The 106,169-nt window shown below is 36.7% G+C and overlaps 9 protein-coding genes across 10 annotated transcripts; 3 read left to right on the top strand and 6 right to left on the bottom strand.

The window, feature by feature from the left end:
• The first annotated feature begins 3,438 nt into the window (after positions 1 to 3,438).
• On the top strand, positions 3,439 to 4,386 carry LOC102954013 (olfactory receptor 5T2-like). The gene has a single exon (XM_015540525.2). It carries the CDS (start codon positions 3,454 to 3,456, stop codon positions 4,384 to 4,386), a length of 933 nt encoding a protein of 310 aa, XP_015396011.2. The 5' UTR covers positions 3,439 to 3,453.
• An 8,698-nt stretch (positions 4,387 to 13,084) lies between these two features.
• Positions 13,085 to 14,032, bottom strand: LOC102953717 (olfactory receptor 8H1-like). Its single transcript, XM_007088811.2, has one exon. The coding sequence runs from the start codon at positions 14,030 to 14,032 to the stop codon at positions 13,085 to 13,087; it is 948 nt and encodes a 315-aa protein (XP_007088873.1).
• A 9,142-nt stretch (positions 14,033 to 23,174) lies between these two features.
• LOC102953432 (olfactory receptor 8I2) lies at positions 23,175 to 27,782 on the bottom strand. The gene is made up of 2 exons (XM_007088810.2): positions 27,748 to 27,782; positions 23,175 to 24,135 (listed from the first exon to the last, which is right to left on the bottom strand). Exon 2 carries the CDS (start codon positions 24,105 to 24,107, stop codon positions 23,175 to 23,177), a length of 933 nt encoding a protein of 310 aa, XP_007088872.2. The 5' UTR covers positions 24,108 to 24,135; positions 27,748 to 27,782.
• A 10,367-nt stretch (positions 27,783 to 38,149) lies between these two features.
• On the bottom strand, positions 38,150 to 39,200 carry LOC102953127 (olfactory receptor 1052-like). The gene has a single exon (XM_007088809.2). The coding sequence runs from the start codon at positions 39,155 to 39,157 to the stop codon at positions 38,150 to 38,152; it is 1,008 nt and encodes a 335-aa protein (XP_007088871.2). The 5' UTR covers positions 39,158 to 39,200.
• A 6,763-nt stretch (positions 39,201 to 45,963) lies between these two features.
• LOC102952834 (olfactory receptor 1052-like) lies at positions 45,964 to 46,972 on the bottom strand. Its single transcript, XM_007088808.2, is given in 2 exon segments — positions 45,964 to 46,906; positions 46,908 to 46,972. Coding segments are annotated over 2 exon segments (1,005 nt in total). The 5' UTR covers positions 46,970 to 46,972.
• Positions 46,973 to 61,021: 14,049 nt separating this feature from the next.
• Positions 61,022 to 77,842, bottom strand: LOC102966667 (olfactory receptor 1052-like). Of its 2 annotated transcripts, XM_042959048.1 has the most exons (3): positions 77,656 to 77,842; positions 62,926 to 62,978; positions 61,022 to 62,087 (listed from the first exon to the last, which is right to left on the bottom strand). In XM_042959048.1, exon 3 carries the CDS (start codon positions 61,958 to 61,960, stop codon positions 61,022 to 61,024), a length of 939 nt encoding a protein of 312 aa, XP_042814982.1. In that variant the 5' UTR covers positions 61,961 to 62,087; positions 62,926 to 62,978; positions 77,656 to 77,842. The 2 variants fall into 2 exon arrangements, with proteins under 2 accessions (XP_042814982.1, XP_007088839.2); XM_007088777.2 differs by lacking the exon at positions 62,926 to 62,978.
• On the bottom strand, positions 71,073 to 72,011 carry LOC102952557 (olfactory receptor 5AS1). Its single transcript, XM_007088807.1, has one exon. It carries the CDS (start codon positions 72,009 to 72,011, stop codon positions 71,073 to 71,075), a length of 939 nt encoding a protein of 312 aa, XP_007088869.1.
• Positions 77,843 to 87,831: 9,989 nt separating the features above from the next.
• Positions 87,832 to 88,672, top strand: LOC102952276 (olfactory receptor 5F1). The gene is given in 2 exon segments (XM_007088806.2): positions 87,832 to 88,635; positions 88,637 to 88,672. Coding segments are annotated over 2 exon segments (840 nt in total).
• An 11,997-nt stretch (positions 88,673 to 100,669) lies between these two features.
• Positions 100,670 to 101,626, top strand: LOC102966381 (olfactory receptor 10AG1-like). Its single transcript, XM_007088776.3, has one exon. It carries the CDS (start codon positions 100,670 to 100,672, stop codon positions 101,624 to 101,626), a length of 957 nt encoding a protein of 318 aa, XP_007088838.3.
• The last annotated feature ends 4,543 nt before the right edge of the window (positions 101,627 to 106,169 follow it).

Genomic DNA, 106,169 nt, shown 5'->3' with positions numbered 1-106,169 from the left:
TTTTGGAAGTGACTTTAAATTAATTATAAATGTTGATCATACATTATTAAATTCTTTAAGAATACAGTCTCCCTTCGTAAGTCTGGGTCTGATATATGTACTAATATTGATTTAGTTATACTCACTTAACAGAAAGATAGTTTTATATAATATTTAAATGAAGTGTTAAATATTGTAATTTTTTATTATCTTATTTACCCCCCCCCCCAAAAAAAAGAAAATTAAGCCCACTCTAATGTGACACATAGGATTATGGGGATCTGTGTGTGCATTTTTATTTTTTGTTTTTGTTGTTGTTATTATTAATGGATCATGCAATTCACAAAACTAGTCTCTAATCTAGACATAAATTGTGTGCAGAGGGAAAAACAGAATCATAATATAAATCACTGGATTTAATCTACTGGAAAAATGGTTAAGTACATAAGCAATCAGAAAAAAAATGTGTTATGTGCAGCTAAAGAATGAAATATCTAGTTCAAGGCTCTGGTCCGTTGGTTTTCAATGATGTAGCTGTAACATTGGTGTTGTGCTCGTATATTTACTATTTAAAAAAAAAATAAATTTTTTAAATAAATTTTTTAAAAAAATGGCAAATTTAATTATATGAAAATCTTAAAATTATTAAAAAATGGACGTATTTAAAGAAAATGGCTTGAAATATTTATTGTTTTACATGCTTAGTTAGTCTGCCTGGTTGTACATTATTGTATCCACTTTGTCACTTCAATTTACTGCTCTTTGAAAGAGGAGTTGAATCACTGTATCCTACACCTGAAACTACCATAACACAATATAACTATACTGAAAATGAAATAAAATAACTTAAAGAAAACAAAAAGAAGAAGGGTTGCTTTGGAGAGGAAGCCTGGTATCACACATGACTTTTACTAATGGAGCTGAATGAAGAAAATATACCTCCAAATTCCAAATCTATGTAATTGTCTCTGTACCCGGTATATCATTGACCTGATGCCGCGAGTTGTATTGGGGTTGAGCTTTTTCATGTGACTCTTTGCTGCATTAAAACATAGATTGGTTTCATCATATTTATGAAAGTCTGTTTTTTTTTTCTTTTCTGTTTTTACCTCATCTACATAAACTCTTATCTGAACCCCCCTTTGGTAAATATTCATGATATTTTTCCCCATGGCGTTTTTTTCCTTTTTAAAATTTTTTAAATGTTTATTTGTTTTTGAGAGAGAGGGAGACAGCGTGAGCACGGAGGGGCAGAGAGAGGAGGACAGGGATCTGATGCAGGTTCTGCAATGACAGCAGAGAGCCTGATGAGGGGTTCGAACTTAGGAATCATGACATCATGATTTGAGCCAAAGTTGGAAGCTCAATGGGCTGACCCATCCAGGCACTCTTCCTTTTCTCTAACATAAGAAAAAACGTGTTCAGGTTTTCACAGTCAATTCATTAAGGTGTTTTTTGGGTTTTTTTGTTTTTGTTTTTTGCGGGGAGGGTAGCCATCCTCCTACTTCTTTTTTAAATGTTTATTTATATTTGAGAGACAGAGAGAATGCCAGCAGGGGAGGGGCAGAGAGAGAGGGAGACACACAATCCAAAGCAGGTTCTAGTCTCCAAGCTGTCAGCACAGAGCCTGACACGGGGCTGGAACCCATGAACTGTAAGATCATAACCTAAGCCAAAGTTAGACGCTTAACCAACTGAGCCACCCTAGCGCGCCAAGGTTGGTTTTTTTTTGTTTTTTTTTGTTTTGTTTTGTTTTTTGTTTTTTTAATGTAATGATATATTTAAAAGCATTTCATTATGTTAAAGAAGCTCAAAAATATTCAGTTAATTAGGATAAGTGGTTTGTTTGAGCGTCTTAATTTGTTTTGTTGTAACTTTTATTTCCAATACATAGGATTCACCTTAAATTTGCTTTTTTTTTGATGTCTCCGATGAGTTTTTCTGGTTTTCTCTGCATTTAATCTTTCCAATAATCTATGAAAATGTTTTCTGCCGATATTGACAATTCTAAGTGATACTGACTTTACCGTTCCTAGAAGGTGGCTGGGATTCACTTTCCTCTTTTTCTATCACGATTTGTTATCAAATGGCTCTCTCTCTTACTGATGGTGCCCATGTCAATGTATTGAAACTAGGGCTCGACTTGCATAATGAATTTAAATAATTAACCGAATATTATCTGCCGCAGATTATGTGCCCTCAGGACTGATTCACATGTCCTATGGGTGAATATCTAAAAAAAAATTTAAGTGTAATAATTTGAATAAAACCTATTCTCCAACTATTGTTATATTATGGGCAAATAATGGAACTTTGAATTCAGGTTCAGCTAATACTTTCACTCCTAGTTTGATTAACCATGACACTATGCCTGAAAAGTTTTTTTCTACATCTTCTAGCTTTCATTTCTTGCTACTATTTCTTCTTTTAAATATTAAGTGTAATGTCTAGGTGCAAAGATTTTTGTTACATTTTTAATTACTGATTTTCTGAATTTGTTACTTTTATATAATAATTACCTAGTTATTCATTCACTGAATCACAAATCAACATTATATAATCAAGTGTAATATACTGAAAGAAAAACAGATTTCCTATTTTTTTATTATAATTCTTTCATTTTAAACATAGAATTCTGAAAGAATAGAAAAACATACATTATCAATAATGTAGACCTCCAAAACCCATACAAATGACCAAATATTTATCTTGCAAAGAATAATATGTATTTCAAAAACACATTGAATGAAACACATGTTGTCATAGAATTTTATATCCAATCATGGTCCATATTCTTGAAAACAGTCTTGGTTTGTTCTGTTCAAAATAACTTAAGGGAGTTAGAAAGCTTTTAGATTTAAACCTCTAAAATATTACTATCCAATTGGCTGTTAACCTGTCAAACTAACCTAATTTAGTATATTCTCTGTTTTAAATTAATTTGAACATTTAATTTCATTAACACATTTTCTTCAATATTTGTTCCAATGTTTTGAGAGAAATATTAATGTCATAATGCTATAGGTGAGTAGATTATAGCAAATCATTTTACACACTTGCTGAAACGTTTAGAATTCTGATGTGAATTCCAATGTTGTGTTCATTGATATACTATCTTCCGTTTTTATGTTATAAGAAAAACATACATAGCAGTGCACTGTGCTTTAATAGGAAAACAGCTAATAGAAATCAGTTGTAAATCACCCATTTGGCCTCAGTTTTAGAAATGACCTAAGTTGAGCCGGTGAGTAAAATCTCCAATCTTCCGTTTAATTCTACAGTGAGTGCATTCAACCTTTGATCCACCGTCCTGTCACTGTCTCCTCATCAACTAATGGGATATTATTCATTGCCAAGAAATAAATACGAGGACAGAGTTCACTTTCCATGAGTCACACGAATGGCTACTTTTATCATATTAATATGAATTACAATTGTATTAATATCTTCAAGTTTGTTCCATGAGGTATCGACATGAAGAATGACACGGAAGTCACCATATTTGTACTGAAGGGTTTCACAGATAAGCTTGAGCTGCAGACAATCTTATTCTTCCTGTTTCTAGCAATCTACCTCTTTACTATGATGGGGAATTTGGTTTTAGTTTCATTGGTCATTGGGGATTCCCGGCTCCACAATCCCATGTACTATTTTCTAAGTGTGTTATCATCTGTGGATGCTTGTTTTTCCTCAGTTATTACTCCAAATATGTTAGTAGATTTCATGTCAAAGAATAAAATCATTTCATTCCTTGGATGTGCAACACAGATGTTTCTGGCTGTTACCTTTGGGACCACAGAATGCTTTCTCTTGGCTGCAATGGCATATGACCGCTATGTCGCCATCTACAACCCTCTCCTGTACTCAGTGAGCATGTCACCCAGAGTCTATGTGCCGCTCATCGTTGCTTCCTACGTGGGTGGCATTTTGCATGCTTCCGTACACACCGTGGCCACATTCAGCCTGTCCTTCTGCGCATCCAATGAAATTAGGCATGTCTTTTGTGACATCCCTCCTCTCCTCGCCATTTCTTGTTCGGACACTCACACAAACCAGCTCCTGCTCTCCTACCTTGTGGGCTCCATTGAGATCGTCACTATCCTGACAGTTCTGATCTCGTATGGTTTCATTCTGTTGGCCATTCTGAAAATTCATTCTGCTGCAGGGAGGCGGAAAGTCTTTTCTACATGTGGCTCTCACCTAACTGGAGTGTCAATATATCATGGAACCATCCTCTTCATGTATGTGAGACCAAGTTCCAGCTATGCTCTGGACCATGACATGATAGTGTCAATGTTTTACAGCATTGTGATTCCCATGCTGAATCCCATTATCTACAGTTTAAGGAACAAAGATGTAAAAGAGGCAATGAAAAGAGTGTTTCAAAAAAATTGGTTTATCAATTAATTGTATTGTTCATATTAAATTTACATTAAATTTCACATTAAATTTTAAAAAATTAAGAATGACGTATATTGTCTGTAGTTGAAGAAGTTACAATAAAAAATATTTTGTTTGTTTTTAGTGTCTTTCTCTTCTTGGACATTTTCAATAAAGATCATAAATAAAGGCTATATATGCTCTCATTTAGCATCTAGTATATGGTACCAGTTCTCCCAGAACCAGGATTCACAGGTCCAGGAATCCAAAGGTTGAAATGGGAGTGGTACCACTCACTACTATCCTTAGTGACCCCCCCCTACAATTTTGCTTCCTGTACCTATAACCTTACAGTTCCAGGATCAAACATTAGAAGAGGCAATGAAAAGCAATTTCAAAAGAAATTAGTTCATAAAAAAGGATATTTTTACTATTTTTAACACTTATTTGTTTATTATCTTTTTTTTTTTTTTTTTTTTTTTTTGAGAGAGAGAGACAGAGCTTGAGCTGAGGAGGGGCAGAGAGAGAGAGAGAGAGGGAGACACAGAATCCGAAGCAGGCTCCAGGCTCTTAGCTGTCAGCACAGATCCCGACGTGGGGCTCAAACCCAGGAACTGTGAGATCATGACCTAAGCTGAAGTCTCTTAACTGACTGAGCCACCCAGGTGCCCCAAGGACATTTTTTCCATTAAGCAAAACTGAAAAGTATGTTGGATGTCTGTCCCTGGTTGTAAGCACATTGTGACATGGAATGGAAGAATACACTAAGTTTTTCACTTTGCCAACTGCATTATCTGGCTTCCAGCCCGTAATTTCGGAAGTAGTAAAAATCTTCTTTAAGTCATTGGCAGAAATAAAAAGGAATACATTTAAAATGGTTTCCACTAGATTTCAAAATGTATTCCATTTATTGAAACATGTAGAATGTTCAGGTTTTGAGCGTGGATGATTAATAAGATGAAGACAGAATAAAAAGGCAAGAAAAAGAGAGGGGAGAGAGGGAGGAAGAAAGAAAGAAAGGAGATCAATGTTATCAGTTATATCTATGCTGATTCTGAAATTTCATTACATGTTCAAGGTGCAGAACTGGAATGCCAGGTAAATATTGCACTATACATGTGGCATAATCTAGAAAGGAGATATGTGAAATTACCCCACTGGATGGGACTTAAAAGGGTATATAAATAGGTGAAGGGGATTAGGAGAACACTTATCTTGATGAACGCTGAGTACTAAATGGAATTGTTGAATCGCTATACCCTATACCTGAAACTAACATAACACTGTATCGTAACCACACTGGAATTAAAATTTTAAATAAATAAAGAAAGAAAGAAAGAAAGAAATTTCCACTTCCACTTGGGTTTAGAAAGCTGCAAATAATGTTTTTAAAAATCCAGGCAACCTACACAATTATAACTTTTCATGAGTCTATCAGAAAGCAGAATTTGCAAACATCCAAGTAATCTGAATCGAAAGGGGAGACAAGTTCCTCCAGGAGGAGATGAGACACAGGAACTGTTTCACCTTTGTACTAGGTGGGAGAAAGATGTAGCCGCCAGGCAAGAAGGTAGGAAGAAAGTAACTAAATTAAATATATCAGGGGGCCTAGGTGGCTCAGTCAGTTAAGCGTCTGACTTGGGCTCAGGTCATGATCTCACGGTTTGTGAGTTCGAGCCTCGCGTCGGGTTCTGTGCTGACAGCTCGGAGTCTGGAGCCTGTTTTGGATTCTGTGTCTCCCTCTCTCTCTGTTCCTCCTCCACTCATGCTCTGTCTTTCAAAAATAAATAAAAATGTTATTTTTTTAAATATATGTACGTATATGTGTACATGAAAGCCAGGTTTGGGCGATTGGGAAAAACAGAGGAGACTAGAAAGAGAACTTTTGGCTTCACTGTAGTTTTCTCTGCAGCCTCCAGCCAAAAATAGTAAGAATAGCTCATAAGAATCATAATAAATCAACTTTTTAAAAGCAGGTGTTGCTGGGGTCTTGACTAAACATTGAAATTACTAGGTTGAAATATCTAGTAGAGACAGTAACATTAGATAAGTGAGTATGTATTTCATCAGATGGATGGAAACCATGAAGAAGTGTCCAGTGAAACTCTAGAAATAAACACACACTTACACACTCACAGTATCAGAGACAAATAATTCCTTCAACGGGTTCATCAGTATATCAAAGAGGTTGAGAAACAGGCAGAAAACTGGAAGATAAACTACAGGATTAAGCCAACAGAATGAAAGCTATAGAAAAAGTGAGAATAAAAGTATCTAATAATCATGGCACAATATCAAAGAGTCTAATATCCAGAACAAAATAGAGAAGGAATTAATCAGAAGAAATATTTAAAAAGATAATGGCCATGACTTTTCTAAAATTAAGGGAACATCGGGGCGTCTGGGTGGCTTGGTCGGTTAAGCGTCTGACTTCAGCTCAGGTCATGATCTCACGGTCCGTGAGTTCAAGCCCCGCGTCGGGCTCTGTGCTGACAGCTCAGAGCCTGGAGCCTGTTTCAGATTCTGTGTCTCCCTCTCTCTCTGCTCCTCCCCTGTTCATGCTCTGTCTCTCTCTGTCTCAAAAATAAAAAAATAAAAAAAAAAAAAGAAAAGAAAATTAAGGGAACATCGAACCATGGGTCCAAGGTCAGTGGACCCTAGACAGGAAAAATACAAACAGCAAACCAATCAACAAACAAAACACACCTAGACTCATTAGTCCCACTGATTAATAATGAAGATAAATAGATAATTATGACAGCATTCAGAGGAAAATGCATGTCACATACAAAGTAAAAATTATATGAATTATAGAAGATGCCATCAGAAATGATTCATACCAGATATAATGAAAAAACATTTAAAGTAGTGAAAGATAATCACTGTCAATCAGAATGTAATACGCATGGAAATATTTTAAAAATCTTTAAAATATAAAAAACAAAATAGAATCTTTCTGGAAATAAATATACACACACTGAAATAATTTATAGCCAGGAAACTTATGTTTCAGCACTTTTCCGGACAATGGAAGCATGATAACAGAAGAAAATTTGTGTCTACACAAGGATATGAGTAATACCAAAAATGTTACAATGAAGATAAATTTAACACTTATTGGACACTTAATTATAAGTGCTTTAAAGAATAGATGAGGTAAAACTATGCTGATGCGTTATTGGCTTAAATCAGGCATAAAAGTAAAATTTGTGACAACAAAAGAAAGAAAAAGAGAGAAGAATTGGGTCTTTACTGCTTTGGGTTTCTGACATTAAAAGTTGTATTTTATATTATTTTAGGTAAACTGTACTATACTAAACATGCATATTATAATTCCCGTGGTCACCATTGTAAAGACAGAAGATACATTCCCACATCAGTAATGAAAGAAGGGGCGCCACTTTGTCCCCAGAAATAGTAAAAGGGTAATGATAGAATAGTATAAACAACTCTGTTAATAATATTGAAAATTAAATGAAACGTGCAGTTGCATAAAGATAGTCACTTCGGAAGAAACGGGTGACCTGAACAGTCCTATATGTATTAAATGAATTGAATAACTCCTTAAAAGTCTGTATGAAGAAAAATAGGGGAATTGCTTTCCCATTGTGAAAATTGCCCCCTTCTCCCAGACCGCAATGTGCAGAGTGCTGGGTGAACCCTCTTCACTGATGCACAAGAGGACACATCCGGGCGACACCAATTCAACAACATAGAAGAAACCCAGGTCCCAGGATGACCTGGTGAAAAAGAGCCATCCACAAACCTTAGCCAGTTAAACTCTGCAATGTTACAACCGAGGGTACTTGTTTTTGTCTTTGTTGGGACACTTGATTTCTGAATCCCTTCATTACACTACCATAGCCTGTGGCCTGACTATTACAGGTTCTCTCTCCAGAACCATACCATCATCTGATAAATTGTTCTTTCTTTTCCAGAATCTCTCTTTTTGTAAGTAGGACTGTACCCGTTTGAGAAAATTTAGCTAGTATCGTCAAAATCACGCTGCCTTCCATCAGCAATTCTAGAGTGCGGGCAACATACACCTTTTAACAGCTCCTGGTATTTTATTTAACACTTGCTTTAATATAACAATGAATTCTATTTTTTCACCTCTGAGAAAAGTCTCTGAGTTCCAACGTGAGCTTGTTCTTTAACACGGAGTACTTATGAACCAGTTACTTAATCTCTTTGTGCTCTAGGTTTATTAGCTGCAAAATGCAGCCTTCAGATACAGCTGTTGAGGCTGTTCCCTAGGTGATGGGGGTATGACATTGAACAAACAAGTAAAAATCCTGCGCTCATAGAGCTTACAGGATGCAAGGGCAGAAGAGGAGGGATACAAGAAAGAAAAGGCATGAGCTAAATACATAAAATGTTAGTTGGAGAGAAAACATTATGGGAAACAAATGGAGCATGAAAGAGGGCTACGAACGGGTACAATTTTAAATCGGGTGGTAAGGGATATTCTTCAGAACAGAATAAGGACCAAGTCATGCAGTTGTCTATGAAAAGGAAGTGTCAGGGTGAAGAGGAGAAAAGAGAAAATTCCAGGCAGTATGAAGACTAATGTGTACAGGCAGAGTTAGGAGGGCATGTTATTGAAACAAAGTAAGCATGATGGACAGAACACAAAGGAATGAGTTATTATATGTAAGGAGTGGGCACAAGATCATTTGGGACCAATAGGTGCTTGTAAAAATTTTGGTTTTTATTCTTAGTGGGATGAGAAGTCTGGTAGGATTTGTGAAAGTGGATATGATCCAGTTTACTGGTTTAGGTATCACCCTGGCTTTTACAGCAAGATCAGACTCATGATGGGTAAGGCCAAAGTGAAAGGCTGCAGCAATAATTCTGAGACCAGGTCCCTTGGGCCAACGTGGTGACAGAGAATGTGCTGAGAGATAGACTCTAGATATATTCTGTATCTAGAGTCAACATAGTATGCAGCTGAACTAGGTGTGATTTTCTATAAAGAAAATTATAGGATTATTCTTACATCTCCACCTGAAGGGATAGAAGGATTGCTTTCTGTTATGTGAGATTAACATTTGGATATTGCTAGTACCTACCTAAAAGTTATCTTGTGAGGATATGTTATATCCTTTGAATATTGTCTGGCACATGATAAGTGCTCAACAAAATATGTTATTACCAACACTATCAATTACCTGGAAGCAGGCACAGCTTTTCATATTTTTGACATGCTCTTTTTTTCTAATGTCTTTTTAAGTTTATTCCGAGAGAGAGAGAGAGAGAGAGAGGCAGAGAGAGACGGAGTAGGGGGAGGGATGGAGAGAGACAGAGAGAGACAGAGAGACAGAGAGAGAGAGAGAGAGAGAGAGAGAATCTCAAGCAGATTCCACACTGACAGCGTGTGGCCCAATTCAGGGCTTGAACTCACAAACCCATGAGATCATGACCTGAGCTGAGATCAAGGGTCAGTCGCTTAATCGACTGAGCCACTCACACACCCCTCATATTTTTGACATATTCTATTCTACTTTTATTTCTTTAACATATTTGTATTAAATAGCATTTTGGCATGGCACCATAAGCAAAAATAATATGTCTTAAATTATGTCTAGACCACATTTTACATAAAATATGATATGCACTTACGTCACAGGGAATTTTATAGGGCAAACACAAACAGTCTAAATCTTTCATATTGTGCATAGTTTATAGTTACATGTATGTAATGCATAATGCTTTCCAAATTATATTATAAAAAATTACAGTAGTCCTATTTTAATTATAAATTTAATTTAATTTAATTAGCATGTGTTCAACCTAAGTGCTGTCTACACAGTCACAGAATCTATTGGCCATCTTTGCCAATTCAAGCCAGCAGAGTGCATTTCCTAATCACGGAAGTAGACCTAAATGAAAACAAGGTGAAAAGATAGTTTATAAAAAAGATCAGAAAAATGAAAAGACCCGTAAATGTATTAAATGACATAGTGCATGTAAAAGACAAAAGAGCAGCCAAAAAGTATATTATTCAACAATAATATAGTATTTATCATACACTTGTTATCAACAAGTGTTTATCATACACTCGTCACCAATTGCAAACAAAAACAGGTAACAATAGCTCTAAAGAAAGAGTCTAGACCACATGGATATCAAAGCAAAAACTAAGTCATAATAATTTTAAATGGCATGATATATGAGCAGGAAACTTGTAAAATAAATTAAGTGGAGGAAAATAACGCATATTTAGAAGGTTTGAATAGGTTTTTCAGTACTTTTGAATTAGTGAAAACAATTTTTTTACATTTTTTTAATGTTTATTTTTGAGAGAGAGATGGAGCACGAGCAGGGGAGGGGCAGAGAGAGAGGGAGACACAGAATCCGAAGCAGGCTCTGGTTGTTAACGAGAGGGACACGGGACTGGAACTCACAAGCCGTAAGATCATGACCTGAGCTGAAGTCAGACGTTCAACCGACTGAGCCACCGGGCGCTCTGAATTAGTGAAAAATTTTTAAACTTTTAACTTCTAAAAGAAAGTTTACACTTTTGCACTTTATTTTGAACACTTAAAAAAGCATGTAGGAAAAATAATGAACTATAGTTATACAAAAAATGTGATACATTTCAAAAAGTGAAAATGTTATAAAATTATTGCTTGAATGAAAACTATCTAGTTACAAAAGTTTAAACAAAAGAAACAGATACTTGGAAAGTGGAAAAATACATTCTTAACATTTACATAGCAGAGAAAACTAAAACTGTAATTCAGATTATGGAGAGAGAAAATGTAAAAATAAAGGAAATTTCAGCAGTATGACTACAGTTTACGGGTTGCCACAAATTCTGAATTCATTGTCATTTCTTGGCTTTACAGCTTGTCTCTGTTAAAAAATTAAAACAAATGAGTCGAACACTTAATTCAACATTTATTTTTAGTGACCATAGCAAATCTATAAAAATTAGGAGAAAAGCAATGAGTTTTGAGAAAACACACAAAGCTTCAACAAAGCAGCTGTCTACTGAAGCTTATTAAATGTCACAGAAAGGTAAGGTTTTTAAATGTTTAGCAGGTAGCCACCAAAGAGATGTCACTGCATACAGATTTTTAAGTTGATATATTTACATTTCAGATCCAAAGCACTGCAACATGAGACTCTTAATTTTTTTCCCAAATATTCAGAACACGTTCATCTCAGATTTCAACGACAAAGGAATTATCAAAAGTTAAACTTTCAAGTGTATACAGAAAGTGTAGAAAAACACATGGAATATGACAGAAATTTTGCTTATGTATGTAATATACTCACATGCGTACATAACTATAGATCCAGACGAACACACACAAAACTGTTAAAGACTGTTAAGGCATTTCTATTTCCTTCCTCTTTTCCGTGGTTTCCAAGCATTCTCCAATGTTAACATAAACCATTTTAAATCCAAAACTGTGAAGTGCTGAGCTTTTCCTTAGTTGTTTGTCAGTTAAGTTGGCAAAAAATAATTTATAAAACACGAGTGAATATTCTTTAAGAAAAAGCCATTGTGCATTGAAAATATTGCAGGAATGTAAGCCTTCTAATGATAATGGCCCACATTTATTAGGACTTCCTTGAACGCTTCACATCTATTATCTGATCTAATCTTTATAATTAACTAAATAGCCCTGGAATTATTATTTATCTTGTACAGTTGAGAAAACTGAGGCTTAGATTTTCAGTGATCCATTGAGGGTTATACAGCTAAAAGGGTAGCGTAGAATCCAAATACTTGAATGTTTGGTTTCACAGCAAGTTCTCATAATCACTCTGCTAATTTTTTCTCTATATAATAAACAAAATGATTTCTGAAACTGGTATTGTGCCAAAAATGGAGTTCTTTTCCATAATAAAGATCTCTGAAGAACTCTATTCATGGGAATTTGTTTGATAGAGTTTAAAAGATGACTACTATATTGTCTCATTTTGCACATCAGTTGCCCTTAAAACACATGCATTTACCGTAATGTTTATAGAAGCACTATCAACAATAGCCAAATTATGGAAAAAGTCCACATGTCCATCAACTGATGAATGGATAAAGAAGATGTGGTATATATACACAATGGAATACTACTTGGTGATGAAAAAGAATAAAATCTTGCCATTTGCAACAACGTGGGTGGAACTGGAAGGTATTATGCCAAGTGAAATAAGTCAATCAGAGAAAGACAGATATAATATGATATGACTCATATGAGGAACTTGAGAAACTTAACAGAAGACCACAAGGAAAGGGAAGGAAAAATAAGATACAAACAGAGAGAGAGACACAAACCTTAAGAGACTTTTAAATACAGAGAATAAACTGAGGATTGATGGCAGTGGGGGGTGGGAAAAATGAGTGATGGGCATTGCGAAGGGCACTTGTTCTGATAAGCACTAGGTGTTGTATATAAGTGATGAATCCTGGGAATCTACTCCTGAAGCCAAGACTGCACTGTATGTTTGTGCACTGACAATAAATAAAAATAAATAAAAACATTCAACACTGAAAAAAAAACATGCATTTATACCATAGATTTAAAACATATTTCATGGTTTTCAATTACAACATGGAATTTCTAAAGATATCTTCCTGGAAATGTCCGAGATCATATTTGGTCAAGAATGGTTCAATGGAAATACAAACAAGTTAAAGAAATTTTTGGAGAGAGACAAAAGAAATACACTATATGGAAGAAGAAGAACAATGAACTGAAAAGTTGAGCATCACCTATTTCAATTGCCCAGAGCCCTCGCCCTTCCGCATGACTCTAAGGAGAGCATTTTTCACTTCTCTGTTCCTGAGACTATAAATGAGCGGATTCAGCATGGGGATCACAATAGTATAAAAAACAGAAGCCACTTGATCCTTTCCCAAGGAATAAGACTTACTTGGCTTTAAATAAGTAAAAATCATAGTGCCATAAAAGATGGCGACTCCCAGGAGATGAGAGGCACAAGTAGAGAAGGCTTTTTTCTTTCCTGAAGTGGAAGTAATTTTCAGGATAGTAGACAGAATGGACACATAGGACACAGATATTGTGATAAGAGACACCATTAGAGTGGAGCCAGCGACAATAAATATCATGATTTCAATGTCATGTGTGTCTGTGCAAGACAAGGCTAAAACTGGGGTTGTGTCACAGAAAAAGTGACGGATTACATTGGAGTCACAGAAATGCAACCTGCTCATGCAAAGCCCATTGACAAAGGAGTCCACAAAGCCAATCACATAGGACCCAAAGATGAGGTGAGAGCAGAACCTTGCGGACATAACCACTGGGTAGTGCAGAGGATTGCAGATAGCGACATAGCGATCATAGGCCATTGAGGAGAGAAGGAAACATTCAGTGGCGCCCAAGAAGACAAAAAAGGACATCTGGGTGAAGCAGCTCGTGTATGAAATATACTTGGTGGAAGTCAGTAAGTTCTGTAAGGTTTTAGGTGTGATGACAGTTGAGTAACTGAGGTCGAGAAATGACAGGTGACGGAGGAAAAAATACATGGGGGTGTGAAGCTGGAGATCCAGGCGGATGATTAATATCATCCCAGCATTTCCCAGCACAGTAACCAGGTATATCAGGAGAAACAGCATGAAAAGGACCAGCTGGATCTCTTCAGAATCTGTCAGCCCCATAAGGATGAAGTCAGGCACATGTGTGTTATTCTTTCTACCCATAGCTTTCAACTGCTTTCAACTGTGAAAAAAATCAAAGTTGACCCTTAACAGGAATGACTTCAAAAAGTGTGTTTATGTGAATGACATGGCGTATTTACATTAGTGGGGTGTTTCTAGAAATTGATGGTAATGAGTGATTTATAAAATATGACTGAAAAAAATCTTAATTTGATTGCCAAATATAAAAGTGGAAATAAATTCACCTTTGAATACAAGATAATGAAAGCTAACATGTTGAATAATTAAAATGAGCCCAGTCTGTTCTAAGTGCTTCTTTATGTATTTAGTCCATGCGACATATTGTACCCCAGGTGCTACTACTCTTAGCCACATTTTTTATATGAGAAAAAGTTCAAGAAACTTATTCAGAGTCAGAGCTATTAAATGTTGCTCTGTGATTCTACAAGTTAGATTGACTCCAGAGAGCATGCTCATACTACTATATTCTTGTTTATAATTAATTTCAGCAAACCTGAAAAAAAAGTTAGATAAATCATAAATGATGATATAAAAACAATTTTAACGCATCATTCAGTGTCCTTTTTTTTCAATATTATGTAATACAAATGACAAATTTCAAACTTAGAGGACTTTAGTTAAGTGTATTAAAATTGTAGACCCCATATTAGTTTTAGTTTCCAAAAGGTGTGTTTTCCTAATCTGAACATTTAAAATAAAAGTTTGAAAATATATTCATTACCCATAGACCCTGATTCTACTAACTCTATATTTCTGATTCCACAAATCCTGACATTACTTGGGGAAAGTCTAAATGACATGTGTATGCACACTGTTCTGATAATGTCCCCATTATATTTGATCCCAACTAAATTAAGACCTCTAATTTTGGGAGAATAATACTTACTGTGAACCAGAATTGGAGGGGAAAAACCTTTCTTCCAACACGATCCGCCTAGAAGTTTGTCAGCCTCACGTTCTGCTCACAAATCAAATATGAAAAATATTTGAGCTGAAAATTTCTGTAATATAATATTTGTTTTCTTTGAGATAAGTTCTCTTTAAATTTTAGTGCATTCATTTTATTTTATTCTGAAATAAAAAATAATCAACCTGGAAATTTTGTTCAGGTCCTGGTCAAACAGGAAAATTATTTCTAAAAAGAATATCAGGAATCTATTCTGAACATAAGGAGAGCAGAATATGTCTTACCTGTCATCCTGATAATTCCAGGACACCTCATGTACTGGGGACTGAAGATAATGCAACATTTGGTCATCCCTGTGGACCAATTTCTAAGGAAGATTGCTTGGCATGTCTCCAAGGACAAAAGTTCAAGGACTAAATGTAGCTATGATAGGTTTGAGAAAATAGTTGTCTTTTTCCTTAGAAGTCACACAATGAAGAGTCTGATGGTGTGATTTTCTTTTGGGATGCTCTAAATTTTTGACTGGGATGGTGAAGAATTTATTTCTATTTTTTCTTGTGTTCAAATACATCAATTTATATCAAAGTTTTACCATTTTATTTCTCCTATTTTATAAGGCTTACGGGCAAGGAAGAATAATTTTTCCTCTACCTTTCTAGATTCTTGGCTGAGACACCCCCTCCTCTCATAATAAAAGACATATTAACAAAAGAAAAACAAACAGAAGTGTAATAACTTGTATATTTATTGTATACATGGGAGATTGTAACCAGAAAGAGTTAGGGGGCCCCAGAAAAAGAGAGAGCTTTCTTAACATAAGAAAAATCATTTTAGGTCCTGGCCATCTTGTGATCTATGCCTGACCAGCACATCTTACCCCAAACATATTTTTGAGTTATTTTTGCAGGATTTAAGTCTCTTTGAGCCCTCAAACACTGGACCAGTTGGAGCCAGGGAATTGATGATACTGACTCTTGCCCGCCCACTCAACTTTGGTCAACTATGACAGACTCTATCACCTTAAGGTGACTTTTGCCCCAATTCTATGCTGAATCCCCCATTGTGTCAGCCCCTTCATGAATATGCATGCACCCTTAGCTTAAAACTTCCCCAATTTTGTTGTCTGAGGAGACACTGTTTAGGGAAATATCCCCAGTGTTCTATTTTACTTGTTGCAAGTAAAATCCTTCCTCTCTACTCCTTGACATGGTTGTATCTTTTGGCTCCACACCCACCAAGAGGTGAACCTAGTTGCGGGTGACAAGATGACCAAGAAAACTAACTCCCCAAGTGGCCCAAGTCACCACCTTAAACACTATCTCCTGTTAAACACAAAAGATGGAAGCCAGGTGTAGGAAGTTACTAGGAAAATCACAGAAAAAAAGGGCATGCTCGTTATTCAGATTTAAATTCATGCCTTCTCCATTCTTGGTAGTTTCTAGAGATTTAGTTCTCTTCTTCCTGGTACAAGGAGGGAGACATTTACATCAATGGAGATTTTCCTTATAAATGTAAATGTCTTTTACAAAACAGTGAGTTCTACTTGGTTTCCAGAGTTTCTGTTGTGTCTACTATTTCTTAAAAATCACCAGCACAAGAAAAACGCTTACGCCAAAGAGACATATTTTGGGAGTGGCAAATTCCACTTCCCTTCAGGTTCAATTAATTTTTTGTTTGTTTTTGCTTCTGCACCTAGTAATGACTTCTTGTTTTATTCACATTTTTCTATCTGTTTAATAATACAGGAAATTCATATTTGCATTATTAATCTGAGTGTTACTTCACTTTTAACTTATATGTAGTGATATTAATTATTCCCATTGTGGCCTATTATTAGATAAGGTAAAGTTATATTTTTTTTATTTCTTACTTGACTAATAATAATTCAATATTTTAAAAAGTCTGTGTTTTTAATTTGCAAGCTAAATGACACATTTTTTTCTTTTTTTAATATTAATTTTATTTTTTTAATGTTTATATATTTTTGAGAGAGACAGAGACAGAATGTGAGTGGGTTGGGGCAGAGAGAGAGGGAGGCACAGAATCTGTAGCAGGCTTCAGGCTCCGAGCGGTCAGCACAGAGCCCGACGCGGGGCTCAAACTCACGAGCTGTGAGATCAGGACCTGAGCCGAAGTTGGATGCTCAACTGACTGAGCCACCCAGGTAACCCTCAAATATTAATTTTAAATTGTGTTGCATGCATGCAGAAAATGTGACCTCTTTTAAGTTAAATTGTGTAAATTTATTGATATTTATGGATTAATTGCAATCAATTAGTATAAACAGCTCATATATGCCAGGAAAGAAAGGCTTATATGTTGATATGGAAGTCTGGCTTACCAACTATAGTATTTATAGATTGTAAATTCTCAGCAGGGGGAAACAAACCAAAATACGAAAATCAGTGATACAACATGTTAGGAAGTGAGAAGTGCTGTAAAAAAAATAAAATGTAAAACAGCTTAAGTGACGGAGTAGGGGCACGAGGAAGCAATCAGACATAGAGTGGTCAAGGTAGATTTCAATGAAACATTGGCATTTGAGCAAAGATTTGAAGGAAGGAAGAGTTAGTCATGTAGGTACTTGGACAAAAGTGTTTCAGACCATTGGAAACATCAGTTGATGGACCATGCAGTTGGAGGAATAGCAAATACTGTGTAGTAAGTATCATTCTATTGTGGGAGCAGAGGTGACCAGAGAAATAACAGTGAAGTACCTGGCTGTCAATGGTGACAAAGGCGGTGAGGAAGAGCAAAGTGAAGAGAGCATGGAGACAGTTGGACTTACTATCTTCAAATAACCTTTATTCTCAGAGAAACCTTTAGTGATAGGGTCACACTGAAGGATGTGGAGACACACAAAAATATCTGGAGGAAGTGAGGGGCAGATCAATGGAATAGTAGAAATAATGTTCTATACAATGATTTCCTTCTTCCTGAAGCCAGCGTCCATCTTGTCAGTTCAGATGGAAGGATGACCACCAGAGGTTCTATCAGCTCCAGGTATGGGGCCGGTCAAGGAACACTGAGCTCAACGGGTAAAGACGCCTGCTTATCATTCAAAGGAGCCTGTACGTAGGACAAGTACTTAACCAGAATCACCCTAGGGATATAATCATCAGACATGCTTAATGAGCTCTCCAACATAAGGAGTAAAGATATATTTTCATATCCCAAGTCTCAGAGCATGCTAGCATGACCACATGGGCCTCCAGTCAACGCATCCACCTTCCCAGGGACCACTGCCACAAATTTTACCCTTAAAAATCCTCACTTTCAAGGTATCAGGGAGTTCAAGACTTTAGAGCATTAGCTCCCTGTTCTTCTGGGTGGTGCGACACCGATAAATAGCCTCTTTCTCCAGGCAAAGCCTCGGTGTCCATTTTTATTGGCTTGCTGTGCATGAGTTGGAGAAACTCTCCTTTGGTTTGGTTACATTCCTAATGTTTTACCTCACTTAATTTTGGCAAAAATTGTGTAAAGATACACTGGAGTTTGTATTTTGGGGTTTTTTTCCTCCAAATTTTTATTTAAATTCCAGGTAGCTGACACACAGTGTGCTATTGGTTTCTTGTGTAGAATTTAGCGATTCATCACTTACATACAGCTCCCAATTCTCATTACAACAAGTGCCCCCCTTAATGCCCAACAACTATTTCCCCAACCCCCCACCCACCTCCCCTCCAGTAACCATCAGTTTGTTATCTATAGTTAAGAGTCTGTTTCTTGGTTTGCCTCTCTCTCTCTCTCTCTCTCTCTCTCTCTTTCTCCTTCTCTTTATTTTTTATCCCTGTATTCATTTGTTTCATTTCTTAAATTCTACATGATTGGAATCATATAGTATGTGTCTTTCTCTGACTGACTTATTTCACTTAGTCTAATACCCTCTAGCTCCATCCATGTTGTTGCAAAAGTTAAGATTTCATTCTTTCTTGGAGTGCCTAGGTAGCTCTGTCGTTCAAGTGACCAACTTTGACTCAGGTCATGATCTCACAGTTTGTGAGTCTAAACCCTGCATTGGGCTCTGTGCTGACAGCTCAGAGCCTGGAGCCTGCCTCAGATTCTGTGTCTCCCTGTCTCTCATCCCCACTCACACTGTCTCTCTCTCTCAAAAATAAAAACATTAAAAAATAAGAATACAAATATTTCCTTCTTTCTTATGGCTGAATAATCTATTGTGTGTGTGTGTGTATATGTATGTATATATACATGTATATATACATATGTACACACCACATCTTTTTCTTTTTCTTTTTCTTTTAATTTTTTTTAATGTTTATTTATTTTTGAGACAGAGAGAGACAGAGCATGAACGGGGGGAGGGTCAGAGAGAGAGGGAGACACAGAATCCTAAGCAGGCTCCAGGCTCTGAGCTGTCAGCACAGAGCCCGACGCGGGGCTTGAACTCACAGACCGTGAGATCATGACCTGAGCCGAAGTCGGACGCTCAACCGACTGAGCCACCCAGGCGCCCACACACCACATCTTCTTTATCCATTCCTCAGTCGATGAACATTTGGGCTCTTTCCATAATTTGACAATTGTCAATAAAGCTGCTATAAACACCAGAGAGTTTGTGTTTTGACTCACTTTTACAATTTTCGTCCTTTTAGAGGAATGTATTACACTGAATAAATGCAAAATAACTTATATTTTCTCATAACACCAATATTTTTAGTTTCCTTTCCTGAAATGATTTTTTTCTTTTTTACTTGTTGCCTTTTAGCTATTTTTAGATAGTTTAATCTACCCATTCTCTGCCCCATACTTTGAAAGACAGTTATCCAGTGCAAAGTCCTAAATTATTCTACACTTATCAAACAATATTCTGAGATTTATTTCTAATTTTTTAAAAATTATTTTAGAGAGAGAGAGAGCTTGAGCAAGGGAGAGGGGCATAGGGAGGGGAAGAGAGAGAATCTTAAGCAAGCTCCACATTCAGTGCAGAGCCCAACACAGGGCTCAATCTCACAATCCTGAGATCATGGCCTGTGCCAAAATCAAGAGTCAGATGCTTAACCAACTGAACCATGCAGGTGCCTCTGAAATTTATTTCTGAATAAGCCTCTGATCTTTGTGTATGAGCACAAGTGTGAGTCTAACACTACCTGATATCAATAAGTCAATTTCATTCTATATGTTTTATTTTCATTGAGTAAATTGTTTCTTCAGGAGTTCCTGCAATACTTCTTAAAATAAAACAAGTTAAGAAGAATAATCTTATGATTTTTTATCTTGATATAAAGGTATGTTAAATGTTGTGACACAGAAGGCAAGCTCAAGGAACACAAATGGTCAACAGGAATGTTATAAGGGCACCGTAAGTTTAACAGATCGGAAAAACAAAAACATTCTGCGTTTTCATATTGAAGCCCAGTGCATCATATGTTTTAAATTGAATAGTTTTTTAGCATATTTTTTTAAAAGAAGAAGATATATGGCAAATTAAATATGCCCTGATAAGTTCTGGGACACGGTCCCAGATATGAGGGAGTGGATTATCTGGATTGGTCAAGGGCAAAAGTTTTGGGAGAGCCTGGCAGAAAAAAAGGACTGAAGAAACGACAAAGGCATGCATGACCTATTATGGAAAGATTTGTATTACAGGGTCCAAAGAGAAGGTACAGAAAGAGCAGCTAGAAGATAGACTAGTATAAGGGAAAGTATACCAGCAACAAATATGAAGAACATATTGAAAAACAAAGATGGACATTTGGGCATAAGTGTGGGCAAATAAAATATACTACTACTTCTTATGCTGGGCAAGAAAAGTGTGTTATGTTTTTGCTCCTAGACCAAGAACAGCAAAAAATATTAATATAAGAGAGAAATTAAATACATAGTTTTATAAACGCTAAATAAATGTTAAATCTTGAAATTATCTACAGCAGAATATACTTGCAATGCAAGAAAATAAAAATAATACATACAATTAGATCCAGGGTAAATATAAGTCACATGAAAAGCTACACAATTATAAAACAAATTGAACAGTGTACTTAGAATGCATGAATGAAAATCCTTGGTGGAAAGAGGGTGGGGGGGAAAGGAAATATAATCAGTTGAATAGTTTTCAAAGCTGCTGGTGAAAAACCTTCAGAGCAATCAATCTGAGTCAGACGCTGTGCTCAGAAGGAAGAAGAAACTCACATAGGCTTAATGAAAGAGAATGAATGATGAGCTAGACAAACAGTAGCCTCAAAAGGCCCATAAATTAAAGCATAGTAAGGGGGGCACCTGTTGGGATGAGCACTGGGTGTTGTATGGAAACCAATTTGACAACAAAATTCATATTAAAAAAAATAAAAAATAAAGCATAGTATGTCTCATAAGGTGTCACTTACCATAGTTTATAACGTAAGATGTTGCTTTGAAAAATGAAGGTTGCAAGAGTCAGAGCCCAGTAATAAATATCAGAGAAGAAAATTAAAAATTGCAAAGCAAATACATATATGGGCACACACAGATCCCTTCAGCCTCTCCCAAGGCTGAAAACTGGGATTCTTCATTTACGTTGTTTGTGATGTGTGACCTATGAGAAGCCCCTCCAACTTACGCCAATTATTTAAAATTATTTATACCAAGTATAATTCAGAGTGTATTTATTTACACATCCTAACTGTTGAAGGAAAAAAGCCCTTTGAAAAGAAGTATATCTGCTAGTTATTATGCCAGTTTTAATTTATAAATAAGCCATGTTTTTTGAAAGAATTCTAGAAATGGAATTTTCTACTAATGTTTTTGAATATCAATATGCACGTGACCATCTGACTTCTACCAAAGAAAGACACAAACAGGAGAAAAGCAGAATCTATCCCCTCTATGCATCCATCACTGTACAGGACACAGAAAGCAAAGAAAGTGTTTACTTACATATTGTGCACATGATACGTTTCCTAAATGTGGAGAGCACAGATATGAATAAGTAAACTCTGCTCTGAAAGAGCTTACATTCTTATTGGCCAGAAAGAAATATTATTAATCACACACGTGTTCTTGTAAAACAGCTTCATCAAATTTATCTTCAGTCCCTTTGGGCATATATTTTATTTTTTATTTTTTTATTTCTTTTAAGTTTATTATTTGTTTTCAGAGAGAGAGAGAGAGAGAGAGAGAGAGAAAAAGCACGGTGGGGGAGGGGCAGAGAAAATCTCAAGTAGGTTCTGCACTCTCAGGGCAAAGCCCAGTGTGGGCCTGGGACCCAGGAACCCTGAGATCACGACTTTGAACTGAAGTCAGATGCTTAACCGACTAAGCCACTAAGACATCCCTCAATGTATATTTTAATTTTTTAGTGTTTATTTATTTTTGAGAGAGAGAGAGCATGAGTGGATGAGGGGAACAGAGAGAGAGCGGGGTGGGGGGGCAGGGAGACAGAGGATCTGAGGTGGTCTCCACACTGACAGCAGTGAGCCCAATGCAGGGCTCGAACTCATGAACCTTGAGATCATGATCTGAGCTGACGTTGGACGCTCAACGGATTGAGCAACCCAGGCATCCTTCAACGTATTTTTTAAAAGTGGTTGCCAGCAACTTTGACTACTGCTCGGTGACTTATGCACAGCAAAGGCAGTACTGAAGGACATGTTCTTTCCAGTAGTCATTTGTAACAGTGCCTGAGGGAGTCCATTGAACGGAGTCCCTTTTCAAGGAAAAACAAAACAAAAGCCCAGTTTCTCCTTTTAATACCATAGACTTCACCGAGCATGTCTGCCTGATTTGGAAAAACAAGCATAGTTGTAATATACTTCCAAATGACTCAGGAATTGTGCTACAGCTACTGCTTTATTTATCGACACACACAGGCATTTAAATGTTTACCAAATGTTTGAAGTTTGGGAGGCACATTATGGTTTTTTCGAAATAAAACTCTGCTGTGTTTGAGTTTAAGACCATACTCCGCCACATAGACATCACTTTTCTATGCCATCAAAGCTCACGTTTAACTATGTGGCCAAATGAATTCACATGATCAAGAGATTGCCTATATTACCCAGTGTCCGTTGACATTGTATTTGCAACTCACTGTGTAGACAGTATAAATAATCTATATGCTGAAACGAACTCCTCGTGCGCTGATTCAGTACTCTGCATAAACAAGTAAAATAATAGTTCACCTCCCAAATTTCAAAACTCTTAAGTTATGATTTAGTTTGCGTAAGCCTTTGGGTTCATTTTCCGATTTTCCTGATTGTTGCGGTAATTGAATGCCTGAAACCACCCAGGTGAGTTTTAATTGTAACATGCACAGATTTGTCATGAAAAAAGTTTTCTATGCATGACTCTCAGGAGAGCATTTTTCACATCTCTGTTCCTCAGACTATAGATCAGTGGATTCAGCATCGGAATGACGATGGTATAGAATACAGACGCCACCTGTGCCTGGGTCAGGGATGATGTGTTATCAGGCTGCAAATACGTGAAAATCAGGGACCCATAGAAGATAGTGACGCCCATGAGGTGGGAAGCACAGGTGGAAAAGGCCTTCTGTCTGCCTGCTGCAGACTGGATCTTGAGGATGGCCGAGATGATGGCAATGTAAGTGACTGTGATGATGAGCAGAGAGCTAAGAAGGGTGGTCCCAGCTAAGACAAAGATCACCATTTCTGTGCTGAACGCATCCGCACAGGACAGGGCCAAAAGAGCTGTGGTATCACAGAAGAAATGATTGATGCTGGAATCACAGAATGCCAAACTGCTAATCACACAGACGGATATCAGAGAATTCGTGAAGCCTATTGCATATGGCATGACTCCCAGCCCGTTGCACACTTTCCGGGACATAACCACTGAGTATAATAAGGGATTGCAGATTGCTACATAGCGGTCATAGGCCATTGATCCCAAAAGAAAACACTCACTACACACCAAACCCACAAAAAAGTACATTTGAACAAAGCAGGCAACGAAAGAGATGGTTTTCTGTTTGGATTGGAAATTTACCAGCGCCTTGGGTGTTACAGTGGAAGAATAAAATATGTCAATAAATGCTAAGTTGCTAAGAAAAAAGTACATAGGTGTGTGAAGACGAGAGTCAGTTCTGATTAACATGATCAGCCCAAGGTTCCCCAGAACAGTGAACAGATAAATAAAGAGGAACATTAAAAAAAGACTGACTTGTAGTTCCGGGTGATTTGCAAATCCAGAGAGGATGAAGAGAGTGATCTCAGTGAAATTGTTCCCAGTCATTTTTATCAACTCAGGCCTTTTACTTTACCTGCCGAAAAGCAGAAACAAAAGTCAGAAAAGAATTCAAGCTTAAAGACTTAGTACCCAGAGTTGACCTAGACTCCAATTATGAGAGGGTCAAAGATGGCAGAATGATTTTGGAAGAGATTCTTCCTGGAATATACTACCTTCTACTCCAGTCTACCGTTGGGCCCCAAATCATACATTTTGCAACTTACCTACTGGAATCAATTATATGATGCTCTTAGAGAATATAAAGGCTATTTAGGAAAGAAAGTTCTATAACTTGTGAATTCAGTGAGACCTTTGTGTGGCAGTTTTAATTTGTCAACACCTAACAGATACTTTAAAGGGTCATTTTAGGAGCTTAACAAGATCTTATATGAGCACATCTAATAGTTTCTTGTAGTCAATAAAGCTTTGCTAAGTTTTTTAAAGAAAACATATATATATATACACACACACACACACACACACACACACACATATACACACACAGATATATAGATATATATACACACACACGTATTCATGTATATATATATGAAAAATCCTGCTTACTTTACACGTTAATGATAAAATTCTTTACACCTTTTTTGTCACATACCCTTTCTATTGGTGAGTAAAGAAAGACCAAACATGAGAGTTAATCTATATAACATAGCCAAATTGTTTTGTGCATACGCTCAACAAACATGTTTGCTCCTAAATAAAGCACATGGTTATCTGTGACATCAGGCAACAGACAATTCATTGCCAAAAACAGTAGTTTCCAAGTCAAAAATAGAAAGGCTAAAAATAGTAAAATAAATGTGATTTACAACCAAGTATTAAAACACAGGTGATCTTACTAGAAATTAGAGAAGTTATTTGCCTAATTCAGGTGACATAAATATGATGGTTAATGCAAGTTTGTTTCAGATGTTTAACACTCCACCCGAGTGATCCAAAGGGACTTGATGTTGTATTAAGGAGACTTGATCATTCAGTGTCTCCCACCCTCTCGAGGGTGCCTATTCATCACCAATCCATTTAACAAGCATTTAATCAATGAAGGCATTTTTTCTTGCCTTTCATTAGAGGCACTTTAGTTTTCTTCTTGTTTATTTATTTATTTTGAGAGAGAGAAATCGACAAGCAGGATAGAGGGGCAGAGGGAGAAAGAATCTCAAACATGCTCTGCGCTGCCATTGCTGAGCCCGATGCAGGGCTCAACCCCACAAACTGAGATCGTGACCTGAGATGAAATCAAGTCAGAAGCTCAACTGACAGAGTCACCCAGGCACCCCTGGAGGCACTTTTCTTAAGGTTTACTGAAAGATGCAGTCATGTATAAAGAGGAAGAGAAAGGTTTTCAGTGTGAAAAACACGTGCACACATTTTCAGAAAGAAGATAAGATTAGACTTAACCTGAGATTTAGTCATCCAAATGAAGCCTCTTTCGGTCTTCTTCCTGTGATTTTGAGGTTTATTATCAGATAACAGGAAGAGAAGACATCATTCAGTATTCACCAAATTCACCATTAGTTTTTGACATATATTTCCCTTATTTGCAGTTCTGGATCTCACGAATTGTTAATGCGACAGCTTTCATCTGTTGCTGTGGTTTAGCACAGAGCTCTATTTCCTATATAATGGAACTCTATTAATATTATGAAGTTGATGAAAAAAATTGCTGGTGTTGAGGAGAGTTCTGGGTAATGTGTCTATTATCTTTCATTGATAGAATGGAAATGACACCCAAGTTAACTACAATAACTATTTATTTTCATGTGCCTTGTTGAGAATTAATATCTACTGCTTTAGCTCAAAGCTAGATTCACATTCAGGATTTGTGTTGTTCTTCATGTATTTCTAATGCAGTCCCAGGACAAAGAATTGTCTTCGGAAATGTAGTGTGTTAACACTCTTCTTATAGCAACATCTCTTCCCAAATCTCAAACTCATATCATAAAGGAATTGATCAATTAGCATCTTTGATCTCTTGAGATTTGCATTTTAATTGTACCCAAAGGCTTATTCTTAATTTGCCTGGGATACATTTCCAATGGAAATGTTCAGAAATACATACCCCTTCCTTTTGTGTATTTCACTTTAAATGGCAATGGATACACTGAAAAATATAATTGATATAGTTTTGAAAGTCATTTTTTTATATTATTAGCATATACATAATATATACATAGTATATAACATATACACAATACATGTTTATAGAATATAAATCATATATAATAATATATACATACAGAATATAGGAAAAATATATTCTATTCATATATTTTCTATATAAAATCTATTTTATTATAAAATATGTTCTAATCATATATTTTATCTACTCATATAAAATATATTGAGGGGTACCTGGGTGGCTCAGTTGGTTAAGCGGCTGACTTCAGCTCAGGTTATGATCTCATGGTTCGTGAGTTCGAGCCCCAACTTGGGCTCTATGCTGATAGCTCAGAACCTGGAGCCTGCTTTGGATTCTGTCTCCCCCTCTCTCTCTGTCCCTCCCCACTCACACTCTGTCTCTCTTTCTCAAAAAAAATAAATAAATAAACATTAAAAAATTGTTAAAAATATATTGAAAAATATTTTATATATAATAATATATTCATATAGAATATATAGTATGGTATCATGATATATGATGTTATATGATTATATGATATATAATATATAATTCATATGATGTGATAAATATAATATATAATCATATGTTATATATCATGTCACATATATGATATTATAACAGTGCAATATATATGTATATGTAATACAACTATAATATAATGTATATATAATAAATATGTAAATATATGAAGATTTTTTAAAACACTGACCACCACGACAATATATGAGATACATGATGTTAGAGAATATCAGATCACTGTTGCCTCCACCTGGGCTTCTCAGACAACCCTCCCAGCAAGGAAAAGTGAGCTTTTCCTATCTACTGATTAAATGGTGTTATTATACATTGAAATTACATTACCGTGATGTCAACAAATCATCTATGTATGTTTTTTAAGGTATATTCATTTTTTCAGAGACAGAGACAGAGCACAAGCAGGGGGGGAGATAGAGAGAGGGAGACACAGAATCCAAAGCAGGCTCTAGTCTCTGAGCTGTCAGCACAGAGCCCCTCGCAGGGCTGGAACTCATGGACTGCAAGATCATGACCAGAGCTAAAGTCAGCGCCTAATGGACTGAACCACCCAGGCGCCACTATGTATTTATTTTTAATGCAGGTACTCTGATTTTTTGCTGACTGTGCTCAGTGATGCACACATGGAATCAGTAAGAATGAAAATGCCATCTAGGAAAATAGACAAGAAACCTGAAGTAAAAACTCAAACTCTACTCCCAGTTTCAGGAATGGCTGATAGGAACTCAATTCACATCATTATTCCATTTGTTGTTTGTTTACTGTTTTAAAGCCATTTCCTAGGCCACACCCCTAAAACATTTCTGGGTTAGTAGGATCAGACCCACAAAGGTAAATTTTTCAAAATGCATCAGGTCCGTTGGTGATTGACAAACATCAGGTTTGAAGGACCTCACAGACTCGCCTAAATTATTTTTCTACTGGAATTGTCATCTCTTTTTGATTTATCTCTAAAAAGGGGTTAGAGAGCACCTGGGTGGCTGTCCGTTGAGCATCTGATTCTTGATTTCGGCTCAGGTCATGAGCTCATGGTGAGTGGGTTGTAGACTCCACTTGGGATTCTCTTTCCTCCTCTCTCTGCCCCTCCTCTTCTCATGGTCTATCTCTCTCTCTCAAAAAATAAATGAATAAGCTTAAAAAAAATACACTAAAAAATAAAGGAAGTTAGTATTACAATGATTAAACAAGATAGATTCTGCATTGGAAAGGGGATAATCCTACTTTTCACACTAGAGATTTTTAAGAAGGAATAAAATCTACTATATATGTGCTATCACTTACAGATGATCAGTAGACTCAGATATTTAGACAAAAGGAACAGAACAACATTTTTTATTTGCCCTGTTATGTATCTTGAAAAAAATAAAACGTTGAAAGTCTTGGATCGTATACCTGAAATCTCAAATTTCTATCCATTCTTTATTTTTTCGACACCCATCTATTAAGAAGCTATTAAATGACAGATACGGACAGGACTTGTTTTCTTGCACTTTACCACGCGTCACCAATATTGCATTTGTTTTTTTTTTTTTGTTTTGGGTTTTTTTTTGTTTTTTTTTTGGTGGGGTGGGGGTTGCCTGCAGATTGAAGGTTTGTGGAGACTCATTGTCAGCAAGACTGTAGGTGTCATTTTTCAAATATCTTTTACTCACTTTGTGTCCCTTTGTCACATTTTGGTAATTTTTGCAATATTTCAAACTTTTCCTCATTATTATGTTTGAATGGCCATAATCTCATAATAAACCTTTAATGCATGAGTAATTGCTTCTTATAAAATGAGCAAAGAAAATGTTTTCTTGAGATAGGATCTACTCCTAGTGAAAAAGCCATCAAAATTGTTGAAACGAAAAAAGACCTAAACTATCACATACACTTAGTGGATAAAGTGGTGGGAAGCTTTGGGAGAAATGACTCCAATTTTAAGGAAGTTCTACCGTAGGTAAAATGATATTAAAAAGAATCACACGCTACGCAGAAATTGTTTGTTAAAGGAAGAATCAATTGATGTAACAAACTTCATGTCGTCTCATTTTAAGAAATTGCCTCAGCCATCCAACCTTCAGCAACCATCACCCTGGTCAGTCAGCAGCCGTCAATACTGAGACAAGACCCTCCAAAAAAATTACGACTCACTGAAAGCTCAGATGATGGTTAACATTTTTAGCAGTAAAGCATGTTTTATTCTTAATAGACTACAGCATAATGCAAACATAACTTTCACAGGCACTGGGAAACCAAAAAATTCATTTGACCCACTTCATTGCAGTGGTCTGGAACTGAATGCACAAGGTCTCTGAGGTGTGAATGAAAAGTTTATTCACTTATTTTTTGAGAGAGAGAGAGATAGACCATGAGAAGAGGAGGGGCAGAGAGAAGAGGAAAGAGAATCCCAAGTGGACTCTGGGATGTCCGATTTGTGTATGATTGCAAAGATAAGAATGATACTAGGGGCACCTGGGTGGCTCAGTCAGTTGGGCAGTCCGACTTCAGCTCAGGTCACGATCTCACGGTCCGTGAGTTCAAGCCCCGCATTGGGCTCTGGGCTAATGGCTCAGAGCCTGGAGCCTGCTTCCGATTCTGTGTCTCCCTCTCTCTCTGCTCCTTCCCCGTTCATGCTCTGTCTCTCTCTGTCTCAAAAATAAATAAACATTAAAAAAAAATTAAAAAAAAAAAGAATGATACTGCTGTTGCTTTTCCATTACTTACAGTTAACTGCCTCTTTTGAGATTCAAAATTTGGCTCAGCTCTTTGGTAGTCTGATCTTTGGTGAGCCTAGAGGTGTAAGTATACTGGTTGCCAGTACATAACTGGCATAAGGGCTCTGGGTCACTATGGTGCAATCTAGAACATCATGCTGCCATTACTGTTACCTCTGTCTCGTCTCCTGAGATCTGTGACTGTCCCATTTTCTTTCCTTTTCTTTCACGACTGTGATATTTGTCAAGATTACTCATCAAGTATTTTGTACAATGTCCCTGCATGTAAGTTTACATGATATTTTTCTCATGATGAAATTGAGGTAATTGATTATGGGGAAAAGTGCCAGAGAGGTGATATGCATGCCTTTTCATCTTCTCCAAGGATACATGATGTCGCCGAGTGATATTACCAGTGATTTAAACTCGATCATTTACTTAACATAGTGTCTGCCTGCCTTTTTCACTATAAATTTAGGATTTTTCTTTGTAGTTTATGTATACTTGGGGAAGATAATTTAGGGTATGCAAATATTCCATTTATTCTTTTCGACACCCATCAATATGTTGCCTCTACCTATTATTACTGTGGTGTTTTTGTGGCAAATTTCCATCTTCCCATTCTTTCAACTATTTTATTTTTATTTTTTTATGTTATATCATTTTATTATTTTACTTTATTTTATTTATTTTGGTGAAAAAATTTAGATTTAGATTTAACCTGCTGGATTCAATTTAGATAAACCCAATTTTGTCGTCAACATCCAAAGTGTCATACTTGGGAGCCAGTGGAACACACGCTTTCTTCTTTCCATCCAGCCTAATCAGGGTGTTGACCTTGGCCATGTCAATGTGGTAAAACTTCTTCAAAGCCTGTTGGACCTGGTGCTTGTTGGCCTTGGCATTCACAATGAGCACAGGTGTGTTGTCTTCTATTTTCTTCACGGCTGACTCCATCTATAGTCAGGGGGAACTTAATGATGGCCTAGTGGTCAAGCTTGTTTCTCCTGGGAGTGCTTTTTAGAGGATATCTGGGCTGCCTTCAGTGCCTTGGATCCCGGAAAGGTACGTGACCTGCAGATTTTCTTTTTTGTGTGACTGTGGACACCTTTCAGTACCACTTTCTTGGCCTTCAAAGCCTTTGCTTTGGCTGTGGCTTTTTGAGGGGGATGAGCTTCCTTCTTCAGCCTCAGCCATCTGCATGAAAGGGCCTTCAAACATATATATGTGTATATATATATATATATATATATATATATATTTAATTTTTCTTAATGTTTATTTATTTCTGAGAGAGAGGCAGAATGCAAACAGGGGAGGGCAGAGAGAGAGAGGGAGACACAGAATCCAAAGCAGGTTCCAGGCTCTAAGCTGTCAGCACAGAGCCCGACTCAGGGCTCGAACCCACGAACCATGAGATCATGACCTCAGACGAAGTTGGCTCTCAACACACTGAGCCACCCAGGTGCCCGGATATTTTAACTGAAATGATTCTGTAAGGAAGAGTTGTTCTTTCTTCTTTATGTATTTATTTGGTTAGATAGTTGTACGAATATGTACTCGGAATTATTTTCCTTTGGGTTATCCAACACCCCCTTCATTTATTTTATTGCTCAAATAGCTCTGCTAATGGAACCATTACTGAATTAGTTTCTGTGCACTTTGCTCTTTGGTCTTTGGTCATGCTCTTGTCTTTTTCTTTTGTTTTGTTTTGTTTTCTTTTGTTTTGTTTTGTTTTGTGTTTGTTTTTTCACCTCTTAAATATGGCAGCACAGTATATTCCAGGCTCATCTTCTATTTTCCCAGACTCAGCTCTAGAAACAACTACTTCTCTAAGGATCCTTGCCATCTTTTACGGGAGGATGGTATTTGGAAACCTGAATCTGGACCACAGATTCTATTTTTGTGTGTGCACCCATGTTTTTCCCTTGAGAATATGTCACACATATTTTCAATATTTTTAAATGTCCAAGTCTTTGTAATTATAACTTTTCAAAAGAAGACGGTGCTATAGTTGAAAACGTTTAGATTTGGGAGTCATAATTCTGAGTTTGTGTCTTGAAATACCATTTACCGCCTTTGTGACCATGTGAAAATTTTGTAATGTCTTTAATCCTCAGCATCCATCATCTGCAAAGTGACAATAGTACAATGGTAGTAACTTCCTCATGGTTTTTGAAAATAAAGCTAAATATCATATATATATATATTTATATATAGTGCAAGATGTTATGTTATAATACATATGTTATAATATTGAAGATAGACTAGGTATTCAATTGACATTTGTTTCATGTCTTTAATATAAATGAAATTTGCAATAATCTATTATATCTATATACCCATGTCTATTAAGCTGTTTCTTTCACCATTGGACATTTACATTCATCATGATATCTCTTTTCAAAAAAAATAATAAATCAGAATGCACATTAATTTGTTTCCTTCAGTTAAATAACCTGAAGCATTACTACTTTCTATGACCTATCACTGGGAGGCGTTCTAGAGTGGTCCGGAAAATTTTAATTTCCATGAGATTTGTCCCTGATCATCAGTGTCATAATAACCTTGCCTCCATTAATCATTTACATCTCCTCAAGCTCCATATATAATAAAGCTCAATAGCTTGGTAAATCAGAAGTTATTTTATTAGGTATTTATTTAATTACTATGCATCAAGAAAACTTCCTTATATTTTTGCTTACTATTTATATGCTCACCACTTTACATGTTATTGAGAACCTGACTCCTATAAATAGCTAATTTTTTTAAAAAAGTATACTAGATGGAAAAACTTCTAATTTAAAACTTATCTTTATTTACTCCTCAATATCAAACATGCCATTACCACACAGGTAAAAAAGAAAAACACTCTGAAATAATTAACACCCTGATTTATTAAATGAGTCAGTATTGTGTACCTACTATGTGATAATCACTATGCCAGAAATCCTGAAACTATCCCAAAAGTCCTTGAATAAGATGCAGTCTTTTCCTCACAGGATTAAACAGTTCAGAAGAGGACTTTTGTGAAAACAAAAGTTCACAATCCACTGTTACAATACAGTGCACAATGATAGAACATTGGAGGAAATAATCTAATTTTCTCAAGGATATTATCAAGGAAAATCTTGGGAAAGATGAGAATTCTTGCTCTTGGCCCTTGAGAATGATTAAAGAGAAGTATAAAAAGTTCAGGGAATTTGGACTTCCTACGAAGATAAGAGAACATATGTAACATTAAGGAAAGAATTATGACCAACGTGTGTTTCTGAGATAAGAATAGAAACACACTGAAGGTAAAGTGGCAATGGAAGAAGTCAGAAGGCTATTTCAATAGTTAGGATTCGAGAACATAGGGCCTGAATTGAGACAGCAGTGCTGATGATTAATGAAGAAGAGAAAACTTGTTTTAAGGGTATTTGGGAACCAGAGTCAACAATACTTAATCCAATATGAGAGAACAGAACTGAAATTCAGACAGTCACTAATTACACAATGAGTAATGAGCCCAAATGCATTTATAGTATATAGTTGCATTTTCTTCTCTTCAGTACTTGGCTTTTTCACCAGAACAGATTACAATGGCCGATTCAATTAGAAATTTCTATGATTCTGAAAGAACATGGCACCAAAGAAAAGACCATTTTCAGCTCTTTGAAATTCATAAGTTATAAACTATTTAATATCCGTCAGCAGAATTCCTCATTGTTCAAAATGACACTTGGAGGCCAATACACATACCGTTAATCTGGTACTTAAAATGCTCCCTACAAATTCTCACCAAATTGTTGTCCTCTTTGGCTTGAATCTTCTAAGCAATCTTTACTCTCTTGCATCTCGTCTGATCTCAGGATATCATATATTGCAAAGCCTCATTATGTTGAGTTGAAATGTATTTCCACACAGCTTCTAAGAAGTCAGGGTAGCATTAAAGATACATTTCTTTGATTTTCAAATGCATTTAGTTCAAGTGTTTTTTTTTAATTCTTATAATTGTATTCCTTCAAACCCTATAAGACAAACCTAATCTCTTCTTTTTATGATATTTCTCCAATAATGAATAATGAGGCAATTATAATGGGTGTCCTTTTTTAATTTTTAATTCATCAGGATGATATGCTTTCCCCTACAAAAGCACTTAAACAAATTGGAACATTGAAATATGTGATAGTCACACCTACATATGTTAATTTAGGATTGTTTGACCACTGTGGATTAAAGTAGAACTTAAAACCTTAATACCTTAATTTTACCATACAGTGTATCTATCTCTGTATAGGCAGGGAAACAGATTTGTAGACATATTTAGATGTATATATATAGATATAGATACGGATATAGATTAGATATAGATATAGTTACATATTATTATCAGCATTGCACTGCTAACAGAGGCTTTTTTATTTTTTTAATTTAATTTTATTTTTTTTCAATATATGAAGTTTATTGTCAAATTGCTTCCATACAACACCCAGTGCTCATCCCAAAATGTGCCTTCCTCAATACCCATCACGCACCCTCCCCTCCCTCCCACCCCCCATCAACCCTCAGTTTGTTCTCAGTTTTTAAGAGTCTTCTTATGCTTTGGCTCTCTCCCACTCTAACCTCCTTTTTTTTTTCCTTCCCCTTCCCCATGGGTTTCTGTTAAGTTTCTCAGGATCCACCTAAGAGTGAAACCATATGGTATCTGTCTTTCTCTGTATGGCTTATTTCACTTAGCATCACACTCTCCAGTTCCATCCATGTTGCTACAAAGGGCCATACTTCATTCTTTCTCATTGCCACGTAGTACTCCATTGTGTATATAAACCACAATTTCTTTATCCATTCATCAGTTGATGGACATTTAGGCTCATTCCATAATTTGGCTATTAACAGAGGCTTTTAAGAGCAACAAAATCAAACACATATCTTCAGACTGGTTATACATCTACAGAAATAAACTATATTCAATCACATGCCATAAAAGTATACTAAATTACTGGCTTAATTTTATTTTATTTTATTTTTATTTTTTTAACATTTATTTATTTTTGAGACAGAGAGAGACAGAGCATGAACGGGGGAGGGACAGAGAGAGAGGGAGACACAGAATCGGAAGTAGGCTCCAGGCTCCGAGCCATCAGTCCAGAGCCCGACGCGGGGCTCGAACTCACGGACCGCGAGATAGTGACCTGAGCTGAAGTCGGACGCTTAACCGACTGAGCCACCCAGCCGCCCCTTAATTTTAAAAAGCATAAATATATTTCCAGAAACAAGATCATCACAAAGTGCAGAAGTAGATGAGGCAAACTTCAGGGTGAACTTTGCTTAAGGTAGTTTACTGATTATTGGAGGAACTATCTTTGTAGATAACTAAGGTATCATTGGATCTGAGAAGTTAATTTTTGTTGTTCTTTTATATATCAGCCTTAAACTATTAGGAAAATTCACTCTACCAATTTATAACTTTTGTAAGAAATATTTAATTACATCTGGGTTCTTTGTGGTTTCAATGGTATTCTTAAACAGTCCCTCTATCTGCAATTTTATAATATTTCAGAATGCCAATTTCCTTTATCCTATCCCTTCCATTTGATTTAATATGTTCCTGTTTATTGACTTTGGTTCAAAGACCATATTTTCAAGTCCCTTTTTTTAGTAAAAAGAATAGAGGAAACTTAATGTCCTCATATTGCTTCTCATGAAATCAATCGATAATTTGGGGAAAGAAAAGCACGATCACTCATTGTATCTTCATTAATTTTCAGATTATTGGTTTTGACTTCCTATTTATGAGATTTTATTATGCAGAGCATTTATTATTTATTTCTATAAAGCTATAATAACTCAAATTTTAAATAAATATAATTGTGTTGATGAAAGAATTAGGTTGCATACAAGTCTCTTGGAAAGTAATTTAGGATAGTATCAAAATAAATTTTTTTCTATGAATTTTCCAAAGTAATTTATTGAGACGAATCCAATTACAAAAATAAAGATTTATACACAAACGTTTTCATTATTATCTCAATTTTTTTGTAAAACATATAAACTTTAAGCATATGACACCGGGAGATGGATACTTAGTAGGGCCAACATTGAGTTAAATTTTAGTCTGTGATTATGGGATATCCAGAAAACTGCTTGCCATTGCCTAAAATCTTCCTTCCTAGGTAATAGTTTTACAATTGGAAGTTTGATTTTTTAAGGTTTATTTATTTATTTTTGAGAGAGAGAGTGAACAGGGGAGGGGCAGAGAGAGAGTGAGAGAGGGAGAATCCCAGGCACTGACAGTGTAGAGCCCAGTGCAGGGTCCCAGCTCAGGAACCGTGAGATCATGACCTGAGCCAAAATCAAGAGTCTGTCACTTATCCAATTGAGCCACTCAGGCATCCTTATTGGAAGTTTGTTTATAACAGCAACAGTGATTACTTATATTTTGGAAAATGAATAGCTATTATGTTAAAATATATGACAATGGGATTATTCTGGAAAGAAATATGGGCCATATAGAAGCAGTAAAATAAAATTTGCTTTAACACATTATATTACATATTTACCTAAATTTGACTATTCAGAAATAAGAAAAAAAAACCTCCATAAGTTAATAAGGTTTTAGCAGGAAAAATTTACTGGCATGAGCTAAATATCATTCCATTTGATAAACATTCTCATAAACTCAAAACCATTGTTAGCTACATACTGCGAAAGTGCCGTTAACCAAAGTTATGCTTGCTTTCTTAGCAATTGTGGTTTTAACAATGATACCGGACAGTTTCTGATCCATGTCTGAGTAAGCAGAACAATAAACACTATATGCAATGAGGAACACATATAATACCAACAGTCATTTTGTTTAAAAAACTATCAGCATTTTCAAGTGGCTGTACTCTTTTGTAGAAGTTTCCTAAGGGCTGATTTTAAGTGAATCCAATGTACTCTGATATGACAGAATCCCTTTGCACTGCCATTTTGGTACTTCTTTTAAACAACTGGGAGAAATGGAATTGCCATAAAAAAGAAGTCTGTGGAATTATTATTATTTTTGTCATTTTAACGTTTATTTACTTTTGAGAGAGAGAGAGACAGAGGCATAAGCGGGGGAGGGGCAGAGAGAGGGAGACCCAGAATCTGAAACAGGCTCCAGGCTCTGAGCTGTCAGCACGGAGCCTGATGCAGGGCTCAAACTCACAGACTGTGAGATCATGACCTGAGCTAAAGTCGGACACCTAACTGACTGAGCCACCCAGGAGCCCCACCTGTGGAATTATTTTTTAAGGTAAATATTCAAATTGTAATGGTTCTAGGCAAAAATGGCGTACAAAATGCGTATAGGAACTTCTATTAGTTTATGTAAAATGGGAGAAGGCCTGTGTAAGTATATGGATATATGTATACTTGATTTTTTTTTTAATTAGGGAGAAATAGAGAGACAGAAGAGAGGAGGAGAGGGCCTGAGGAAGAGAGAGAATCCTAAGCAGGCTCCACACTCAGCATGGAGGCCCAACACAGGGTTGACTCCCAGGAGCTGTGGTGAAATCAAGAGTGGGACTTTCAATGGACTAAGCCATCCTGGCGCCATGTATGCTTGTGTGCTTGGATTCTACGTCTCAAATGTTCATCTTGTCTGAGCTTGGATGAGCTTTCAACTCCATTGGTCCTTTGTTGTCTCATCTGTAAAACAGGGCAGCTCCTCTAGAGTCATAAAGAATAAGGAAGTCTCCGGCATTCTTTGCAATGGATTTTACTGAGTTAGTAGAGATTCAAAATAATAATTTGGGAGGGGCGCCTGGGTGGCTCAGTCGGTTAAGTGTCCAACTTTGGCTCAGGTCATGATCTCATGGCTGGTGAGTTAGAGCCCCGCGTCTGGATCTGCTCTGACAGCTGGGAGCCTCGACCCTGCTTTGGATTCTGTGTCTCTGTCTCTCCCTGTCCCTCCCTGCTCATGCTCTCTCTTTCTCTCTTAATAATAAATTTTAAAAATACATTAAAAATTAAAAAAAAATAATTTGGGAATGTAAGGGATCCAAATTAAATAATGACATAAACTTATTTTAAACTGGAGACACTTAGGATTCAATAGATGCACAAAGAGGCTTTTGCAGAACTTCCCTTATCTGATTAAAGGCAGGAATTTTGAGAGTGAGGCTGCCTATAACTGCTCTCTCCCCAGGGGGGGTTTGTCTGACAAGAAAGAAGACTGAGGAGACCACTTACCCCTTGGTAAACAATATCACAAAATTTATCTCTCATTTTTTCCCTCAAAAGCCATTTTATTCTTCCCATAGAAGCATTTCCTCTGCTAAATTAAGTATATAAACCCCACCTCTAATTACTGAGCAAGCCACTTTTTTTGTGTGTGCATCTTATATACATACGAGGAAACTTTGTCTATTCACCTGATAGTCTGTCGCCTGTCAGTTTAGTTCACAGGTCCTCAAACAGTAAACCTAAGAGGACAGAGGAAATGTCTTCCTTACCAGACAGAATGTATTGCATATGTATATGTTCATATGTGCATAATACATAATACATATATAACATATGTCTGTGTGTTTCCAAAAGCCAATAATGAATATATACTTTGAAAACACCATTTTGTTTCCTCCAACAAGTCTCACAGGTATTAAACAATGCACCTGCCTATAGAATCAATAAACATTCCTTAAATGTCACTTCTTAAAAATTCATAGTCAGAGAGCAAATATTTTTCTCACAATAATTCTTTTCATTGCTTCGTTGGCCTCTGTGCTTCTCACACTGTATATCAGGAAATTTAGGATTGGCAGCAAAAGGGTGTAAAACATGGACAGGATTTTGGCTCTATCTGGTGGGTAGCTGGAACTGCTTCCCAGATAAGTAAATATCACTGTTCCGTAGAAGAGAGTCACTACTGTTAGGTGAGATATGCACGTGGAGAACGCTTTATATCTGCTCCTTGTGGAGGGTGACTTCAGGACAGTGAGCAGGATTCCCGCATAGGAACCAACCACCATCAGGAAGGTGGTCACCGATGTCATTCCAGAGAGGACGGTAAGTAAAATCTTGTTGTGTTGGGTGTCCGAACAGGACAGTTGAAAGAGCAGTGGGATATCACAGAAGTAATGGTTGATGATGTTGGGCCCACAGAAAGACAGGCTGAGCAAGCCTCTCAGGTGGGTGAGTGAGCTGGCAGAACCCAGCAGGTAGCAAGCAGCCACCAAGTGGATGCAAAACGTGGGGGTCATGAGGCCTTTGTAGTGAAGCGGGCGGCAAATGGCGACATAGCGGTCATAGGCCATGGCCGCCAGCAGGAAACATTCAGTGGTCAGGATCATGCTGACAAAGGAATACTGAAGGAGGCAACCGTGATAGGAGATGACTTTCTGTCCTGCTAGGTAATTCACCAACATTTTAGGAATAAAGACTGACGAATAGCAGAAATCCAAGAAAGCCAGCTGGCAAAGGAAAAAGTACTTGGGGGAATGGAGCTGGGCACTAGCCCAGATTATTGCTATAATCCAAACATTGCCCACCACGGTGACAAAATAAATGGAGAGAAACAGCACAAAAAGGACAGTATTCAGTTCAGGGTTATCGGTCAGCCCAAGGAGGATGAATTCAGTTACCACACTGACATTTCTGTTGGCCATCTGTGTGTCTCCCCAGTGGGGGCCCTGGAGGGAACAAGAGGGCAATGATAACAACCCGAATATATGCATTCAATCTACTAGCATCTTTAGAAAACTGAATGGTCTAGTTAACAATCACAGTCCACAGGAAATTCAGTTCTCACAACTGTGAAAAGTCAGCCTGATAAGAGACTTGGGTTGAATCAAAGTCCCATCAGGGACTTTGATGTAAACTGGCATTATGCATCATAAGAACCCTGGAGAAATTAGCCCCCTTGGAAAGCTTCATGGGAATGTTGGTTTAACAGAAAGTTTAAGACATGGACCCTGGATAACAATATATTCCATATTCTAGAACATAAGGCAAGGACCCCATATTGTAAGAAAAACATCCCTTAAAAAACAAAACAAAACAAAACAAAACACCCCTCAATATTAACAGATCAATTTCTGAGACATCTAACAAAATTATTGTCTATGATGTCTTTTTAATTTAGACAAGCAATACATGACACATGTTTCACAATAATATGCATATACTATATATATATATAATGATTAAATTTATAGATGGTCCATAAAAATGGAAAATGAGAAATTAGGGATGTCTAGCATAGAGAATAAAAAAAAATCAAACATTTTCTATCATAACACTATTTTTTGTTAAAACTCCCTTGTTGCAGGAAGTCATTCTTTGCTGTTCTAACAAATAACTTACCATTCTATTTTCTGATTTCCTAAAGCATTTATTATCCAATGGCTTGGATTAGTCCATATCAGATTTTTTTCATAAGATTGAATCAAGAAACTTTTCAATATGTTTTGATCCCTGCAGTCAACAGATTACAAGTCTAATTTCAAGGACCGTGAACATGTTTTTGGTACATTAGGTCGTAGGTTTTTATTGAGAAAAAGATTATTAAATTAATTTTATCTTGGGCTTCATCATATACACCAGAATACATGAAAAATAAGATTATAATAGCAGATATATTAGGGACATATTTGATTAAATCTTTTTAAAGGAAAGTTTTCTTTACTGCAGAATTTATAGGAATATATAGTCCACTATTATATTTGGGGAGTTTGGGGAGAAGTAAATATAAAGCATGCTTCACGTTAATTTGACAGCTGAATTTATTTTCATTGAACAGTAATGGATATGGTATTCCACAATCCAGGCTTTGAGAATATTTCCCTGGTGTTGAATAAAAAGTGAGAAAGACATAGGTTTGGATCTCTACCCTTTTCCCAGTGTGACGTAAAGTTATTTAGTAACAATTCAAATGTTGCAAACCTTGGGACAAGATTGCTTTGATCATGTCTACTTTACTGAAATGCCAGACGTGAAAAGGAACGACTAGTTCTTTTTTGCCACAAAACCTGTGATTTCACTTCTCAGCCTTAGTTTCTAGCTTTACTACTGGTTTCTGTGAACCTTCCTCAGGAGGTAGTTGAAATAACTAAATAAGAAAATATGTTAAAACTGGCACACTCCCTAAATGTTTGCTGTAGAGTCAAAGTGAAACAAATAGCTAAAACAGAAACTGGACTATTGACACACTGGACAAATGGCTTTTGAAGAAAGTAATTTTTTGGATCTTTGCTTTTTTTGTTGTTTGTTTCATTTTGTTTAAATAGCTTTCCTTCCATTGACTTTGTTTCTAAGCAAACCAATTTGTTAATATGATGATGAGTTTCTTCTTATCTCACTGATTTCATGTTTGTTTCTTTGATTTTCATTTAATTAGCAGTAATTTTCATCTGGACTGCCTTTCACACCACTTTTCTAATGCTATAAAGCATTGAATCTAAAAATTAGCTCTGGTTAAAGGGCCAAAAGTCACCACTCTCTTCCTCAGATCTAACACAATTCAACAGCTTGTAATAATCAAACTTAAATTTTAAAGAATGTCTTTAAATTCCCTTTTGTAATTTACATAGCTATATGTAATTCACATAGCTACACAGCTACCTGAGGAAATAGGGAATTAACCCACTAATTACTTAAGAGAGCCATTTGATGTGGCGATGGTCTAATTTTATCTCCCTTATCTCAATAATTGGAAGGGATTTGAAGCATGTGGTTTTTCTTTGTCTTGCATTCATAGCATGTGTCAAGAGTTGCTGTTTTTGAAAACTAGAGAGGCATTTATAATTCCTTTGTTAAAACACAGAAACGTAACACCTACCTGGTGTTGAGGGGAAGCTTAGCCCTTTCTTTTAGTTTCCTGACTTGCATTATATTTGGCTCAGGGTCTTTGGAGAATGGAATCCCCAATGATTCTGTGATACTACGTTTCATTAAAAGAGCAAATAGAGACCAGGGGAAGCCAAGGTCCCAGCACTATCTTTCCAAATTGCAGCAATTCATGTATTTGCCTTTTTTCAGTTTTAGAGAAAGTCATCACATACATTTGTGTCTTACCTATATGAGCCTCATTATTAAAAATGAACTCCATCGGTGTTTGTTATTATAATTTGCATAATATAGTTATGATTATTTTATGTATATAGTTTTTTAAAGAGTGCTAAATTCAATTTGTTGATGACCATATGCTTCTATATACATACATTATATTTGGTAGCAGTTATGGAAAATATCCTATATTTCAATGTAAGGTAACTCAAAAGAAGCGTAAGCAATCAGCAATCACTAGATGGAATTCAGGGGTGTGTGCGTGTGTGTGTGTGTGTGTGTGTGTGTGTGTGTGTTCATACACCAGATTGCACTTTAGTGTAGGAGGGAATTTATCTCAAGTTTAACATTTTTGTCACTGTACTGGTTGAACATAAATGTAATTTCTAGAAATGCTAGGCAGGCTGCTATTTGGAGGATAGAATGAAAAATATAGAAGGTAGTAAATCACAGTGAAATGGTAGGCATTTACATATGATAAAAAAGGGAAAGGGGGCAAATAAGAATGAATAAGTCATTGATACAGGTCAAATGCATTCAAACAGCTATATAAGAACAAGGTGGTGAAAATTTGCAGCAATTTTAAAATGAGACCAACAGACTACATAGTTAAAACAGACTAACACACAGGGAATAGTATAATTAATTTTACTAACAAGTGTATTTCTTTTTCTCTGGCAACTAAATATTAAGTAGGAGCCTCGTTGGAATGCTTTTTATGTATTAAATCCCAATATGTTCCAGCCACTTCGCAACTATTATCTCTAATCATTGTGTAATTTTATTTAATTGAATATTCTGATCCATATGATTTACATTATACGTGGCCCAGCATACTTAAAGGAATTGTCTAAGTTTACACTTTAGGAAATGGTTGAACAGTACCTTAATACAGTGATTGCCCGAAGTAAAACTTTGTGCTGCTTTTAGTATTTATTCTAGACAGACTTTCAATATTGACAGACTAAGGAGTGAACATAAAAATGATGGAATTGGAAACCATATTGCATGAAGAATAGTGGAAAATATAGGAAATTTCCAGTGCGAGAAAAATTAGACTCAGGACAGTATTCTAGCACAAACTGAACATCTGAGCCACCTAAGAATAAAGAGTGAGAATTTATGAATTTTAAGACTTCATAAGATGTATTGAAGACTTGTTGATATTGGCTCTACAAAGAAAGGTCTTGCTCAAACTGAAAAAAAAAAAGGTTATATTTAATTGGTAAAATTGAATAAGCTAGTTTATAGGAGAAAGATGATAGCCATTAGACCATTTTAATAGGGTATTCTATATCAGATTAGGGTTTCGTTGGGATGACAATATGAGCCGTAGGTATCCTTAATTCCGGGAGTTGCAATTTGTTCACAGGCCACATTTGACCAAAGACAAATGAAAATTGTCATCAAAGCTGGGATCAATTATTGTGTTCACAGCACAAGACAAATCTCAGATTTTGGAAACCATAAATTCATCACACTGGCTTATGGGTCTCTTAACAAATAAGAAACCCGACCATGGTGCAACTGTACCCATGACTGATCCAAATAGTGTCAGTAACTTATTTCCTTGATGAGTTAGGCCAATTTCCAAGCTGCACACTCCAAACCTACACACATGAAATTAAATAATAATAATAATAATAATAATAATAATACATATTTAGTAGAGATTCTCTGTGAACTGAGAGGAAAGTTATGTTTGATAGACATCTGCTAAGTTCTGATTTCTCCAAGTGTTGATGTTGAGCAATAACCAGTTTTATAGATGGGGTAAAGGGACTGGAACTGAAAGTGCCCATTCTCAAATTTGTCCTGATATTTTACAGGAAAATTGATGGCATAGCATCAGATATTTCACTCATGAAGTCCTCATTTATTTCTTATTGACTAACTATATCAACCATTTAAGGACATTTGGAATCTGTTTAACTGAGTTGCATTTATTGATACACACATATATAGAGATCACTCAGGTATATATAGACAGTATATTACTCATTATGTAAGGTATATTACCCATTATCTAGAATATATTACTCGTTTTCCAATCTTCGTTCAACAAATCTGCCACACACCCTTCATTTGCTTCACAATTTAGAAAATGGACTTTCCCCCCCCCCCTTATTTTAGTATCCAGTGACTTTATAGTATAATATAGTTACTATATATAATACAGTAACCTTTTGTTGAAGGTCAATATTAAACATAAACAAATATCCTAGTTTTTTTTCTATAGAATGACTCCTCTCCCACACATACCCACATTCTGGCCAGCCCCTTATTTTATGAGGAGAGTATTGTAACAGATTAGTTTTGTCTTTCTGAGTTTTAAATATCTCGCCTGTATATCGTTCCTTGGGTTTGATACTCTAGTGTATAAGATATTGAATGCTTTTGAAAAAATTGTGAAGCATGATATAAAATCAGATTTACCTATCATTATTATTTGTCTTTATTTTTTCTGAAAACTAAAACTTGTCCTTCATTTATATGAATGCCTCTTACGTATAAATGTCACATATATGTAGCATTACGGGCCCCAATTTCAAATAATATATTCAATGATTTTGGAAAATCATAAAGGGCTCTACCAATGTTATATGATGTTCTTATTTTGTTGGTGGTGGTGCTATTATTTCATTCTGAAAAGCAACCTTTCCTCTGAATTTCTTTGCATGGATGTCTAATATAATGAGGATGTCAATTTGCTATCTTTCTTTTTTATACATTTCAATCTGATAACTTCACAAACATTGGAGCCATTCACTCATGAGTTTTGCTGTCATTGAGAGGAAAAAAATAAAAGCTTAATCTAGCTTTCCATGTAAAACGATGAATTCATACCTACAGAGGATTCAACTGTCTTCATTTGCTGATTAGACTAGATGCCTCTTGTTATTTAAGTATTTAAAAGAATCTCAAAAAAATTAAATATAAGTTTATTTGTAAATGAAGATATTTTCTAGAATACTGTTTTGTTTCCAGATAGAAGATTGTATAGCATTTTAGGGGAAGAGGTCACTATGGAACAATCAGTATCTATGGGCCTGATTTCATCATTATGCACTTATACATATAATTTGAATCAAAGGGAAAACAATTGGCTTCACATATTTTCTCTACCTGGAATACACAGCACAGGTGTTCCCTGCATATAATACCTTCAGGGAATTTCTTGTTTAATATCTAAAGAAGATTTTGGAAAATCCTTAACGGAAAAAGGGAAATGAGTCTGATTTTTTAATGACTCCCTAGTTACCTTGGAAACCTTCTTTCCAAACAGGAAGTAAAACCTTTCAGAGTAAGTTTTCTGTGAGTATTAGTGACCCTTCCACAATGAGCAGTAGTAAAACAGTGGCATTTTTTCCTGTTCAGATTCATACTTAGTAATGGAAACCAAGGCTGGGGATAGGGAAATAGCTCATAGTGACGACTACAAGTGAAATTGCACAGGCAATCTAGAACTCAAGTTCTCTCTCTCTCTTTTTTTAATGTTTATTTATTTTGAGAGAGAGAGAGAGAGAAAAAGAGAGGGCAAGTGCGAAGGGGCAGAAAGAGAATCCCAAGCAGGCACTGCACTGTCAGCAAGGAGCCCGACTGGGGGGTCGATCTCACAAACCTGTGAGATCATGACCTGAGCCCAAAATGAGTCAGGTGCTTAACTGACTGAGCCACAGTTCTCCCCAAGTTTTCTTTCTTACTATTTTTGAGTATCTACATTTGTTTTGAAGAATGTCTGGCTATAAATAATCCAGGCTAATTTTAGAAAATGCACATGCCAGGGGGCTCCTAGGTGGCTCAGTCGGTTAAGCATCCAACTTCGGGCTCAGGTCATGATCTCAAAGTCCGTGAGTTCAAATCCCCCATCAGGCTCTGTGAGACAGCTCTGAGCCTGGAGCTTGCTTCAGATTCTGTGTCTCCCTCTCTCTCTGCCCTTTCCTTGCTCATGCTCTGTCTCTCTTTCTCTCTGTGTCACTCAAAAATAAATAAACATTAAAAAGAAGAGAGAGAAAAGAAAATGCACATGCCAGGTTTGTGGATAATTCAAGTACCAATCCTTTTTGCTTTGAAAGTTATTACTTATTTCTGTGCTTAATAGAAAGATGGAGTTAAGATATATTTTTGACTTATTAATCTTATGTTTGTATTTATCTATTTGTGTGTGTTTATGTGTCTGTATATCTATTTGTATGTACTCACTTCTACCCATATGCAGGAATGAAAGTGTCTTCAATTGTCCACGAATAAAAAGCCTAGATCTTACTATGGTTTTTAGGTTTGTTTACACAATAGCCAGACATATCTCTTATAACATGTTACATTCTTCTAGCCGTTTTTCTTCTGCTATAAATCATAGGTTCCCATTAAATAAAGTCTAGGATTCCTGTGGGCTCAAAACTTTAACAAATTCGTATAAACATTCTTATCCAGAGTGCCTCTTTGTATGCTATTTTGGGATGCAGAGGGTGTGAAATTAACAAGGGAAGTATTTCATTTCTATAGCCTTTTTCACGGCATCCTTTACTTCCTTATTCCTCAGGCTGTAAATCATTGGGTTTAACATAGGAATCACCAAGGTATAAAGCACAGACACCACCTTCTCTTGTTCTAAGGAATATTGGGAACTTGGTTGAATGTAACTAAAGCTTACAGAGCCATAGAGTAAAGTCACGGCCGTTAGGTGCGAAGCACAGGTAGAGAAGGCTTTTTGTCTTCCTGCTGCTGAGCGGATCCTCAGGATGGCGGCAACAATGAAGATGTAGGAGATCATCACAGTCAAGAAAGTGACGATGGCAATAATTCCAGAAAAGATTAAAAGCAACAGTTCATTCATGGACGTGTCAGAACACGACAGCTTCAACAGTGGGGGAAGGTCACAGAAGAAGTGACTGATGATGTTTGGCCCACAGAAAGACAATTTCACCAAGCCAATTGTGTGTGTCAACGAATTGATTAAGCCTCCTACACATGACCCAATGACCAGGACAACGCAAACTATTTTAGTCATCGCCACTGTATAAAGTAAAGGGTTCACGATGGCCACGTAGCGGTCATAAGCCATTGCCGCCAGCAATAAACCCTCAGTGGTAAGGAGTGACACAAAGAAAAAATATTGCACGATGCATGCAGAGAATGAGATTGTCTCCCGTTCAACAAAGAAGTTGAGCAGCATTTTCGGTGCAAAGACTGACGAATAACAGGCATCAACAAATGACAGGCAGCTAAGGAAATGATACATGGGTGTGTGGAGTTTGGGAGTTATTTGGATTAGAAAGAGCATTCCTAGATTCCCCACCAAAGATATGGTGTAGATCAGAAGGAACGGCGTAAAGAGGACCACTTTCAGTTCAGGACGGTCTGTCAGTCCCAAAAGGATAAACTCTGTAACCAGTGTCAAATTATCATCAGCCATGTGTGTGTTTCTTGGCACCTGTTAATGATAAGACTGGAATAAATTGCGAATAATCATGCCACACCATCAAGCCTATTTGGAATCCCTATCTGGCAACTTGAGCTGTTGATTTTTCTTTTCTGGTTGTTTTAACTAGAAGGTCTCTAATCTCTTCAAGGACTGTTTATTAGTCTATTTTTTAAGGAAATTCCATGAGTGTGAAAAGAAAACATTAGGGTCTTAGTTTCAGGACGCATTCAAGTGTTTATGTTTTTATGTGAAGAAAAAAAAAACTAAAGTGAATTTTATTCTAAAATATGCAAAGCAAAGTCCAGTTAATAAAGCGTAATAAATAAGGTTAGAACTTTAATCTGTGGTCTCATTGAAGTTCTTTTAACCTTCTCACTTTGGGGGGCTCCTGAGTGGCTCAGTTGATTAAGCAACCAATTCTCAGTTTCACCTCGGGTCATGATCTCATGGTTTCATGAGTCTGAGCCCCAGGTCAGGCTCCATGCTGACAGTGTAGAGCCTGCTTGGGATTCTTTGTCTCCCTCTCTCTCTCTGCCCCTCCCTGACTTGCACTGTCTCTCTCAAAATAAATAAATAGAGCTTTAAAAAATTAAAAAAAAAAATAAACTTCTCACTTTGGGTTTAATGGTAGCTAACGCCAAATACAACAAGATATAAGAATTAACTATACTTGGGGCACCTGGGTGGCTCAGTCGGTTGGGCATCCGACTTCAGCTCAGGTCATGATCTCGCAGTCTGTGAGTTCGAGCCCCGCGTCGGGCTCTGGGCTGATGGCTCAGAGCCTGGAGCCTGCTTCCGATTCTGTGTCTCCCTCTCTCTCTGCCCCTCCCCTGTTCATGCTCTGTCTCTCTCTGTCCCAAAAATAAATAAACGTTAAAAAAAATTAAAAAAAAAAAGAATTAACTGCACTATACCATCTGAACTAAGAAATCCACTAAGCCTTCACATTTAGTTCATGCTCCACATTTTTTGTAGGCTGGATGTGATGAGTGATAAAGCCCTAACATCCAAAAAACTTGTGGTCATCCTTGTAAAATAGCCAAAGGCATTGGCTTCTTAGAAAAATGTCCACTGGAAATGAGAGATAGATACTCTGAGCTGGAATGCAAAACCTGATGAACAGTAACGTATAATCAACTTATACTTACCTTTTGATATCAAATAGAAATATCTTACAGGGCATATGGGTGGTTCAGTCAGTTGAGCATCTGACTCTTGGTTTTGGCTCAGATCATGATCTCATGTTTCGTGAGTCCAAGCCCCACATCAGACTCTATCCTGACAGCGTGGAGCCTGCTTGGGATTCTCTCTTTCCGTCTCTCTCTGCCCCTCTCCCCTCTCCCCTGTCTCCATCTCTCTCAAAAATAAATAAACTTTATAAAAATAAAAAAAAATAAATACCTTACTCCAAAGATTCAAGAAACACAATTTTTATACCTTTTTGAGAAAGAGCTAAGTAAACCTATAAAGTAAAGCAAAACTATAAAACATACAGATACTTTTTTACAGTATTTTTTGGATGTGGCAGCATGTTTCCTGAGGTATGCAAAGTCTTTTCCACTTAATGGACAGTTGTTGATTATTACTATATTTTGTTTGAAAAAATATAGCTATCTTTCTACATCTATATAGAATATAAAACTAAATATTTTAAACAGTTCACAATAATACAGTTTTACTTCTATAGGATAAAGGGAGACACTCTTGACGGCTTCATCATCCTTTCACTGAGAGACTATTTCTTGGGTACAGGATGTCAAACTCAGAAAAAAAAAACATTGCAAAATTACTGAAATAGTAGGAAATGAGGCAACTGTGTTAGATGTGGAATATCTGCAATGATAGGTGAGTAATCCCTATGTTTATACGCGGCTATGTCAGATTGCAATTCATCCTTTAGAGAAGAGTATTTCACACTGTAAAATGCTGGTTTTGGGAGGCACCTGGGTGGCTCAGTTGGTTGAGCTACTGACTTCAGCGGAGGTCATTATCTCCAGGTTTTGCATTCGAGCCCTTGGTCAGGCTTTGGATCCTATGTTCCTCTCTCTCTGCCGCTCCCCCATTGGTGCTCACTCTCTCAAAAATAAATACACATTGAAAACATTGTTTTTCATTGTTTCAGTAGATGTTGCCTAGTGATTTTTATGTTAACGTGGAAAAAGAGAACGAAGTGTGGGATAAGGGGTGTGAATAAATGGCCAAATTATAAATTTCTCCCACACTGTGTTTATAAGATTTAAATTGGAGCATCATTTTTGTGCCTTCATCTTGTTGTTTGTAATTTTAACTGATTTGCAAAATTTATGTATATGAGATAATCAAATAAGTGAGTTTAACGTACTAGTGTAAGAAAAAAAAGGAGCACCTGGGTGGCTCAGGCAGTTAAGTGTTTGATTTTGGCTCAGGTCATGATCTCACTGTTCCTGAGTTCAAGCCTCACATGGGGCTCTGTGCTGACAGCTCTGAGCCTGAAGCCTGCTTTGGATTCTGTGTCTCCTCCTCTCTCTGCCTCTCCCCTGCTTAGGCTCCGTCTCTCACTCTCTCTCTCAAAAATAAATAAAACACTTTTAAAGAAAAACTATTCAACACTTTAACTTATTTAGGAATCTTATAATCACTCATTCTAATGGATTGTTTCTCTCTATTTCCCTCAAAGCAACCCATCAATCACACAAAATGTTTCATTTGTCTTATACTTACAATAATACAAAAATTTGGTAAATGGTAGTAGTTAAAGGTAGCAGGATTGAAATTCAAACTTATCCTTTAATATATGAGAACCATACGCAGAGGCTCCATGATGTGAGAGCAAGCGCGAGATGGTCAGAAAACCATCCTGTCCGAAGACAGGCTTAGATGCAAATTCAGTTATATGTTTACTTCAGTTCAAATGGGAATAGAGTCTCTGGAGTTAATCGTCTGATCAAAAGGATTTAAGAAATACATGATTAAAAGTTCCTCTTAAGGGATTGAGGAAACTCTCAAGAACTTAATGGCTCCCTGAAGACATTTAATTACCTGAATGTTACAGCGAATAAAAGGAAATATGGGACAGGTATTAAAAAAAAAAAAGAATATATAAACTCTGAAAAACAATGCCATAGAATAGATAGTGATCCCTGCTCGGTACTTTACCAAGAGAAGCTTTTCAGAAGAATACATTAGTTGGGCCTACCGCGAGCATATACGCGCACGCGCACACACACATCCCCTCCCCCCCCCACACACACAAAAGTGAAACTAAAACACAACATCGATGGGTTTTAAGGTAGTAGAATAACATGTGGTTTAAGAAAAAAAGGTATTCCTTTTTTTTCTTGGATTTTATGGATAACATCAAAGGAAATTGAAATTACTACTTCACAGGATTCCACGAAATGAACCCAACCACCTAAAGCTTGAATGATTGTTCCTCCATTCTATCATGTGTCTACTGATAGAAACTTTTGGCATTTGGCCTCCATCTTTAAATGAATAATGAAGATTTCTGGTGGTAATATTTCGCACTATTTCCGCACAGTGTGGAATTGTAAACTTGATTTATTGAACCGCAAATTGTTTATTTATAATCCTGTAAATAAGAATTGTCCTTTGTTGTTGATTCTAAAAGCAATTTAACTTTTCTTTCCTAAATGTACATTTCCTAAATTCCTTCATTAAAGGCTAATGGAGCCGTTGGTACAAGTGGGGATTAGTGATATTCTAAATTTGAATTAGGCCAGAAGAGGACTCATTATTTCAGAAGGCCTAGAACATTCTAAGTACCTGGTGCATTCTGGTTTTTTCCAAGCATATAATTTACTGCCAGTCCATATATGAAGAATTATATAACAAATATATATCAGACCTATAAGGAGACTTTTTAAGGTAAGTTTATTTATTTATTTTGAGAGAGAGAGACAGAATGTGCACACAAATTGGGGAGGGGAGAGACAGTGATAATCTCAAGCACACAGCCCAATGCAGGTCTCAATCCTAGGACGACTGGTGAGAGATCATGACCTGAGCTGAAATCAAGAGCAGGAGGCTTAACCAACTGATCCACCTAGAAGTATGAAGAGATTAAGCTTCTCAGACTAATATCATCTTTTCTCCTAGCAAATGGTAGATTAAGGACAAAAAGTATGTGGGGAAAAAAAAAACTTGATAGATTTCTGTATTTGCAGGTGACAAGGGAGAGAATAAAACTGAATAAGTATTTTTCAGAGGGTTGTTTAAAATGGAGCTGGGAGGACATTGAGGAGGTGGGGCTAGAAGCCAAGGCATGCGTTCTGTGTTAAAATGGACACAAATGGCCTTTCTGCCTGACATGAGCCCTACCCACCAATCAAATACAGGTTGGCGTAACTGTAGCTACAGCAGCACCCATCACATGTCCTTCAAAATTAGTTATGTAAATTCCCTCTCTCCTCTTTAAAAACTCTAACTCCCTCTGTTTCCCCTCAGCGCGCTTGTGATTTGGGTTGAATCTGTCTCTCTTGCACTGCAATCCCTAAATCCCCAAATAAACACACGTACTGTATGTTGCAAACACACGTACTGTATGTATGTTTATAAGATTCAAATTGGAACATCATTTTTGTGCCTTCATCTTGTTGTTTGTAATTTTAACTGATTTGCAAAATTTATGTATATGAGATAATCAAATAAGTGAGTTTAACATACTAGTGTAAGAAGAAAAAGGAGCATCTGGGTGGCTCAGGCAGTTAAGTGTTTGATTTTGGCTCAGGTCATGATCTCACTGTTCCTGAGTTCAAGCCCCTGCATTTAGAAAGTCGCTATCAGGTCCTCTATCTTCTGTAGATCTACAAACCTCTTGAGATCATATGCAATACTATCTTTTTTTTTTTTTTTTAGTAATCTCTACACCCAATATGGGTCCTAACTCAGGACCCCAAGATCAAGACTCAAATGTTGTACCGCGGAGTCAGGCAGCCACCCAGGGCAATGCTATCTTTAAAAGCACCTATTTCTTGGGGTGCCTGAGTGGCTCACTCAGTTAAGGGTCTTACTATGACTCAGGTCATGATCTTGTGGTTCGTGGGGTCCAGTCCTGCAACAGACTCTGTGTTGACAGCTCAGAGCCTGGAGCCTGCTTCAGATTCTGTGTCTTTCTCTGTCCTTCCTCTGCCCATGCTCTCTGTCTCTCAAAATAAACAGGTAAACATTTAAATAAATAAATACATAAATACATAAATGCACCTATTTCTTAGAAATGGCCTCATACCGATTATCAGATCCTTAAATGAATAGCCAAGCTAAGAGCTAATGGATTAACAATAAAAACTGACATTTTTAAAAATATTGACTTAAATGCTTTTATTTATTTAAATGTATTGACATTTTAAAAGTATTGACATCAAACCCATTTATAGGGCTGCAATTGAATTTGGCATATAGAAAAATTTAGCAGCAGTATTTAAAATGAATTTAGCATATAATTATTGGTTTTTGATCATGAAAGAAGTTTTTTTGTGAAAAACATAATTCAGAAGTATATTTATTAGGGGCATCTGGGCAGCTCAGTCCATTAAGCATCAGATTTTGGCTCAGGTCATGATCTCATGGCTTGTGGGTTCGAGCCCCAGGTCGGGCTCTGTGCTGACAGCTTAGAGTCCAGAGCCTGTTTAGGTTCTGTGTCTCCCTCTCAAACTCAGTTTCTCTCTCTTTCTCAAATATACATAAACATTAAAAAAGTTAAAAGAAGTTATATTAATTAATACAACATATTGAAACGTTATAGAAAATAACTTTCTTCGAGAAAAGTTACGGAGGAATAATTCTGATACAAGCAGCAGTGCTGTTATAAGTGTATAATTTAACGAGTTTTGACAAACGCATGCTCCAGGCCAATTACTACCACAATCAAAACATAGAACATTTCTATAACCCTCAAAGTATCTTGTTCTCTCTCCAAGAAACCCCTGTTTCAGAAACCCAGCTCCGAAGAGCTGCTGATCAGCCATATATATTTATGAGATATGCTTTTTCGGAGTTTCATAACGTTGGGATAATACAAGTTTTTTTGGTCTGGATTTTTTTTCAATCAGAATACTGTTTTCAGAAACATGTGACAGCAATCATTAGTTGTTGTTGTTGTTGTTTGGTAACATTCCATTGTATGCATATACACACTTTGTTTATCCACTCACCCCTTAATGCACTTTTGGGTTGTTTGCAATTTTCGGCTACTTCGCATAAACCTGTTATAAATACTAGAGTAAAAGTTTTGAAAGGACATGATTACTCAGTTCTCCTCCATAAGTATCTAAGAGTGAAGTCTTTCACTTCATTAACAGGGAATATCCATTTATTTAAATGTCCCGTTCCTCTCAGCAATGTTTTACAGTTTTCCTGTCTTTACCATCAAGTTGATTTTTTGTTGTTGGATCTATTCCAAAATGTTTTATACATTTTGTACTATCGTTAATAGAGATATTTTATTAATTATTTGAGGAGTTTGCTAGTAATACACAGAAAACAGTTGAGTTTTGCATATTGATTTTGTAAGACTTGGTAAGACGTTTTACATACATAATAATTTCATCCAAGAATAATGAAAATTGTACTTATTCTTTTCTAATTTGCCTGCCTTTAGCATTTTCTTTATATTGTTCATTTATTTTGTGTTATTCTATTTTGTTGTTTTCATTTTTTTAATGTTTGTTTATTTCTGAGAGACAGAATGCAAGCGGGGGAGGGGTAGAGAGAGGGAGACACAGAGTCCAAAGCAGGCTCCAGGCTCTGAGCTGTCAGCACAGAGCCCAAGGGGCTTGAACACAAGAACTTTGAGATCATGACCTGAGCCAAAGTCAGAGGCTCAACCCACTGAGCCACTCAGGTGCTCCTATAATGTTCTATTTTTTTATTGTTCTTTCATTTAGTATTGTTCCTTTAATTTGTATTGTTTATTCCTTCCTTACTTATTTTTTGCCTCATTTTTGAATTGTTCTACCTTTTACTTAAATGTAAAGCCCATCTATTCCTGCAGCTTATTTTTGTGTATTTTTTGTGAATTGTATGTTATATAATGGGAATCTCCAGTAAAATATTCAATAGAATTTTTTTTTACCAAAAGCAGTTTGTCCAATACTATGTCAGGTTTTTATTTATTTATTTATTTAGTATTTATTTATTTATTTATTTAGTATTTATTTATTTATTTAGTATTTGTTTATTTATTTATTTATTGTTTTGCTTTTCAACCTCTTTCTCCTCTCTTCCTCTCTGGAAACTTCACTATGTGTCTATTGTTATACTGAATCGTATCACACAAATCTCTGCTGTGTTTATTTTCCCTCATTCTTTTCATGTTCGATCTTCAGATGGGATGCTTTCCATTGATTTATCTCTAAGTTCACCGATTCTTTCTTTCATCATCTCATGCTTGTTTTTAGATCTTTTTAATAGATTTGTCTTTTCAGTTATTACATTTTTTAACTACAGAATTCTCATTTGGTATTTTCTTTAATCCTTTTCTTTTTATTGAGATTCTCTATTTGATGAATACTTATTGTTAACACTTTCTTTTAATTCTTTATATATATTTTCTTTAATTATTTGAACATATTATTTATATAATACCTTGAAGTCTTTTTCTGCTCAAGCTAACATCTGGGCCATGCAGTTCCTTCTGACTTTTGTTTTTCCTGAGTTCAATGCATCACACTTTTCTGTTCCTTTATAGGTCTTGTAAATTTGTGTTAAAAACTACACTTTATAGGGGCACCCGGGTGACTCGATTGAGCATCTAACTCTTGATTTCGGCTCAGGTCATGATCCCAGGGTCATGGGATCAAGCCCCACATTGGGTTCTGTGCTTAGCATGGGACCTGCCTAAGATTCTCTTTCTCTCCCTCTGCCCCTCTCCCTTGCTGATGCTCTCTCTCTCTCCCTCTCTAAAAACTAAAACAATAAAAAATCTTCTCTTTATTTGTACAGTGTAGATGCTCTGCATTTTGTGTGTGCAACTTTATTAAGTACTGGCAACTTTCAAAATTGTTGTTCTCAGTAATATCTCCATCGGTGCTTTATAAGAATAATAGCACCTCCATTTCTTCACCTTTTTTATTATTTTTTATTTTTTTATTTTAATTTTTTTAATGTTTATTTTTGAGAGAGAGACAGAGTGTGAGTGGGGGAGGAGCAGAGAGAGAGGGAGACACAGAATCCGAAGCAGGCTCCAGGCTCTGAGCTGTCGGCACAGAGCCCAATGTGGGGCTCAAACTCACGAACCGTGAGATCATGACCCAAGCTGAAGTCGGATGCTTACCGGCTGAGCCACCCAGGCACCCCCACCAACATTTTTATTTGCCTCTCCCCACTCACTATTTGTTTTAAAGATTTTATTTCTTTTAAGCAATCTTAAAGATTTTATTTCTTTGAGCAATAAAGATTTTATTTCTTTTAAGCGGTTGCTTTTGTTTCTTTTAAGCGACATGGGGCTCGAACTCACAACCACAAGTTAAGGAGTCACTGGCTCCAACAATTAAGCTAAAACACGTACCCCTAATATTAAATACTATTTTTATTGTCATACATTTTTGTGATTAATTTTCTTTCCCCAAATTACTAATAAAGTTGAACAACTTTCTTTCATTTTTACTGCAAGTGGGGAGATTTTCGATATTTATGGTGTGACGTACCTTGCTCCCTGCCCCCGTCTTTTATTTTTTTTCTATTACATTGACTACTAGGTTTCATTGGATTTCTTTATATATTTTGATTATAATTTCATATTTATGTAGGAAAAATATATTCGTTGACTCTGTGGTTTTACTCTATACTTTTCTTTAAAAAAATCAATATAGTTCAATTTGCTATTTTTCTCCTTAATGGTCAGAACTTTTTATGTCATATTTAAGAAATATGATGCCTATTAAGTGTTTAAGGTGTCTCGATACAGGTTTTTTATTGGTATAACTTTTGCATTCACTATGTGTGATTGATTGCCCTCCATTTTAAATCATGCAATTTGAAATATTAAATATACTGCACTCTGTTCCCTTTTTCACTTTTCTTATAATGATAGAGCCTTAGAAGGTTTAAACCCCTTTGATACACACTGAATTTTTCATTATCTTTTCCATGCATTTTTATTCTATTTACTTTAAACCTCCTAATAAAATATTATTGTTGTACAGTCAAAATTCAATCACTATTTATAATTACCCACAAATCTCAAACTTACCCTTCCCTTTGCTTTCCATATTTTATTCACTGAAATTCCATTTTTGTCTTTTCCTCTGAGCATTTAAAAATTATATACACCCTCATACACATAGACACACATTATAAAGTGCCCTGATATTAAGTATACAGCTTATTTAAATTTTGTGTCTATGGCCATGAGCATAACCACCTTATAAATCATAGTGATACAGGTATTTCTAGCACTACAGAATGCTCCCTGGTAGTTGTATTACTATAAATTAATTTGTTAAACCTTACACAAATGGAATCTTGCATATGGACTTTTTGTGTCTGCTTTCCTTTATTGATCATAACGTTTGTGACCTTCATTGACATTGTGTTTTGGTAGCTGTTTCAAAAAAGCACTATGTATCCCTTCATCTTGTGAATATATCAAAACTTATTAACTTATTCTCTCAAAATGGTCTGTTTTATTGTTCTAGTTATAAACAATAAGAATAAAATGGTGAGAGCATTTTTGTTCCTCTATGCTTGTGAACACACACATTCATATCTAAGTGGAAATCCTGGGACATAGTTAGCTATATATTCAGCTTACCATCAGACAGTTCTCCAAAATGCCTGTACCATTTTCACATATCTGTTGGAAATGTGTGAGCAATGATGTTAAACATTTTTACCTACGCTTGTTGGCATTTTGGATGTCTTTCATACAAAGTTTGTTTTCTATTTTTTTCCATATTTAGTTGTCTTACATGTCTTTTATTGATTGGTGATTCTTTTTAATATATTCTGGATGAATCTTTTGTCAGTACACATTCTGTGAATATTTTTCCATATTGTATGGCTTGCCTTTTCAGTGTCATAATGGTGTATTTCTAGAGACAAAAGTCCTCATTTACAACAAAGACCTCACTAGGTGTTGTAAGTGATGAATCACTCAATTCTATACCCAGAACTAATATTACACTCTATGTTAACTAACTTGAATTTAAATAAAGTTTTGGAGAAAGAAAAAAATAAAACAAAGACCTGTACTTCCATTGTCCATTTTATTTTACTACTTGTGTATCCTTATTAAGAAATGTTTGCCCCCCCTCCAAAAAAAAAAAAAAAAGAAAAAGAAAACCAACGTTTGCCCATTTTGATGTAATAAAGATACAGACTTATGTTTATTTCTAGAGGCTTCAGTGTTTTGTTTTCATCTCTCACACATTTACTTCTATGATCCATCTTAAGTCAATCTTCACGTATGATATGAGTTAAAATTAAGGTTTGTAACTCTTTTGTAGCCCTGCTTATATTTTGTGTTTTCCTGCTCTTTCTTACTCTTTTTTTAAAAATACTTTCAGGCTTGGGCCGCTTGGTGGCTCAGCCGGTTGAGCGTCTGACTTCAGCTCAGATCATGATCAGAGCAGATCTGACTTCAGCTCAGATCATGATCAGCTTCAGATCTGAGCGTCTGACTTCAGCTCAGATCATGATCAGCTCAGATCCATGATCCCCCGGTAGGGCTCTGTGCTGACAGCTCAGAGCCTGGAACCTGCTTCGGATTCTGTGTCTCCCTCTGTCTTGGCCCCTCCCCTGCTCGCGCTCTTTTCAAAATGAATAAATGTTAATTTTTTTAAATACTTTCAGGCTGTTTGCATGTGAATGAAAGTTTCATAGAAAGGGAGGATAACATTACTTTCCACCAGGGAGGGCTTCACTCTTTCTAAAAAGGCAGAAAGAATGAGAGGCTGACTAAGTTAATTCAATTATTATTTGGGCTAGTTCTGGACCGGGTTGAAGTTAGAACTCATTTTTCTTCTGGTTTGTCCCTGTTGCAGGGTTCAGGTGGGCCTCTCTCTTTCTAGTCCTTAAATACTGCAGAAAATTCAGTTTTGACTCTTTGGCAGGGTAAAGTTAGCCCCCTGCCCTATAAAGGCATACCTTGGAGATATTGTGGATTCAGTTCCAGAATGCTGAAATAGAGTGAGTCAAGGAAAATATTTACTTGACTCTTTGGCTATTTGGTCACATAATAGACATTATGCGATAGTCTATTAAGTGTGCAATAACACTGTATCAAAAAAAGAACGCAATGTGGTACTTTAAAAACATTTTATTGCTATGAAATATTAACTATCATCTGAGCTAAGCGTCCGACTTCAGCTCAGGTCACGATCTCGCGGTCCGTGAGTTCGAGCCCTGCGTCGGGCTCTGGGCTGATGGCTCCGAGCCTGGAGCCTGCTTCCGATTCTGTGTCTCCCTCTCTCTCTGCCCCTCCCCCATTCATGCTCTGTCTCTCTCTGTCTCAAAAATAAATAAACGTTAAAAAAAATACGCAATGAAAATTTTGGAATATTGCCAAGAATTACCAAAATGTGATACAGAGTTACAAAGTGAGAAAATTCTGGTGGAAAAGTGGCACCAATAATCTTGCTTGATGCAGGGTTGCCGAGAACCTTCAATTTGTTAAAAAAAAAAAAAAACAAAAACCCGCAGTAGCTGTGAGGTTAACGTGAAGCACAATCAAGTGAGGTGGGCCTGTACATCTTCAAATGGGAGCCAGTGCCTTGAGGGGGCTGCCAGCCCTGTGTTCGACGCAGACCTCTATGTCGGGTGGGAACTTATCAGCCAAGCGCCTAAACACTGAGAAAGATGTCACTGTCTTTCCAGCTACATCCGAATCTGCAAAGTCTGAACCTTCTCGTGCTCCAAAAAGAAAACTCTAGCCATTTGTGCCTGGCTTACAGCAAGATCAAAATCTGGCCAATGCTTTGGGGAAGAAACCCGTATTACATTTGGTGCTAGCAGGATTTCCTGTCTTCTAAGCACAGCAGGAAAGTGGGAGATTTTACTCCACCCTGCGGTCCAGAACCAATTGCTTAAGTTCTCCGCCCCCCATACCATCCAATTTCCTGTGAGGCCAAAAACAGCTGTGTGTTTAAACTCCCAGGTAATCCAGTCATCTCCACAGGCCACATACCTGCCTAAAGGGCCACTGTTCTCTCTTCCCCAAAAGCAGCCACAGAGCACAGGAGTCCCTCCTTTAGGTAGACTACAATCTTTAATATTTACTTTGTTTGGGACAACACCAAATGTTCCTCTGTTTTCCTGTTCCTCCTTGTTCCTGTTCCTCCTCTGTTTTCCATTAATTCTCCATTTAGATATGTCTATCCATCTATTTGTCTCTCTAATCTATCATCTATCTGTCATCTGTCAATCATTTATCTACCCCTTTTCATCTATCATCTATCTATCATCTATCTATCTATCTATCTATCTATCATCTATCCACCTGATCTACTATATGTCCATCCTTTCATTTATTTGTTTACCTGGCCTTCAGGCCTGCTCAGACCCAGAATATGGCTAATGTCCTGAGAGGATATACAACCATGTGTGGTAAAACCTGCAAATATATGCCCAAACCTCTCCCGAGTCCTCTGAACCCTCCGTAGACCCTCCAGGCAAACCATGTGTGCATCACCAAGTGTGCCCTGAATCAGTGAGATTAAGTCAGCTCACATCTTCAAACTTACATCTCTCTGAAACCTAAGCCACTCCAACTCTCTTTTCTTCCATAGAGACTCACTTTATTCCAGAGATGATGTCTTGTCTTATCTTGCTTGTCTTATCATCTTTGCATAGATGCTGTTTCGATCACAAGCTACTCCATCCAGAAGTAAAAGTGCTCCTGTCATGTTATAAGCACTTTCCTCATATTATCCTAACTTAAAAAAAAATTGAGGGGTGCCTAGGTGGCTCAGTCAGTGAAGTGTGCAACTTTGGCTCAGGTCATGATCTCGCAGTTCACGAGTTCTAGCCCCTCATCAGGCTCTGTGCTCAGAGGTCAGAGCCTGGAGCCTGCTTCAGGTTCTGTGTCTCCCTCTCTTTCTCTTCCCCTCCCCTCTTTGTGCTCTGTCTCTCTCTGTCTCTCCAAAATAAATAAACATTAAAATTTCATTTTAATTTTATAAAAAAAAATTGAAACATTTCAAATTTGCAGAACAGACTCAAGAATAAGACAGATTTTCAAGAATATTTAGATGATCTCTCCTGTGTTCTTTACCTGTAGATCCTAACTGCAATTGCTACATTTGTTTTATTACTTTCTCAATTTCTACTTACTGTATGTACGTAAGTATGAGTGTATATACATATATTTATATTTATAATAGTAATGACATAATATTATTTTATATTATCCAGTACATAGTCATGCTCTCCAAATGTTTGTGATCCAATATTAGGTAATGCATTCATCTTCACACAACACTTTGGAGACTCTTTTATTATATTCCTCTATTACCCATTCCTCTAACACCTTTTGCTCCGTGTCCTGAATCTATTTGTGTTTGGATCTCACAGCATACTTGGTACAAGTAAAGCGATTCAACAGAAGTGTGTTGAATGAATAAACTATAACTAATGAATGTCATTTCTTCTATAACCACTCTTCTAAGATATCACTAAAATATGTAACTTAAATACAGAAGTGGAGATCTATGTCCTTACTTCAAAGGCAGCATTTTTAGAACAACAACAACCAAAAAGATCTGATTCCAAGATAATCAAGCCAAGGGACTATTTCATTCTTCCTCTCAGATAAGAGTGCATTTGTTGGAGTATTGGAATGTTCTTTTCATTTGAACCAATGTCAGATTCTTTTAAATCCATGCTGAGCCCTTTCACAGTTTAGCATCAGAATTTCTCAGGAAAAAAAATGTATTAGCTCTTGAGAGAAAGGAACTGTTAAGTCACAAAACAATGAATGGTCAAATAGAGTGATTTTCCAGTAATTTTCCATTAATTCTCAACACTTAACACTCATGTCAAACTCAACACTTATGTCTTCAATTTCATAAGACTATCTTGATTATAGTTTTGTTGGCATTTGTGTCTGTGATACAATTTTCAGGAAAGGCTATCAATTTAATGTTAGGTCAACAAAGCCACCACCAAGGTTGTGTCAGGTGGGGGTTCTCTTCCACCACATCGACCGTTTTGCTGCCTCTTTTACATCCTTATTGCGTAGGCTATAAATCAGTGGGTTCAGCATGGGGATAACCAATGTATAAAACACAGCAGAGACTTTCTCCTGTCCCAGGGAATACTGAGAACTTGGCTGGATGTAACTAAAGGTTACAGACCCATAGAATAAGGTCACAGCAGTGAGGTGAGAGGCACAAGTGGAGAAGGCTTTGTGCCTCCCCTCAGCTGAGCGGATTCTCTGGATGGCAATGATGATGCACGTATAAGAGACCATGATGATAGTGAAAGTGAACATTGCAATGACCCCAGAGAAAACTAAAAGTAGCATCTCATTGTTATGGGCATCAGAGCAAGAGAGTCTCAGAAGAGGGGGAATGTCACAGAAATAATGATTCACGATGTTAGGACCACAGAAATCTAGCTTGAGCAAACCTATTGTGTGTGTCAACGAATTAATGAGCCCACCCAAGTATGACGCAAGGACCATCTGAATACAAACCTTTTGGGTCATTATGAGTGTGTACGACAAGGGATTAGCTATTGCCACATAGCGGTCATAAGCCATCATAGACAGAAGGATGCCCTCTGTGGTTACATAAACTGCAAAAAAGAAACTCTGTAGAACACAACCAGAAAATGTGCTAGCTTTGTGTTTTGACAGAAAATTGACCAACATCTTTGGAGCAAAGACAGTAGAGTAGCAGATATCACAAAAAGAGAGGTTGCTAAGGAAAAAGTACATTGGAGTATGAAGTTGGGTATTTAACCAGATCAAGATAATCATCCCCCAATTACCTGCCAGAGTGATGGAATAAATAAGGGTGAAAAGGAAAAAGAGAGGGATCTGCAAATTAGGGTTTTCAGTTAAACCTACCAGAAGGAATTCCTTCACCCCTGTCTGGTTCCAACCTGCCATGCACTCAGGTTCATGTAGCTTTTCAGTCGCAGAGCAAGGTGATATCACTCAGATGAAAAAAGATATATGTATATAATTTCCTCCATGATCCAGGATCCATAATAGCATTGGGACATTAATGTCTACCCTATAGTTGGTTGAAAGAAAGAAATTAACTTCAGCAGTGGACTATATAAGTACCGGACAATTCATCTACAGTGTCTTAAATTTTGGGAACTGGAGATTATTTTATTCCCTGCTTCTCAGTTTCCACATCATAAATATTACAAAACAGAAACTCTCTGACAAGAAATTATTAATTGGTAGAACTGACAGTCAAACACGACTATGCTTCATATCAAACCTCTGACTCATTCTAGGACATATACAAGTCCTCTGCTTACATGGGCTACACACTGTTGCACCTTATTAGAGAAATTATTTCTTCGGGCACCGGGATGACTCAGTTGGTTAAGCATCTGACTTTGGCTCCGGTCATGATCTCATGATTCGTGTATTCGAACCATGCATCATGCTCTGTGCTGACAGCTCAGAGCCTAGAGCCTGCTTTGGATTCTCTGTCTCTCTCTCTCTCCTCTCTCTCTCTCTCTCTCTCTCTCTCTCTCTCTCTCTCAAATAAATAAATAAAACTTAAAAAAAAATTTCCTTATCTTTTGGCCAAACTGTTCCTACTTTTTTTTTTTTTAGTTTATGTATCTATTTTGAGAGGTGGGGGGAGGGGCTGAGAGAGAGGGAGAGAGAGAGAATCCCAAAAAGGCTCTGCACCAACACAGAGCCCAATGTGGGGCTCAAACTCATGAATCATGAGATCATGACCTGAGCTGAAGTCGCTGCCTCCTGACTGAGCCAGCCAGGTGCCCCTGTTCCTACTTTTTAATACCCAGTTAACTCATGATTCTGACTTTCATAATAGGCAACCCTTTTCCTTTCCAAATCTCAAACAATGGAACTTTATTTTGCCTCACCTTGTGCCCAGATTCCACACTCGCAAGTTCAATGACCATGTCCTCTGAAAGAGCTGAATTGAGAGAAAGAGATAGAACAATCTTTTCTTCATTTGATATTGTTAAGGCCAATCAAAAACTAGCAGGAAAATTTAATTTGAAAATCCTTCCCTTTTGCATCTTTGTATAATTTCACCTTTACATCTTTGTTTTTTTTTTTATCATCATTAAAACAAACCTCCAAAAACCCAATGTATAGAGACAAGATATGAGTGTGAGGGACCAAAACTATACCTATCAGATATGCCTGCTTTCAAAAATGTAGACTGCCACAGAGTTTCACTTGTTTTTTGACATATTATACTTATTCAATAATATTTATGGTTAAATATTAATAAGTTAATTCATTCATATACACTTTCATGCACTCAATAGGTATTCTTACTTACTACCTTATGCCAAGAAATGTTAAATTTGCTAGAAATGAAGCAGTGAGCAAGAAACATGCCATGCTTTCAAGTAGCTCACATTTTATTAGAGAAATAAATAAACAAGTATTGATATACTATATTCAGTAATAATAAGTGCCATGAAGAAAGGTAAAGAAGAGGGAGTAAAAAGAGATGATAGGTACCCTATTCTGCAGTATATTAGTTCTGTATCATTACTATAAAAATTACCAAAAATCGGTGTCTTAGAACAACAAACATGCATTTTAAAAAAGGCATTAGAGATCTCAAAAAAATTGTGCTCTATGGAATTTGAAGTCTACTAAAGTAGGGATAAGGGGAAGCTTGGAATATGATCTTTATGGTATTGCTAAATCAAAAGCAAAATCTTCATTCTGTAAGTATAATATTATCTCTTATCAACTGAGGTTATAAATTAGATCCTATTGGGGAGCCTGGGTGGCTCAGTCGGTTAAGCGGCTGACTTCGGCTCAGGTCATGATTTCGCGGTCGGTGAGTTCGAGCCCCACATCGGGCTCTGTGCAGACAGCTCAGAGCCTGGACCCTGTTTCGGATTCTGTGTCTCCCTCTCTCTGACCCTCCCCTGTTCATGCTCTGTCTCTCCCTGTCTCAAAAAATAAATAAAACGTTAAAAAAAATTTTTTTTAATTAGATCCTATCTGTATTTTAAATCAGTGGCCCTGAGAAACACAGCGAATCCACGTTCAATTGTATATAAGGCAAAGAAGGAACTATTTGTGGAAATTACCAGTACTTTTTTTTTTCTGTTAATAAAACCAGATCATAAAGTATAAAATCAAATTTTTAACCTGGAGGGGCACCTGGGTGGCTCAGTCGGTTAAGTGTCCAACTTCCCCTCAAGTCATGATCTTGTGGTTCATGGGTTCGAGCCCTGCATTGGGCTCTGTGCTGACAGCTCAGAGCCTGGAGCCTGCTTGGGATTCTGTGTCTCCCTCTCTCTCTGCTCCTCCCCTGCTCATGCTCTGTTTCTCTCTCCTTCAAAAATAAACATTAACAATTAAAAAAAATAACCTGGAAATAAACTCAACCTAAAACAAAAACAAGAACAAAAATTAAAAAAAAAAATTAGAGGTAAAACGTACTTTGTGTAGGTTTCTGAGCAGCAATATTTTTCTCCTGCAAGGCTGTTTAGCATCATGGGAACATGGCATCCTGGAGTATAGCAGAATGAGGAAGGCTTGGTTCCACCATAGCTTAGCCCTTAATTTGCCTTATATTTTGCCTATTTGTAAGAAACTATAAAAAGGAACCAACATGGCAGAGTTTGCATGATTTTCCCTTTTATGTATTTTATGTATTTCCCTAAATGTAGGGAAAGAGGAAAAAAAATGGGTTTCCTGCAAGTTTGAAACTATAGTTTATCTAGTCTACTTTAAAAACAATACACCTTGATTTGAGGACTATTTTATCCAGGCACACTAGATTTCTAGTGGGAAGAAGCATCAGCTGGCTGCAGTGAAAACAGTGTTAAGCTCTGAAAATCAAGTGTCTGTGTGCATGCCCTGGTTTGATCACAGACAGGATGCAGTGACAAACTCAAGGAAAATAGAAAAATAATTCTTAAAATATTATTATTGGAGCCATCTAATAAAATTTTATCTAAAATATTTCCAAAATGTTCCAAATGTTTTCAAGATATTCCAAAATGTTATTATATAGGTATGAAAGAAAGTATTTTCCTTGCGATATAAAAACATTATAATTCTCAGATATTCTATTTTAAGGACTTTGCAAAATATGTGTAAATAGCCTTAAGCTACTGCAGCGACTACGTATTAAATATTGTAAACACACATGTGTACATGAAAACATTAAGTGCAGCAGGATTATATAAACATTGCCCTTTTTTCATAACATGAGAAGAAAACCTTTGAAATCTAAATAACCCACAAGTTAGGACGTTGTTTTCTGTCTATTTGGGAACATTACTGAAATCATAGAGCTGGTAACAGATTCTTTTAGGGTGAGGAGATAGGAAATATTAAAAGTTTTAAATAAAGCTACATTACCACTTCTTAAACACATTCACAACAAAGCAAAGTCCAGAATAAACAGAATATCTGGTAAAGAAGACCAGGTTTTCATGATTCTTCAAAGACTGTTGAGAGCGGAGATTTTTGTAACGTTTGGTGGCTTTTCTTTGGGGGACATGAGACGTAGCTCACGTGTAGATGTGAATCTCAGATGTCCACAAGTTGGATCATTAGCATCCTTCCCAGTCTCTTAAGACTAGAGCTAATCATGCCACGTGGCTGAAGTCTCCTCAATCACCATCCACTAGATGTCTCTGCTTTCACTTTGATAAAATGCACTCCCTTTCGTACATAAAACTCTCAAACATCTTGGGGTCAAGATGAATAAACGATACAGAGAATAAACGCAGTGCAGGAACTGAAGAAAAGTGTTCCAATCACAGGCATGCGACTCAGACAAACGTTCAAGTGTTCTCATGGTGAAAGAGCTCAGACTGACCTTTTTTTTTCCCCCTGTGAAATGGGGACATTCATACATGTTTTGTCTCCCTCATTGGTTCATTATGAAATTGATATAAGGAAACGCATAACATTTTACTCTCCGAACTTTAATAATCATTGACATTAATTTACATTTACACTTTTTATGAGATTTTACACACACACATACACACACACACACACAGAGCATTGATTGAATTGTACACTCTCCTTTTGGTTTATTTACATAAAAATGTATGCTTTTCTCAGAGTGCCTGGGTGACTCAGTCCAGGGAGCATCTGACCCCGGCTCAGGTCATGATCTCACGGTTTGTTATTTTGAGCCCCACATCGGACCATGTGCTGACAGTTCAGAGCCTGGAGCCTGCTTCGGATTCACTGTCTTCCTCTCTTTCCGCTCCTCCCCCGCTCACGCTCCGTCTCTCTCAAAATCATATAAAATAACATTAAAAAAATATAAAAAATTAAAATGTATGCTTTTCTTTTCAGCAATAATTCAATAGGAATCTTAGAGCTGTGGATTGTGCCTTGTAATTCTTTTTTTAGCTTCCATTCTACTGAAGTGGTAGGAGACACATGAGACACTGTGGGGATTTTGCATATGTTTCACATAGTTTTATTAGCTTTTTGCATAATTTCATATTCGTCTCTCTTCAATCATACAAATAATATATTCACTATTTATACATTTGGGAGAGGGTGGTGGATGTTTTTATTAAAGCATATTGCTAATTAGAATGCCTTAGCTATTTGAACGTAAAAGCAAATTAGTTACAACATATGCAGATAAATAAAATAATAAAGTCATGTCAGCCCAAATATTGTGCAAAAATCAAATTCATATCACAAAATTATATGCACTTGTGAAGATTCCAATAAAACAAAATTAGAGTGTCTTTAGATACAAAATGGAAGATATTACCATGTAATCACAGGAAAAAAATGTTCAAAATCCAACAAAACAGTCAATGGAGGAATAAAGTTAGCTACATAATGAAGCAGAAAAAATTAGGAAGGTTGGAAATTAGAAGCAGGAAAAAAACCCCAATATTATTAAATGTAGCCAAATTAATGGCACATACTATAAAACCAGCTTTTTCATAATTTGTAAAGACATTGTTTTAATAACTCTAACAAAGGATCAGTGTCAATGGCCAGAAGATAATATTAAATACTGGCCAAAAATGCCATGGCTGATGCACAACTTGAGTTTTCTGCAATGCAATCTCTAACTTTCTTGAGATGGGTTAGCTGCTTCATAAATGGGGAATATTTTGAAACCCAGGAAGATTAGATTTAATACAGAAACAATAAACTTAAGCTCATAAAACACAACGTTTTAGAAAATTTAGATCCTAAGATTTATCATATTCATGAAACCAATTTCAAATACGTAATTCAGAAACTGACTTAAGACTGGGTGTTTTGTGAACAGTTGAAGGGAATGTTAGTATGATTTTAAACAGTATTAAAGTAATAAGATAATTTGGAATTCACTATATTTATATATTCATATATTAAAATAAAAAGCATTTATATTCTTGTGTTGATTCAATTTATTGACCTAATAAGCCTAAGAAGATAAAAAGAAATCTATAAATTCAATGGAAAATATATAGTTTAATTAAATAAGACTATATATTGTGGCAGTTTTTAAGAGCACTTAGGAATGTAATGGTGAAAATTCACTAGTTATATAATTAGACTACCCTGTTTTTGTTATACGAATCAAAATATAAGGAAAAAAGTTTTATTTTTATGTTTATTACAGAAAAGCATTGCTTGTTAAGTAAACTAAGATAACAAATTAGCAGTGTATAGTCATTACTGTGTGGAAAAGCGGTTCTTGAAGGTAACAAATAATTCGTCTGTCAACAAATAGATGGGGAATTATGTGTACAATATTCCAAAACAAAATCACTCTTCGCATTACTTAATTTCCAGCATTTTAGATCAATGATATTTGGAGTCTGATATAATGGTAACTTATCAGTATATTAATTGCTGACTACACGCTGAAAATTTCATTACATTCAGATACCCATATATTATTCATGAAATTCTGGTGACATTGGATTAAAAAAAGTCTCTTTCCATACACACTCATGATCTAGTATTAAAGGAGGAAAAAAGGAAGGAAGGAAGGAAGGAAGGAAGAGAGAGAGAGGAGAGGGGGGTAGAAAATATCCATATGACTTTGAATATAAATTGTAAGACAATACATAACCTAGACAAACATTAGAATTTCCATCATTATTTTAAAAGCTTTTGTAATTTCACTTTTCATCAATGCAAAGTTCAATCATGTAAAGAATGATTTGTTATTTAGATAAGGATTAGACATTGAAAAATTTAATAATAATAAAATTGTTACTATGAATAATATATATATACATTATACATGTTATTTATAATATATTATATGTATATGTATGTATATACAATGGAATATTACTTGGTCATAAAAAAGAATGAAGTCTTACCATTGGCAAAGACATGGCTGCAGCTAGAAAGCATTATGCTGAGTGAAATAAGTTAATCAGAGAAAGATAAATATCATATGACTTTACTCACATGTGGAGTTTAAAAAACAAAGCAAAAAGAATAAAGAGAAGAAAGAGCAGGAGGCAAACCAAGAAACAGACCCTGCACTATAGAGAACAAAGTGATGGTTACCAGAGGGGCAGTGGGCAAGGGATGGGTTAAACAAGTGATACATGTTAAGGAATGTACTTTCTGTGATGAACACCACTGTTCTATGGAAGTATCAAATCTCCATATTGTACACTTGACATTGGTATCCCACTGTACGTTAGCCAACTAGAATTTAAACAAAACCTTAAGAAAATTAAAACAATGCCAACAACAAAAAAAGCCAAATATATTTTGGTTTACTTATTTTAAAAATAACTTGTTTTGGAAAATGGAAAAATGAGTCTTAGATTCAATAGGTCCATACAAGGAAGCTGATATTTTTCTTTTCATGCAACCTTATGTCCATCACACAATGGATGGATAACGAAGAGGAAGCAGCTCATTCCACAATATTCCCAGCAATGTTTTTTTTAAAACAGAGTATTCTAAAATTAAAAGAATAATTCAAATTAACCTATAAGTTTCAGAAACTAGTAAAAAAAAAACCAATTACAAATGAATGACATTGTGTACTCTAACAAATGCTTCATAGTAGGACACGTGTTTTAACAAGTTGAAGGTCACTGATTTGAATATTGAAATCCAGGTTGTGTTTTTATCTTGTTTTTGTTCTTTTGTTTTCTTTATTTTTATTTTGTTTGTTTGTTTGTTTTTTGCTTCCTGGTAACATCTCAGAACATTTGGACTGTTTCACAGATTTTTTTTTTTAATTTTTTTAATGTTTATTCATTTTTTGAGAGACAGAGAGAGACAGAGTGTGAGCAGGGGAGGGACAGAGACAGAGGGAGACACAGAATCTGAAGAAGTCTCCAGACCTTAGCTGTCAGCACAGAGCCCAATGGGGTGCTCGAACTCACGAACCGTGAGATCAAGACCTGAGCTAAAGTTGGATGCTTAACCGATTGAGCCACCCAGGCACCCTGAACTTCACAGATATTTTTTAATGCTTAATTTCTTCTGGAAATTAAACCTTTACTGTTTCTTAACATCAAATAATAATATAATGGTAGAAAAATAATAAACATTAATATTCCATTAGATTGTAACAAGAAGTGCAAGTTTTACATGTTTTCTAGGAGATTGATACATATTTGAACATCTAGTTCTCAAATCATACATACATTAGTAGCTTTACATATATTGTTTCATTTAATCCCCAAAACAACCCATTTCAATGGGCAATATCTTATTGTTGTCTTATCTCCATTTATAGGGTTGCATCCACTATAAACTAATCCAGTCACTCATATTTCCACATTTACTAGAAAATGAACAATATCATATTTTCACATGTATACAATGTATTCCTTCAACTTTGTCAAGATAAAACAAAGAGGAAATGGGAACCGAAGGATGAGAACAACTACGGATAGTTCAATCGCCAGAAGTGATTGCAGAGAAAGTAGTGTTTATACTGCAATCGATTTGCGTTGTCAATATACATAATAAAATAACTAGAGCAATTGTTCACCCCTTTGAAGATGGGGACTCAAAGATTCACTCAGGAACAGATGGGCAAATAATTAGTAATGTATACAGTTTATAATCTTGATGATCTTCACAAATTTGTTTGGTTTTCACATGTACCCACTGTGAATGGAACAGTAGAGGATCTCTTACACTAATCAGTGCATCCAGAGAAATCAATGTGTTATAACCTCACACTGTACTAATATTAAAGAGACCCTTGCTATGTGACTTCTATCTAACTTCCTAAGAACCAGCGAAACCACCATTGTTTATCATGAGTGATATCAATTTCCCTGATGATAAGTGTTCTGAAAGTGCAAAATCTAGACTCATTTTCCCAGACACAGGAAGCTACATTTACTCACTTCACCATCCATCCACCCATCCATCTATCCATTTATTCCATCCATTCATCCACTAAACATACATGTGATGAGAATATGCCATATGTCCTGTACTATATAGGAATTGGAACAATAACCAAGATACATATCCCCTGCTGCCAAGGAGTTTCTACTTATGGATGGGTTGATAGACAAGTCAACATAGACCTTGAGTATAACATGATAAAAAATATAATGAATCAATATACAAAGTATTTTGTGAACACTAATTGGAAAAGAGATATTATTGCTTATTTTATCTCAAGCATATTTCATAGAGTAGAATAATTTTGGAGAGAAGATTTTTAGAAGAAGACAAAAGCATTTTAAAGTATGGAGAATGAATAGTTATCTTTATTTCTGAGAAATGATAATAAATTTCAAATAGTTGACATACAAGGTGCTCATGGCATGATGATATTGGAAGTGCAGACTATACCTTGAATATTCCTTTTTAAAAATTTTTAAATGTTTATTTTTGAGAGAGAGACAGAAGGTGAGCGGGGGAGAGGCAGAGAGAGGGAGAGACAGAATCTGAAGCAGGTACCAGGCTCTGAGTTGCCAGCACAGAACCTGACACGGGGCTCGAACCCATGAACTGTGGGATCATGACCTGAGCCAAAGTCCAGCACTTAAACAACTGAGCCACCCAGGCGCCCCTACCTTGAATATTCTTAAATGATTTTAATTCTTATTCATTTGAAAGTCCAGTTTCTTTCTAATAGCTTTTTGAGGGCATTTTTTACATCCCTGTTTCTGAAACTGTATATTATTGGGTTAAACATGGGAAAGACCACAGTATAAAACACTGCAACTACCTTGTCAGTGTCCAGGGAATAGTCAGTGGTGGGACGTAAGTACATAAACAGGAGTGTTCCGTAGAACAAGGAGACAGCTATGAAATGGGAAGTACAAGTGGAGAACGTTTTGCTCCTGCCCCCTGAGGACTTAATGCTCAAAACAGTGATGAGGATACAGAAGTAAGAGATAAATATGACCACAAAAGTGCTGGTCTGGATGAAACCACATAAGGCAAAGAGCAGAAGCTCATTGATATGGATGTCCGTGCATGATAAAGCCAGAAGAGGTGGGATATCACAGAAGAAATGATTGACAATATTAGAGCCACAAAATGACAGCCTGAATGTGAGGCAGACATGTACCACGGAAGTCATACTCCCGCTGAAGTACGCCAACACAACGAAGCAGATACAGACTCTCCTCGACATAAGGGTAGAATAGAGCAATGGGTTACAGATGGCTGCATAGCGGTCATAGGCCATTGCTGCCAGAATGAGGCACTCAGCATCAGCAAAGCAACCAAAGAAAAACATTTGTAGTGCACAGCCATAGGGAGAGATGCTTTTCCTGGATGCTAAAAAATTCACCAGCATTTTAGGAGCAATCGCGGTAGAATAGCAGATGTCTAAGAAAGACAGGTTGCTGAGAAAATAATACATGGGGGTTTGAAGGCCTGGATTGATATGAACTAAGATTATTAAACCCAGATTTCCCACCACAGTTAGCGTATAGACTATAAGAAATACCAAGAAGAGTGTGACCCTGAGAGGCAAATAATCTGTGAATCCAACAAGAAGAAACTCAGTTGGCATGGTATAATTACTCTCCAACATCCTGGTTTTCTTGTTTTCCTTGTCCAAAAGAGATGGGATCAGAACACACGTGTTGACTTGAGTGATGTATGAAGCAAGAACATCTTCACTCTCTCTTCTAAGGAAGCAAATAGAAGGATAATAAAATCATAGTTATGATGGCCTTTTCTGTGACATTTGCTTTTTTTTTTTCTTTTCTGTCACTTTCTTTAAAAAAGGTAATTAAAAATCTTTGTTGACACTAGAAGATGTTATTCAGAGGTGGTGTTTTGGGAGGCATGAAGAATGTATTTGTTCCTTCCAAGCAGAAATGGGATGAATGTGGCTTGGTTGATTAAGACCAGTAGAATTGTGAAAGTTGGCAAAATCCTCGAAGCAAAGCTTTATTTTTCCATCCTGAAATCCCATTCTGCCATGTAAAGGAAAGTTGAGAAAAACTCTAGGAAGAAAGTTACCACTTTCTGTAGATAATTCTACAGAAAAATAACTGTGATCTTGGGAAGTAGTTGAACTTAACAGTTAAGGCATAGTAGTTATTGTAAGAGATGAAAGGATTCAAATCCTAGCTTTCCTGCTTACTGGTTGCGTGAGAATGATTAAATTATTTAACCACTCTGTGATGATTAGAGGAATAAATGAGTGGATATTTGTAAATATTGTCTATGTTACTGGCATCTCATAAACACTAATATGAGAATTTATTAAATGAAATTCGTTAAAGCAAATAAATGGACATCTTGTTTCTTTTTAATTGCTTACTCAATACTCAGTTTTTAAAGCCTATTTATTTGTTTTGAGAGAGAGAGATAGAGACAAGGAGAGAGAGAGAGTGACAGCATGAGACAGGAAGGGGCAGAGAGAAAGGGAGAGAGAATCCCAAGTAACCTCCATGCTGACAGCATGGTAACCTCATGTGGGGCTTGATCTCATGAAGTGTGAGATCATGACCTGAGCTAAAACCAAGAGTCAGCCACGTAACCAACTGAGATACCCAGGAACCCCTTTTAAAAGTTTATTTGTTTATTTTGAGAGAGAAAGAGCACATGTGTGAGCAGGGGAAGGACAATTTTTTTAATGAAATACTCAGGTGTCTCAAAATTCATCTTATTTTTGACAACATGGATACACAATCTGTGCTTTCTTATAAAGAAAAGTGTGTGTGTGTGTGTGTTCTATGTAAATATATTGTTTCACAGTAGTAAATCTTATACGCGTGTCCTATAAGTATTGCTTTTCTCTCCTAGGGTTTATGTTTCTTTCTTACCTCTGAGATAAGACAATGTCTGATGTGAGATCCCGGAAACAGGAAGTGTCTTGAGGAAAAACTGTATCTCTGCACTCATTAATGAACTTCTAAGCTAGCTATATGAGAAAATATATGCTATATAACCAGAGGGAAATTAATCAAGGAAAAAAAACAGAATGTGTGTAAATACAAAATAAATCATAGTGTGATGGAATATATTCAGCAGGAAGTTAAAGATTAGTAATGTTAGAGGAACACTGTAGTGAGTAGTAAGGCAATTAAATATTGGAGGTCTATTCTCTCTGCCATGCTTGGTAACCTCAGAGTGTCGCCTCGCCCAACAAAATCATCTGCAATCTTCCAGATACACTTAGAAGAGTGGTCCGTCCTCTTTGAGAACCAGATTGTAGAAAGGAAGAACTTGACTAAGAAAACATGTAAGGTGAATGTCAGAAACTATGGGGAAACAATCCAAACTCTTAAAATAAAAGAGAAAAAAGTTTACATGGCTATGCTGTGCAACTGTCATTTCTAAGCTTTATGTAATATTCACATCCTAACTTAAATCTGTCTTTTCTTTTTTCTCTAAAGTAGTGGTTTAAAAACTCAATTCAGTGGGGCACCTGGGTGACTCAGTTGGTTAAGTGTCCAACTTCAGTTCAAGTCATGATCTCACAGCTCATGAATTCGAGCCCAGTGTTGGGCTCTGTGCTGACCGCTCAGAGCCTGGAGCCTGCTTCGGACTCTGTGTCTCCCTCTCCCTCTGCCCTTCCCCCACTCCCACTCTCTCTCTCTCAAAAATAAATAAACATTAAACATTTTTAAATAAATAAATAAACTCAGTGATTAAAGTGGCTAGAGAATCTATAATTAATTATTTGCTGTAACTACATTCTACATTGAACTTTAAATAAGGCGTTCGCACAGATTCAGTGGTTAAAGAATCAATCCAATAATCATGGGGTGCCCGAGTAATTCAATCAGTTAAGCCTCCAACTCTTGATTTTGGCTCAGGTCATGATCTCATGGTTTGTGAGGCCCAGCCCCTCCCTATCACCAGTGCCCCTATCACCAGGCACTGATAGCCTGGTGCCTACTTGGGATTCTCTCTTTCTCTCCACCCCTCCCCTGCTTGCGCCCTCTCTCTCTCAAAATAAATAATAAAATTTTTAAAAGGAATCAATTCAATAATCATAACAAGGTTTCCTCTAAATAATTTGTGTGAACCTTCCAATTAAAGAATTAGTGTTAAAGAACCCGCTAAATAACAAAAGCGTACCAAATTTAGGAGGTTTTTCATCATTGGTTCCCAAGGGTTGTATCAGACAAGGTATCACTATTAGCATCAGCTTTTTGGCTATACGAGTAACAACACTCTACACTGAGACCTCCAGATCGTCACGTTTGCCTGCTTATCGGGCTTGATTTTGCTATCACTGGTGCAAAAGAGGCTATAGCAAGGACTAGGAAATAGGAAAAAAGAAGTGTCTGTATACCTGAGCTCTAATTCTGGTTCTTCTACTACAAATCATTCCATCTTTACGCCAACCTATCCTTGTTTATGAAATCAGACCCACTTTATTCACTGTATAGAATTGTCCTGTAAGGCAAACAAGACTGCATATTCAAGAGCTTCATGACGGGGTAGGACACTTTGATCTTTGTTTGTAGAATATTAATAGAAATTCTCAAAATCAGGCACGTTCCTTGAAACATGTTTTATTTTCCCATTGGTATCAACAAGCTAATGGCACCGTGCCGTAGTGGTTAAACACGCAAGATTTGGGGTAGCCAAAGTTGACTTTAACCTCAGATGCGGTCTCTAAGGTTTTGTAAGCCATTCAAGGTTTGTATCCCTGAATTGTTTTATTTCATTTATTAACGTAATAATATCCCACAAAGAAGGTTGAAACCAGGATTAACGTGGATAATTTATAGCACCATTTATAGAACTTATTGTATTAGAGATGCACCAAATGGATTCATTATTATCTATTATTACCATTAATGCCATTATGATTATTCAATATCTGACACAAAGTCACAAGTTCCCTAAATTGATATTTATAGGCACAAACACAAAATAGTCACATTGTATGCAAATATACGTATGTGCTCATAGAAAGTGAGATTCGCCTTACTGATGAGGGTGAGCTTACTTAAGCTTTACTCAATTAATTAAATCATTGGATTTTCCCAAATTCCAACCTAGACACAAGTCAGCTTTCGCCTCCTGGCAATAATGAGCAAAATGAATGAAGCGGTACTTTTGGAAAAAGCTCTAGGTAAGGTAAGTGCAGATTAATGCCTCTATCATCCCCTGTCTACTCCCCTGGCCCACATATACACATAAACTAAGAAAATACCACAGATAATCAGTGAGCATAACCTTTTCTCTAAGACAACATTATTTTCGTTACACTGTCCCATTCGCAGCAGTCACCTACCTTAGCACCATCTAGAATTCTGAATTGTAGAATTTATCTTGTATAAGCTGTTGACAACACTTCTCTCCAAATTTTACAAATGGATCTTATGAGGGATGAGTATTTATCTCCCAGTGTGTGACAAGTGGGACATTACCTCAAGATAATCCCCAACCCCAGGAGGACTTGGGATATGCAACCACTTTGTTTCCAGTGGTATGGCTTGAAGGGTTTATTTTATTTTATATTTTTTATTTTATTTTATTTTATTTTATTTTATTTTATTTTAGTATTATTTTTTATTTTATAGAGAAAGAAAACACAAGGGAGAAGGGCAGAGGGAGAGACAGAGAGAGAAACAGAGAGAGAGAGAGAGAGAGAGAGAGAGAGAGAATCTCAAGCAGCCTCCACACTCGGCTCAGAGCCCGACTCGGGGCTCGATCCCAAGACCCTGGGATTATGACCTAAGCCAAATTCAAGAGTCAGATGCTCAACTAACTGAGCCACCCAGGCACCCCTTAAATGGCTTCTTTTAAATGAGAAAGATGAAAACTGGTAATATAATCGACTCTAATATAGCCAGTTAGGAAACAACACGTGTCTCCATCACTGGAAAATGTTTGACTGAATAAAGTAAACATTTTAATAGTACTGAACAACAACAAAAAAATGCTCTCTCCTGTAAATTCTGAGATTTCTATCAGATGCTGAAAGACACTTTAAAGCATTCGGTATTTGAGGGGATTCTAAAGTACAGTCTCAATACTATTGAGAAGAATCCTAGGCACCCGGATTTTTGTTTAGCATTCAATTATCTGAGTGACTATAAGAAAATGTGCCTTGAATGATAAGATGCTGGAGTAAGAGCTTATGACTCAGGCAACCTGGATCTGATTAGGAGTTTTGCCATTTTGTAACTGTGAGCCATTAAGCTACTTATTTAGCCTCGTGGTTATTATTTTTTTTTTAATTTTTTTTAACGTTTATTTATTTTTGAGACAGAGAGAGACAGAGCATGAACGGGGGAGGGGCAGAGAGAGAGGGAGACACAGAATCGGAAGCAGGCTCCAGGCTCTGAGCCATCGGCCCAGAGCCCGAGGCGGGGCTCAAACTCACGGACAGTGAGATTGTGACCTGAGCTGAAGTTGGACGCTCAACTGACTGAGCCACCCAGGCGCCCGGTGGTTATTAATTTTTAAATTATGAATAATAATTGTCCATCTCATCATATTCATGTGAGGATTGGGACAATGCATGTAAAACCTAGCCCCTTGTTCAGCACATTGCATTCATTTAATAACGGTTAGCTTTCTTTAACAATTATAGCAGCATTTACAGCAGTATTTCTTGGTAATTCAAACACAGTTCTAGCTTTTAAGTTATCGGCAATGGTGTAGAGTCTGTACCTTAAGACTCTTAAGGTAGACAGAATGGAAAACAGGTAAATCCAGGATGCTAGACATTACATTGTAAACATCTGGCTTCTTTCTTATGGCTAGTGGGAAAATTAAAATCACTTTTGTTGCAACTAGAGGGTTTCTTATTTAATAAGCAAAAGGTCAGATCTTTAATAACAAAAGATCAGATGCCAAAATCACTTTCTTTCTTTCTTCTTTCTTTCTTTCTTTCTTTCTTTCTTTCTTTCTTTCTTCTTTCTTTCCTATTTCATTGACTAACTCTACACATCCGGCAAAAAGAAATACAAAAATAGTAAAAAATAGCAATCTCTCCATTGTGTTTTCAACATATGTAATTGTGAAGAACATTTCCCTTTCTATAAGGAGTGTGTGTCTGTTATTAAAACACAAAGATCCTTCACTTTAAGGGTACTATCGTGTTTCACAAACATTGATATGGGGAGAAACAGCAGTAGAACAGATATGCCCTTTGAAAGCAGAAAATAGACTGGATAATTCCTTCAGAGTATCGGGAAGGTGAGGACCTTGAGAAACCGGCAGGAACCAAAGGAAATAGACAAGAGCGAGGATCTCACCATGGAAACAGTCTGTTTCACATAGGACAATCGCCGGCCCCTTGCATTTCCAGCTGTTGTGAATAATCTTTCATTTTGCTTTGAATTCTAAGTTAGGACTGGAAATTTTGATTAGCCAGGAGTAGTGCACATATTCGAGCTTTAGTTTCTAGGGAGCTAGAGGATGAAATATTTCTCTCCGTGACCTTAGTTGGGGGGCTGAAAGGGCATTGTGACATTCCTGCCTTCCGATTCAGTCCAAACGCTACTGTGTGCATCAGAGGAAATTTAACTCTCCTTCATACAAACAGTTGAACCAGAGTAGGGAAGAATCATTTTTAGGGGTGTGTCGTCAACTGTGCACAACCCATACCAAGAAGTCCATCCACATATAACTTCCCTGAATCTCCCCTTTGCTACCAATTGTATTCCTTCATGTTCTTGACCAACTGGCCAAACTGAAATAGATCTCTTCTACCAAGCAGTGTGGATAAAAATGTTCTAGAACTTCTAGAAGCTCTACTTAATGGATAAATCATCCAATATTCTTTAGGAATTCCCTAGCCTGGGGTAAAAATACTGTTGCAGTACATTCTTTGAGGTACAATCACTACGGTATGTAGATCTTCCCAAAAAATGGGCTTAGTTTTTGTATTTTTTTGTTTTGTTTTGCTTTTGCTTTCGTTTAAACTCTTCTGTTAATTGGCCATAGAGTCCCTTGGTGCCACACTGTGCTGGGAAAGTAAGTGGGGGTCTCCTGAAAATTACTTAAACCTTCAGGATTTGCTCAGGCCCAGCTTCACATATGCAAATTCCATGAAATAATACTGTTCTTCATAGAGTACCTGACTTTATCAATAAGAGACCTTATAACACCATGTTCATAATAGAAAATTTAGGACTCGTGATAACCTGGTGTCTCATGGTCAGTCATTTCTATCTTAGCCAGAACCCAGTAGGAAGATAATGCTGTTTTTCAAGATGGGGGAAGTACATTTGCTGAAAACAGATTTGATCTATTTAAAATTTCTAAAGGCTTCTGCTATTGCACGTATCATTTGGATACGCCCATGTCAATTTGGGAAATGCTGTAAAAATGACTGAGGTCTGGAACTGCCTGCATTGCAGTTGGAAGAGCCCTTCTTGCTGTGCGTCCTGCACAGAGTTGTCAACCTATAAAAGGAACCACCAAGTGGGTTAAAAGTGGACTCACCCATATAGAAGATATAATCTCCAGAATTGAAAGCTGTTAATCAGTAGGTTGCATTTTTTATGTGGTAGGAAGCACGAGGTTTAGAAAAGTGTGCCTCCACCCAGGAAGGATGTGATATTGTGATGTATAATAAAAAATAGATATTTGTTCTTTGTCCCAGTTTCTAGCACAGGGCTTCTAAAGCAGCACTTTCAACAATAGCCAAATTATAGAAAGAGCCTAAATGCCCATCAACTGATGAATGGGTAAAGAAGATGTGGTTTATATATACAATGGAATATTATTTGGCAATGAGAAAAAATAAAATCATGACATTAGCAGCAACGTGGATGGAACTGGAGGGTATTATGCTACGTGAAATAAGTCAGAGAAAGACAGATATACGTTTTCACTCATATGTGGATCTTGAGAAACTTACCAGAAGACCATAGGGGAAGGGAAGAGTAAAAAAATAGTTACAAACAGAGAGGGAGGGAGGCAAACCATAAGAGACTCTTAAAAACTGAGAATAAACTGAGGGTTGATGGGGGGTGGGAGGGAGGGGAAAGTGGGTGATGGGCATTGAGGAGAGCACTTGTTGGAATGAGCACAGGGTGTTGTATGTAAGCCAATTTGACAATAAATTACATTTAAAAAATAAAAGGATAAACATACACACACACAAACACACACACACACACACACACACACACACACACACAAATAAAACCCTTGGAAGTTTCCTAACTGGTGAGAGATATAAAGATGTCTTCTGCTATGTTAATAATGAGGTAACCTTTGGGATGTCCCTATGCCAACCTAAGGCTGGGAAGGGGGAGGTGAGAGTGCTGGGTGTTGAATCTATTGGCAATGGCCAATGATTTAATCAATCGTGCCTGTGTAATAAAGCCTCCATTAAAACTTGAAGGTATGGGATTTAGGAAGCTTCCATATTGGTGAGCACTTAGAGATTCAGGCAGAGTGGAACCCTCTCCCAGAAGGCAAGGAAGCTCCACACCCTTTTCTCATACCTTGCCCCATGCATCACTGTCATCTGGCTGTTTCTGAGTTATGTCCTTTTATAATAAACTACTAATCCGGTAAGTGAAATGTCCCTGAGTTCTTCAAGCCACTGTAGCAGTTTAATTAAACTGAAGGGAGGGACCTGGGAACCTCTGATTTTTAGCCATTTCAGTCAAAAGTACAGGTGACAATCAGGACTTGTAATGGGCACCTCAAGGGAATGAGAATCTTGTAGGACAGAGAGACCTTAAATTATAATCCCAGGAGGGGGCCCTTGGAAGCTCCAATCAATAGCCAGTCTATCAGAAACATGGGTAACAATCCAGGCTTATGAATGGCATTTGAGGGCGAGGTCAGTTTTGCAGGACTGAATCCTTAACCTGTGGAATCTGATGCTACCTTTAGGTAGACAGTGTCAGAATTGAGCTACATTGTAGGATACCCTTCTATATGCTGAAGTGGTCAGAAAATACAGCTAAGTTTTGGATCAGATATTCATCCTAAATTCAACAACTCAGACAATGTTTTTATTTATTCTCATTAATTTCTATCTTACCTTTTCCAAGAATCTATTCCATATACATTTTAAACTTTTGTTTTGTTTTTGTTTTGTTTTGTTTTCTGCTAACTGCACTTTCCATTGAATTGTTACCTAGAATTGACAACACTGAACATCATTGTTTTGTATTTAATTTTAAAGTGAATATAACTAACCTTGTTTATTAGTTTTGATAACATTATGCCAATTTAATTTTAAATCTTAATTTTAAATCGAAATTATGTTTGAGCCTCCAAATGCAACTTATCTGGCTTGTCTTGTACCATTGTTAGCATAAAGGAAGATACAAAAAAGGAAAAAAAAAAGGAAAGGAAAAAAAAAACTTTTTCAATGATAAATCTTTTGGAACAAAAATTCAAGCAACTAATCATACACTTTTAGCCATTAAATTGCAAAGCAAGACAAGCCATTAAAGGTGATTGTCCACTATTTTCAAAAGCATTATCATTTCACCTTTTTAAGCCACAAATTTGCAGCGCTGATGTTATTACCTTTTGAGAAAGATCAACCTTTCAAAATTAATGCCCAATGGATCTCATCAACAGCAACCTTTGGTGCATTTTTTAGCTTAAATTTAAGGAGTATACAGTTCAATTACTACTGAAGGGATAAGTACCATGGTGGTGAATACCGTGAGAGAAAAATAATTACTATAGGATAAGAAAATGAAGACTCCTTACTAACTGTTTTTACTATAATGTAATAAATCCCTTTGAAAATTGTGAATTACTACCTTTTGCATTGGGAAAAATATAAGGCTCAACATCAGAATGCTTCCTAATTATGTTATTTCTTATTGAATCTCAAGAGAAATTAATAGACATCACAGTTACTTAATGAATCAACATATTTTTCATTCTTCTAAGTATAAAAAAATCCACTCATGAATTTCAGCAACAGAAATGACTAAATTAATAACCAATTTTCCTACAATATTAATGCACAATTTATTATGTGTATTTGCTTTATTAATTTGAATAAAACTATTATAATAAAATATTAACATTTTGATCCTTAAATTGCATAGATAAACATGTTTACCATCTAGGAAGTGATGAATTATGATTCTAATTATGTATAAAATGACTTAAAGATTTATAATTTTACAGTTTAAAATATAAGCAAGTCTATTCATACTTTTTTTTTATTTCTCTAAAATACTTGTTGAATGTCTACTATATGACAGACACTGTTCTATTAACCTGTCAATATTATAAAGCTTTGTGCTCCAAAAAAATTGTTACAAAAGTAAAAAAGAAAAAATACATAAACCAGTAACAGAAAATGATAAATTTTGTTATTAATATGTCCTGAGAATATAATTGAATGAACTTTAATAATTAAGGGCTTTATTCTACCTTTGATGTTGAAGTTTTAAAAACTATATAAATATCACAACAATCTTATGTAATAACTTCAAGATATATAGAAATCTGAATCAACATAAATGAATATCCTCTTCATCGTGTAACTCAATGAATAACAAAAATATTTAGTTTACTTAAAATTATCCTTTCAAACTCCATTTTTATGTCAACGTTTTTGTTTCGTCATAACTGAGTAAATGACATGTGAAAACACAGGACTTACCCTACATCTCATAAACTATAATGGCCCTTTGAGGAGTCCAATTTATACTGAGTCAAGAGATTGCAATTATCAAAACACTAGAGTTTATTTCCGAGACACTTTCTGTGAAAGTCTGTAAGAGAATCAGAAGGAATCAAATACAAGTGAATATATCCACACACTGAAAGTTTTCACAGATGTGTAGAATTCTTCAGAGACATTATTAAGTTAAAAAGTAAAATAAATCCATTGGATGTAGCAAAAAGCAAGTCACTGATGGCATTGAAAAGAAGGCCACAGTAGCAAAGATACAATATACAATGTAAGGGTCTCAAACTCTATGACGTCTCTGCTCAAGGATATATTACCCAATCCTCTCTACTTGTGGGAAGTAATTCCAACAAACTCAATATTTTAGCCCTTAATTATTTATGTTTATGTAATGGAAATGAGTACATTATAAAAGAAATAATTAAGAACATCATCAGGATTCTAAGCCTGCCTGAGCAGCTATAGTGTTTTCTGTTTTTCCGGTATTATTACAAGAGAAGTCATCTGTGGCAGGACAGAAAAGTTTGTACCTATGAACATTAAACCCTGTTAAGAAAATGATGCCATGAGATGTTCCCTTTAGGTCTGACCAGGTCATAAAAGTCATGGCTACTTTGATTAGTTACTGTGCAAAAGCAGGCGAATGCAAACACCAAACCACTTACATCAGATTAAAGATCAGGATTTTGGCAAAGTTTATAACACAGAGGTCTTCAGAAAGTAGACCAGACCTATCCCTATCATCTCCTTATTATTCTATAGAGACATGAAAAGCCTGCTAGATATATAGTGAGCTTGACTTCGGGAAGACAGCCCTATCCCTGTGGCTTTCTCTTTTTATGGATTCAGTGTGTGTGTGTGTGTGTGTGTGTGCCTGTGTGTGTGTGTGGCCTTACCCCTGAATGACAAATATTATCAACTCAGGTGCCAAAGCCTGAATTTGAGTCAGCTGTTCAGAGGAGTGCTGAGAAGCACCAGTTTCCCAGAACTCGATGACCTTGGAACCCAGGGAAAGATTCAACCCACTGGTTGATCAATTGGACATTAATTCACAGGAAAAAAAAATACAAAAAAGAAAGAAAAAGAAAAAGCAATAAAAGAAGGAGAGGAAATGAGAGAGAGAAGGAAGAAAGGAGGGAGGGAGAAAGGAAAATTATGTCAAACCATATACCCAAGTCAAGGGAAAAGTGATAGACCTGAAGTAAAATTTAATTTAAAAATTCTGGAACAAAACACAGGAGGAAATAATTTCACCTTGAGTTAGGAAACTTTCTCTTAAATATTGCACAAAAAGCACAAACACAAATAAATTTAATAAGCTGTACTTAAAAGTATAATTTGTTTTCAAAAAGACACTATAAAAATATAGTTTATTTTAATAAAAATATATAATATTATACACTATATAAAAATAATATATATAATATATTTTATTTTAAGTGATATTTTATATTTTTATAAAAATATAAAGAGTCAAGCTACAAACTAGAAAACAAATATTGGCAAGTGCATATCCATTTAAAGACTTGTATCCAGAATATATAAGGAATTATTATAACTCAGTAGCAATAAAACAAGCAACCAAATAACAGAATAAGCAAGAGATTTTCACAGATATTTCACCAAAGTAAAATAAAGGTAGAAATATGCCCATGAAAATGTTCAAGATGATTAGTCACTAAGGAAACAAATTAAAATCACAATAGGAAACACATTCATAACTATTAAAATGGCTAAAACTTTAAAAAAGAAAAAAAAAAAACAGAAAGAACATGCCAGGTGCTGGAGATTATTTAAAGCAACAGAACTTCTCAGACGTTGTTGGTGGAAATAAAAAGCAACACGATAATTTTGTTAAAGTCTGTCAGTCTTTTAAACACTTACTATGGATTCTAGCAATTTTATTATTTACTCAGGATAAAAACATAGGTCCACAGGAAGAGGAGCTTTATACAGAAGTGCTCTAAATTGGAAACAGACTCTATTGCCATCAATGGATGATGCATCTATAGAAGGGACTAGCTTCGTAATATAAGGGGGAACATGGATAAAAGTAACAACATTGTTGAATCTCAAAAGTTACAATGAAGGACAGAAGCCACACTCAAAAGGCTACATTGCTATGGTTGGTTTGCAAATTGGCCCCAAGCATGGATGGCAAAGAGAAACTTAAGAAAGAGGTAGACCACTCCATTGGTGGCAGGTTTAATAAGCAAGACAAGTAGGTTGCTACACCTGCTCACCGGAAATTTAAAATTTAAAATTGCAAGATTTTCTTGGTTAAAAATCATGAAACTGTGTACTTAAACATGGTGATAATTTCCTGTAGGAAAACTGTGGTACAGTAAACCTGACTTTAAAAATCTGACAGCTTCCAGGGATGTCTGGGTGGTTCAGCCGGTTAAGCATCTGACTTCAGCTCAGGTCATGATCTCACGGTTCATGGGTTTGAGCCTCACACTGGGCTCTATGCTGAGAGTTCAGAGCCTGGATCCTGCTTTGGATTCTGTGTCTCCCTCTCTCTTTGGCCTTCCCCCTTCGCTCTCTCTCTCTCTCTCTCTCTCAAAAATAAATAAAACACTAAAAAAAAAAAAACTAAAAGGTCACAGCTTCCAACTCATTATTTTACCATTTTTAACCATGTTTTAAATGGAAAAAAATTTAAATTTATCGTCCTTTCTGCTTTTTCTCCAATGAAACTCAAGATTTTCAGTTATAATCTCTTGTTCAATAAATGTAATATATTTTTAAATTTTTTTAACATTTATTCATTTTTGACAAACAGAGGGAGACAGAGTGTGAGCGGGGAAGGGGCAGAGAGAGAGGGAGACACAGAATCCAAAGCAGGCTCCGGGCTCCTAGCTGTCAGCACAGAGCCCAACGCAGGGCTCGAGCTCACAAACCACGAGATCAAGACCTGAGCTGAAGTCGAACTTTTAACTGACTGAGCCACCCTGGTGCCCCATTTTAATATTGGTTTTTGGTCTTTGTTTTAAGTTTGGTTGAATAACATTGATCTCTTCTTTGTTCATAACATTATCTCCTTCCCTTGCTCCCATGATAACTCATACACATTTTAAATAAATATTATGGGCTCACCTGGGTGGTTCAGTTGATTAAGCATCTGACTTTAGCTAGGTTAATGATCTCATGTTTCAAGCCCTACATCGTGCTTTCTGCTTTCAGCATGGAGACTGCTTCAGATCCTCTGTCTCCTTCTCTCTCTTCCCCTGCCCTGTTCTCTCTCTCTCAAAAATAAATAAACATTACATATATATACATATATATATACACACACACATATATACATATATACACATATATACATATATATACATATATACATATATACACATATATATGTATATATATACATATACACATATACACATACATATGTATATATGTATATATACATATAAATATACACATATATATACATATATACATATATGTATATATATATATGAATTAGGAGGTAGTTTTTAATGGCTTGAGGATGACATCTTTACATCAAGTTATGTTTTCAAGCAATATATTGCATGATGTTAGAGACCTTTTTTTAGAAGTATTCTCCCTGGTCTAATGATTGGAAGATTCTACATACTGGAAGATACATGCAACATATGTGTGCAGTATATATGTGTTTGTATATGTACATATATGTGCATTTATTTATTTATTTATTTATAATGTTCTAAGTGACTATGATAAAAAGGAACAAGATAAGAAAGTTAGGTAGCCGGATATTCTTTCTGTTGAAAATTGTGATCAAATTGATCCCCCCACTTTCTAACCATTTGTCTACTGAAAAGTCATTTAATAGCTTGAAACCTCAGCTACAAAATGTGTAAAATAATAATGTGAACCTCAAAGACTGGTGTGGAGGATTAATTGGGAATTTAAGTGGACAAATGTAATATATTTCAAGTTCTCTATGCAAATAGACTCTGTGCATACGGATGCCCCGTGTATTTGTTGGCCATCTTGTTTTCTTTATAATTAGATATGGAAAGTTGTTTTTTTAACCCCCATCTAGGGACAAAATCACAGACAATAATTGCAAAAAGCCAACACAACTCTAAAATCATAAAAAAAGAAGTTAAGTTTTCTCATCTATTGTCTCATTTGCTCAAGGCGTAGTAATTCTTTAAACATGGTACAATGGATTTAGTTTCTCATTGTTATGAAATTCACTCAGGACTCGAGTTGGGTTGAAAGATACAACTTGCCCAAAGGGAAAAAGTGTGTGTGCTTGTACACATGCACACACACACATACACACACATCACAAACACATGTACACACAAAGAGAAAGGAAAAGAATAATTCTTTCAATTATTAAAAAGGCAAGGGAAGAATAATAAATTGGTGGTTGACCATGTACCCATTTGGGATAAACTACCAATACATAGAGGAAACAAATAACCAATTAATTTTTTTTTTTTTTGGCAAATGACAATTTTTCAATTCCTTTAAATTCCAGCGTAGTCAACATACAGTGTATAATATAGTGATTCATCAATTACTTTGGCAAGCCCTTAAAGTAACATAGAGATCAAGAAGTACTCTGTGGTGAAGGGTCCCACATAATGTTTGAGTCCATAGATCTGCATGTGATCATATTGTGTTCTCCTTTGAGACGGGAGTTTCTGCCTTTAGGGGATTGACTAACAATGAAAACTCATAAATTGGTTCCAATGGTTACCCATGTCTCTTTATGAAAAACAATATAAAAGCATGGAAATGTATATTTTTCCAGGTGTCTTAAATTTTAACAAAGAGTTAATTCAAATTTGGATTGCATTGCATTGCATTTTAAAAATGAAAATGCTCTTCTTTTCTTTCGGAGCTTCAGCTGAGAACTCCTAATAAAAAAGAAAATACTACACTACACAGGTAAGACATGAGGAAGGAATTTATCAGGCTTTGGCACCGTAATGCACTGAGGTGGACAAACAGCATGCCTGCTACTAGAAGATGCTAACGGAGAGTGTACTTTGTCACAAGAACGATTGCTTGATTCACTTCTATTTTTTCTTTTATTTTTTAAGGTTTATTTATTTTTGAGAGAGAGAGAGAGGGAGGGAGGGAGCAGGGGAGGGGCAGAGAGAGCTGAAGACACAGAATCGGAAGCAGGCTCCAGGCTCTAAGGTGTCAGCACAGCCCTACGAAGGGCTCAAACCCACAAACCATGAAATCACGACCTGAGCCAAAGTAGGACACTTAACCGACTGAGCCACCCAGACGTCCCTCGATTCACTTTGAAAACACCACAAAACCGTTCTTAAACTTTTATGAGAGGTGACAACCTATTGGTTGTTTGAAATGGTCAATATAGTTGCTCCTTGGGTAGACAAGAATGATTTCTGGCAGGCAACGAATGAATTTTGGTACTAAAGAATATCCAGAGTGGGATACCTGAGTGGGAAAAAATACATCTGAGTTAAACTCCCATAAACGTTCACAAAATTAGAGTTTTCAGCAAGGATATATTTATCAATTGAATTCAGCTATTAGCTGGAATGAAAGAATAGACCAACACAGGTGGCTTTTACAGAATTTGAGTGACATGTCTGTGGCCTTGCACTAGTGACATCACACAGACAATTGCTCATAAAGCTCACCTCTTTGTCCCCCAATTTTCCACTTCCTGTGTCACTCTATTTACTGTGTTGGACTACCTTAGGTTGTTTTTTCCTTTCCGATGCATGAATATCCCCATTCACATTTCTATTTCCCATAAACAATATTGACAATATTGACACCTAATGCAAGTTTCAGCAAACTGTATTTGTAACACATGAGCGGCGAGAACGACACTTCGCTGGAGGGGTTCATCCTGTTGGGATTAGCAGACACCATGGAGCTACGGATCATCCTCTTTCTGCTTTTCTTTGGGATTTACGCCCTTACAGTTTTGGGGAATGTTGGGATGATCCTCTTAATCGGCACTGATTCCCGACTTCACACACCCATGTATTTCTTCCTGGCTAACCTGTCCTTTGTGGATGTTTGTTATTCCTCCGCCATCACCCCAAAGATGCTGGTAGACTTACTGTCAGAGACGAAAACCATCTCCTTCGCAGGCTGCTTCCTGCAACTGTACTTCTTTATCGCCTTGGCCACAACCGAAGCCATCCTCTTTGGCTTAATGGCCTATGACCGTTACGTGGCCATATGCAACCCCCTCCTTTACTCCTTGATCATGTCCAGGACAGCCTGCCTCAAAATGGCAGCAGGGGCTTTTACGGCAGGATTCTTGAACTCCATGGTTAACACGAGTTATGTAGGCAGCTTGCCATTCTGTGGTTCCAATGTCATTCACCACTTCTTCTGTGACAGCCCTCCACTCTTTAGGCTCTCCTGTGCTGATACACACGTGAATGAAAGTATCTTTTCCGCATTTGCTGGTGCGAATCTGGCCGGGACTCTGCTGATCATCCTCACCTCCTACTCCTACATTCTCTTCTCTGTCTTCCACATGCATTCAGGGCAGGGGAGGCACAAAGCCGTCTCCACGTGTGCCTCTCACTTGACAGCGATAACTCTGTTCTATGCCACCGCCATCTATACCTATCTGAGACCTAGTTCCAGCTACTCCTTGGGTCAGGACAAAGTGGCTTCTGTGTTCTACACAGTAGTGATCCCTATGTTGAATCCCCTGATCTACAGCCTTAGAAATGAGGAAGTAAAGAAGGCTTTATGGAATTTCACTACCAGGAGGAGGATCCCTCCATTCGTCTGATATGCTTTGTAAATTTTTTGAACTAATTTTTCTGCGGGTTGATTGAAGTCTACACTTTTCATGAAGATATTTCTAAGTAGTTGCTTTCTGTTAATACTGAAATACATGTCCCCAAATTGGTATAATGTAAATAGTCCATCTTCTCTCTGGACTCAGGACTTCGATCTAATTATTCTCTAATTTTGCTGGGTCCTCAAACATAGGTCTTATTTCTGATAAAATCTTGGTTACAGAAGAAAGGGATTCAGTATTTAGAGTCAAAAGTTACCAAAGTTACAATATCACATGAAATTAGCCACATACAATATTTGTAATTGCTCTCTTGTTTTTTTTCCTCTGCATTTTTATTCCGCCATTTGTGATTTTTAAGGTATCTTTTATATCACCTGTTTAAGATGCTTTAAATTTTAGGTAGATTTTCATCTCACTTTATTGGATTGTCTTCCAGTAGGATGTTTAAATCAAATGTCAAGGCTGCAATTTTAATTGCAGTATAAACTCTCCACCTCTTTGTGTTCTGTATCCATCTCCGTGTGTACGTATGTATTCACAAATAAAATAAAGGTGAGCTTGAGCAAAAGCACGCTATCAGAAAAGTGCCATGTCATTAGACTGCACCAATGACAGCTCTCATATTCCATTCTCTTGTCTCCCAAATTTCTAACCATCCTCTCCTTTTCTGTCTCTTGGACTGACACATACCAGAAAGCCACACACACACACATATCCACGTGTTGCAGAGTGTAACCAGTGCATCTTTCCAAAGGAGGTGGATCAGTTGTTCAACACGTGAATCTCACATATACTCTTTACAATATGCTCATGAATTTCCTGCTTCTAGGTATTTATAGGTATCTATCATTTGTTCAGTAAAAATCAATGGAAATTACTCTTAGAGCTAAGCTTTGCTGATATGGAGGTAAACGGGGAGTTGGCTTAGTAGAACTCAGCGGAGACTGAGTGGGGGCTAGCATTTTCTAAAGAATCGACCACACTTAGAGTTTTGGGGGAGAAATTGCCCATGGGCCTTGTTCTTGCAGCTGACTTTGCACCTAATAGAAGCGATGTCCGTGTCATCTGAGATACATCTCCATACATTGTGTCCTGTCACAAAGAAGTCATCCAGCTGGTACATTTAATGTCTCCAGTGGTGTCTGTAGATTACCCCGCCCAGACAGGTGTTCATGAAGTGATTGGTGCTGTGTATGCACCTGTGGGTTGTATCCTCACTCCCCTGGTCCCACGATGGTTACCTGGCCTAGATCCCTTACAGCAAAATGATGGTTTGTTCTCTGAGATAGTTTGTTCTTTCACGAGTGCCTTGCCTACCTGCCCACTGGTTGTATCCTTCCTCCTTTCCTTGTCCCTACTATTCAGCGGAATCATATATGGGACCACGATATTTCACAGCGAAATTGTAATAATGTATCCTGTCCATTAAAAGTTTTATTTCCTAGTAAAATTTAACAAAAATGTTTGGGACATGAGTCCAGTTATTCTGAGATTTGGGTTTGAGATGTATCTTATTTGAGGCCATGTTCTCTGCACCCTAATGAACCTTCCTACATTTACCTAATCTTGTTTACAGGGACTACAAATACTTCCAACTTTGGGAGTGATTATCATCTAATTATCTTATGCGCTTTTTTAATTCCTTAAATGTGTATTTCCTATATAAATTTTGATTTTTTCTTTAACCTATGAACTTGTAAAAAACATTTTTTTTAATTATCATAATTTCTTGTTTAATATACAATTCACTTATGTGAAAAATGTCCCAGAAATTATTTATCTTCTTTCACTCAAAATAAATTTTATCTGTGAAGCCATTTATACTTCTAATTATTATATTGAGTGAACAAACAAGTTGGAAATAATGAAAGAATCAATATTCAAGAATCACAGAGCTCCAAATAAACAACAAAAATATTAATATTGAAATCCTGAATTTAGGGAGAAATAAATTGATATTATACATTAAAATAATTTTGGATTTAGTTTGTTAAGTGGAAGTTAACAACGGAAACATGTAATTTCCATTGGTCTATTAAAAATGGCAGGTGTACCTTTATCAACAATAGTTAAGTAAAGGCTAGGTGCTGAGAGTACATGAAGTTATCATCACTCTTAATTTCACACTGCTCAAATGAAAGAAAAGATAGTATGTTAACTCATAATAAGCATCTTTCAAAGAATATAGACAAGCAAAATTTTGTCAAGAAGATGATACCCAAGTGGTTGGCTGTATGGGAAAAAAAGGAGATACACATTAGTTGAGTTGATGTGAAAATGTGTAATCTGTAGAAAAGGAATGTACAAAGAGCTGTATGGAATGAAAATATAGCTTTATTAAAATATATAGCTTTATAGAAAGAATCTTAAATAGCTCTATGGAAAAATATGTAACACACGTTAAATAGGATGGGTGGCAACACAAAGCAGAAATTGCATTGTTGCTAAACTTAGATATAATCTACTACTTTGCCTGGGAAATTGGTGCATATTGTCTTTAAGTTTCTCTTTAAATTTTGTGATTTGAATATTAACGCGAAAACATTGCATGCATTCCTGTACCATTCCAAAGTATCAGAAGAATTTTTGGTATATTCTCAGCCACTTAATCAAAATTTTTACCCTCAGATCTGCTACTAAAAAGGAAGTTGCTGAATATTGGCTAAGTAATTTTGAGGTTTTGAAAACGGGAGATCAACCAGATGAATACCTATGTCAAAAACCGAGTTCCTGAATTGTGCTCTGAACCCTCAACCTCCTGACGTCTTATGATCATTTTAATCATGTGTAGTAATGAAATAAAATCAATAAAATATAATGTATTTGTTAAGTTTGTGTTGAAAGTGTGTCAGATTCACTTATACACTGATGAGACAAAGAGAAAGATGAAAAGAAGGCACAGACTTAGAAAAGGTATGGAAACAGAAGTTTTATTTGGCTGGGAAAAAATAAGCAGTGTTAAAACCATGTGAAATAAAGGTTGAGGTTTGATCTTCCAAGTCATAAAATTATCATGCCCAAATTGTGCATTGCAGAAGTGAACTGTGTGTTAGAATGACCTGAAATGCTAGATTCGGTGAAAGTGGTCAATGGGAACCACACATTTAAGGAGCACATGCTAAAGATATTACCTATGGCTGATTGCAGGGGCATAGTTTTATTCTCCAACGGCCGGGGTCAATACAGATGACAAACAGAGTTAAGACTGTGGCAACAGAGATCAGAAGCAGAGTGACAAGAAACAAGTTTTATCTTTAAATGGCTACTGCCAGTAACTTTTTTTTCTAAAATGTAAACAAAATTGCAAAATATACTGTTTTATTATTTCTTAATTTTTTAAAAAAATTTTCCCCTTTAAAAATTGCATGTGTTTTAAATTATCCCATGAGGATTGGCTGATAACCTCATACGAGACCCATATGAAGTCGGTATCTACTATTGATCTGTTTAGGTGAACAGATCGTGACAGATTTGAAGTGAAAAAAATCCCTAATTCCTACCATGATTCTTCAATGGAAAAAAAAATTAATATTTCACCATTTAAAAAGCAATGTTTTAAACTGTCACCAAATAAACGAATAGAAAATCTTACATCCCAATAATACAAATATTGAGACATTTTTAGGGATGATTACTGAGTTGTCCATGCTTCAAAGCTATAAGGATCTATGTGATAATGAATGATATTAGTAAGGAATGTAGGGGTGTCTGGGTGGCCCAGTCAGTTAAGCATCCAGCTCTTGATTGCAGCTCAGGTCATGATCTAATGGTTTGTGAGTGTGATCCCTGTGTTGGGCTTTGTGGTGAGTGTGGAGCCTGTTTGGGATTTTCTCTCTCCATCTCTGTCTGTAATAAATAAACATTTAAAACTGTTTATTAAACACAAAAAAATGTCCTTCCCTCCCCCACTTGAGCTCTCTCTCTCTCTCTCTCTCTCTGTCTCAAAATAAACAAACACTTTAAAAAAATAAGTGATCAGGATTTGTTTTAATGAAAAAAATGAGAAATAGAAGAAATGTGAAGGACTTCTGTAATGGGAGGACCTCTATGAATCTGTCTTCAATAAATCAAGGTAAATACTTTGAAATGATTAAATCAACTTTTTTCAGAGCTCAGGATATCAATCAAAGGTTTGATACAATATGAAGAGCATTTACTCAATAAGAATTGATGAATTTTGGTAAGAAAAACAGAATTTATGGTGTTGTAACTTGACCTAATCCAATCACAGTTCCCACAGCTATGCAGTAGCCATGAAAACCAGCAGCTTGACAACAATGTGAACAGTTGTGTAGACACTGGATTGTGTAGACTGAATTTGGACTCCTAAGGATGTCCCAACCTCAGATCAATCAATACATCCTATGAAGCATAAGGAAATACAGGCTTTTATATTGCATTATAATTAGATGAAAAGACATTACTAACAATGAAAAATCCCATCTATGTGGATATTAGAAAGTTATCAAAATAATGAACCCCCAATGACAAATTAAACTGTAAATACTGGATCATGCAACCTAAAAAATAAATAGATAAGAGAAACAAATACACAAATATATAAATAAATATTAAAAGTGATCTAATGGATGCAAAAGTCTTCATTCCTCTCCTGAAACCATTATTCCACTGTATAACTAACTTGGATTTAAATTTTAGTCCCTGCAAACAATTAGAGAGAACACTATCTATGGTTAGTGACTTGGGAAAGTTAAATGGTACAGGTGTGAAATCCTGAGTCCCTAAAAAGCCCCAGAGGGTTATATGCAGCTGGCTCCATACTTGGAGCTGGAGGTGTACCAGTGAGCAACACTAATTTCCTGAGTCAAGGAGCTACCGATAAGAAGAGAAGGTCAAATTATGGAATAAAAATTAAAGCATAACATCATAAGGGGCGAGCTAGAAGTTTATGGAGGAGGGATGTGAGAGCCTTACAGTAGAAATAGTTAACTTCACCTGCAGGAATAATGGGTCACTTGTCATGGGATGTGAAACACCAGCTCGGTTCAACAGAGAAACCAATATATGCAGAACAATCTATAGAGTACAAAGTTTTCTGTGCCTCCTGTAGTATATAGCACAACACCTTATATAGTTAGATGCTTGTTGAATGCTTTAATAGAGAAAAGATGAATGCATTAATTAATTAATTATTTTGCAGAATTTACCAAAGATTTACAGCCGCAATAAAAATTCACCCTACCTTCCTCTCCTAATAGTGTTAAAGCCCTCATAATGCAATTTTCCCATCTTCAACTTCACAATGCAGAAAACTTGAAATTCAGTGTGCTCTATCTTCTTGTCCAAATTCTTTTTTGTTCCTTATGTAAGTGTGTGTAACTACAAAAACCCCAGTTGATGATGCATGAGCTCTAGATAGCTTCAAAATTGCATTGTTTGAGGCTAAGAAATGGTGTTTTAATACTTTCAAATTTGGTATCCTCCGCTTTCAGACATACATACAGAGCAAATTCAACACGGTGAATGTCCTAGCAGGGGAATTGTTCTATTCTCCAAAGATGGACAGAATGGGGAGAAAGGTAAAGAGGAGTAGCCAGGAGGCTCCCGTTCCTTGGACCATATTCCACAGGGAGAGAAGTTTCAAGGCAGTGCTGATCCAACCAGAGACAGCCTTAGTTATTTTCTTAGTTACCACCTGGTAAACAGATGATTGAGTTTAAAAATGCCACATCACAGAGAGAAGATGCCCCTGCAAAGAATAAGGGGCTTTTTTTCAACCAAAGGCGCACTGATCAATATAAGAAAAGTACAAGTTTCACAGAAAAATAAGAATGGCTGGAATCTGCCTTGAGTAATTCAAAACCAAAATTTATATTACATAAGACCACAGTCTTTATAAAAGAGTGACCCACAGCGCTTTCTCCATAATATAAAAAGGTAAGCAGTAATTATTTTACCCTGCTTATTTTATGGCACTGTATATGTGTAATTTAAGATTCAAAAGTCATTGGGGCGCCTGGGTGGCTCGGTTGGTTAAGTGTCCGACTTTGGCTCAGGTCATGATCTAACGGTTGGTGGGTTCAAGCTTTGCATCGGGCTCTGTGCAGACAGCTCAGAGCCAGGAGCCTGATTCAGATTTTGTGTCTCTTTCCCTCTTTGTCTTACCCCACTCGTGCTCTGTCTCTTTCTCTTTCTCAAAAACAAATAAACATTAAAAAAATTTTAAATAAAAAGAATCAAAAGTCATGAAGCAAAATACTTTCTTCTAATCAGATCCCTTTATGAGATAAATCTTCTGAATTTGAAATATAATGACAAGAAGAGTTCTAATTATGGAATAAAAATTAAAGCATAGTATCATAAGCGTCAAATTAGTTTATGTAGGAACTACACAATCTATAACTACAAGTAATCAATCCTTCATTTTCATAACAGAAAGTGAGATATAAAATGGACACAAAATCCTCTTGCCACTGTAAAAAGTTTTCTATTTCTTAGTTGTATTTATATTATTAGAATATTAAATTCAAAACTGTGTTTCCTAGAGAATGTTCTATGAAGCCCATTGAGGGCTTTTTTTCTTTTTTTGAGTATAGTTGCCATACAAATGCACAATGTTGCATTCGTTTCAAGTGCACAACATAGTGATTCAACAACTCTATACCATATGCTCTGCTCACCACAAGTGTAGCCACCATCTGTCACAAGACAATGCTGCAAAGCCCATTCGTTTTGATTAAGAGAATGGACTCTGGCATTATATGGGTGAATTTGAAGTCTGGTTGCATCCTGCCTTCCTGATATTGGGCAAGTTACTTAACCCCTCTATGCCTCTGCCTCTTTAAGCAACATGTGAACAGTAACAGTGCCCATTTCATTTAGAATGCAATAAAATGAGAGGTACCGGGTGGCTCAGTCAGTTAAGCATCCCACTTTGACTTAGATCTCACCATTGGTAAGTTCGAGCCCCGCATCAGGATCTCTGCTGTCAGCTCAGAGTCTGCTTTGGATCCTCTGTCTCCCTCTCTCTCTGCCCCTCTCTCCCAGCATTCTCATGCACTCTCTCTCTCTTGCAAAAATAATCATTAAAAAATTTATAGAATGCAATAAAATGAAATTACGTGGGGAAATCCATTAACAGGGTGGTTAGCACATAATAAATGTTCCAAACTTGTTAACAGTAAAAAATAGTTTCAAATAATCAGGACTCTCCACTCTGCATAGCTATGCTCATCCCTGCTAAAATAGAAACATCGGTAAAGGAAGAACTGAACTTCCCATAATAAGACTGCAAAATACCATTACTTGTTTTTTTTTTAATTTTTTGCTTTATTTATTTTTCAGAAGAGAGAGAGAGAGAGAGAGAGCATGAGCTGGAGTGGGTGGGGCAGTGCAGAGAAAGAGGGAGGCACATAATCGGAAGCAGACTCCAGGCTCTGAGCCATCAGCACAGAGTCTGACCAGGGCTTGAACTCACGAACTATAAGATCATGACCTGAGCTGAAGTGGGACACTTAACCGACTGAGCTACCCAGGCGCCCCTACCATTAATTGTTAATAAAGAGAATATATCAGTTTCAGAAAGGAAAATAATCAAAGGAAGTTATCTCTGAGGATGCTTTCATATATTAAATAGGATTTGAGTTAGACTTTCACATTTAATTTTTCTCCTGTATTTACATACACAAGTCTACTTCTCTTATTTGCTTAAAGTACAGAACCCTGGCACAGATGGGGGAAAAAACTAAAAATGAAAGCCCATTAAATTAGAATGTTTTTTAAAAATTTTTCCGTAGGTTTTGCTGCTGGTTTAGATCTATACAGCAGGAAGAGTTCACTAATTTCAAACTCAGTTTTCCTGCCAGAACACTACCCTGTACATTCATTCTCTCCCCCATTAGATTAAGAAAAGATTATTTCAGGGCAGGACAGAAGATGAGCAACATTCAAAAGAAAAAAAAAGATGTATGTTAAAATCATAATAATGAATACAATAAGTATGATCATTATCATAAAAATGCTTAATCAAACTATCACTTATTTTAAGTACAGTGATTAAACTATGTTACTTACTCCACAAACAACCCTTCAAGCTACATGATATCATTACAGCCTATATTTCCAACCAAGGAAAGTTGAGCTCTGATCCTTTAAATAAAGACATATCACCAGACTATATCAAATTTGAATTGTAGGTCACTCAATATCAAGTTCTTTTTTCAGTGAACTTGAATCTAGTTGATTACAGCTTGCTGAAATCAATGGGAAATCATTTTTGCCATTACCTGTGAGGAAGTATTTAAAAACCGTTCACCCATGTAAGCCCTTGACTAGCTACTGGAATATGAAACTAAATAAGCACACGAGGGCATTTTGTTCCTAGAGTGTTTTATTTATTTTTTTCTTAAAAGTAAAAATAATGCAATGGTTCTATGATACCTCAAATTCTGATGAGCTCTTACATTGGATGTCGCTTCCTTAAGAAATTGTTGGGGCATCTGGGTGGCTCAGTCGGTTAAGCGTCCGAATTCGGCTCAGGTCATGATCTCACGGTTCGTGAGATCGAGCCCCGTAACAGGCTCTGTGCTGACAGCTCAGAGCCTGGAGTCTGCTTTGGATTCTGTGTCTCCCTCCCTCTCTCTCCCTCCCCTGCTCATGCTCTGTCTCTCTCTGTCTCAAAAATAAAAACATGGGCACCTGGGTGTCTCAGTTGGCTGAGCGTCCGACTTCGGCTCAGGTCATGATCTCACAGTTCGTGAGATCAAGCCCTGCATCAGGCTCTGGTGCTGACAGCTTGGGGCCTGGAGCCTGCTTCAGATTCTGTGTCCCTCTTTCTTTCCGCCCCACCCCTGCTTGTGCTCTGTCTCTCTCTGTCTTTCAAAAATGAATAAACATAATTTTTTTTATTTAAAAAATATAAATAAACAAAAACATTAAAAACATTTTTAAGAAATTGTCTTACACTCTCCTAACACCTCGTACTTCTCTCTACATAGATTGCACATTCCCAGGAACACCTGACTGCTGACTTCTGTTGGCTCTATACAGACGGAAACTGAGCTCATGTTATTTACCATTAGTATCCTCAGTATACTTTGTATTGAATACACTCAGGATTTATTCATAATAAACCACACACACACACACACACACACACACTATATATATATATACATATACATACATACATATATATATGTATATATATTTGTTCCTGTACATATTTGTTCCTGTATATTTGTTCCTATATAATATATGTTCATCAAACATATCTGGGTCACTGAAAATTCAATTCTTTTTCCATTGCAATTTTTTCTGAGGAACTTCTGGAGAAAGAAATATATAGGAAAGATGATATAAAATCATGAAACTTTTGAGAAGATATAAAACGAGGGAGATAACTGCCAAAGTGTGAAAAGAGGAGAAAACAAAGAAAGAGAGATCAGCAAAACAAAGGTAGAGATGATGGCAAGAGAGGATGTGGGGAGCATGCGCTCAGTCCCAGTTTATAGAACATATTATTTGAACCTGAAACGTCCAGGACCTTGCCCCTCCTCTTGACCGCTCTGAGCCATAAACAGAGAGGAACAAAGAGAGGGCTTTTATCTTCAGGGTATGCAGTGAAAAATTAAAGTCAGAATAGAGGATTCACTGAACTAAGGAGGGAGGCACTGAGGACGTGTGAAAAGTCAGATAGGCCAAGTATAAATTGTAAATTGCTTCAGTCTTGTGGGATCTGTCCGAGGTGGGAGGAGCCGGCTCTTAAAAGAAGAAAGGGGGGTTGTATTGGAGGAAAAGGAAGGCAAATTTGGAGTCTGAGAAACTGAGGAAGAGACTCAAAACTCATGGCGATACGGGTTTCGGAGTCTGTGACCATCTACGTAAAAGGTCACAGTTTGGCATTAATGAAGGCTAGCTGAAAATCACAAAAAGTGATGCGGTGTCTTTGGATGCAGGGTGGTGGCAGAGAGAGCAAACTTAGGTGGTCTAAAAATGCTTACTTATTGAAGAAGCGGGGTAGAATCCATCTACAGTGCATTTAGTGTTGTGCTTCCCAGTGGTTAGTCGGCTGTAGATATTTAGAAGACAGCTGACCCTTGAATAACAGTTTGAACCGCACGGGTCCACTCGTTCACTGTATGTGGGGGTTTTTTTTTGCAGTAGATGCTATAAATGTGTTTTCTTTTTCTTCTGATTTTATTTCTCTAGCTTACTTTGTTTTTTAAAATATTTATTTATTTTTGAGAGACAGACAGAGACCGAGTATGCGCGAGGGGGAGAGGCAGAGAGACAGGGAGACAGACTATGATGCAGGCTCCAGGATCTGAGATGTCAGCACAGAGCCCGACGCAGGGCTTGAACTCACAAACCATGAAACCATGGCCTGAGCCAAAGTCAGACGCTCAACCAACTGAGCCACCCAGGCGTCCCTCTCTAGCTTACTTTATTGTATGACTACAGTATATAATACCTATAACATACAAAACATGAGCTAATTGACTGTTTATGTTAGTAACTAAGTTTTGAGGGAGTCAAAAGTTATACCCAGATTTTTGACCGCCTGGGATGGGCTTGGTGCATTTTTCAAGGGTCAACTGTATATATTCATAATACACAGTATTGATTCAAAGTAAGCTATAATATATATTAAAAATATGTATCGATGGATATCTTTATAATTTATATGAAAAGTATATTGTATATTAATTATATATTCAGAAATGCATACTTAGAGGTAAAAGTAAGGTATACAAAAACAGATTTCATATTTTGTCTGGCATTAGATGTGTCAACCCTAAGATCAAATTCCCTCACACCTTTTATTTTCCATTTTCCTTGTTTAATTACTCCATAAAAGCCCTAAACTTATCTGATTATTCCTAAAGTCCTAACATTTGGAATATAAACAGAATTATTAAGATTTTGGAGAGGGGCATGGTAGGGTTAAGGACGTATTACATCAAAATCTTATATAATTTATTTTACATTCCGAACATATGACTTACTATGTGTGGTACATGATTTCTAACACAACTGTATATGATATGTTAAATGAAGTCTTTTTCTCTGATGGAATCTGGGCAATATTCCCTATTTTCCTGATCAGATTCTAAGTCTCTTTCCCAGTTAGTGAGCAGCCAAGACTGACCTGAGGCAGGGCCTGGCTATGCAGTCCTACTGACCACCTTGCCCTGTGGTTATCTGAGATGGAGTTCACAGAGGAAACATCAAACCAAACATGAAAGAATCATACAAATTGATTGGAAATTAGAAGGTGCTAGGCATGAACACCTGGGTGGCTCAGTCGGTTAAGCATCCAACTACAGCTCAGGTCATGATCTCGTGGTTTACAGGTTCTAGCCCCACATTGGGCCCTCTGCTTTTAACATGGAGACCACTTCAGATTTTCTGTCCCCCTTGCTCTCTGTCCCTCCCCCGTTTATGTGTGTTCTCTCTCTCTCACTCTCTCTCTCTCAATGATAAACATTAAAAAAAGAAGGTGTTAGGCAGAAAAAAAAAGACAAATAATGTACTGTAGATACCAGATCAATCAGGAAAGAGACACATTCCTCATTAGAGAACATCCTGTATTAATTAGTGCAGTTCTTATCCTAAGAATAGGCTACCTGATGCGTTTTGTTTTTATTTTATTGTTGTTTGTTTTGCTGTGTTATCCATTTATATATGTTATTAATAGCAGCAGGAAGATTAGTGTTTAAGATTACTTTCTGTTTTTGTGTACTGGAATTTGGAGATGTTGGATTTGAAATATATCACCAACAATAGAAAACAAAAAACAGAAAAACTGGATATCTATCCTGTGTCAGTGGATTTGAAATCATCTATTTAATATGTCCCATTCTGCAATGGGCCCAGCAGTTGAAGAGAATTCTAAGCCTTGAAATCATTTTCTTTGTAGATGGAATCTAAAGGACAATATCCTCCACGAGGGAATCATACTACATTAATGGATTTCATCCTGCTTGGCTTTTCTGATGTTCCTGACCTCCAAGAGTTTCTTTTTGGGGTGTTTTTGATAATTTATGTGATTATTCTGATGGGAAATAGCCTCATTATCATAATAACGCAGATTGATCCCTCCCTCCGGACTCCCATGTATTTTTTCCTTGGGAACTTTTCTTCCTTGGAAATATGTTATGTGTCAGTCACTGTCCCCAGATTATTAACAGATCTTTGTAGACAAAGTAGAAGTATTTCCTTTCTGGCCTGTGCTACACAAATGTATTTCTTTCTGGTCTTTGGAGCCACCGAGTGCTTTATTTTGACTGCAATGGCTTATGACAGGTATGTCGCCATTTGCAACCCCTTACTCTACACTCTCATCATGAACAATAGGCTGTGTGTCCAATTGGCAGCTGGCTGTTGGATCACTGGAATTCCAGTACACATAGGGTTCACCTACCTAATCTTCTCTCTACCCTTCTGTGGGTCCAATCAGTTGAATCACTTTTTCTGTGACATACCTCCAATACTTAAGCTTGCCTGTGGGGATACTTTTACGATTGAGATATTGGTTTATACAATTGCTGTTCTAGTTGTCACTATTCCTTTTATGTTGATTCTCGGATCTTATGTGAAAATAATCTCAACCATCCTGAAGCTGCCATCAGCCACTGGGCGAGCCAAGGCATTCTCTACGTGTTCTTCCCACCTTGTGGTTGTGGCTTTATTCTTTGGATCAGGCATCATTTCGTATTTGAGACCAAAGTCCAGCCATTCAACAGGAATGGACAAATTGCTTTCTCTCTTTTACAGCATTGTGACACCAATGTTTAATCCCATAATATATTGTCTGAGAAACAAAGATGTTTTGGTGGCACTCAAAAAATTCTTACCAAAATGGATTGTAATATGACTCAAAAACATAGCTTTGTAAAATCTATTTTCTTATTTATCACAGTCTCCATCGATTCATGTTGGTTCGTCTCCAACTTTTCCAGGACTCTTAATTATTCTATTGAAGTGTTGCCATATTCTTATCTCATATTAAATAAACTCAGCAGTTATTTTTTAATGTTTATTTATTTATTTTGAGAGATAGAGATAGAGAGAGAGAGACAGCATGAGTAGTGGACAGGCAGAGAGAGAGAGAGAAAGAGAGAATCCCGAACAGGCTCTGTGCTGTCAGCCCCAGAGCCTGATGCTGGGTTCAAACTCATGAACCATGAGATCATGACTTGACCCAAAATCAAGAGTCTGACACTTAACCTACTGAGCCAGCTAGGTGCCCCACAGTTGTTATTTTTAAACAGTATATTAATACCACATTTAATCCAAAGTATTGAAATATGTAAAACAACACATAGGAGTTATTAAAGGTGCTGTTGCTGTTGCTTTTTGGTAAGATTCCAGAATATGGCCAACATTTTCTATTTCACAGAAAGATTATTCATTTTTCTGTCTCCAGTCTCAACATATTATATGAAAAATATTAGACATCTAGTTAACTTTGTTACATGGAAAGGATGACAAATAATAAAAGTTGAACTACTGATATTTTATCTGCTCATGATTAGTAATCACCTTCTAATCAGGTGAGGTCATGTAAAGAAAGGAAGGATTTGAATCCAATGGTACTAAGTACAGTTGACATGTTACAGATAATTCACATTCAATCTGTTTTTTATTGGTGAATCATCAGCTATTCCCTAAAGCTGAATTCACATATGGAAAAGGGGGCCATATTATTTCCTTTCCAGGATCCAGTCTTCCTCCAGAATGTTAACTAATTTACTTTACTTTTGTCATGTTAATTAGAAGACTTGATGGTAATTTGGACATATAGATTGTAAGTGTATAGAAATGATGCAAATGTGGGGAGAAAGAGATAACAGTTTTGGGTAATTGAAATGAGTTTTATATAAAACTATCAAAATGTTAGCTCTGGTGGGGCACCTGGTGGCTCAGTTGGATAAGCGTTCAACTTCAGCTCTTGTCATGATCTCATGGCTCCAGAGTTCGACCCCCACGTTGGGCTCTGTGCTGACAGCTCAGAGCCTGGACCCTGCTTTGGATTCTGTGTCTCCCTCTCTCTCTGCCCCTCCCTCACTCGTGCTCTGTCTCTGTCTCTCAAAAATAAATAAAAGTTAAAAAAAATGTTAGTTCTGGGCTGTGTGAGTTACATTTCTTATCTCTTCCTCCCTTCTTAAAGTAGAAATCAGCAATTTCCCTTATTTCTTTTTTTAAAAGAAACTTTCCAGTGTCTTAATGACAAAGAAATAGCTGTGTGGGAAGACAGGAAAGAGTAAATCTGAACATTAAAGAAGCAAAATTTGATAAAACTCCTATTAGTCAATACTGTTCTTCCCATATCTCTTTCCTCCACACCATCCTGAATTCTGTAAACCTCTGGGCACCAACCATTCCAGGCCCTTGGGTATTCCCAGCAAGCCTTCCATAATATTCCTTTGAAAATACAGAGTACCTTCACTCCCCCCTTCACCTTCTCCATCACCATACTGCATTTATCACCAGAGTTCTTTAGAAGGAATAAGAGAGTGTATATAACACAACTTCCCTATGATTCTTCCCTGGCATAAAACTTCAACTTAAAGGAAAAAAAGAAAGAAAGAAAAGAAAAGAAAAACAAATGCTAAGAAACAATTATCAAGGTCATCATCGTATAATTTTAGCAAAGCTGGGTCACATTTTTGTAACTCTCACAATATTTCAAGCTTTTTCATTATTATTACACTTGTTATGGTGATCTGTGGTCAGCAATCTTTGATGTCTTGGGGTTCCATGACTGCACTCATGTAAGAAGGCAAGTTTAACCAATGAATGTAGTGTGTGTTCTGAAAGCTCCACCGGCTGGTCGTTCACCTGTCTCTCTTCCTCTCCTCAGGCCTCCCTATTCCTTAAGACACAAGAATAGTGAAATTAGGCCTGTTGATAATCCTACAATGGCCTCTAAGTGTTCAAGTGAAAAAAAAAAATCACACTTTAAATAGAAAGCTTAGAAATGATTCAGCTTAGTGAGGAAGGTGTGCTTAATGCCAAAAATAGGCTGACAGGCCTCTTGTACCAAACAGCCAAGTTTGTAAATGCAAAAGAGAAGTTCTTAAAGGAAATTAAAAGTGTTTCTCCATTGAACCCAGAAATGATAAGAAAGTGAAACAGCCTTATTGTTGACGTGGAGAAAGTTTTAGTTGTCTGGATAGAAGATCAAACCAGCCACGACATTCCCTTATCCCAAAGCTTATCCGAGAGCAAGGCTCTGACTCTCTCCAGTTCTATGAAGGCTGAGAGAGGTAAAACTAGAAAAAAAGTCCGAAGCTAGCAGAGGTTGGTTCATGAGGTTAAAGGAAAGAAAACGTGTCCATAACATCAAAGGGCAAGGTAAAGCAACAGAAGCTGATACAGAAGCTTCAGCAAGTTACCAACAAGATCTAGCTAAGATACTAATGAAGGTGGCCTCACTCAACAACAGATTTTTCACCAGAGATGAAACAGCTTTCTACTGGAAGAAGATGCCATCTAGGACTTTCACAGCGGGAGAGGAGAAGTCAATACCTGACTTCAAAACTTCAAAGGACAGGCTGACTCTATCTCATTAGGGGCTAATGCAGCTGCTCGCTTTAAGTTGAAACCAGTCCTCATTTACCATTCTGAAGGTCCTAAGGCCCTTAGGAATTATGCTAATTATGCTAAATCTACTCTGCCTGTGCCCTAGAAATGGGACAACACAGTCTGGATGACAGCACATCTGTTTCCAACGTGGTTTACTGACTATTTTACGCCTACAGTTGAGACCTACCACTCAAAAAAAAAAAAAAAAAGACTTCGTTCAAGCTACTACTGCCCATTGACCATGCATCTGATCATCTGAGAGTTTTGATGGAGATGGACAAGATTAGTGTGGTTTCCATGCCTGCTAAGACAATTTAGCAGCTCATGGATCAAGTAATAATTATAACTTCCAAGTTTTATTATCTAAGAAATGCATTTTGTGAAGTGATAGCTGCCGTAGATAGGGATCCCTTTGATGGACCTGGGAAAAGTAAACTGAAAAACCTTCTGGAAAGGACTCACCATTCTGCCTTTAGTGGAGGAAGTAGTGGGATTCAAGACTTTAGTGTAGGGGGCCACCCAGATGGCTCAGTCGGTTGAGCGTCCAATTTCAGCTCAGGTCATGATCTCATGGTTCATGGGTTCGAGTCTTGATTCAAGCCCTCTGCTGTGAGTGCAGAACCCACTTTGGATCCTCTGTTCCCTCTCTCTCTGCCCCTACTCCATTCATACATGTTGCATGCTCTCTCTTCTTCTGTCTCTCTCTCTCTTTCTCTCTCGCTCTCTCTCTCTCTAAAATAAATAAACACTTAAAAAAGAAAAATTTAGGGGCACCTGGGTGGCTCAGTCTGTTAAGCATCTGACTTCAGCTCAGGTCATGATCTCGTGGTTTGTGAGTTCTGGCCCCGTATGGGACTCTGTGCTGACAGCTCAGAGCCTGGAGCCTACTTCGCATTCTGTGTCTCCCTCTCTTTCTGCTCCTCCCCCGCTCATGTTCTGTCTCTCAAAAATAAATAAACTTTAAAAAAATTTTAAAAGAAGACTTTGATGAAGGAAGTAACTGCAGATGTGGAGGGAATAGCAAGAGAGCCAGAATGAGAGGAGGGGCCTGAACGGGTGACTAAATTGCTGCCATCTCATGATCAAACTAACGAATGAGGAGGTGTTCTTCATGGATGAATAAAGAATGTGTTTTGTTTTGTTTTGTTTGAAATGGAAGCTACTCCTGGTGAAGCTTTAAAGATTGTTGGATTGACAACAAAAGATTTAGAACAGTACATAAACGTAGGTGATAAAGCTACAGCAGGTTTTGTGAGGATTGACTCCAATTTGGAAAGTGGGAAAGTGGGAAAGTGGGTAAATGCTAATGAACAGCATCACGTGTGACAGGGAGATCATTACTGAAAGAAAGAGTCTATCGATGCAGCAAATGTCATTGTTGTCTTAACTTAAGAAATTGCCACAGCCACCCCAGCCTTCAGCACAGCACCCTGATCAGTCAGAAGCCATGAACACTGAGACAAGAATCCACCAGCAAAAAGATTATGTCTCGTTGAAAGTTGAGATGATGGTTAGCATTTTTTAGCAATAAAGTATTTTTATTATTATTTTTTAATATTTAGTTTATTTTGCCTTATTGCAATATTCAATTCATTACTGTGGTCTGGAACTGCACCCACAATGTCTCTGAGGTGTCCCTATAACTAACTTTGAAGGAGATCTATCCTTGCAATGCAAATAAAGCCTGCTGAAAGCAGGGCTAAACAGGTGTATGGTAGAGACTCTGTTCTGTACCTTGGATCTTGGGTCCGGGCACTGAGAGGTGGCGGCATCTTCAAGGCCATCACAAGGTGGTAGGAAAACAGAGCCAAAGCTGAGTCTGAACCAAG

Source organism: Panthera tigris, chromosome D1 (genome assembly GCF_018350195.1).
Source record: "Panthera tigris isolate Pti1 chromosome D1, P.tigris_Pti1_mat1.1, whole genome shotgun sequence".
In the NCBI taxonomy this organism is placed as follows: domain Eukaryota; kingdom Metazoa; phylum Chordata; class Mammalia; order Carnivora; family Felidae; genus Panthera; species Panthera tigris.
Note: the sequence above shows the minus strand (reverse complement) of the source record. Positions and strands in the feature narration are given on the sequence as shown.

Bases quoted from the DNA above. Each gene is read 5' to 3' on its own strand.
- LOC102953432 (XM_007088810.2), bottom strand. From the start codon at position 24,107: ATGACTGGGAACAATTTCACTGAGATCACTCTCTTCATCCTCTCTGGA.
- LOC102966667 (XM_042959048.1), bottom strand. From the start codon at position 61,960: ATGGCAGGTTGGAACCAGACAGGGGTGAAGGAATTCCTTCTGGTAGGT.
- LOC102954013 (XM_015540525.2), top strand. From the start codon at position 3,454: ATGAAGAATGACACGGAAGTCACCATATTTGTACTGAAGGGTTTCACA.
- LOC102953127 (XM_007088809.2), bottom strand. From the start codon at position 39,157: ATGCATATATTCGGGTTGTTATCATTGCCCTCTTGTTCCCTCCAGGGC.
- LOC102952557 (XM_007088807.1), bottom strand. From the start codon at position 72,011: ATGTTGGAGAGTAATTATACCATGCCAACTGAGTTTCTTCTTGTTGGA.
- LOC102953717 (XM_007088811.2), bottom strand. From the start codon at position 14,032: ATGGGTAGAAAGAATAACACACATGTGCCTGACTTCATCCTTATGGGG.
- LOC102966381 (XM_007088776.3), top strand. From the start codon at position 100,670: ATGGAATCTAAAGGACAATATCCTCCACGAGGGAATCATACTACATTA.